Source organism: Castor canadensis, chromosome 1, assembly GCF_047511655.1.
Source record: "Castor canadensis chromosome 1, mCasCan1.hap1v2, whole genome shotgun sequence".
In the NCBI taxonomy this organism is placed as follows: Eukaryota; Metazoa; Chordata; class Mammalia; order Rodentia; family Castoridae; genus Castor; species Castor canadensis.
The window spans coordinates 171,779,423-171,923,601 of record NC_133386.1 but is presented as its reverse complement, the minus strand read 5'-3'; the positions used below and the strand labels follow the sequence as shown (position 1 = coordinate 171,923,601).

General features: G+C 36.7%; 2 protein-coding genes across 7 annotated transcripts; one reads left to right on the top strand and one right to left on the bottom strand.

Annotated features, from left to right (window-relative positions):
* Window positions 1–32,387: 32,387 nt before the first annotated feature.
* Pdhx (pyruvate dehydrogenase complex component X) lies at window positions 32,388–101,307 on the bottom strand. Of its 4 annotated transcripts, XM_074044347.1 has the most exons (12): window positions 101,091–101,307; window positions 85,424–85,504; window positions 75,356–75,394; window positions 73,462–73,562; window positions 65,292–65,491; window positions 62,615–62,713; window positions 55,366–55,540; window positions 53,516–53,663; window positions 46,899–46,957; window positions 44,326–44,484; window positions 35,909–35,973; window positions 32,388–33,482 (listed from the first exon to the last, which is right to left on the bottom strand). In XM_074044347.1, exons 1-12 carry the CDS (start codon window positions 101,248–101,250, stop codon window positions 33,224–33,226), a joined length of 1,545 nt encoding a protein of 514 aa, XP_073900448.1. In that variant the 5' UTR covers window positions 101,251–101,307; the 3' UTR covers window positions 32,388–33,223. The 4 variants fall into 4 exon arrangements, with proteins under 4 accessions (XP_073900448.1, XP_020039444.1, XP_073900474.1 ...); XM_020183855.2 differs by lacking the exon at window positions 75,356–75,394 and having other exon boundaries at window positions 101,091–101,306; XM_074044373.1 differs by lacking the exons at window positions 75,356–75,394; window positions 101,091–101,307 and adding an exon at window positions 87,392–87,409.
* Window positions 101,308–101,495: 188 nt separating this feature from the next.
* Apip (APAF1 interacting protein) lies at window positions 101,496–123,417 on the top strand. Of its 3 annotated transcripts, none has more exons than XM_020183854.2 (8): window positions 101,524–101,673; window positions 111,342–111,456; window positions 112,722–112,822; window positions 117,262–117,310; window positions 118,417–118,534; window positions 119,316–119,451; window positions 122,402–122,569; window positions 123,106–123,417. In XM_020183854.2, the coding sequence occupies exons 2-8, from the start codon at window positions 111,454–111,456 to the stop codon at window positions 123,203–123,205; spliced, it is 675 nt and encodes a 224-aa protein (XP_020039443.1). In that variant the 5' UTR covers window positions 101,524–101,673; window positions 111,342–111,453; the 3' UTR covers window positions 123,206–123,417. The 3 variants fall into 3 exon arrangements, with proteins under 3 accessions (XP_020039442.1, XP_020039443.1, XP_073900494.1); XM_074044393.1 differs by lacking the exon at window positions 111,342–111,456 and adding an exon at window positions 112,335–112,372 and having other exon boundaries at window positions 101,527–101,673; XM_020183853.2 differs by lacking the exon at window positions 111,342–111,456 and having other exon boundaries at window positions 101,496–101,673.
* The last annotated feature ends 20,762 nt before the right edge of the window (window positions 123,418–144,179 follow it).

Genomic DNA, 144,179 nt, shown 5'->3' with positions numbered 1-144,179 from the left:
TCCTGACCCACAAGAAGTAGAGAGGTAGAAGTTAAACCCTTGATATATTAAACTTGGAAACTCAAAGAACTGTCCTTTCCATGAAAAGAAGACTAGAAATATTTATATTCTGACTCAGGGAAAAATAAAGGAATCCTGCCATGTGCCAAGGTCATAGGCAATGATAAAAGTTGTCTCTGAGATAGCAACACCCCAGGCCTATGCAAAATACAGATGCAATGCCTTACTTTAACACACATGTTGTGTGAAAAATCCCACCCAAGGAGTTAACATTAAAACTCTTATAGAACCATTTAAGACCCTAGAAACAGAAACTAAAACAAAAATTCTTTACAGACGCTACCAAGATAAAAGACACAAGGGCTTCCTTCTGGACGTAAGCCATAGTACTAACAACAGCAATATTTGAGAAAACAAGTCACAAAAAAAGAATCATCAGCAATAAACAAGAGAATCTAATAGAGGCACTAAAGGATAGGAGAGGATAGCCAGGTGTGTGGTGATGCACAGCTATAATCCCAGTTACACAGAAGGTAGAGACAGGAGGATTATGAGTTCAAGGCCAGCCCAAGGAGAGTTAGCAAGCCCCTATGTCAGAATCAAAATACAAACAAACTGGCTGTGGGTATGTCTCAAGAAGTAAAGCAATTCCCCAGCATGCAGGAGGCTCTGTGTTTAATTTCCTATGAGAGAGATAGATAGAGAGAGAGACAGAGAGAGAAAGAGAAAAAAGAAAAGAAGAGAAGAGAAGAGAAGAGAGAGAGAGTGTGTCAGGGAAGGAGGGAGGGAGAGGGAGAGAGAGAATAAAATTCATAATGAGAAAAGAAGAAGCTATAAGGAAAGAAAATATAGATTTGATTTGAAAAGATACAATCAATAAAGCAAAGAACTAACAGGATATTAGACACAGCTACTGAGAAAATTAGTAAACTGGAAGGCATGACAGGAAATTATGTAAAATACATCAAGGAGAAAAGAGAAATAAAAATGAACAGTTAGAAAACATGAAGGCTAGACAGAAAATCCAATAGACAGGAATATAGAACTGCCATTACCATTAATTCATTTACAAGGAATGCATCATAAGTGGTGTTTCATGGATTTTTTACATCATGTCAGCCTTTATTTAATAAGAGTTTCAGAGGTGATTCTAGAGAAGATGGAGGAAAAGGGATAATTAGGAAAAAAGTATAATAGATAAGAAATTTCCAAAATTGAAGAAAGAAGTTCTCAGACTGAAAAAGTACAGAGTACTTGCCATGGTAAATAAAAATAAATGCATGCCTATCCAGCTTGTGAGAAAAAGGAGACATATCAAAGACCATGAAAAAAATATGAAAAGCAACCAGAAACAAAAGATTGTCTGAAAAGTGATGAGAAATCAAAATAACCAAAGACTCTTTTTATCAACAATAATGCATGCCAGAAAACAATGAAATGAAAGTGCACTTCAAGGTGCAGAGCCAACAGTTCTGTCATTTGAAAAAATCTGAACCCAGATAAATTTCCATTCAGCAATACAGTATGGTTCATCCACATAATGGCAGCTTGCAAAGGAGAAAATATCTTGATATAGTATGGTGAAACACCACCCCCTCCCATACCAGGTCCCATTTTACGAAAGAGAAAAAGTGACTATACATTCAGTTTTCTAGTGACTGCACATAAAACATTGGAAGACTACCCAAGAAAAGAACACAGTCGTTTACCTGTTGAGGGAAGGGGAGAATGGAAATGTGATTCTAGAGAAGATCCACTTTCAAGTGGATGTGAAGAAGAGTGAGAAAAAACTTCATACCAATTATCCCTTTAAATTGTTTTGTTTAAAGGACTAATCCCTAGAGACGCACAGCCAGATAAGACAGGGCCGTGAAGGAATAGATTTATAAATAGCAAGGAGATTGAATCAGTAGCCAGAAACTTCCCAACAAAGAAATGCCTAGGAACAGATGGCTTCACTGGTGAATCCAAATCTTTAAAGAAGAATTGACGCAAGTTTCTGTAAGCTTTTACAAAAAGCTGAAGAGGAAAGAACATGTCCAAATTCACTCTGTGAGGTCAGAATTGTTTGCATATCAAAACCAGATAAAACACTATAAAAAAAACCCTGAAACTACAGACCACTATTGATACAACAGTCCTCAACAAAATAGTAACAAACATGGGCTGGAGAGTGGCTCATGCATTCGAGCACCTGCCTAGCTAGTGTGAAGGCCTGAGTTTAAATGCCAGTGCTGAAAAAAAAAAACAACTACTAGCCAACAGAATTCAACAGATTTGTATACACATTTTTCCAAAGAAGATATGCAAATGGCCAATAAAAACATGAAGAATGTTCAACATTACTAATCTTTACAGAAACCCAAACTGAGACCCCCATGATTTACCATCTCTTGCCCATTATGATGTCTACTTTAAAAAAATAAAGCTGTAGAAAAAATGAAAAGACAAGTGTTGGCAAAGACATGGAAAAAATGGAACTTTGTGCACTGTTGGAAGTGGCGCACCTGCTATGGGAATCGGTATGGCAATTGATCATAACATGGATAACCTTGAAGACATGCTAAGTAAAGTAATTCAGTCATGAAAGGACAAGTACTGTATTGCATCACTTACAAGAAGTATCTAGAGTAGTCAAATTCATGGAGACAGAAAGCAAAATCATAGTTTCCAGAGGCTGGAGAGCAGGAAGGAAAAGGAATTTCTATTTCATGGATACAAAGTTTCAGTTCTGCACCACAAAAAGTTTTGTGGTGACGGTGGTGATTGTAGCACAAAAATATGAATATACTTACTGCCACTGACCTGTAAGCTTAAAATGGCTAAGATCATACAATTTATGTTACGTGTTTGTAATCACAATTTTTAAAAATTGCCTAAGCATTCTCCACAAAGTAACTCAAGAAGTGACCAAAACAAAGTATTTTTACCTAAATAGAAAAAAGTTTTTACCAAAAAGGATTTAACAAAGAATACTTTTTGAAAAATTATAGAAAGACATGAGACATAAATGCTTATTGTACAAAATTTAAAAATACTGGCAAGCAAGAAAGAAGAAAATATGTGAAAATTGCTGGTGGTATGAAGAAGTGATTATGGCTAACTTTTTGTTGTACAGCCTTTAAATATATTATATATATGTACTTATGTATATGTGTATATGCATAGATTTATATATGTGCCACAAATACATATATATACTCACACACATACAAAAACCACAAAACAGGGGAAAAAAGAAAACAAATGCTGGCAAGGATGCAGAGAAAAGGAACCCTTACATGCTGTTGATGGGAATGCAAATTAGACCAGCCACTATGGAAAACAGTGTGGAGGTTCCACAAAAAACCCCAAAAAACTAAAAGAAGAACTACTTTCTGATGTAACTATACCACTTCTGGGTATACACCCAAAAAATCAAAGTCATCATTTAACAGACATAGCTGCACATCCATATTTATCATGGTAGTATTTACAACAGCCAAATCATGGACTCAGCCTAGGTGCCCATCACCTAGGGATAAGTGAATGGATAAAGAAAATGTGGCATATCTACACAGAGTGTTATTCAGGTATAAAGAACAAAATCATTTCATATGCCTGAAAACTGATGAACTGGAGATATCATATTAAGTAAAATAAGTCAGACTCAAAGAGACAAATATCACATGTCTTCTCTCATAAGTGGAACGTAGACTTTAACAAAAAGAGACATGGAAGTGTAGGGAGACTATCAGGGAAAAGGAAGAGGACCAGGGAGAAGGGGTGGGGAGATAAGAGAAGAAAGCAGAGGCAAAGATGATCAAAGCACATCACATGCATGTATGAGACTGTGACAATGAAACCCAGTATTTCGTACAGCTAATATACACTAAGAAAAATGTTTTAAAAGTTTAAGCTATAAAAGAAATCAAAATGAAAAGACATCAGATTCTTATCTGCTTGCACTGGTCTTGCCACTCTATTTGTAGTCACAGCAATGGGACATTGCTTCCATTTATACTGAAATTCTGCACCTACTGAAAATAATATGACCAATGAGCATTGCTTTTTGTGGGTACCGACTGAGCTGAAACACAAGGGTGTTCCTTTCTACCCTCTGGACCACTGTACACATGAAGTCTGTTTTGTTCCCAATAATTACAAATAGTAAATGTAAGTAACTTCCTAGTAAGCATGGTATCCTCATCCCATTTTCTACCATTACCATGATACTATGCTCATTTTATCACACACACCACCCACCAATCCATCTCATTTATGATCCATTTAAGAGTAAATAGCAGATGTCAGTACATATCACCCTAAATATTTCAGCATATTTATAATACAGTTGTGTTAATATTTGAGTTCTTTTCTTATTTTTTTGATATAATTTACACATAATGAAATGTATACATCTTAAGTATACATTGACTGAGATTTGACAAATGCATACAGCTATCTAACCTAAACCCCACTGAGCTATGCCCCTTCCATCACTCTCACCACCCCCCATTGCCCAGAGGCCACAAATATTCTGATTTTTATGGGTCATAGAATAGTCTTGTCTTCTGTGAAATTTCATGTAAATGGAACCATAAATCCACCACAGTGTAACATACCTTTTATTCATGATGTTAGACATAGCAAGGTAGGGGCAATTTAACTAACTCCTTCTGCTCTCCAGTGATGGCGGGATATCCATTTGATTACTGCCAACCCACCTGGCCCCTTGCTAAGTAGCTAGTCTTGTGGGGTTCTTTGATAAAAACAGTAGGTCACCATTAACTGAAATCAGAAGAAATGGAAATCAGATCAAGTCTTTATAAAATATGTGCAGGAAATAGAAGCTGAGCAATCCTACAGTAGAGCACATAGTTATTCAAATAGTTGTGCATATTAATTGTATGGTATAATTCTGTAACTGTTTATTTTGTGGTTTGACAATGGTTTTGCTTTGCAATGAATCCTTTAGGTAACAAAATTGTTTAATATGCTAAAATGTATGTTCAGTGAAAAATTAAATAAGAATCTCCAGTGTCTCAGGACAAATGACAATGACAATGCAATGTACACAACGTATATTTCGATTTTGCTATGTACTAAATGTGTTATGGTGACATCTCTGATCACATGAAAACCAAAAATTACAAATCTGCTACTGAAAAGGACTCAGCATCTACTAAAATTTTAGAGAATCGTTTAAGAACAATGTGCCCACTGAAAATGATTGCAGACGATGGTTAAGTTTGTTGTGCACATTCAGAAAGGGCAGTGGGCCCACCTTGCTTGAGTCAACGGTTCTCCAAACACTCAGTATCCAGTGAGACATGCTGGGCATGACAGAATGGACATGGGCAGAGATGTGGTAGTCAGGCTCTTGCAGTGGCTACTGTTTCTGGTGCTACCCAACCCACTCAGATTTATTCAAATCAAACAACTATTGTAAAGCTTTAAGGTAACTGTTTTCAGAATACCAGACATCCCCCAATCTGGATAAGGCCACCGCCAAGGCAGATGGCAGTGCTCTGTAGTCAACAGAGTCTTGCATGATCTTACTCTACATCCCTACTATTAAGAGACTCAAGCCAAGAAACATCTATATTTTCTCCCCTTTTTCAAACCCAATTCAAATGGCATCTAATAGCCCAGTGTGGCAGAGAAAATTCAGCTCTTCATCAAGTCTACCATTTTTCACACCTCACTTCACTGACACAGAAAATGTTGAGAATTATGGGACAGGTTGGAAGAAAGCATGAAGAGTATGGTCAGATGAATGCCAATATTAAATCTGTCTGGAGTTTTCATGTACAGGATGAAGAGACAACATGTAATAATATTCATAGATGATTTCCCTAAATGTGGCTTGAAAAAAAACTTCATTGTGGAACAGAATAATGTTCGCCTTATCTAAGGACAGAATGTGGAATGGAGATTCAGTTTTCATTTGGTATATTAAGTGTATAAGAACAGGTAATATAAAAAACTTCTGTGATTCTATTTACATGTACATTAGAATTGCTCTACCATCCCCCTCCCCATGCATTGCTTCAGCAGGACTAATTTATTGCTGATGTACTCTAGGTACATTTTATGTTGGGAACTGGAGTCTTTTTCTGGGGCTCTGGACTTGACATTGCATTTGACCTTCTACATGGTAACTGACACATGCCAGGACAATGATGAACTGGGATCTACCCCATATCCACGGATAATGACTAATTCTTGCCTATATAATTATAAAACCGACTACTGCATGTTTCCCATCACCTACCACCGTTCAACAAGATTAGATTCATTTAGCTCATGTGATTTCAGAAGGGAGAACTGCACTGACCTCATGTAATTTCAAAATTGAGTTGAGTGTTTTTGGCATATGTTGAGTACTTTTTATAATCCAGAAAATGATCTGTTTTGAAGGTGAAATTGACAAATCTTGAAAGAAAAAAGGTAAATACAGCATGAAAAAGAGCTAAAACAGTAAATCAAATATTTGAGAAGTGAACACTGGAAACTTACTTGCATTAAATTTACAAAACTTTTATACTCTTTCTGTAAATACACTTTTAATAAAAACTTGAGGAGTCAGAATAGCCATGTTTGGAAAATTTTCTGTGATAAGTCAGTATTATTGGATAGTTATTGGTCCTAAGCCTAATGCAAGCTTGATTCTGAAAAGTCAATCTTTTACAAGAGTCTTGATACACAGAAACCTTTGAAAAAATTGACACACCTGAAGTCTTTTGTTTGTATGGTCACACCGTGATGCTTGGATATTCCAGAATCTAGTATGGCCATAGTAGACCTGATAACCAAACTCATTTCCCCCCATCTTTAGCAACCTTCACTACAACAAGCGGGCCCAATAGATGTGGTGCTCTGTGTGTGAATGAACACTTCTTTTGCTTCACACCTGAGTGATGCACATCTATTTTGGACTGTATGTTGTATTGGTACATTTATGCTCTGATTCGTAGTAACTTCTCTGCTGGGCGCTGGTGGCTTACACCTGTAATTCTAGCTACTTGAGAGGCTGAGATAGAAAGTATTGCCATTCAAGCCAGCTGGGTCAAAAACTGAGACCAAACAACCAGAGCAAAAAGGGCTGGAAGTATGGCTCAAGCGGCAGGTACCAAGCCCTGAGTTCAAACTCCATGATTGCCAAAACAAACAAATTAACAAAACCAAAAACAACTTATCATGTTAGGAGACTGTTTTGTATTGAATATAAACTATACATAAAAAGCAATAAAGAGAGAAATGTGAAATGATTATTATTAACAAATTGGATTTATTAGTGGAAGAACTTTGTAAACAGTTAAATAATTTCAGTTTTATATGCCACAGTCACTTGGTACTTAAAATAGAAACCCAGTTGACTTATTTTCTGCTATTGGATTGTTTAATCCAACTCATGAATCCAAGGAAAACTTTGGAAGTTCATCCTGTTTAAAGTAAAACACTTGACTTTATTGTGAATGCTACTGTAAGTTCAATTAAAATGTCTAATAATGGCAAGTGTATTTTCTTTTCCACTGATAATGTAAATTGAAATTTTGATGAAGCACACCACCATAGTAAAAACAATGTTCCTACAGAATGAAAATATCCTGTGAAGCTAAATTGTACTTATTATTGGTTAGGTGCACATATAAGCTTTCAAATTGTACAAACAATTAATAATATCAGATGAATAAAATATAAAGAGTGGGAGGGGGAAAAGAGGGGAGAGGATGAATGAAGGGGATAGAGGGGGGTGAATATGGTCAATGTACTTTTTATACTTTTATGAAAAAGAGCAATGAAACCTGTTGTAATCGTTTTAAGTAGGGCGAAGAGGGAGATGAGGGAGAGAGATGGTGGAGATGAACCTAAGGTGTATTGTAAGTATATATGGAAATGTCAAAAAGAATTCCCCTGTACAACTAATATGCATTAACAAAAATGTTTTCCTTAAAAACAGAAGCTGTAGTGGTCAAATACCTGCCGCCACTCACACAGCAATTAAACTGCCACATTTTTTTGACAAGGCTAATGTTGAACTAAAATCTTGGAATGGTGTTATGAGATTTATCTCTTTGCTGCCAATAATCAATTGGATTTGGGATTTTAGAAAATTTTAAACCTTTGAACTATTATAAGTCAACCTAAGTGCCCTACAGTGAACTTCATGTTTACTTATTTACTCATTTAAATTGATTGAATTTGGTTTATGATCAGTTGGAAACTTTAATTAAGGCAGTTTATAACAAATGGAAAACTCCCAAACTCCCAACTTGCAGCTTTCAAAGCCTTTGGAGAACTGCCAGGAATAAAAAGAAAACTTACAAACAAGAAAACATTGAAATGTATTCTGAAAGTAAAGATGGACCTAAACAAATAAAATAATGATCAGTCTATGAGGTTTGATTTGGAAAATTTAAGCTTGAAATGTCTTAACATTTAAGCAGGCTATTTAGATAGGACTTGGATTTTTAACTAGATTGACTGATATTCTGTGCTGATATGACATAAAATTTGGCATCTGTAAAATAGGATATTTTCTCAAAGGAATTTTTTGCACAGAGTCAATTGATTCTTGTGAAATCAAGAATTTCACATCTATTAACTGTAAATTATAACTTTGAAGATCTTAGTAATTTTATGAAAGAATCCAAAATAATTAAACTATAATGAAAAAAGTATGTTCCTTAGAAAAATTCTTGTGCCACAGTATTAGCGTTAAAAATGGCTAAGAATGAGTAGGTGGATCACAGAGGACTTTGGGGGCAGTAAAAGTTCTCTGTATGAGTAGATCCATATTCCGGTGGATACCTGCTACTATACGTTTGTCTAAACTCACAGAAAGTGCAACACCAAGAGAGAGAACCTTAACTTAGACTGTGGACTTTGGGGATAGTGAGGTATCCACAGAAGTTCATCTGGTGGAACAAACCTACCACTCTGGTGAGGACAGTGATAAGGGTGGATGGGGACATATGGGAAACATCTGTACCTCCCACCGAAATTTGCTGCAAACCTAAAACTGGTCTTAGAAAACAAAGTATACTGAAAAAACATTAAAGCATTAAAAAGAAGTCACTGAAAGTATAATGACCTAATAAATGAATGTATAGAAATGCATACCAGAAAAATTTTAGGGGCAAATAAGATACCACATTAATAAAGCATTATTATTTTTATGATATATAAAGTCTGACAAATATTAATTTGTAAATAAACTTACAAATTAATTTTTGTAAGTTTATTTTGTTACTTATAATCACAATTATTCTTATTACCCTATTTTAATGGTTACATAGTAAATACAGAGATAATTTTTTACATAAATGTGTAAAGAAAATGGGCTTTATTCAGTTTATTAGAAATGATTCTTGGAAATATTTTAATAGAACAATAGTTTTTGTTCTTCCATCTTCGTCAGTCAACAAATATTTCAAAAACATAAGAAGTTATTTCAGCACATCTTTCTCTCTCAGAAGTGTGCTGTAAGAAGTTTTGTAAATGTCACAATGCACCCCCAGCACAACATAAAATAACTAACTAAATAAAAGTGTGCTGTCACTCTATTTTTGAGGACAGTTAAAAGAATCCTTTGTGGTCTGAAAGCAGAGTTAAAAGGGAATCAGCAGTATTTTGAGCCAAGGTAATAGAATAATCCTGGAATTTTTTGGAGGGATGCTGGGGATTAAACCAGGGCCTTGGGCAGCTACACCCCTAGGCCAACTCACAGAATTTCTAAAGGGAGACACTAAAGAGAACTCAGAGTGCCCAGCATAATGTGAATAAGAAGAAACAGTCAGTTCCATTGACCCAGTTCTTTTGACTTAAAAGGAAAGAGTTTATCCTGAAGTAGATCCCACAAACCAACCTATGGGACTCTCTTGGAGAGCTTTAAACACTGAACCCAAAGTTCTGAGAATGAAACCCAAAAATCTGTGTTTTGAAATGTTCACCAGTGAGACCGCTGAACCAGATGACTGCTAAAATCTCCTCATTGAATGACTCTATGACTCCATAAATGTCTGCTCTGTTATGGTGTGCTGAAGAACTGGGATGATGTTCTCACTCAGCTCTGGGCAGGACCTCAGGTGCATTACACTGTGTACTGCCCTCTTCTGTTCACAGTATGTGGAGAGGAAACAGATTTTCTAGACTTATTAGTAGCCTCCTCCCCCTTCCTAGTGAAGCTTCCCACGCCTTCACTAGGAAGAAAAATGTGGGGAGAAAAATGTGTCAGACTTGCCGTCCTGTAGAAGTCAGAGGGCTACAGGGCACCTCCTGCCCGCACCTCCAGGCGGGTCCATAGGCAGTACTGTGTTTCTCATTTGCTAAGACAGGAATGATGCTTGAGACATTTCCCTCCCCAGAAATGGTCTGTTCATAGCATGTAGATTAGAACCCATTTCATTTTCTTTTTTTACTAACCCTTAAACATGTATTGTATTTTTCTCCTGTCAAACAAGCTATTTAGGCTTGATACAGAGAGATTTGAAAACACACAGAAAAGGGAGGAAAAAAGGAAACTAAATATCTAAAATATCACCTTTAAGAGAAAGATAACAACTGTGAACACACTGGTTTGTATGCTTTTCCAATTTTATCTACTTGCATTTATACACTTAAAAAGTAAAATTCTATTATACATATTTATATGGTTTTGCTTTCTTAAAAATTAATATTGTGAACATGTACAAGGGGTGTTTCTTAAAATGCCTTTTCTTTTATTTATTTATTCATTTATTTATTTTATTAAGATATATTCATTGTACAGGGGGGATTCTTTGTGGCAATTCCAAATAGGCTTATATTGTACATCTGTTAGATCACCCCCACAGTTTCTCCCCCAGACCCTTTTCCCACCCCACTTAAGGCAATTGCAAAAGGGTTCTTTGTTCTGTTTCATACACATGTATGAAGTCCACCTACCATACACCCTCACCTTAATCTCCATCGTTCACCCTGCCCCTTCCCACAAGTATCCCCCCCAACACTGTACCTATTTTCCAGTCCTGCCTTTGGTTATTAAAATTTAAGTCAATGTTCCAAGGGATTTCTCAATGTACCTACGCTGTGAATCTACTTTACTTTGGTCTGTTCAACCCCTTTCATTGCTCTCCCTTGACGTTTTACCTCCCCCCCACATTTTCAGTAGCTTTCAGTACATATCCTTATATCCTCTCCCTTCACAGATGTTATGTTTTACGATATTGTTGATGCCCTATCATTCTCTTTTTATTGTCCTTCCCTGAGTTCCATAGAGTAGTTCCATTATTACAAATATGTTAAACTTTTTCTATTGTATTTTTACCAGAGATTAAAGTCTCATAATAGATCTTTAAACTTAGCAGAGGGAGTTCATTAGTTTGCCTGAGCTCCTTCTGTCATGGTTTATTTATATATTTCTTAATTTATGTATTTAATACTCTAATTTATTATATTATATTTATGTATTTCCTAAAATCAATGGCTCCCACTAACAAGACACATACATTCATGCTTACAGCAAGTCCATGATAAGATAAATAGCTACCCCTTCCTTCTCCAGTGCACACAACGAACCCTGGCTGAGGTGGCTCAGCTGTCCTGATGAGCAAGATTAGAAAATAAATGTGTAAATTTCGCTTATACATTTCTGTGAACCAAGAGTCAAAATCAAAGGACAACTCTCTACATTGCATAGAATGTAGATGTAAATAAAACACATCCTGCTTTGAGCAAAAGTTGCTGGCTTCTGGAAGGCTAGTCCCATAACCAAGGACTGCCTTTGAGGCCCATTAGGGACATCTGGCCTCCAAGGGGCAGGAACTCCATTTCATGAGCACTGATATTACACTGGAAAACAATACACCCACACCATCATCAGATGCAAAACTAACTAATGTCTCTTTTTCTTATGGGGTATATAGCTGGCTAATTGCTCTCAGTCATTAAACTAGAAGGGACACACTGGAGAGAGTGCACCTAACAGCAGAACACAGAGAATGTTGTGGTTTAATTATCTCTCACATTTCTCTTTCCTTTGTAGTTAATTAGCAAACATTCCTTTCTCTACTTTATCTCTTTGTTGAGGTCATATCAGCAATTATCTGCCCTCTGGTTTGTGTAAAACTACCTGAATAATTCATTACACAGAAGAGCTTATCAACTTTCTTCCATGTCCCATTGCCCAAGAATAATTAGCAATGAAATATTTCAAGCACACATAAGGATAGAAAGGTAAACAAAACCACCCAGATTTGGCAGAGGTTAACCCTCTGCCCACATGTTGAATATATTCTCAATAAAACTTTAGTCATCGCTGCCACATTTACAAGAATTGTTTGGCCTTTTGCTATATGACACGTCTTCGGCAGATATATGTGTGTTATACTTTTCTCTGAAGTGGTTGCATATCTGTCAGCTTGGTCTTTATTGTTTCAATATGGCCCATTTCATAGGGTAGGGCATTAAAATGCACCATGGCTCTGAAGCCACACAGATCTGAATTTCATTCCCTGCCTACTCACTGAGAAAATGTGGGCAAGTGCCTGCTTAGTTTCCCATTTATAAAATAAGGGCAGCAATACCCATCTTGTCACTAAGAAGTCAATTAGCAAAGCATTAGGACAGTATTTAGCATGTGGTGAGTGGTCATTATCAGTGCGTGTGTCTGTTGTGTGTGCTGAGCAAGCTTCACAAAGCTTGGTCTATGCCTACCTGAAGCTGTATTGACCAAGAACCAATCACTATCTAGATATCTAATGACTTCTTATTTGTAGACTCACCAATGCATGCTACTTTCATCTGTGAGGCTAAATTTAGCCCAGTGAAGTGGTAGTCTGATTGTTTAAAAAACAAAACCACCAGCACCTAAGGTAACTTTTCTCCATGCCTCTGATTCCAAAACTTGATGGAACTTTGCAGTTTTATAGCACCCCTTTGAAAAGCCCATGAGACAAGAGAGCAGCTGGTCGTAATCATGAAGCAGCCCCTCTGTGAACATGGGCCTTGTCTTTCAGCATCTCCTGTACCTTTGGTCCTGAGGTTCATCTTTGTCATTAAAGCAAATTGCTTTTTAAAAGATCTCATTATTTAATTCAGTAGTTCTCAACAGTGGCTGGGCTCCAAAACTCACATATCTACATATACACACACACATATATAAAATATTTTACATACACATACACACACACACACAGGCCTTATTCAAGGTATTTTGAGAATCTCTGGGAAGTGATGCAGGTGGGAGGGGCTAATGTTCCACCCAGGAGAGGTTATTATGATCCAGGGTTGAGAACCTCACTACTTGAAATGGTATCTATCTGAAAGACAGTTTAAGATTTTGGAATTAACCAGGAAGTCTGTTTTCAAAAACAGTTTTGCAGGCAGAATTCTGCCATTCCAAGTCTCCTGTTACAAATTATGTGTTCCATAGGAATGAAGCATACAGTGGTCTATCCAAGCCCCATGTAAATCAAAACACATGTCCGTAGCTGGAACAAAAGAATTCCACTGGATTCCACTACAATGAGTTTGTGTGACACCACACCGAAATAATTGTAAACAATCACTCTAAAGAAAGTAACATGAAGGACAGCTGAAACCAAAAACTATTGGATTTAACTCAATTTTCTGGGAAAAATTATATAATGCACACACTCCATAGTTTCTTGAACAAACCCCACCAAGTGTTAGGAATTGGCATCAAAGCACCCTGACAATGAAGCCCACACCTTCCTTGACCAGTACTTTCAATTCTTTCCTTCTCTCTTGCCTGCCTCTTTTCCCCTATTACCTAAATCTCTAAGGTAATGGGGCAGAGAAGTGATTACTGGCTGGTCTTGGAAGTTACACTGCATTTAAAGGTAGAGGCCTTTCGAAAATCATGCTTCTCTTTATTTATTGGTTTCCATGGTGAGAGGCAAACAAAAGCCAACTGCATTTAATTTAACAACAACAACAATAAAAAAAGTCACAACTCTCAAGCAGGAAAACCTCAGAGTAAAAGTCATACAGCCCTACATAGACAACGCTGCATATCTTTCCAGGAACCAAGGGAGGGGGCGACTTCTTAATGGCTCTGACTCTGTGTAGATGCAAACTCAAGACCCTGGCCACTCTCAGAAGATGCTGACTTTTTCTGCTTACTTCTAGGCTTCTGTGGCCAAGTTTCTCTTTCACTGTCTGGCCTCCAAGAGTCACACAATGAAATCTCTGGGGCTTTCTGAGCCATCTGATTCAAAGTAATTAGGAACCAGCATGGGTCAGGATATTGGCTGACTTCTTTCTTCAAATCAGGACCTGGAATTTGGGCTACTGAGTGATTAAGGCAGCTCTGTTCCTTAGGCCAGAGTCGGCAGGTGCAATGACTCAGATGGTTGGGCTCTTTAGGCAACTGCAAATCTGGACTATCACTTTTAGTTACTGATATAGAATGTACTTCCCCTCTGTGATCTCAGACCTTATTTTGTCATCTTTGCATTCAAGTGTCTTGGTCAATGTTGATCACAACATGTGTGGCTTTCCTTTTCTATAAAGGATCCATGAACCAAGTGGTTGTTTCCATAATTATCTAACCCAAGGACAGTATTCTCCTAGATGAATCGCCAAAGCATCCTGAGAGGACTCTGGAGAGATGAACACAGAAAGAATGGTGAAAGAATAGTTTCTAGTAATTTATTGTCATTTTTTTTCAAGGGTGGGGATTCCCTCTGCAAATTAACTAAGCACAAAAATGGTATCTCAGTGTTAGACTCACCCCTGCATTCCTTCATGTTGGTACTTTTCATCTAACTTTTTATAGTGCACAGGTTCCCCTCTACCTAAAAAACCAAGAGGAAAACCCCAATTCTTTAAATCTAACATCCTGTTACACTTTCTCAGGCTGTTCATTTTCATACCAAGCCTCATCTTCAGCTGTCACATCCTAGTTTGAAGGAAAGAGGGAGATGGTCAACTGGAAGAAAATCACTTACTTCTCAACATGTTTGAGCTCAGTTAGGTTTAAAGAATAATCAGTTGACAAAATCTGGTAGCTACAAGTTCAGGAGAAACCAAGAGGTAAGCAGAAAGAGCTATCTTCAACCTCATGCAACAAAAGTACAGAAATGTTGCACCCTGAAGATTTGGTGGAACTGTCCTCTTGCCATGAGGGGACCCCTGTGTTCCCAACTCCAGGAGGTCACCTAACCAGCAAGGTCAACAGTTGCCCACAAAAAAGCCCAGCCTCCGCTCTGATTAAACCTGGACCTGTGGCTGGGTTTTATCATAAGGGTGATTTGTAATTCTTTTCTTCTTATTAGAGCAGTTCACATGGTGCTCTGCCTCAATCTTTACATACACTTAAAGGAAATTTAAGGGGCTGGCGGAGTGGCTCAAATGGTAGAGTGCCTACCTAACAAGCATGAGGTTCTGAGTTCAAACCCCAGTACCTATCCCCCAAAAAAAAGTAGTTAAGAAGGAGGACAAGTGGGGGAAGGAAGAAGAAGAGAATGTAGAAAGGGATCATGATGCTTACTTTGATTAGTAAGGTCAGTGATGATCTTGGTGGAGATTTTCTGCAGGCAACATGTAAGATGTAACTATAAAATAAAGACATCCATTCTACTACCTGGATGGTGAAGCCAACCTCATTACTGTTCTGCCACCCTGAATATGTGTATGAGCTGCAGATATTTTTTATTTGTAAGCCCTAGTTGATAGAGCCCTAGTTGATAAAGCCAGTTCCTGCTCTTCATAGGCAGCATCTGTATCAGCTACCATCAAATCAAAGTACCATGGCCTTTGAAGTATGGAGCTCTGACTATTATCCAAAATTTTGCCATTTGAAATCTTTGAATTCCCTTCAGAATTTACATATTTATAATTTGGTAATATGTGCGTGTGTGTGCATTGGTTGAGACAAGTTCTTACTATGTAACAGCCCAGGATGGCCTTGGACTGATGATTTTCTTGCTTTGGCCTCCTGAGTGTTAGGATTATAGGCTTGTACTACCATGCTCAACTTAATTTGGCAATATAGCCTTAAACTATAAACTCCACTTTATGCTCACTCAGGAAGCCTAAGCAAGTCAGACTAATTTAGGAAGTAGCCAATTTAGAATATGGAAATTTGACCCTCTGGTTGCCGAACAGTCATGGACATCTCTGAAAAGTTTCCCCGATGGCAAGAAGCCCAAACAATAGTTTTCACTTTATTCTTAATGGTCATATGACTTGGAGAAAAGACGTCTATTCTCTGGCCTTTCATTTTCTCTTCTCTAAAGAGGAAAAGTTGACCAGGCGCCAGTGGCTCGCTTCTGTAATCCTACTTACTTGGGAGGCTGAGATCCGGAGGATCCAGCCAAGCCATACCAAGCCATACCAAGCCAGGTAAACCGTGCATGAGACCCTGCTTTGCAAGTGCAAAGCCCAGAGTTCAAACCCCAGTTTGAACAACAAAACCAAAAAACCCTCCAAAAAGCTGGCTAACCCATCATGTCTCTTCCAGCTACATGCCCTGTGCTGTGTAACTGCAAGGTGGAAGATTTGAGGTTTGAAGATTTGTGCATTCCCAATAGGCTTAAAAATAATGGTACCTAACACTTAAGCATTTTACATGTATTGACTGACTTAATCTTCTCAATAAACCTATGAGGTAAGTATTGTAATTATGACCCCTGTGTTAGATGAGGAGAAAAGGCAGAAAGAGAGGTTGAGCAACTTGTCCTCTGTCATATATAGTTGTAGAGCTGGGGATATGCTTTTAACCACCATGAACACAGGATAATAAGCGGATCTGGGGATTAAGCTTCCTTGACGTTTGCATGCTTAGAGGGTAAGAGAGGGAGTGTGAGAATCAGTTAATCTGCCAGTCAACAGCATCCAGAGAGAACCAAGACCAGAGTTAGAGTTGCCTTCTCTGCTACTTGCCGGGTTCTCTTGCATTATTTAGTATACAATATCACCATAGAAAAACACAAGCATTCTATGGAAATAGGGCAGATTAGGATGATTCTAGCAGCAAAGCCTTGAACCACTCAAAAATGAAATGATCAGCCTGGAATCTTTTTTTTTTTTTTATCACCTACTGACTTGCCAGAATACTGAGGCGGTGTGGGGTGAGAAACACTCAAAGATACTGGATGAGGGTGTATAAGACATCAGACAGGGAGGGTGACTCTTACGGTAAGTTTGGAGAAATAAAGGTCCCCAGAAGTCTTCAAAACATGGCCCCTCTGAGGTCCACAGTCCTATTCTGATCTCCAAAGTGAGCCTCCTCAGAAGCAAATGTCTTTCACTGAGTCCAAATCTTAGCAGAGCAAGCTCTCTGAAGAGGAAAGGACAACACACTTGATCATTTTACAAATAGGTCCATTAAAACATGCAAACCAAATATGACTATCATATTTGCAAAACATGATATGACTCTATCATACTGGAAAACAGCTTGCCAGTCCACTACAGGGTAGTGATGAGAACTTGTAATGTTGTCTGGATTATAGTTTATTGCAGTAAGGACCATGTCCTAACTGGGTTCTCTTTTCCGTTGTTATATCATCATAGGAAAGTTTGGTAGAAATATTATTCAGTGTATCTACTTCTCTGCCTTTCGGGTTTTTTCCATCATTAATCCTTCAGGAACAGGGTGAGGCTGTGGTTAAAATATTATATAACTCTGATTTCAACCCAGCATACCTACAAGTTAGCACCACCTTTTGGAGGAAACCAACAACATGGTGCCATCTGATTCAGCTAGAGGTCACTGACATGGCAACTTGGAAAGAATTTAATCTATTGATACTTTTTGAACCTATCAACCAAACTACTATAGGGCATGTATGATACTGTACTGAATAAAATAACTTTTCTTTCTCTTGAGCTAAAGGCACCCCAGAATAAATTGCAGATTATTTGTTACTATGCCATTGGTTTACCTACTGTACTTTGTAACACAGGAGTTTTCAGTTTAAACAAAGGTTATTTTTCATACAATCTCTTCTTTATCTAGATTTAGTCTGAATCTTGATACATTCTTAAGGAATTATTTCTCACTGGAGACAACACTTCCTCTGTGTTTGTTTAATGACAATTTTTTTCAAGTTCTTCCTGCCTTTGTGCTTTCATAGCCTTTGTGTTCATAGAAATACCTGAGTCACATGTGGCCAGATTTCCAGCACTCAACAATCACAGGCAGAACATATTTTCTTGCCTTTCTAGTCTCTCATGGTTCACTGAACTACTTACAATTTTGATTTCTTTAGGAGTAGAGTTCAGTCACAACCCTCCCTCTTGTTCACTAATTTTAATTTCCAAGTAATGCTACAGATTTCATTCAAACACCAACCAGGAGCTACAATGTGTTGGGAACTTCACTGGGTGCCAGAGATACTGAGGTGAAGAATTATGTATTCTTAGGGAGCTAACAATATGTACATGACATAAGAAAGGTCATGAGTAAACAAAGCCAGAAGTGCTCCAAGAAAAGACGAACAAGACATTTATTGGTGTGCAGAGGAGTGCTTGCTAAAAACTGGAAGAGCCCAGGAAGATTTATTCAAATGCCAAAGACATTATGCTTGATCTGGACCTTTTAGCAGTCATGGGGTGGGGCTTAGGTCAAAACAGTGGATAGGTTACTGTGGACAAGCAAAGGGGTGTAAAGAAAGGACAGGTTGGAAAGGGTCACAGCCAGATCATGGAGGGCTTTGTCCCTTGGGCAAAGAAATTGGACTTTATTTTAAAGAAGAAAGGAGCTATCAAAGGGAGAAACACCAGGATTGTAATATAGCATGGTATCATGTATGAAAGGACAAAATCTCTGCCAAGTTCATAAATTAAGAAAACTGTTCCTATTTGCTTCATCTGATATTGCTTCCTAGTTTCAGTGTCAGGATGCTACAAGGTAAAAGTCAGGGAGATTGGTTCAGGCTTAGTGCCAATACATAGAGCCAGTCTGAGTCTTAGGGCAATGACCTCGTCAGGCTTTCAAAAAGCTGGCCTTGTTCTCTACTCTGGTCTGTGGAAGGTCAAAAGACAGTGATCATTCTGAAGGTTTCTTAGCCCAGGATCTCTTTGCACGGGGTCATAAAATGAGGGACCCAGATGGTGACATGTCAAATACAGGAAACTGGGGGAAGAGGTGGAAGACATGGTACACCTCCAATGGTTCTCTCTGTTCCATGACAATGTTGTTACACAGTATATTATACCATTTCGAATCGGAGAAACGAAGATACAAAGAAATAGATTTAACTGCCAAGGTATGAGTGTGAGGCAGTAGCAAATTAATAAAAACCAACCATATGCTTTTGCTTCTAATCTTTATGCATATCAAGTTAGACATTCTCCCTTTGAAATCATGCATTCACTGAGCTTAAGGAAGCTTTCAAATGGAAATGTCATTACAAAAATACCCAAAAAACCCTCAAGTAATACCCTAATCATCTCCGATTGTCATTCCTATCTGTGTCCTAGCTCTTGTGCATGCATGTAGGTACTCGAGGCCTATCACGGAACATGGAAACTGTTTCAGACCAGCAATTAGAGTCCCAGTGATCCCTGAAAAACTCTTTTCCCACTCTGGTCATTAGCCTTATTATTTTTCCATGAGAAAGTTAATAACAATGACAGAATTTTATGAGTGCATGGCTATTTGATTTCATGGCACTTTGGTTTCCCTGTTCCTCAATAGCCTATAATCTTTTCCCTCACCAATATTTTATGATGGACTTTTCAGGGATTTAAAACAAAGGTTTAAAACTTTCACTGAAGCTAAGGTGCCTCAATTTTCATTAGTGACTTCACTAGCCAGGATAAACTGGAGACTACAAAAGCAGTTTCAAAATTACTGACTCAGTCACATTGCCCAAGTAACTCTCAGCCTAACAAAACACTTGCTTTTGTGTCATTATTGCCCTGAACACACCCTATGCTAGTATGTAGCTACCCCAGTCCTTTCCCTTTGGGTCACATTTCTTATTTTGCAGTTAGGTGACCGGCTCTGGATACTGTGCACTGTTTCATGGAATAGGTACATTTCTGCAAGCATGCGTAAATAAGGATTTTATAGGCATCATTTAAAGCTATCTGAAGGATCGTTTCTAAGTAATCTTCTAGGAATATTTTTGTAACACAAAAACCCCTTGGAAGAAAGCAACATCATTCTCTATTTCATGTTTTCTGATTTCAGGTCTTTATGTATTAATTTCAAACAATTTTGGAGGCCACCATTCTTATTCATTTGTTGAATAGCTCCACACCAACAAACAGCCAACCACATTTTGCCCCGAAGCTTTATTAAACAATGACATTTTAAAATCTGGGCTACTGAGACAAAACTTCCCCCATGAGTCAGTAACCAGCCCCAGCAAAAGATCTCATGGTTCCAACTAACTGAGTTCACAGACTTGCATATTCAGTTCTGCTTTCTCAGTGGTCTCTGTGTCTAACTTTTGTTAGGAACTGAGAAACTGGGTTAATTTCTTCTTCCGTAGGATAACAGTGGTCTTAGACAAGACACCCCATGTTGACAGTGGCAGAAATGTATGGTTGATCAGATCTCAGGATCTGATACACAAGGAACTCTGTCATATTGCAGTCTTCCATTCCACCCTCTATCCATGAGGTTCTATGGGATCCAAACTATGAACAGAAAACATACCAGACAAAGAAGAGATATTGCTAGGGGGCTCTTCCCTCCCTCACACCTTGGTGAAGTAGACCCTGGTGAGCTGGCATGGGCTACAAGCACTCCATCTGTTAGAGGAATAGTTCCTAAGTTTGATTGCACATTGCAATTCCCTAGGTAGGTTTATGTTTTGTTTTTTAACTGTAGTTCCAAGTCTCACTTTGGACTTACTTCCAGAGGCAGGCTCCTGTGTTCCATGTTTTAAAGCATGGTATATTGGCATATGTTGTGTTCTCCCCCATCCTTAATTAAGAAACCACTGATCTAAGTTGGAAGGCTTACGGCTAGGGGCGCGATGAAGCTGGCTGGTACCTGCTTGTTAGAGGCCATTGTTAAATTTTCAGGAATTTTGCAAACTGGTTGTTAGCAGAAGCAATTACTAAAAGTTAAATTATTTGTTTAGGGTTAAACAAATTACATTTAAAAAGATAAAATACTCAACGCTCATCATATCCTAATCACTTTCTATTATCTATGTTCTTGAAGGTTTTTGTTTTGCTTTGTTTTTGGTGGTGGTACTAGAGTTTGAACTCAGGGTCTTGGGCTTGCTAGGCAGGTGCTCTATCACTTGAGTAAAGCTCCCAGTCCTTTTTGCTTTAGTTTTTCAGGTAGTGTCTCAAAATTTTTGTTCAGGGGCCTGGCCTTGGACCTGCAGGCTACCTATGGCCTCCTGAATATCTGGGACCATAGGTGTGCACCACCAGCTTTTTTGTAGAGATGGGAATCTTGCTAAGTTTTTCTTTTTTTGCCCAGGCTGGCCTTCATCTGCCATCCTCCTGATCTCTGCATCCTGAGCAGCTGGGATTACAAGTCACTGCACCTGTCCCTAGTGTGTCCAGTGGTGGAAACGCTAAGTAATGGTGCACCAACAACCATCTTCTCCCAATTCTACATTCAGTGATGTCACATGAGAAGAAATCACATTTATACCAAGGAAATGAAATGGGGCAATTCAGGGATTGACATGTTGACTGCCTCTAGACTTAAGAAAATGAAATAATGCAGATTAAGCTTTAAAAATGTCCTATCTATAACTTGTGCATACATTGTAGGTAGCACAACATTTGAGGAAATACCCTTTCAGTGTTCAAAAATTGTCTGGTTCAGCAAAGAAAGAACTCTGTCCATTGACAAGTGAAATTCCCATATAAGCCTTTTTCATTTCATGTAAAGGAAAACACTAAGCAACATTCATGTCTGAGTCATATTTGCTCTCTGCTGCAACCCTGGTTGGGCAACTGATACAAGAGTTGTGTAAAGTCAGAGAAAGTACTCTGAGAACTGCCTAGGTAAAAATCTGTAATAAAGAGTGCTTCATGTTCTATTATCTACTAATTATGTATTCAATTTCTTGCATATTAGTAAAATTTGTCATATTTGATTACACATGCACATACATTCCTTCCCTAGACAGGTGGTTGTTACACATTTGGCAGTACACCACTGACTAGCCAGGAACAAAAACGGATTGTAAAGTCTCCTTGGCTTCTATCCTATAGGTTCAGCCCCTCAGCAATTTGGTCTACCATTCCTTCAGCAAGAAAAACACAAAGAATCAAACGATTCTTTCAAAAGGGAAATAAATTTTCCTTAAGACCCAAAGTGGACAGTTTAATCTGCTAATCCCGCCCTTCCCAGGAAGGCTGCCTCTCAGTGGGAAGGCTTGAGGCTGATCTGACCTTGCCTGCCATGTGGAAAAAGTGAGTGAATCCCCACAGATGGCAGTCTTGGCACCACAGCCTATGAACATCCTCCCCTTCATGAGGCCCCATCAGATGTTGGAGCTTGGGTAACAAGGAGGGAACAAAAGGTGTTTGAATCTCTTTCAATAAATGGAGGACAGGTGAACATCACAGCTCCTTACATGTAGGTTTTAGAATCATCATTGCTTATGATTTGAACATTTTGTAAAGGTGAAATAAAACTATTACCAAAGTAGTAGAGACATTTAGAAAATCTTGTTACCTATGGTCTTGTTTGGTAAGAAGGCAAATGCTAATAACACTAATCTCTAAGGACTTTCCTTCAGTGCAGGGGAGAAAATGCAATGAAACTTTTATTTTTTTAAAATGGTCAGTCCCCCCATTATCTTCTTCCTAAAGATTTTTTCTTAAAAAAAGGCAAAAGTCCACCAAATAACTCATAATCTGAGTATTATGAGGTAGAAATCTTTGCTAAAATGGCATCCTCCAGTTAAAGAGAGTGACATTTGTCATTTATGAAAAAATCCACAACTGTGTCAGGTAAATTGGTTTTGAGTGTCTCATTTATGGTTTTGCAAGAATACACAAAGAATTTTCTAAGCCGGGCGTGATGGTAATCCCAGCACTAAGAAGGCAGAGGCAGTACTGCAAGTTCAAGGCCAGCCTGGAATACATTGTGAGACCCTGTCTCAAAAAAAAGAAAAGAAGAAGAAAAAAAAAAAACACAGAGAGAGACAGACAAATAGGACAGACAGGTGTGGGAAGGAATAGGCTTCTGTTTTAGGCTCATCTTGGTACAAAATTGTGCTTCTACTTGATATGTTCTTAAAAGTGAGACAGAAGTACCCCACCAACATTCCCCCAGTCCCTGAAGGAAGGAATGTGTTGAGTGAAGGTCAGCATGACACCCTGAGGGATCCTCAGGAAGAGTGGGAGAAACCTAAGAAGACTGGCATCTTACTGCTGTAAGCAATAGTGCTAATGTTTCACCAATTAAGAATTGTGTGGGTGACGCTACAGGGGAGGGGTAGAAAAGTAATACACGTTGTTACTCAAAACATATCCAAGAAACTTGCAAAAACAATTTGAAAAATCAGCGAAGTATTTCTACCCAACAAGTTGATATTTGCATAGAAAGAACATGTAATCTCAACCACAAAGACATTTATTATGTCTTATTTTTAAACATTTATCAAATATTTACTTCTCTGCAACTTGTTATCTCAGAGCAAAACTAAAAAAACTCCTTGGTTATTGCCCAATAACTTGCTCTCTATGTAAGAACAGAGACGGTGTTTTCCTGTTTCACCCTTAATTATTAATCCACACCAGCTGCCTACCCTCCATGAATCAGAAGGTTAAAAGAACACATCATTCATTAATAGAATCTACAGGAAGCCAAATGTCAGGTTACTGTGGCTTTAACCACAAACTTACTTCTATGGTAGGTGCAATTCCCATAGGAGATGCTACTGGGAAGTTCAACAAGCTGTTTCCACTGCACGAAGAGTAGTGTGCCTCAACCCATAAAAGTTATGTTAAAAGCTAGTCTAAACTCCAGGATTTTCTAACATGATGTTTTATTTATTTCTTCTTTTTTTCTTTTGGTGGTAATGGGGATTGAATTCAGAGTCTTGCACTTGCTAGGCAGATGCTCCACCACTTGATCCCTGCCTTCAGCCCCCCATTGATGTTAAAAAGAGGAGTCTGTTGAGAGGGTCTGGGGGCTTGAATCTTGTCACTGCCACTGTAAGTGAGTGATCTTGGACAAGTTACCTTCCATGAAGTACCAATTACAACTAATACCTACTTTATTGGCTCTCAGTCCCTTGTTATTGTCAGCTGTGTTTAAATCCTTGTGCCATCTCCTGAGTGTTTCCTTGCCCTTTATGTTGTGGAAATCTGCCTTCCAAAAAGCAAATAACGCCCCCAAAACAAGGTAAAAATTATGGCCATCCAATCAAGCTGAAAAAGTCATGTGCCTAATTTAAGTGACCAAGTGAAAATTTTAGATGTTGAAAAGTAGCATGTCCTTTAGCAGAAGACGGGCAGTGTTATGGAAAAATGAATGAAGCATCCCCAGTATTGGAGAAAAAGAGTGTGAAGTAAGATGTAGTTTTTGTGAATAGTACTAATGTGTGCAGCAGTAATTTTGCTGTCATGTAGCCAATCCATGAGGTCTTAAGTTATGGATGTCCAGAGTACTGTATGAACAACATAGGTAAATTTGAGCTCATTTTAGAGCACAGGACTCTATGCAGCCTGAGCAGTTCAGTCTTTCCTCAACGATGGTCTCCTTGGAACTGTATACCTGGGGATACCAATGGTTCACTGTATTACACTTTTAAGGCCAGCATATGTATAGTTGAAGAAAAGGACTGTGATTAGTGAGAACAAAGTGATTAGATAGCTAGAAAAATTATACTGAGAAAGGTAATAGAGGGGGTGAATTTTATCAAAGTACATTACATCTATGTTATGGAAGTATCACAATGAAACCCCTTTATGCAATTAATACAGGCTAATAAGGGCTGGTGGAGTGGCTCAAGGTGTAAGCCTTGACTTCAAACGCTACTACCACAAGCAAAACAAAACAAAGCAAAAAAACACTAATAAAGAGAAATATATAGCTTTTGAAAACAAAACAAAAAACTATATTGAAATATCTGCTTAGGAAATAAAAGTCTTATAATTTCCCAAATGACAGGTTTTTAAAATATTAATCTATATTTATCTAAAATTAATTTATATTTATCTATTTTAAGATGTTTATAAAGCAATTCCTCTTGATATTTTCCAAAGTTGTGATAATTCATTTGGGAAATAAGAAAACAAGTACACACCCCACTGAATACTGTTCCATTTTGCCCAATTCATAGGCTCACACACTCCCAGTGTACAATAATGGTAAATTAGGCATTCTCTGAAAAATGGCTGCAATAGAAACATTTTTCAAAAAAAAATTCTTAATTATCATCATATAATAGTTGTACAGGGGGATGCACTGTGATATTTACAAATGTACTTATATCTTAGATTTACCCCCATTGTTCTTCTTTCTCCCTACTCCCTGCTTCTTAGAACAATTTCAACAGGTTTCATTCTTCTATTTTCACATATGAATATAAAATACATCCACAATGTTCACCCTCATTCATCCTTTCCTTATGCCCACCTCCCTCCCACTGGTACCCACCTCCAGAAAAGACCTGTTTTACCTACCTGTCCTTCATTTAAAAAAAATGTGTATTGATAGTCCAAGGGGGTTTTGCCTTGGTATTTCAGACATGTATATATCATACTTTAATCAGATTAACTTCCTATTCTCTATCATCATGCTCCCCTATTATTCAACAGCTTACAGTACATTACATTATATTTTATATAGATGGGATGTTTCAGTATTTTTCATTCTTTAACATTTTTTCCCCTTCTTGCTTCCAGTCCCCTGAAATTGAAATTTTTAAAAGGAGAGCTAGAATTTGCACACAAGAACAGGTACATCTATAAAACTTAACATCCATTCTCATTTTTAATAAAGTTAGCAAACTATTAAAAGTGTAAAGAGAATACCTAGAATTCATCATGATATTCTGAACAGTATTTAACAAATTAAGACAAAACATATTCCTATTACTTTATTAATAGTAATTTGGTGTCAAAATGAAATGCCCACAGCAAGCATGATGTACTTAGTAGTGAAATCTGTGTATCCTGGGAAAAGCTGCATGGCACTCATCCAATGAGTAAAGTAGACTCTGCATAATAAATGTCCATTCTTTCCTTCTTTCTTTTATTTTCCTTTCTTTTTTGGTGGTACTGGGGTTTGAACTCAAGGTCTCATGCTTGCTAGGCAGACACTTTTCCATTTTAGTCACATTACTTGCCACAAATGTCCATTCTGAATAAGGAACATACTAACTTGACATTTAGCATTAAATATACTGGAGGCTAAAATTAAAGCTTGACTTTTACTTGTCCCTATAGTTCTGCTCAGTGGAGAGTCCAAAGATGATTTTGGTTGAGAATAAACAAAACAAGAGGTATGAAGATTTCCAAAAATGTATTTGTACACACAAGAAAGAAAAGAGGTTAGAAAAAGGTAGGAAAGTGGAGAAATACATTTCAATTCAGCACAGAATCACCACTTATTTGTAAACACACCTAACACTGTAGTCATGATGACCCGACAAAGAACATTTCCACTGTAAGTGGCAGGATGACATAAAGCTTCTCTGCCCAATCAACTTCCCAGATGAGCGGCTTTCCATATAAAAAATTTCTAAGCTTTGTTTGAAGTTATTGTAGTGACACTGATATATACAGGTACTGAGTCGAGGTCTGGAAAATCAACTGGTTAGCTTGTATATTTAGGTGTTAAATATTTGGTTACTAAAATTAGAGAAACCAGAAAAAAAGGGAGTTGGTTACAACCAGTAATATAAAAGCCTGAAATGTCACCTCTACAAAGCCTTCCTCTCAATTATGTGCATTTTGATTGTTAGGCTTGCTGAGTTTTTCAGGAATGTAAGTATCACTTATGTATAGTTTGAACTGACTGCAGGCAAGGACTGTTTGCTATGTACACTAGCTGTTCACAACAGTTGAGTGGATGATGTATTTCAATATTTTACTTTGCTTCACTTTTTAATAAATGTCTCATCCAGGGAATCAAGTTAACTTATCAGAAATAAGTAACAATATTTTTATTTTTTAAAATTTTTTTATTGTTTTATTATTCATATGTGCATACAAGGCTTGGGTCATTTCTCCCCCCTGCCCCCACCCCCTCCCTCTCCCCCCGACCCCCTCAATACCTGGCAGAAACTATTTTGCCTTTATCTCTAATTTTGTTGAAGAGAGAGTGTAAGGAATAATAGGAAGGAACAAGGGTTTTTGCTGGTTGAGATAAGGATAGCTATACAGGGAGTTGACTCACATTAATTTCCTGTGCATGTGTGTTACCTTCTAGGTTAATTCTTTTTGATCTAACCTTTTCTCTAGTTCCTGGTCCCCTTTACCTATTGGCCTCAGTTGCTTTTGAGGTATCTGCTTTAGTTTCTCTGTGTTAAGGGCAACAATGCTAGCTAATTTTTTAGGTGTCTTACCTATCCTCACCTCTCCCTTGTGTGTTCTCGCTTTTATCATGTGCTCATAGTCCAATCCCCTTGTTGTGTTGACCCTTGATCTAATGTCCACATATGAGGGAGAACATACGATTTTTGGTCTTTTGAGCCAGGCTAACCTCACTCAGAATGATGTTCTCCAATTCCATCCATTTACCAGTGAATAACATTTCGTTCTTCTTCATGGCTGCATAAAATTCCATTGTGTATAGATACCACATTTTCTTAATCCATTCGTCAGTGCTGGGGCATCTTGGCTGTTTCCATAACTTGGCTATTGTGAATAGTGCCGCAATAAACATGGGTGTGCAGGTGCCTCTGGAGTAACCTGTGTCACAGTCTTTTGGGTATATCCCCAAGAGTGGTATTGCTGGATCAAATGGTAGATCAATGTTTAGCTTTTTAAGTAGCCTCTAGATTTTTTTCCAGAGTGGTTGTACTAGTCTACATTCCCACCAACAGTGTAAGAGGGTTCCTTTTTCCCCGCATCCTCGCCAACACCTGTTGTTGGTGGTGTTGCTGATGATGGCTATTCTAACAGGGGTGAGGTGGAATCTTAGTGTGGTTTTAATTTGCAAGAAATAAATAACAATATTTTTAAAACAATACCTGTATTCTTCATAGATTTCTGCCCAAAGAGTATGTTTAATATAGACAGCTATGTTTTTCTAAATTATCATAACATTTGGTCTTATTTTAAATCATGAGATTATATTTGTACTTCCTAGCCACTCTGATTAGTCTCGTGTCAGTTACTTATTGTCTCTCAGCTTATAATTTTCCCGTCAATGCTTGCTCTACAATAACGAGTATCAGTCTTTCAAGCATTTCTGGTTCATGGCAAGCATGATGTTAGCTTGCTCAGTAGCAGCCACTTGAGGGATATTGCTCATTCCAGCTGCTATGTGGCTGGGTGGTAGGTGTGGGACATCCAGTGGTGCTATGGCTCTGTTGTGACCCAGAAAAGCAGTTGCTTCCTATTTGCTTGGTCACTATGGACATGCATGGCCAGGGCAACCCAACAAACTTCTCTGCCATCAGCTACCGGCCCTCAACTAATTGGAAGCTGAAGGGTAGTCACTAACATAGAAGCACAGGATCGCTGGCATCAAAACTGAGGTAACTACTTTTAGTGTGTGTGTGTTCGTGTGTTTTGTGAGATAGGCTTTTGCTATGTTGCCCAGGCTGGGCTCAACAGATTCTCTTGGCTCAGAATCATGAGTAGCTGGAACTACAGGCATGCACCCAACTCATCTATATTATATGTCTAGCCTTAGAGGCACTAAGTCCTTAATTTTTTTGTTTCTATTTTTTCCCAGCTTCCCACTCAGAGGTACAAATCGTAATACTTAACTTTAGCATTTCAGGTTAATAGTAGTTGTTCATAATGAAAATAAAAACAAAAATATCCTTCCTGCACACTTTTACCAGGAAGTCGCAAAGAGAACCACTACTGAGGAAACGTGAATTGATGTATGAGTGGTTATGCCGGAAATCACTCAGGCTATCACTGAAGAACAAGCCAAGCCCTTCAGTAAGTAGAATTACCCCAGCTATAGTACACAACTTAGAAGGCTGCAGTTACAGCCTAAGCTTTTGTGCCGGACAGACCTAGGTTCAAATCCTAGTTGGGGTCCTTCTGAGCTTTGATCAACTTATGTCATCTCTGAGTTTTTATGTATACTCTATGCAGGAGGTATACTGCAAAGTAGGGTATGTCTCCCACACAGAATTGAGGAAAATAACAAGATAAGCAGCCACTACAATGATCAATTTTCTCATTTCTTCATTTTGAAGGTTAAGAATTTGAAGCACAGAAATAGTTTTTGCCAAGAGCACAGTAATTTATAGATAAAGCTGAAATGAGGCTTAAAATGTTTCTGACTTAATAAGCATACGAACTTGGATGCCTACTTAAAAAGTGTGTATTGACAAAATTTGTGCTATCGGCCAGTACTACTGGGAAGGATGAGAATTTATTAAGTACCATTCTAGAGCTTCTTGATAAATACCATTCCTCATCAAAAAGATGAGGAAGCCACTGATAAGTATAAAATAAGTGCAACTTATGTGATTAAAAATTTAACACCTTACTTTATATGCTATTTCATGCTTTATAAAGTGCTATGACTAATGAGTACTTGTTCACAACAGCAGCGGCTTTAAAAAAACACATCTTTTCATGACAGGAGTAATGAAGAATTTCATAAATTAAGAAATTAAAAGAACCATTTCAGATGTGAAAAAGGCAACTCATACCTACTTAATGATTGTGCTAATATTTTCTCAACTTTTAACAGAAACCCACATTTTCCTTAATTGTATATGTCATTTACAATAGTTTCAATCTAAAGAGTTAAACAGTATTTACTTTCTCAGGAAGAAAAAGGTAGCTTGGACTTGTTATGAAAAACAGATAAGTGATAAAAATGTGAATAAAAACAAAGAAGCTACTAAGAGAGGCTGATAATCATCTTACAAAGTACATCTGTATACTGTATTATTATTTCAATTAAATGGTGTCTTCAGTATTATAAACATGGACATACCACTTTCTCCCAACCCTGCCTGCCTCTATTACCTGAAACCAATGGAGATACTAGAAAAAAACTGAAACATAAGACTACTCAAAATGACTTATTAAAAGACTATTGTCTTCTGAAATATACCACTTGTTATATGTATCAGAATCTTACTCCTTTTGTTATTGGCAAATGTGAGGCAAGAGGCATTTGTTCTGGATGGGAAGTTACAATATTGTTGCTAGTGTCTAACAGAACATACCCACCTGCATATTCATAATTTGCTTCAGCATCCTCACGTGTTGAACATGCCTCCTTTTCTTCCTTCTTTATAAACATCAACCTAGTGCAGATCACAATCAACTCCTGCTTCATTACTGCAAAATTTGCAGCTATTTCCTGCAGATTGGCATCTTCTCTGCTTTAACCTACATAGCACATTATGGTCAGATTAACCTTAAAGTAATGTGCACTGTTACTTCTTTCTTCACAAATCAGAAACATTTCCCATTAAAAGCATATTTAAATGAATGGTTTTTACCTGTATGAAAGAGTTCTTTCACTTCTTCATTGTGCAAGCCCAGACCAAGCCCATCTTGATGCAACATGCAATGAAGACAAATTTTCCTTGAAAACTAAGATTTAAATGCCATTCTATTTTTCTCCTACTCTTCCTACAATATATGAACTCACAGCACCACCTACCTTTCAGTGAAAGGTTAGAAAACTAGCTTTACTCTTCACATAATGCCCGTATTGCTGGCCTATAAAATTTACTGTGAAGTTCAAATTGCAAAAGAGAAAAAAAATCTGACAATAGAAATTCCGTTTGACATTATCTAAAATACTTCTAACAGCATATGTAAATACTTCTAACAGCATATTTCTTAGCAGTGTTTCAAGAGTCTGGCCAGCATACAGACAATTTTAATTTAGCAAAACACAGTAAAAAGACTACCTATAAATGTTAATTAGAAATTATAATCGGGTAAATGGAGCCATCTTGACTTTAAAATCACCCAAGTTATGCCCAAGTGTTAACTGGAATTTATTGCTTTTCCTTAGAAATCTTCCCAATATTTTAGTCATTCCCCATGTTTAAATAGGAAAAAAAATGACCAGGTAAACAATTTCATTTTCCTGTCCTCCTGACGTCTGTGTTACTAAATTAATAATATAATGTGGGAGGGGCTTTCTGATGCAGACAAATTAAAACTAAGTGTACCATATTCCTTCTTCAAACCAGTGTTGTTATTCTTTGATCTCAAGCTGCAATAGAATTCTTTTCAGAAATGATCATTTCCTAACAAAAATCTGGTCACTTTAGGAATACTATAGTAATTAGTCAGAATGAACATGCATTTGGACTAAAACCTGAGAAGTCAAACCATGAAAAGCAACTGGTTTTATGAAATGAACAGCCATGCTGTCCATGAAGAATTGTCTTCAGTTCATGTAGTACTTCTGCTCAGTTCAGAACAATCCTGCACAGCAGGCCGGGGTGAAAGCCACCTCCCTCTGATCACAGGGAAATGGACATACTACTGCTAACAGACATCCATCCATGTTGAACAGAACTCCAAGCCAAGGTCTACTCATGGCTGCCTCATGCTCTACTACTCAGATATAAAAATCAGAAAAAAAAAATCTAAATAATTTCAGTTAAAACTGAGCTCAAACATAATGTTACTTATAGAAGTAGTTTTTTGGCAGTTCTGGTGTTTGAACTCAGGACCTCACCTGTGCTAGGCAGGTGCTCCACAACTAGAGCCACTCCACCAGCCCCTTAGAAGTTCTTTAGAAGACTGCATTTAATTATGATTTTCAGTAAACTTGAAGAGTTTCAAAATAACTTTTTAAAAAACAGCTTGTTAAACTGAGTAATAGAATTAAGCATTTTTTAAACTGATATATTAGAGCATTAATTATTTCAGAAGGCTCTTTTGTTGGAGTTTATAGTTCATTATGTCATTCCTGATACAACTTGTACCATATAGGTCTTCTGTCTGGTGATTTATGTCAACTGATACCAAGAGAAGACTTTTTTTGACTAATGAATTAAATTACCATTCATTACCATCCAATTTAAATACAGTTATCTTGCCAGTGTAGCAGAGTTTCCAAAAGGGAGGAAGAGGCTCTTCTAACATTTTTGACTGGTGAAATTTTCGTATTATTGATGGACTAAAATGAGTTTTTCTCATCTGTCCTGCCTCATAAGTCTTCTGCTCTTTCCAAAGATGTACATTGCTTATCCATTACTTTTCTAATGGTCATATTAATTTTAAATTCCTCATTTCCTCCTTAAGAGTCCCTTTTAAGATATCCCAGAGAAGTTACTAATATACTTCACGGTTTTACTAATAAACTCCTATGTCCTAACATTTAAAGTAAAATTAAAAAATTTTAAAATTTTCTCACATTTTATTGCCCAGTACAAACTTGATTCAAATGAACTAAGAAACAACATTTTGTATTTGAATCAACATTAACTTAGAGACTTCTGGTAGGAGGTAACACATTATATTTTAACATATTAACACTCAGCATGAGTTTAGATGTTTTAACCATAGTTTTTCATTCAACCAAGCAACTTTTTTTGGTCTCTTCATTTGTATGTCTTTATTTTTTTCTTCTTTAGAAGTTCACAGTGTTACAGAAGTGAAAAATAAGACTGTTAGAAACATACATGGCTTTGAATACATAACAATTTTAATAATGTTGTCACAACCCTAATGCAGTGTGACCCTTATTTATTTACCATTATCCAGAATAAACCTCCGTACATAGAAAATTGTTCAAGTATTTCTAGAGCAGTGCTTATAAAAGAGGTCTCACTGCTAACTTAACGGGCATCTATTTGAATCCCACTTCTAACTTTAACACAATTAGAGTTCTATCAATTTTTTGAGTTTACAATGAATGCATCATACACATTCTCCAGTATTCTAAAATGCTCAAAATGAGCCAAACATATAATTTGATTTGCATCTTCTATACAGCACCAGAGGATAACAATGGATCTGACTAACCAAATATTCTCTTTCCTTTATTAGTTACATTTATCATCCTTTATTTCTACAACAATAAACCAACATTGAAAATGAAGAGAATTCAGGTCAAAGGCTTTCTTTCACCAAATAAATAAGCATTTCATTCACTTCATACTTAAATACTTAATCATCTTCCTATTGTGTGTTTCCTGATAACAGCTATCCACTTAACTTCTTGTCTATGAGACTAAGCAAGTCTGATAGGATTCTCTAGGTTTGCTTTAAAACTTTCAAGAAATCTGGTAGCCAGTGCATCATCAACCACTCGGCTATCGCTTGACATGGTGACTGTTATAAGCTGGTGCCGCTCAAGCTTGGTGTTCCCCTCTTCATCCTCAGTGAGTCTCAGCACAGGTCGGAATCTCCCAACAGCCAAAATACAGGCCTGAGGAGGGTTGATCACTGCAGTGAACTCATCAATGCCAAACATCCCCAAGTTGGAAATACTAGAGGGGGAAAAACAAAAACAAAAAAACCCTCTAAGGTGGCATGGCCCAAAGCACATATTTTTACTCTATTAAAAAGCTGTGCTGTGCCACTGGACCTTCTACCAAGTTATTCAAAGACCAAAGAATACATAGTAGTATACATGCAAATATTATATCTACCATTGTATATTCAGCATTGAGCTAGAGGTCCTAGACAGTAAAGTATGGCAAGAAAAAGAAATATAAGGCATAAGTACTAGAGAAAAGAAATAAAATTATCCTTATGTGTAGATGAGTCCACTGTGCACAGAGAAAATCTAAGGTTGTACTGACAAACTAATAACATTAATATGCAAGTTTAAGTCACTAGAAAAAGGGTCAATATAACTATATCTACTTATAAGCTGTTAACATTCAACAGTGAAATTTAAAAATTTAAAAACAAATACCAAGTAATAAATTTAATGACAGTATATGACCATTACAAAGAGACTTAACTGAAAAAATCAAAGGAGTCAGTAAGACTCAATACAGTGAAGATGTCAATTTTTCTCAAACTGGTTAAAAGACTTAATGCAACCCCAATCTAAATCCCAGCAAGGCATATGGGGTGTGCATGTAAACAGGATGACAAACTGACTCTGGGAGAAAAAGAAAAAGAGAACTCTGACTTTTATTAAACATCATATAAAAATTCAGTTTCAAGGGCCAGGTGTAGATACATGATTGTAATCTCAGCTCATAGGAGGCTCATGATCTGAGGGTGGCCCTAGAAAAAACACAGACCCTACCTAAAAATAACTAGTGCAAAAAGGGCTGGGGGCATGGCTCAAGTGACAGAGTGCCTGCCTACCAAGTGCAAGGCCCTGAGTTCAAACCCTAGTACGTCCAATAAAAAAAAAAAAATCCAACTTATTTCATCTATGTGTGAAAAGTAAAGTTATAATGCTTCTTGATGATAGCACAGAAGAATAACACATTAGGCAGACAAAAAATTCCTAACAGAAAACAAACAGCACCAACTAGGAAGAAAAATAATGATAAGCAAGAACTCAATAAAATTCAAAACTTCTGTTCATTAAAAAATAAATAAATCACTGAGAATCAAAGGCAGGACAGAGTGGGAAAAGGTATTTGAAATAAAATGTATCCACAAAGGTATGGATATCTGGAAATACCAACTCCTACAAATCAATTTTAAAAATGGATGCAAGAATTCAACAGTTAATGAGTTATCAGATACTCAAATGGCTGATAGGTGAAAATGTATTCAACAGTATTAATTTGAACTTCCTTGACCACAAAGAGTAGCACTAAACTCTCAACTCTTAAAATTGAAAACCTAACATTAAAAAGTTGGCAAGAATGTGGAGCACTGGGAATTATCATGCATTGTGATAGAAGTGTAAATTTGCAAAACCAATTTTGGAAAATTGTTTGGCACTATCTATTTAAGAGCTTTTTACCCAGGAATTCTACTTTTATGTCTATACAACAAAAATGTGCACATATCTTTACCATAAAACACGAGTAAGCACATTCAAGGCACCAGTATTTGTAATAGCACCAATCTGAAAACATACAAATACCCATCAAAAGTAAAATGGATATTGGACTTATATGACAGAATTCTACAACAATAAATGAATGGCTGCTTCATATAGCAATATGGTGAATCTCTCAGATATTAGTGACCAGAAAAAAAAATCAGACAATAGAGAATACATATTTATATAAAGATAAAAACCAGCAGAAGAAACCTAGAATCATTTTCAGAATGTGCAGAGTGATGATTCAGAAGGATAAAGGGAGGAGTCTGGAATGTTGACAGTGTTCTGTGTCATTCTTTGGGAGGTAACACAGGTTTCTTTACTCTGCAAAAACTTCAATCTATATTCAGTATATTTTGCCATATGTATGTAACACTTAAAAACAGAACTGGTAATAAAAAGGTTCATTCCCCAATACTACAAAAACTAAATGAAAATAAACAGATGCAGAGAGAAAACAGCTGATGCTTATAAATCTATTATTTATAAATTTATTAAAAAGTAAGAGTTTAAGAAAGAGAATGTCATTTGTGCTACTTAATGTCCATCCCAAAGAATGCTTATTCAGTACTATTGGGTCCCCAGTTTTTGATATGAAAGCCTGACTAGTCTGAAGAATACTTTCACTTGTTCTGTTATCTTAATAAAGTATATGATATTTAGCCTAAATTTTATTGGGGGGGGGGCTTCTTAAAATTTTTATTTCATCATTTTTACGCTTACTCACATGCATATACATTGTTTGGGCCGCATCCCACCCCCACCACCCTCCGCCACCCCCCTAGCTTAAATTTTAGAAAGATTTCAGATAAATAAGTGAAAATTGTGACATGGACTTATTAAGTCTTACTTCTACTTGTTTGATGCTACTAATAATTCAGAATTTAATATTACCTAAAAGATCCTCCTTGGTATTCTTCAGGTAACAATTTTCCATCTCTTGCTTTCTTTGACAGAGCCTGACAACAAAAACATGTTATAATCATGTCACTTGAAATATTGGTAGGCAGTATACATAAACTCTCTGATATATCTTGATTTGACTTTACAAGATGTAAGACATACATTAAGTAATTTTCTCTAACCCAATTATAAGAATAAGCTGCAGCACAGATAATGCAAGAATCTAAAGAAATTAGTCAAAATTTCCTAAAAGTTCAAATATTAGACTTTCCCTGTGTACCAATACTTAGGCAGAATGGTTCAGTATTTTCTACAATACAGAACGCAATTTTCTATTTTGCCTATAACATTTTTCCTTGTAAGAAAAATATTAAAACAAGCCACTGTTAATCTTTAAAGTAAGTATCCAATGATAACCAATGAGATATACCCACAATCTCACAACCAACACAACAGTTTTTATCTTTTAGTGTTTTCTTCATTTTTATTAAAAACATATATAACCTCAGATGATGGTAAAGAAAAAACAGAATTTTATATTTAACTTCTTGGTATTGTATATATAATATGTGTTTCTGGTCTTCTAGCTAATTTTTAAATGTCTGCTTAACAGTCTAAAGAATGCATTTGCCATAATTTAGTCATTTTCCCAGTGTTATAATTTATTTGGTTCATGGGTTCCTTCTGAACACTTTCAAAAAAATTTTCAGAAACAAAATTACAGTGCCCTGGAACCTAGCCTTTTTTGGTTCTTGATTCCCTAGCTGAAATGTCTCCTGAATGAACTACTCCTAATTTACACTGTCACAAGCAATACAAGAATGTACTAGGTACATAATCACTCTCTACAATACTGACTTTTGAAAACTTACAGAGGGAAAGAGATGACACTGAGAGTAACATTAAGAAAAGTGAAGTTTCCTTCTCACTGCACTTAGAATTAACCATTTACTTTTCAATGCTAACCTTTACCTTTCAATGCTTCAAAAGCAAGGAAACAGAAATTGAGTTATCACATATTAAGAATTAATATGAATTAATTTATGAGAAGGGTAAAGAACAATAAAGTCATTATCATTTGGGTAGATAAAATATATCTGGGGCTTACTTAATATTTTGTATTACAAAGCCAACATAGACACATTACAATCACAACAGATAATTATTTAATTTTACACCATAGGTAACTTAATTTTTGAAAACTAAAGCATTCTTTAAAAATCTCAAAAGTTCCGGGTGCCAGTAGCTCACACCTGTAATCCTAGCTACTCAGGAGGCACAGATCAGGAGGATCGCGGTTTGAAGCCAGCCTAGGGAAATAGTTCTGCGAGACCCTATCTCGAAAAAAACCCTTCACAAAAAAGGGCTGGTGGAGTGGCTGAAACTGTAGTCCCTGAGTTCAAGCCCCAGCACCAAAAAAAAAAAAAAAAAAAAAAAGTCTAAAATTGATCTCAATGTATTAATGTAACTTACTACCAACAGAAACTATAGATTTATGCTATTTGTACAGTTACTTATAAACTGTTTAAATTGGAAGTGAAAAAGGAAGAGGATCTCTATAGTCCTTGAAATATCAGTAACAGAACTATCTACAAACACATTTTTCTGCCTTCAGCATATAACTGTGCACATGATCTGAGCAGACACATGAACTTTATCAAATCATTAAAAAAGAAGTCATTCAAATGAACTTTAAATGACTTTTAATTTTTTTTTAAAACTGGGTTTGAATTTAGGACTTTGTGCTTACAAAGGAGGTGCTCTACTCTTGAGGCACACCTCCAGTCCATCTCTGATTATTCTGGAGATGGCATCCCACAAACTATTTGCCTGGGCTGGTCTTGAACTGGGATCTCCCAATCCCAGTCTCTCAAGTAGGTAGGCACGGGTCACCAGCATCCGGCTGAATGACATTTTTTAAAGGCAGATGGTCTCAACATATCCTGATGAGTTACCAGGGTATAACAGATGAAAAATATGCAAATCATTTTAAGAACTAGATTCAATTATATATACTATACCTAAAAAAAATCTTTATGGACCCTCAATACATCAGCAGAATATTCCTTTCAATGAACTCTGAGGCTGTATAAAGTATGAGGAGAATCATTTAATTCTGAAAATCTGTAATCCGCACTGGGATCTCTTGGCAATGTGGACTTAAAATCAAAGTACATGTTATCTAAAGTATTCAGCTGAAAGGATGTAAGAAAAGACGCCTAGCAAATATTTCTATAGTATTTCACATGCATTGATAATTCATTAAAAAAAATTTACTAGGTACTTATGAGATAAATTTTGCTCCTGCCGTTTAAGGAAGAATTAGGCACAGCAGGGAAGCTAGGGCTTATTACTCTATCATTCAGGGAATACACACTTGAACTTAGTGGGGAATGCCTTTAACTCTGGACACTGACATCCTTGGGATTACTGAGAGACAAAGTAAATATGTAACACAAGTATACTTAACCAGATGGGGGTTAAAGGATCCACAAACCCTTGAAACGTCAGAAAATTGTTTTATTGACAAAAATTTAAAAATAAATTTGCCAAGCAACTACTACATTGCAAGCACTGTTCTAGAATTGAACATGTGGTGATGAGTAAGATTGTCAACATCAGTCCAGTCCATAGGGAACACAGAAGACTCCGCAAATAAATAAGGCAATTTCAAAGACTGATAAAAGGGTAATGGGTTAGAATGTTAAGAAACTAGGCAAGCTATGGAAGCTACAGAAGGCCTGTGAAAGTGACATCTGAATTGAGACATGAATGATGAAAAGGAGAAGTATGTCCTGGATGCTGTGCATCGCTAGCAAGAGTCCCAAGTTGCCTGTTTATGATCTCAGAGTCCCTCAGAAAGACTGCTCCCACCTAACCAGCTAGTGTTGTAGGTTCTCTTGTTCACTGCCTGCCTGCTAAGGCCCAACCTCACGTTCCTGCAGAATCTTCACTGCTTCTTTGGTGCACGACACTCCTAATTCACTTCTCTCATTTTCTAACACTTTTTGCCCCAGTTCGTTTCTCAAGTTCTGAGCCACAAGATTGGGTGGAGGTGTCTTGAAATGTATCCCTGTGGCTTTATTAACTGCTACTTGTATCCCAGTAAACCAATCTATTAACTGTTACTTTTAAACTGGCCAAATTAATACCACCTTGCAATCAAGAAAAATAGTTGCATTTTTATCTATACACTTAGAGTCTGCAGATCTTTTCAAAGAATGAAGACCTACAAATGTCAATTGTACTAAGTTCACCTTTAATTATATGCAACTCAAAAATTCTAAGTTAAGTACAATAATTACCAGTATGTGTTTAAAAATAGATCAACTTGCATTCATTTATTTATTTTGGGCAAATAGGTCTATACATTTACATATTGTTAGCTTCCCAAAGAAGTCTTATTTTCTGCCTTTTATCTACCTTATAACTTTTTCTACCTCTAAACATACAACAGGTCCTTGGTCAACAGAAAAAGAAAATTATCACTTACCCAAACGAATCTGGACATTTCAATATAAACATGTTGAGACGTGGTACTTTTCCCAAGAAATACCCCTGGAAATCACTGTAGCAGTCAAAGCTGACCCACTGTCTGTATTCCTGTTTATTCAATGTGTTATTTTTTTGGAAAATTAAACTTCTCCAGATTGGAGTCATAAAAACTGCTTTACAAGAGACCCAGGAAAAAGAAAAGTTATTTACCTCTGGAATGCTGAGTACTTTTAGTGGTTTCAAGTTTAGAGAGGAAATGAATAGAATAAACTTTAAGAGTGGAATATTGTTAGCACTGAGGTCTAGCCATTCCCATGTCTGTAGAAACACAGTTTCATCTTACTTCAACTTTAAAATGTATTTGAAAAAACACTGAACTGAAATCTAGACTTTGTGAAATAAAGCTTTTGTCTAGAAAGCTTATGAATGAGGTTGACCTCCAATTTATCTAACATTATTTCTGAATTTTTTGAATATAAGATTTTCATTAAATGGGTCATACCTAGATAAAAACTTAAAAACCTAAGTACATAGATGAGAATCACTTGGAATAATATTCCCTCCCCACAGAAATCCCTGTGTGACCAGATCATATTAAGGCTATCAAAAAGTAATTAACTGAAAATACATTCAAACATTTTGAAAGCATAGTCTTTCTTAAGACATACCTTTAGTTTGACAAAATGGATTAAAAAAGAAGATCCAACAATTTGTTGCTTACAGGAGACTCATCTCACCGACAGAAATAAGCATATGCTTAGGATGAAAGGCTGGAAGAAGATTTACCAAGAGAATGGCCCCCGAAAACAAGCAGGAGTAGCAATACTTATCTCTGACAAAGTAGACTTCAAACCTACATTGATCAAATGAGATAAAGAAGGACATTCCATACTAATAAAAGGGGAAATAGACCAAAAGGAAATAATAATCATCAATCTGTACGCACCCAATGTCAACGCACCCAATTTCATCAAACATACCCTGAAAGACCTAAAAGCATATATAAACGCCAACACAGTGGTTGTGGGAGACTTTAACACTCCATTATCATCAATAGATAGGTCATCCAAACAAAAACTCAATAAAGAAATCCAAGATCTAAAATATGCAATAGATCAAGTGGACCTAGTAGATGTCTACAGAACATTTCATCCAACCTCTACACAATATACATTCTTCTCAGCAGCCCATGGAACCTTCTCCAAAATAGATCATATCCTAGGGCACAAAGCAAGCCTCAGCAAATATAAGAAAATAGAAATAATACCATGCATACTATCTGACCACAATGCAGTAAAAGTAGAACTCAACAACAAAAGTAAAGACAAAAAATATGCAAACAGCTGGAAACTATATAACTCATTACTTAATGAAGAGTGGATCATCGATGCAATAAAAGAGGAAATTAAAAAGTTCCTGGAAGTCAATGAAAATGAAAACACAACCTACTGGAACCTATGGGACACAGCTAAGGCAGTCTTGAGAGGAAAGTTTATAGCCATGAGTGCATATATTAAAAAGACTGAAAGATCCCAAATCAATGACCTAATGATACATCTCAAACTCCTAGAAAAACAAGAACAAGCAAATCCCAAAACAAATAGAAGGAGAGAAATAATAAAAATAAGAGCTGAAATCAACGAAATAGAAACCAAAAAAACCATACAAAGAATTAATGAAACAAAAAGTTGGTTCTTTGAAAAAATAAACAAGATCGATAGACCCCTGGCAAACCTGACTAAAATGAGGAGAGAAAAAACCCAAATTAGTAGAATCAGGAATGCAAAACGGGAGATAACAACAAACACCATGGAAGTCCAGGAAATCATCAGAGACTACTTTGAGAACCTATATTCAAATAAATTTGAAAATCTAAAAGAAATGGACAGATTTCTAGATACATATGATCATCCAAAACTGAACCAAGAGGAAATTAATCACCTGAATAGACCTATAACACAAAATGAAATTGAAGCAGCAATCAAGAGTCTCCCCAAAAAGAAAAGTCCAGGACCTGATGGATTCTCTGCTGAATTCTATCAGACCTTTAAAGAAGAACTGATACCAACCCTCCTTAAACTGTTCCATGAAATAGAAAGGGAAGGAAAACTGCCAAACACATTTTATGAAGCCAGTATTACACTTATCCCAAAACCAGGCAAAGACACCTCCGAAAAGGAGAACTATAGGCCAATCTCCTTAATGAACATTGATGCAAAAATCCTCAACAAAATAATGGCAAATCGAATTCAGCAACACATCAAAAAGATTATTCACCACGACCAGGTAGGCTTCATCCCAGGGATGCAGGGGTGGTTCAACATACGAAAATCAATGAACGTAATAAACCACATTAACAGAAGCAAAGACAAAAACCACTTGATCATCTCAATAGATGCAGAAAAAGCCTTTGATAAGATCCAACATCATTTCATGATAAAAGCTCTAAGAAAACTAGGAATAGAAGGAAAGTTCCTCAACATTATAAAAGCTATATATGACAAACCTACAGCCAGCATTATACTTAACGGAGAAAAGTTAAAACCATTCCCTCTAAAATCAGGAACCAGACAAGGATGCCCACTATCTCCACTCCTATTCAACATAGTACTGGAATTCCTAGCCAGAGCAATTAGGCAAGAAGAAGGAATAAAAGGAATACAAATAGGTAAAGAAACTGTCAAAATATCCCTATTTGCAGACGACATGATCCTATACCTTAAAGACCCAAAAAACTCTACTCAGAAGCTTCTAGACATCATCAATAGCTATAGCAAGGTAGCAGGATATAAAATCAACATAGAAAAATCATTAGCATTTCTGTACACTAACAATGAGCAAACGGAAAAAGAATATATGAAAACAATTCCATTTACAATAGCCTCAAAAAAAATCAAATACCTAGGTGTAAACCTAACAAAAGATGTGAAAGACCTCTACAAGGAAAACTATACACTTCTGAAGAAAGAGATTGAGGAAGACTATAGAAAGTGGAGAGATCTCCCATGCTCATGGATTGGTAGAATCAACATAGTAAAAATGTCGATACTCCCCAAAGTAATCTACATGTTTAATGCAATTCCCATCAAAATTCCAATGACATTCATTAAAGAGATTGAAAAATCTACTATGAAATTTATATGGAAACACAAGAGGCCACGAATAGCCAAGGCAATACTCAGTCAAAAGAACAATGCAGGAGGTATCACAATACCTGACTTCAAACTATATTACAAAGCAATAACAATAAAAACAGCATGGTACTGGCACAAAAACAGACATGAAGACCAGTGGAACAGAATAGAGGATCCAGATATGAAGCCACACAACTATGAGCAACTTACCTTTGACAAAGGAGCTAAAAATATACGATGGAGAAATAGCAGCCTCTTCAACAAAAACTGCTGGGAAAACTGGTTAGCAGTCTGCAAAAAACTGAAACTAGATCCATGTATATCACCCTATACCAAGATTAACTCAAAATGGATCAAGGATCTTAGTATCAGACCACAAACTCTTAAGTTGATACAAGAAAGAGTAGGAAATACTCTGGAGTTAGTAGGTATAGGTAAGAACTTTCTCAATGAAACCCCAGCAGCACAGCAACTAAGAGATAGCATAGATAAATGGGACCTCATAAAACTAAAAAGCTTCTGTTCATCAAAAGAAATGGTCTCTAAACTGCAGAGAACACCCACAGAGTGGGAGAAAATATTTGCCAATTATACATCAGACAAAGGACTGATAACCAGAATATACAGGGAACTTAAAAAACTAAATTCTCCCAAAACTAATGAACCAATAAAGAAATGGGCATGTGAACTAAACAGAACTTTCTCAAAAGAAGAAATTCAAATGGCCAGAAAACACATGAAAAAATGCTCACCATCTCTAGCAATAAAGGAAATGCAAATTAAAACCACACTAAGATTCCACCTCACCCCTGTTAGAATAGCCATCATCAGCAACACCACCAACAACAGGTGTTGGCGAGGATGCGGGGAAAAAGGAACCCTCTTAACACTGTTGGTGGGAATGTAGACTAGTACAACCACTGGAAAAAAATTTGGAGGCTACTTAAAAAGCTGGACATCGATCTACCATTTGATCCAGCAATACCACTCTTGGGGATATACCCAAAAGACTGTTACTCCAGAGGCACCTGCACATCCATGTTTATTGCGGCACTATTCACAATAGCCAAGTTATGGAAACAGCCAAGATGCCCCAGCACTGACGAATGGATTAAGAAAATGTGGTATCTATACACAATGGAATTTTATGCAGCCATGAAGAAGAACGAAATGTTATCATTCGCTGGTAAATGGATGGAATTGGAGAACATCATTCTGAGTGAGGTTAGCCTGGCCCAAAAGACCAAAATACGTATGTTCTCCCTCATATGTGGACATTAGATCAAGGGCAAACACAACAAGGGGATTGGACTATGAGCACATGATAAAAGCGAGAGCACATAAGGGAGGGGTGAGGATAGGTAAGACACCTAAAAAACTAGCTAGCATTTGTTGCCCTTAATGCAGAGAAACTAAAGCAGATACCTTAAAGCAACTGAGGCCAATAGGAAAAGTGGACCAGGAACTAGAGAAAAGGTTAGATCAAAAAGAATTAACCTAGAAGGTAACACCCACACACAGGAAATCAATGTGAGTCAATGCCCTGTATAGCTATCCTTATCTCAACCAGCAAAACCCCTTGTTCCTTCCTATTATTGCTTATACTCTCTCTACAACAAAATTAGAGATAAGGGCAAAATAGTTTCTGCTGGGTATTGAGGGGGGGGGAGCGGGAGGGGGTGGAGTGGGTGGTAAGGGAGGGGGTGGGGGCAGGGGGGAGAAATGAACCAAGCCTTGTATGCACATATGAATAATAAAAGAAAAAAAAAAAAGACATACCTTTATAGAGTTAGCAATTTCCTGTATACCCTTCGCAGCAGCATCTTTTATGATTGGTGTGATTAAACCTTTATCTGTTGCCACAGCCACTGAAATGTCAATGGAGGGCAGCTGCTTTGGGCCGTCTCCATCCCAGCTAACATTAACACCTGGCATTTGCTGGAAATAGAAAAAACACATTATGAAGGGAAGCAGTTTCAGATCAAGGTGGTGTGGTCACAGAAAAATAACATCATTATGCATTTTCCAAAGTGAATACAGTTGGACAGAAGTAAATAAACATTTGTTTGAAAAAATGGTTTGAATCTCTGTTTTGATTATTGCTTATGTTTGGGAAGAAACATCATGCTTTGAGGAAATTCTGATGATGTACATGCTTTGGTGTCTTGACGTCATGGCTAAAAACGGGCTTCCTTTGTTACATCTAATTGCCAGAGGTATTTAATGTTTGTTATACTTCCTGCCTCATATGATGACCAAATGACCTTGATGGGGAGAGAGGAGCAGAAAAGGGTAGTGACCTGCAACCACATTTCTTTGGCTTTTTAGTTCAGTTCTGGAATGTATACTAGCAAGCTGTTAATAAATGACTCTATTTAAAAGAGATTCCCTAAGCACCACAAACAGAAGATACATATACTACATTTGAGCATGTATGTATTTAGCATACAAACAACTATACTGAAGGATGAAAAGAAAAGGTGAAACAACTAAATGCCTGGCAACAGTGTGCAATAATAATGATGACAAATAAATACTACAGGACAAAATGTTGCTGAAAATAGAAATCAAAAATAAATTTCTCTTCTCAAAAATTCTTTGCTTTCTACAACCCTTCCAGTATGCTATTTAAGTACAGCACAGTACCATTTGATTTCACTCTGCCCACCTAATTTTACTTGTGACCACTGCCCTATAATGAACTTTCCACTTTATTCAGCTTCTCACTGTCATGCTGGGCTCCTTCACATTTCAGGTCTATGTTCAATTGGTCTTTCCCTTTCTCTCCCTCTCCAGGCTTAGATTGTCCATTCATTTAACAAAGTCACAATATCAAAAGACTAAATATAAAGGCTGGTAGAGTGGCTCAAGCTGTAGAGCACCTGCCTAGCAAGTACTAGGCCCTGAGCTCCACCACCAGAAAAAGAAAACTAAAGAATAAAAACTAAAGTACAACCCCTCAAAATATTTTAAATTCTTCATAGACAACATTTAAGTAAACCACAAATATGAAGCAAAATCTCCAAAAACCTACAAATGAAGACTATCTGACAAATAAATATCATTAGAAAACTATGAAATGAAGACCCATAGGACATGGTCTAAGATGTATTTAAAAGAAAATTCATTTAGGCCTTATTAGTAAAGAAAGAATTAAAGTGAAGCACACATTCAAGTTTTCTAACCAAATGAACCTAAAAAATGGAATAAACAAACTAAAAACACAAATATGAGCTAATAAAAGCAAGACAGAGTTTAGAATAGCTCTAGATAATGAGGACATTGAAAGAACTCTTAAGAAATAGATGTAAATGATTAAGCTAATAGGTCTGGGAATCTAGAAGTAGGTTAATAGGTAATATTCTGAAAAAATACAATCTTCCATAATTTTTCTTTGGGGGGGGTAGTGGTACTGGGGTTTGAACTCAGGGCCTTGCACTTGCTAAGCAGGCACTCTACTACTTGAACTATACCCCCAGACCTTTTTCGCTTTAGTAATTTCTCAGGGAAGAGCTGAGTTTCTGCATGGATGGCCTCAGACCCCAATCCTCCTACCTAAGCCTCCATGTAGCTGGGACCACAGGCATGTACCACCACACCCAGCTTATTGGTTGAGATGTAATCTTGCTAGCTTTTGCCCAGGCTGGCCTTGAACCATGATCCTCCTATATCTCCACTTCTCAAATAGCTGGGATTACAGGCATGAGCCACTTCATCTGACTGTTGAGTCTGATCACAAACTTCCAAAAGGATTTCTTCTTTCATAATAAAATTCTCACTCCTTGCCATAACCAATAAGGCTCCCATTCTTTTCTCTTTTTCAAAAAACCTCATCTTCTATCCTCTCCACTTTTGCTATCTCCACTCCAGGTACACTACATACACCCTCAGCTTTGTCTTCAGATAACACATCCTCTTTGCCTTTGTTGGTGGCTAGACCCTCTGTCCAGAACCTTCTTTTATCAGTTTGGTTCACTCTCTCCTGTTTTGAATTCATGTCTCTATCCCCGGTTATTCTGCATCCATATTCTGCTTTTTCTCCTAGCATTTTCATCACCAGACACATGTTTGTTTTTCCTATCAGCTACAGTGTAAGCCCCATGGCATCAGAAACTATGTAGGCTTTCATTTACTATTGTAAAATCTCTACTGTTTAGAATGCATTACACTAGACAGAGATCAATTAGTATATGTTGAATAAAACATAATTAGTTTGTGAGCCCTTTTGATTCTCAGTTTCTTCATCTATAAAACAAAAGAAATTAAATAGGACATTTTAGCAATAAAATTATAAAGTTCCTAAGATACGAGACTATTTTAGAAGCCAAAATTATTTGAGGTTTGCCACTTACTTGAAGAGTAATAGCCGCTGCCTTGATGATAAAATCATTTACTGATACTTTAATATCATCTGAAAGAAAAATAATCATATTAAAACTAGTATTCATAATAAAACAACCATTAAGATTTCAAACTTGTAAACAAGTTTCACCACTGGCAAACAGTGATGAAAGTACTACAGATTTTTGTCTTCTTGCACAGTCAAGGTGCCCTTGATTAGAACAACTGGCATTTTATGAAATCCTGGATGAACAATATTAGCCATAAATGTAAAAACTCACTTCTAGGGGTTAGGAGTCTACTCAGTGACAGAACACTGTTCAGTATGTGCAAGGTCCTGTATTCAATCCCTAGCACCTCCCACCCCTGAAAAAGAAGTCACTTCTGAACCTTGATTATAATTTTTAAGAAAGTACTCAGAAATCATACATGAGAGCTTTAAGGATACATTACAAGGACAATCAGAGAGAAAAGAACCAACTCCTATGTCTCTAAAAAGACAAATGGTCTCTGTGTAGTCAGGATGTTTACAAATTGTGCTTATTTTGTTCTTTATAATACACTGACTGTCAGAAAACTGTTACATGTAAATACATTAAATAAGTATTAATGAGGTATAGGAGAAAGAGAATTAAAAATGACCACTGAATTAATGAATAAAAGCTTCTCAACACAACAGGATATAGCAAATGCCAATGATGAAGCAGTGTTGGCATAGGTCCTAGAGCAATGAATAAATGAGGTTCTGTGTCTAGATTTATGCTAAGTCCATCTGAATCAGTTTCCTTCCAGTATATATAATGATTTAAAAATAATGCTGGGTCTCCTCTCTTCCTACAGTACTGATTATTACCAAGGCATTTGATTTATATATACTTTGCTCTTACCAATGAGTATGAAAGTGTGAAAAAGGTAAACCTCATTTCATTCTTTCTTATAAGAGCTTTTAGAAAAAAGATCTTAAGATCAAGATCTAGTCAATGGTATGTGGCAAGAAACAAATCCTCTATAGTTTCTGCTGGGTATTGAGGGGGTGGGAGGGAGAGGGAGGGGGCGGAGTGGGTGGTAAGGGAGGGGGTGGGGGCAGGGGGGAGAAATGAACCAAGCCTAGTACGCACATATGAATAATAAAAGAAAAAGAAAAAAAAAAGGAAAATAAATAAATAAATAAAGATGTATATGAAAAATAAAAAAAACAAAAAAACCCCCCAAAAAACAAATCCTCTTACCACAGTAGTATGGAATTTTACGTAACAACAGTTCATTCCAAAAGTATGCTGGAGATTTTAGAAAGATTAGATGAGTTGCCATAAGACTACAAACTACCAAACTGTCATGATAAATGTTGGCTGAGTATCACAGCACTTCTAATTTTGATATCCAGAAATATGTGAGCATTCTAGTTTGTTTAAAATCCCCTGTATGAATAAAAATATAAATGGATTTCCAGTGTCCAGAAACTTTTAATGACAACCACACTGAAAAGATTTGGTCTATACAAATTCAAATATATTAATGTGACATTTTATGAACTGGTTCTGCTTGCCTCACATACCTCCATCAGCTTCCTTCTCACTTTATCTACTATACAAAGGTGTAGAAAGTGAAGGCCCACAGCCACCTACCAGCTGATGACTCTCAAACCTTCCCCTAAGGCCACAGTCCTCACTTAGAATTCTGTCTTCATTGTATCCCAACATTTCCAAGCATTTGAGCTGACCACTTTATTCACCTTGAAACACTTTCACTCATAGGCTCCTATGTTGCCGTGCTTTTCTGGTTTTCTTCAACTCTGTCTACTCACTCATTTTCAGTCCTTTCCTTGCAATACTGGCATATCCCAGACAGGAATTTTCATTCTATGGTTTTGATACCATGATACCATTTTTAGAATTAGGATTTCTCCTAGTTCTACCTTTATTGTGGTGTATTTGGAGCTTCAGACTTACATCTCCACCTTCTCACATGGCATTTCTACTTACATGGCTAACAGGCACCTCAACTCTGTAAACATCTGTAAAGGAGATTTCTTCTGCATTCTACCACTTGAGTTCATGCCTCCTGCCCTTTCACGCTTTGGTTATTTTTTGAATAGGGTCTCACATTTATGCCTTGGTCAGCCTGGACTTCGATCTTCCTGTTTATGCAGTAGCTGGAATGACAGCACATGCCAGTGCATCTACCTTTTTATTGGTTGAAATGGGGTCTTGTGAACTTTTTGCCCAGGCTGGTCCTCCTGATCTCTGTCTCCTATATAGCTAGTATTAGAGGTGTGGCCATCACACCCAGCTTATTTCTAATTCTTTATTATAAAAATTTCCAAACACTGATGACATTGAGTAAGAAGTAGTTTATAAAGGAATATCAAATACTTCTATTTTTACATTATGTTTCAAATGTAAAGTGTGGTGCATGCTTACAGAACGTTATATATCATATTAATCTTATATAAGAAAAAGGAATGGAGATAAGAAAACATGGGCTCTTTGAAGGCCCATGAGAAAATTCATAATTGTAAGGTTATACCAACCACGCAAAGATACTAAGCTGAGCCATTTATCCACTGAAATATTACTGAAATATTACTGCTTCTGCCTCATGAGAGGAAGGAAACAGGAAAATTGTTCCTGTATTAACATTAGTTATAACTAAGCAAGAATGATTTGAGGCCTACTTAGGGTGCTTCTATGGTTATTTTGTTTCTAAAGGTTATCACTTTCTCTTAAAGCCTTCCATTTGGTTCCTTGGACTTTCACAAGTTATCAGGTCACCTTCATAGAGAATGCTGAAGTCTATGTATAAATTGACTTGTCATTCCTGCTTTTACTTAGGGTGTACAAAGCTGTAAGACAAAGTTGTTTCCACTCTAACAGGATGAGAGAAAACACAGGATGAATTACAGAATCATGACTTTCCTTGAGCCCATTAGCTAGCTGAGGTCACAAAGCAACGAGATGAACTGAATGGCACAAGGAGATAAAGTGCTCTGAGGAGACCAACATGGGAAATGATCACCCACTGTCAGAGAATAGGCACATATAGGTAGGTCAGTGTTGCACAATGTGTGTGAGCAGATGGGGAAAATCAGCAGAGATGGGAACTATGAAAAACATTCAAATGGAAGTCCAGGGAGAAAACACATGTTATCAAAGAAAAAGTATATTTTTGTTAAGTTTTGCAGACTAAACATAGCAGAGGAAAAAAATCTGAATTTGAATCTGTAACAATAAAAATTATCTGAACTGAAGCACAAAGAAAAAAAAAGGTAAACTAAAAAGAACAGAACATCTATAACAGTTCTGGAGAGCTCTAACATGAGCATTAGAGTCTCAAAGAGAAAATACATGAAGCAGAAGATACAGTTAATAATGCTAGAAATTTTCTAAAATTAATAAAAGGTAATAAAGCACAAATCCAAGAAGCCAAGAAAAATAAAAATAGGATAAGTACAATGGCAGGTGGCAGGTGGCAGGGTAGAGGGGAGGACCTAGGCATAGAGTAACCAAATTGCTAATACAAAAAATCTTGAAGGCCACCAGAGAAGGGACAAACATACACAGGGCAAGACAGATTAAGAACAGCAACAGGCATTTTACAATCCAGAAGATAATAGAAGTGTATCTTTATTTAATTCTGCACCCAGAAGAATTATTTTTCAAAAATACAGCGGACAGAGACACATCCATTAGGATGGCTATCAAAAAAAAAAAAAAAAAAAAAGAAAGAAAGAAAATAACAAGTATTGGTGAGGATGTGAAGAAATTAGAACCCTTGTGAACTGTTGACAGAAAGGTAAAATGGAAGTACCTTAAAAATTAAAATTTAAAATGAACTAACAGATTATGCAGCAATCATGCCTCTGGTGATATGTCCAAAAGATTTCAAAGCAAGAATACAAAGAGGCAACTGCAAATATATGTTCACAGCATTATTCACAACAGCAAAAAGGTGGAAGTAACCCAAGTATGCACTGACAAATGAGGGGATGAACAAAATAAGGTATATATACACTATGAACTACTATTTAGCCTTGAAGAATGAATTCTGACACACTAGTTCATCATTGATGAACCTTGAAGACATTATATGAATGAAATAATAGGGCAGTAAAAGGACAAGTACTATATGATTCCATGCATATGACTTACAGCAGTCAAAGTCAGATGAACGGAAAATGGAATGATAGTTGTCAGGGGTTGGAGGTGATAGAGGAATGGGGAGTTATAGTGATGATGGTTGTACAAAAATAGGAATATCAATGCCACATAAAATGGTTAAAATGTAAATTTCATGTTATATATGTTTTATAATTAAAACTGTAAGAAGAAAAAAATGAAGCAGAAATTCTGTAGACAAAAACTGATAGTTTATTGTCAGCCAACAAGCACTAGAAGAAACTTAAAGAAAATTCTTTAGATAGAGTAAGTATGATAGCAGACAGTTCTACAGAAAAGAAGAATGTTAGAAACAGGAAAATTGCCAGGCACATGTGGCTCATGCCTGCTACTCAGGAGGCAGAGATCAGGAGGATTGCAGTTCGAAGCCAAATAGCTCATGAGACGCTATCTCAAAAAACCCATGACAAAAAAATTTGGGCTGGTGGAGTGGCTCAAGGTGAAGAACCTGAGTTCAAACTCCAGTACTGCAAAAAAAGAAAGCAACAGGAAAACTATGATAGTTGTATGAGAGAAGTTGATGGCAAACTATAATAAGTTAAAGAATTATAATTATAAATCCCGGTGTGCCACACAAAGAGATGGAGAAAGAGACTGGTAAAGGATAATATGGGGAAATAAAATGCAGTCATAAAAAAACGCCCACAATTTGAAAGGAGGCAAGAAGAAAAAATGAAGAAGAGATAGAACTAGAAATCAAAGAACAAATAGTAGGTAAAAATCCACCATTATAGTAACGGTGACTGGTCTACAGACCTTAATAAAAATACAAAGACCACAGAGTTGAATTTAAAAGCAAGGGCCAACTATAAGCTGTTGCAAGAAACCTATTTAAATATAAGTACACAAATTATTAAAAAATAGAAGATTATAAAATATATCATAAAAATAGAATATGAAAAGCACTTCAGATTATAACAGTAGTAAGATAATACTGTAACTTTATGCCAGTAAACTTGGTAACTAATATAAATGCTATACATTTCTTGAAAGACACACACCATAAAAAAGCTCCTTAAAAACAGTACTCTGTATCTATCTTAAATATTGAATTTGTAGGTAAAAGTCTCCCCACAAAGAAAATTCCAGGTCTATATCCAGTTTCATTGTCGAATTCTATGAAAAAATTAAAACTCTTCCAGAAGATAAAGAAAGAGAAAACCCAACTTCTTCTACAAAATCCAATAATAAACCCAAGGGAAAAGAAATATCAAGAAAAGAAAAATGAAGTATAGTATTTCTCATGGGCATACATTTAAAGATCTTAATAAATTTTAGAAAATGAAATCAAACAATATATGAAAAGGTTATTGATTAAATGGTTATATGAGGAGTATCAAATTGACTCAACATTTGAAATTCAACAAATGTAATTCACCATATTAACAAATGGAAAAGTAAAAGATTATCTCAAAAGATACACAAAAAAACTGACAGAATTTAATATGCACTCAGGCTTAAAATTCTCAATAACTGAGAATAGAAATTTCCTCAATATGAAAAAGAGAATCTACAAAAAAAAAAACAACCAACCAACCAAAACTACTATTAATGTTAAAGACTCAATACTTTCCCCCCTAAATCATTAACAAGTCAAGAATGTCTGTTTATACCACTTAGAGTCGTCATTATACAACTGCCTTAGCTAGTGCAATAAGGCAAGAAAATTATATAAAAGGCAAATAGATTTGAAAGGCAGAAATAAAACCATCATGCTAGTATTTTTCTCTCAGCAACTTTACTTTTAGTTGATTTATTTTGGAGGGGGGAGTGTTAAAAATCTAATTATGTGCAAGTGCATTTTGAAGAAATATAACACTAAAACTTGCATAAAGAAGAGTGATATCTAAGTTATATTTAAAACCTAAAACATTCTTAAATCTGTGTTAAATCTTGGTAAAATGTTCAGGATTTTTTTTGTTCACATATCACAACACAAATAAAAATAACCATTTAGCCTGAGCAAGTCATTCATAAATTCTTATTTAAGAAATTCACATATGTGAAAGTTAAAGCAAACCAAAAAATTAGCCTATTTTTGCTTTAAAAAAACAGTAACAACCCAACCAATCAGTTAGCTAAACCATAATACTATTTGTAGCTCTCAGTGTATGACAGAGTTGGACTCAATAAATGTCTGCTGAATGAGTATTAGTTAGCTGAATGTATATTACTGAAATACTATGAAAGAGATTCTGGAATAAAAATAAGGCAGAAACCATTATGCATAAAGGTAATATATCTGTGATTTTTTTCAACAGTATGGAGCCAATTCATTTCACATAGGAAAACAGATTCAACTTTTTCCTCTAGCACTAAAACACACCAAAAGTAGACTATAATTAGATTATGAAATCAAAATTAAAAGCTATATAATGTGCATTTTATAAAGGATTTTATAATAGTTAAGTTAGCTGATTATGTACTGATTAAGTAAATTTCACTATACTGACCTCTGACTAGATCTTGTCTAACTTTTAAAACTGCTCCAAGGTCACAGTCAGCAGTAGCATATGCATGAGGTACAGTACTTTTAGATTCGGTTAATCTCTTGGCAATAACTCTTCGAATATTGCTAGCAGGGATTTCAGTGAATGTGCCCTAAAACAAAATGAAACAGCAATTTTTCCATTAAACCACAAGTAGGATAGAAAAACAAAACAGAATGAATAAAACAATTATCTGAACTCTAGTCTCAGTGACCTAATTCATGACGTCAATTAAAGATGAAAAAGTACTATTATTTCCATATATGAGGAATATAAGAAATTCAAGACACCTGGGCTTTAGCATAGAAAAAAAAACAGTAAAATTCATCTTTCAGCTGAAAATGGAACATCTTGGAACACCTTATGCTACTGTGTTTAAGATAATTAAAAATAAATCTACCAAATCATGATTTCCTCATAACTATCTCTATGTGCATAGTGAATGTGTACATGTTTATATATACTATACATGTATACTATACACACACACATTTAGAGAGCAGGAGAGTAGAAGAGAGACAGACAGACCCACATACATATGGCCTGTAAGCAGCTTTTGTTAACAAGTATCATTTAACAAAACTCAAAGCAGCCAATAAGCTAATACACTGACTACAGGCAATTCTTATAAAAATGGCATAAAGTAGAAAAAGATAAGCCAATAGAATGGATAATCTGTCAGTATTTCTATTTTCATTTGTAATTTGAAAAAAAAAAAAACACCACCACAGTAGAAGGATCTTTTTTCTACTTGGAATTCAAACTATAAAGTATGAGTGAAATCATAAAAGCTTCCCATAACTTTGTTGTAGTTTTCCCATTCTGTTTCTTGAACATCTCACAAAAGCACAAATAGGACACATGTTACATCTAATTCCTTTCTTATCCTTCATTCCATTCTGGGACAAGGTCACAATCACATCAGGATAATATAGAAGAAGAAGTGAAAATGCAGCTGATTTCTACAAATGATCTCTTACAGAATTAAACATTTTATGTTAGCACAGTGTCTGATCGATTAGAAGAAATGCTTTCTACATGTTGTAAACATCCAAAAGTAAGGCTTATCTTCCTAATTTGAATAAGCTATTTTTTAAAGAAGATTTGATGACACACAGTTTTTGTGTATGTAGTCTAAATTAAGGTTTATTTCTCTCCTAGTAAGAACAGCATAGGTTTATTTCTTCTTTTATGTTTTTTAGGTTTCTATTCAATTTTAAATAAAGCTGATTATCCTGTATTTCTTCTGATGAGAAGTAAATGACATGAGGTATAAAGAAAGGGACATAGAGAGGAAAAATGAAGTAACCTGAAAACAAAACACAGTTGTTACACTATATATGTGTAGGAAGGAAAGTATGATTGCTTATACAGTACAGTCTATATGGTTATTCATAATAAGACTATCAATTCTCTAGCTAAAAAATAGAACATCCATAAAAAGAACTAGTGTCAGCTACCAATCATTACACCCAAGGAAAAAAAGGCATGAAAAGTATCATGCTTATACAGCATATGTGGTGCTGAAGTTGTGGAACTTGTGGTAAATTTAAACTGAATCATAGTTCTACTTGGAAGTCAGTGCTATATAAACAAATTTGGTTTCTGACAGGAAATCTGCAAGAAAAAGCATTTGGAGCATTTGTTTTTCCTTTATAACTTGAAGGTGTTACTAAAACAGATTGATCTAAGTACTGGTAAATCCTATGATAGTTGTTTTATTTTCTTTCTAAGTACTGGTAAATCCTATGATAGTTGTTTTATTTTCTTTCTCACTTATCTGAACCATAAAAATCTTACTCAGAGGGCATTACCACAGCATTAGGTTGTCCAGGAGTTGAAACTGGTGGGATCATTGGCCGGGGATAAGATGGCCCTGCTGTGGCCTGTGGAGGCAAAGATGCTGTGGGAATAGATGGAGGAGCTGGGGCTGCTCTGGTCTCAGTAATCTTGCCCATCTGTTTCAGCTTGACAAGGTTGAGGGCATCTCTGGAGATAAGGAGAAATTAGATAACTATGATTAGCAACAAGGTATAAAAGATGACAAATAGAAAATGATGGTGAGATGTATGAAAAGAAGATACAGAAATATTAAGACTAGAAGTATATAATCCAGTGTCAATTATTTGACCTAGAATAGTAAAATCTGTCTCCTACATGTTTTTCTGATTCTTACTATTTATTCAATGGTTATATGTACATTTTCAAAAATGAAATAATTATAATTTCATCATGGTATCAGGTATAGATAATAATTTTTAAAAACACTTTTTAATGGTAGGTGAGTGTCACTAGGTAGATGAACAATTCACTAATTAAAACATGTCCTCATTATACTTGTGAAATAATTTTCACATGGCATTCACAAAGTGTCAAGTTAATTGTATCTATGATATTTACTAGCTCATTATTTATTCTAGTATAGAAGAGTTTGCGTATGACCAGAAAATCATGCCATTTTTAATTTGTTCAATATGCTATCAGCACAACGTAATGTAATAAAGGTAACCCACAGCATCATTCAGAATAAAAATAATTAAACTAGTTACAGACTAGCCTTTGTATTACTCTGTAAATCAAAGGCATTTTTATAAAAGCATATAATCAGACTAAAAAATACACTAAGCCATTAATTCAGTGAGCTAACTTGTAATAGGTAAAAAACAGTAATGTTTTCTTAACAAACAGCTTTTTATGACAAATTTAATATCTGACATTTTTGAAGTACCTTTTCAATTTGAATTTAAAAATCTGTTTTGCATAATCTAAAAACAACTTCAGGATAACACAAATTTAAAGATGGAATGTAATTTAAAAATTTTTCAAACACAGTTAATGTTTTGATATTGTTTTGATTTTGTTATCACCAAATCAAAGTAGTAAAGGGAAAAGCCTGGAGTCTGTTGAGCGCATCTGAGATAAGTATATTCTCTCAAATATAAGTTCCTTATTATCTTAAGATAACGTGGTAGGCAGAATTATGAGATGGCTCCAGTATTTCTGCTCTTGGAGTATACCTCACATAGCCTCTCTATAGTATAAGTGGGTCTGTGAATTTGACAGACATCACTGTCATGGTGAAGTTACATCATGTGTCAAAACTAATGGGACTTTAGATGGGAGTAAGGTCCCAAATTGATTGCCTTTGAGTTACTCAAAAGACAAATTATCTTGGAGAGGCCGCACATATACCAGGTAAGCCCTTAAAGGAGTTGTGCCTCCTGAAAGAAGAGATATGAATTGAGGAAGTCCACTGAAGGCCTTGGAAGAAAGAAACAGGCACACTGTTCAGACTTCTGACCTACAAAACTGCCAGCAACAAATAAGTATTTAGGCTGCTAAGTTTGCTATAACTTGTTATACAGCAATAGAAAACTGACACAGGCAGGAATGTGTGAACCTCCATGCATCATTAGAAGGACATCCCAACATCCACTGGCACATTTATCAGGGAAGAGGGTTCATGAACTTAACTTTAAGAACAACTAAGTTACATGCTTCAAAATTAAAGAATTAACATTTTAGATGACAGATCTTATCAACAAAGCAATCTAAAATGCTATGTCAATGAAAATGTCACAATGAAGCCCATTATTCTGTACAATTAATAAAAAATAAACATACCATCTTGGAACCTTACTACTGAAAGAGGGGGTAAAAGTGGAAGAATGAGTTTATCATGGGTCAGGGAAGTGCTTATGTTAAATAATCTTACACCAGCCATGTGGGAGAGATAAATATTACTCCTAATTTATAGAGGAGTGGACTCAAAATAGTTATGTTCTACATCTGAGTACTTCTCAAACATCTATTATATTCCAGATATTGGGGTATACAATGTTAGACAAAATATTTTCCATCAGGAGCTTTATTCTTCTTTATTCTTCATACATAAGTCACACAAATGTATTAGAATAATAAAGAACATAAAACCAAATAATCAGAAAATGAGGGATGAGAAGAGGGGCTATTTTATAACAGAATGATCAGTGAAGGCCTGAACAAAAGCCATCTGTGCAAAACGATGTAAAGGAGCAAACCTCAAGAGTTTGGAAAAGTATGTTTCTAGAGAGGGAAGAGCAAGTGCCAAGGCAGGAAAAATGTGGCTTCTAAGAAAATATGTTTTTCTTCTAAGAACAGAAGGAAGGCTAGTATGGAAGGAGTACAGTGAACAAAATGGAGAGGATGAAAAGATGAAGTCAACAGCCAACAGCTGCCAGGGCTGGGATCAAACTCAGGTATAGCCAACTCCAAAGTCTATGCATTTTCCTCTGCTTTTCTAAGACCTATGTTCATGCTATGCAAATAAAATATAAACAAAAGCAGAGTTTTCCCATAAGAATAGACAATCACATAATGAAAGTGTTTCTTAGATTAACAGAATCCTAGGACTGAATAAAGAAGTGGGATCTGTCTAACCTAAGGCAAAAAAGGATGACCTGACAAAGGCCTTTTACCTATCTTTAGAAAAGTATAGGAGCACAGCTACTGGCAATGCTAGTTCTCAAGGGGTGGCCACAGCCTAAGACGGACGGAGTGGAGGAGGCATGTGTCCTAGCGAATGATGTCAGGGATCTTTAAGGCTTTTGACAAGCCTATTTCTATTTGAAAATCAAGTTTTACTCTACTAATGATATTTATAAAGCAAAAGCACTATTTTTTAGCTAATTGTGATTATTATCTAGGTGTATAAGTAAATGACGACCAATATAATCCTTGGAGACTTATGTCATGAGCCCAAATATAGCCAGACAGTAAAAAGTATAGGCACTGATTAACACAAGGCCTTCTTTTGATTCAGAAAAATGCCTTCAAGAAACAAAATTTAGCTTTTTTTTTTTTTTTGTGGTACTGGGGCTTGAACTCAGGGCCTACACCTTGGGCCACTCCACCAGCCCTTTTTTGTGATGGTTTTTTATTCAAGATAGAGTCACAGAAACTATTTGCCTGGGCTGGCTTCAAACATGATCCTCCAGATCTCTGCCTTCCAAATAGCTAGGATTACAGGCGTAAGCCACAAACACCCAGCCAAAATTTAGCTTTTTAGACCTCTTATATGTCATGTCCTAATATTATTAATTACTTCCCATTTATGTAATTAAATCTGTCTCTACCAAAATATATTACTGATCTGATTTATATGAAATTCAAGTTTAATATCACAGTGGCAAATTGAAAACATGTTAGTTTCCTTACATAGAGACCACTCTTAGTCATCAGAAACAAACAAAACAAAAAAACACAACAAAAGCTACTTTGTCAATACCTGAATACAACTATTTAAAAACACAGTGGAGACACTAAGTATACACATTTTTATCTCGCTATGAGCACAACCATTACTATTTTACAAAGAAAAAAGTAGTCTAGTTTTATCTCAGTGGCAATTAACATTTTTGAGTAAAACAGCACTTAGTGAAGAACAGACGTAAATAGGAGTCATTAATCACATAGAAAATAATTTTGGCCATTGGTTCATGGCAAACCAATACTGATTTTATAATTATACAGCTTATAGAGTATAAATGTTAATTATTGCTTAATAATAGCCAACAGTTGTTTCTGTAATGCAGAGATGTTTTAAATGATGTCTGCCCATCAAGTAATTAATTAGACTAAACTTGAAGGATTAAGCAGGCATTAAAACTATAAAAATTGGGAGGAAAACAATATTCCAGGCACATCTGCAAAAAAGCAGAGGATACATTGCAAGTGTATTCAGGAAGAAACTTCTTTATCCTGATCCATTAGAAAGTAATTCATTTGTGTATGGCATAAATTAACTTGGAAAAGAAACATCACTAAAAACCAGAGAACTGCCATAGTTATCAGACTTCTGATGCAATGATATTAATATAAACATTAACTAGAAGTATGATTTAAAACTGAGATGTGCCAAACTCATTTAGGCTGCAAAGAACCCAAGTGTGTTCTGCCTCTAATTGTAACACAGTCACTTGCTTTCTTAAAAGAGACACATGTATAGGCTAAGTCTACATGCTTTTGTGCAACATATATTTTGAGAAATATGTTTGTTTTAATGCAAAATTAAAACAGCAGCTTTGACACCTATGATTTTCTTCATGAATGCAATGGGTCAGAAGCAGTTCCTTAGCAGATGGACTGTTGTATTCTACTTGCACTTATAGCTGAAAGGCGTGGAAGAAAGATATCCCTCACTGTTTTCAGATTTTGGATGCAGTTTTTACTAAAGCCTGTGATTTTTCAACTATTTCAAAAGATAACCTATCTGTACATGACACCAGACCAAAACCTTTTCCAAAGTCATCTTAATGTTAAACAGAAAATATCTTTAGTACCAAACAAAAGGAAAACTCTTCAATAATGCATGCATTTAGGATCCATTTTTTTCTCATGAAATCTTTTGTAATGGTTCATATTTTGAAGACCAAAGTTTGGCTCCCTTATGGTAGGGAACTAAGGAATAGCAGAGAAGAAAATTGGGTAACAGCAGGAGAAAGATGGCAAAAATATCAAAATATCTTGAATACTGCTTCCTGAGGGCATCACAATAATAGTATTTTGTTCTCTTTAGAAATGCTATGATAATATAATTTTCAAATCATGTTTTTTAAGAAAATGTGTTTGTGCCTCATAAGTATATTCAGCACATATGAAGGAAAAATAAGAGAAAAAACCTTATTTATTACATTGCTGTCATACGATAGAACTGCTTTTTATTTTTTTGAACTCAGGGCCTTCATCTTTAGCCACTCCACCAGCCCTATTTTTGTGATGGTTTTTTCAAGATAGGTTCTCACGAACTATTTGCCTGGGCTGGCTTTAAACCATGATTTTCCTGATCTCTGCCTCCTGAGTAGCTAGGATTATAGACATGAACCACCAGCACGCAGCTAGAACTGCTTTTTAAAAACTCATCTAATCACCAAATTCAGGGGTCTTTTCTCAGATCCCATCTTCTTTGACTTTTCAACCATTGCCCAGATATCCTCCAACACAAGAAATGAGACAGCTAAACAATTTAGCTGTTGATGGTCTCAATGAGAGCTACCTCTCTAACCTTAAACTATCTTCTGTGATACATCTTCAACCCACTGATCCTGATTCCTGGATGGCCATTATATGTTAACAACAAGCTTTAACAAGTAATTAAATCCCTTATTTCTACTTCTATTCTGGGGTCAGCATTTTCATCACCCAGACTGAATCCCAAATTCATTCCTTAACTTGCTATCTTTATCTACACTCTACATTCAGTCTTTTACAAAGGCTTCTGAATTCCATCCTTATGATGTTGTCTGTAGCAGAAGTTTTCTTTTCCTTCTATCCACATTCAAGTACAGTACTCAACATCTCTTATTTGGATTATCTTCTGAGCCTCGCCTCAATTTATATCCGTACCACAGGTCTTTGTTCCAATTTATCTTACACAAAATTGCAAAACTGATCCTTCTGAGATGTACCTAGCACTATTTTGTATTTCACCAAATCTTTAATGATTAATGAATTAAATAGACTCTTCTTCCTATCACTCAGAATTATAGGTAAGCCAAGTCTATATTGCTATGAAGATAGTTACTTTATTACATTTTTGTGGAGAGTTTCACTAAGGCATAGATGATTAATAAAATTAAGATATCAATAGTGAATGAGAGTTGATGTGTGGAGAAAAACACAGGCTTAACTAGCTATCAAGATTCTTAATTTTAGATCTTTATGGCTGAGTGAAACCTTTTAAGTCCTTTAATTAAATATCCTAGTCTAGGTCATTGCTTTTCAGTTAGCTCTCAGAACATGTGATTTCCAACTGATATAGTATGGCATGAACTCCATAGTATGTGTGCAACAGAACCACACACACACACACATTTGGTTAATAAACCAGTAAGGCCACATTATAGATAAACGAGGACATCTAAGAAATAAAGCTCTACTGCTTTCAATAAAAGCAGTAGTTTACTCAACAGTAAACTAGTGCTCTAATGAAAAATAAAGTAAACTAGTGAAAAAAGGTCCAATTTCCTGATCCAGCACTGCTGCTTAATATATTATGTCATTATCTTTGCTCTACCTTAACTTTAAAAAATTCTGGCCAACATTATTGTATCTTATTAATTAGTTAAACATGAAATAAGAATACCACTTTAAAACATTAACTCAATTTAAAATATTTAATGTGATTGCCAATAGAAATGTAGCAGCAACAATCACTATGGTAGCTGTACAATAGTTCATAAGCCTGTTTGCTTATTCTCTACCTTTTCCATCAGACTAATAGCCAACAGAGAAGAGGTTACCTGTTTTAAAACACTCATGAGAGACTCAAAAATTTAAACAAAAGGAAAACCAGAACAGTTCCTAGAAGAGGAAGAGTGTCATAAAGATGTCAGCACTAAGTTAATTTAATACAAGTTCATTAAAATATCATAGCCTCCCTGCACATGCACCTGTAGAAATAGAAGAACTGCTTAAAGCTTATTGGAAAGAATAAAATAGGCATATACTAATGAAACTAGTTTATGGAAAAAGGAAGGACAAGGGAAAGCACTCTGATATCTCTATCAGATTTTAAAGCATACCATAAAATATTTATAATTAAAGTGTAGCAGTAAGAAAGCATGGTAATAACTCATGGACAAACAAATCAATGGAATAGCGAAGAAACTCAAAATAAGAAGCAACTGAATATGCAAAGTGCTGTGTAACAAGTGAATGAAGTCCAAACAGTTAAGAATTAAATGATTTTTAAAACATATTTTTCATGTTTTAGAAATTTAAATGTGATTGGGTGATACAAACTTGAAATAACTTAAGGTTTCACTGTTCTGCACTCTCATTTCCTACATTTATCACCATTGCTATGGATCTGACTCAGTTACTAAATTAGAACTGTTCTTCAACAATGCTACAATAACTCAGAAAACAACCCTTCCATAGAATTTAATTTACACTGACAAAAGCAATTAAAAGCATAAAGAAAAAGCATACATCCTCTAAATCTTAACATTGAATAAGTTCTTTTTAAATTCTTTGAGAAAAAAAAAATGATAGAATTGATTGTTATATAAAGCACACACATACTCTTTAGTGAAGATCCCCCGAGGGCCAGTAGCTGTGCCCTGGCTAGCATTCAGTGCATGTTTTTCCAGAATATTACGGGCAGCTGGACTCAAACGGATCCTAAGAAAACATGAAGATTAATGGAACTAATTAACACTTACACTGATTCAAACAGATTTAAATGTCAACAATTTTGCTGATAATTAGAAAAATAAAATCTTATAGTAAAGTTAAAATGACTCCCATAAATGCTCACAAATAAATTAATCTGTACCAATTTAGTTTATTGTCAAAACATTTTTGCAAAACTTTAGTTACTATTTCAAAATATTCTTTTAATAAGAGTTAAGTATTCATTAGAAGAAAGAGCTTCCATTTTAACTAACTACATTTCACGTGGCTCCTCAATAAGGAACTAATGAATCAACAAGGAATTACACTGTTTGGTCATATAGTTTTTATTGTGATAAACTGTATATAAAATTTACCATGTTAAGGATTTTTAGTTGTACAGTTGAGCAATAACAAGGACAACCACTGTCATCATCCATCTCTTGAAATTTCTCATCTTCCTGAACTGAAATTCTGTGTCCTATAACAATAATTCTCCATTCCTGCTTCCTCCCAGACTCTGGTGACCACTGTTCTACTTTGTCTCTGCTCATTTGACTCCTCTAAATACTTCATATTAAGTAGAATTAAATACATCTGCCCTTTTGTGACTGAGTGTACTCAGCACAATGCCTACAAGGTCCATCCATGTTGCAGCATGGATCAGAATGTATCCTTTTGAGGATGAATAACATGACAAGGTATGAACAGACATCATTTTGGACATGTATTGTTTCTACCATTTTGCCACAGTAAATAATGCTGTGTGAATATAAATGTACTAACACTGTGTGCTTTTAATTCTTTTGAATATATACCCAGAAGTGGACTTGCTGGATGATACCATAATTCTATTTTTGAGAAAATGCTATACTGTTTTCCACAGCACCTATACCAGTTTATATTTTCACTAGCAATGCAAATGAAACAAGAGTTCCACTTTCTCCATATGCTCACCAACACTTGCTATATTCTGAAGTTTCTTTCTTTTTCTTTCCTTTTCTTTTGTTTTTTGGAATAATAGCCACTCTAATGGGTGTGCAGTAGTGTCTCTTTGTGGGTTTGATTTACACTTTGCTAATGATTAGTGATGGTGATTATCTTTTCCTGTGCCTACTAGCCATCTGCCCATCTTCTTAAAAAAAATGTCCATTACATTCCTTTGCCCACTTTTAGATGGATTGTTTCATTGTTATTGAATTGAATCCTTCATAAATTTTTTTAAAAGTCCTTATTATTCACACAGAAGAGATTTTACTTTACATATACTCCAGAAGAGTAAGAGTGGGAAAAACAATTGTATTGATTTTTATGGGCAAGGAAACTGAGGCATACCCAAGATCAAATGGCTAGTAAGTGTCCACTCTTCCATTAAAACCCTTAGGTGAAGTACTAACTGTGAATGACTCAGATAAAGAAAATAAGGACAACAGGCTAGACCTGAAAGTTTAAAACTAGAAATGGAGAGGAACTGTGACACTTGCTGCACTTTAGGGAAGTAGGTAAGAGCTGAAACATTACATTACATTTTTAACCTACATGGGATCTCAGACTCCTGCAAGTTTCTAATGATGACTGACGGTAGGATTAGACACACATTGTTGTCTCTGTAAAGGGAGAATATCATTAAGTACAACACATCAGTGAGAGTCTCTTCTGATTGCTACTGTAAATGAAAGAAAAGAAAATAAAGGGACTCAAGCACAGGAGACAGAAATACTTTGTGTAGCAGAGGGAATTATGTAATCAGCACTAATTACTCTGATTTATCATTACACACTGCATGCATATTATCAAATTATTGTACTGTACTTCATGAACACATACAAGTATCATGTGCCACATTAAAAATAAAAATCAAAACAAAAATCAGTACTTTAAAAAACACTACCCATTTTTTCTGGTACAAAACTTGACAGTGGTAAAACAATAGGAAAAAATTAGACCTTGTCTCTCTGAACACCCTTCTCTTTTTAAGAAAAAGTAATTTTATATGATTACAAAGAATATTAAAATGAATGAAATTTGTTAGAATTTGCAGAGTCCATCAGTTAAAGCTACTTAAAGCTAAATTAAACCATGTTGTTATAGTACAATTCTGTTATTATAGAACAATCAGATAAAACTTGGCTCTAGTTTGTGTCAGAATCTCAACCACAGAACAGTTTGAAGGGAATGCATGTTAAAATGGCAATTTCATTTTATATTAGTTATGCATCTGAAACCAGAATTCACATTATAGTAATTAGAATTCTGTGAATGGGAACACAATAATGAAGTTTCGTCTACTGAAGGCTATTCTGGAATTCTAAAATTCAAACTTCATGTGGACACAGACTGCTTTATTCTCCACTGGGGAAGCAAGGCTTTCAGAGTACCAGGAACATAACAAGTATTCAGTAACTGTATACTAAATGAAAAATAATGATAAAATAATCATTTCCTAGATCTCAGTGTCCTGAGGAAAAAAAGGAAAGATTAGCAACTTCCTACCTACTATTCCAGGATGCTTTGAACGTAATGATAAAAACCCTAACAGCAGCCATAACAATTTTTTTTACATCAGCATTCACATAAACATACTCACTGTAGCATCCCTGCTGTGTGTTCCTTCTTAACAGGGCTAGCAATCTGTGGTTCTGGTGAGGGACAAGGCACTGCTGGTTTTGTAACTGGTGATGGTGAACCAACATCTTTTGGAATTTCGACATGTTTCCAGTCTTCTCCTTCTTCCACTATCAAACCAATTAATGAACCTAACCGTATATTTTTAGCTCCTTCTTCAACCTGTATTTAAAAAATGAAATAATGGTGAAGATGGAAAGGCTCATGATTGCATGACCTAGTATATGCCTTTCTTGAAGACCTCTTAATTTGAACTAAAAGCTGCTTTCAAGACAGCATGCCTCCACTGTCCACCTGCCACTTTCTCCCACTAAAACCTTCCTATACCATTCTTCCTCTCAGTTACTAATGTAACCCTCTGAAACAAAGGAAAAATCCTGAAACTCTTCTTTTTCTGGCAGCCTTCAAAAACATAAGAGTGATCACTACGATCTTCTTCTAATTAATACAAATCAATTCTTTGTCTTTCCCAGTTTTTACATGATGGCCTCAGAACTTCAAATGCTCACAAGGCATTAATTCCCCAGATTAGGCCTATCTGCTAAAACTTAGCAGCAAAATCTTTTCAGTAAACTTAAATTTCTGCAAAAAAAAAAAAAAAGAATTTGTCTTTGTATAGATTAAATTGGTTAACTGTGCTGGTCAATGTTAAGTGCGGTCTCTTTCTCTATTATTTCATAGTTCTCCCACATATCTACTTAGAAAACCTAAGGAATAAGTTAAGACTCATTAGTTTTTTTTAAGTTCATCAGAGACACAGTGATACCTTAGCTAACCAAACATTTTTTTTCATGGATATGTGCCAATTAGAAACCTAAATAAGATCAAAGATGATTTTTTTAAATTAAGATAAATATATTTTAGGCATTTTATAGCAGCATTAATTTATAAAAAAGTCAATTCTGAAATTCTCCCAAAACTAATGAACCAATAAAGAAATGGACAAGTGAACTAAACAAAACTTTCTCAAAAGAAGAAATTCAAATGGCCAAAAAACACATGAAAAAATGCTCACCATCTCAAGCAATAAAGGAAATGCAAATTAAAATCACACTAAGATTTCACCTCATCTCTATTAGAACAGCCATCACTAGCAACACCACTAACAACAGGTGTTGGCCAGGATGTGGGGAAAAAAGAACCCTCTTACACTTCTGGTGGGAATGTAAACTAGTACAACCACTCTGGAAAAAAATTTGGAGGCTACTTAAAAAGCTAGACATTGATCTACCATTGATCCAGCAATACCACTCTGGGGGATATACCCAAAAGACTGTGACACAGGTTACTCCAGAGGCACCTGCACACCCATGTTTATTGCGGCACTATTCACAATAGCCAAGTTATGGAAACAGCCAAGATGCCCCACTACTGATGAATGGATCAAGAAAATGTGGTATCTATACACAATGGAATTTTATGCAGCCATGAAGAACGAAATGTTATCATTCGCTGGTAAATGGATGGAATTGGAGAACATCATTCTGAGTGAGGTTAGCCTGGTCAAAAGACCAAAAATCGTATGTTCTCCCTCATATGTGGACATTAGATCAAGGGCAAACACAACAAGGGGATTGAACTCTGATCACAAGATAAAAGCGAAAGCACACAAGGGAGATATGAGGATAGGTAAGACACCTAAAAAATTAGCTAGCATTTGTTGCCCTCAACGCAGAGAAACTAAAGCAGATACCTTAAAAGCAACTGAGGCCAACAGGAGAAGGGGAACAGGAACTAGAGAAATGGTTAGATCAAAAAGAATTAACCTAGAAGGTAACACACATGCACAGGAAATTAATGTGAGTCAACTCCCTGTATAGCTATCCTTATCTCAACTAGCAAAAACCCTTGTTCCTTCCTATTATTGCTTATACTCTCTCTTCAACAAAATTAGAGATAAGGGCAAAATAGTTTCTGCTGGGTATTGAGGGGGTGGGGGGAGAGGGAGGGGGTGGGGTGGGTGGTAAGGGAGGGGGTGGGGGCAGGGTGGAGAAATGACCCAATCATTGTATGCACATATGAATAATAAAATAAATTTTAAAAAAAGTCAATTCTGAATTGCTTATTAAAAGTTCATAGAATATCTGCATTAGATAATGATGTTTTATAGGTTCAGTATGGAAAGAAATGTCATTCTTCTAAAACTTTCTATTATTCTCTTTCAATTACTCTAAGGTTCACTGCAGATGTATTTAATGAATAACAGAACAGGCTGCAGCATGTTTACTAATATAGAAATTAGAAGAAAAGAATTGATTCCTAGAATGGGCTTGACATTTGATGCCTATTAGTATGTGCAGAACTTTTAAAATAAAAAGGTATAAATTCTGAAGTGTAGGAAGTTTTCTAAGTTTACTAATTACTGATGGAGAAGAATAAGAGCAATGCTTTAAAAAAGTAAAATGTGAGAAATGAATATATAAAATGAAATAAGGATGTATAAATAATTAGAAGCTATGGAAAATAATAAACAATCCAACAAAATTTACTTGCTTAGTTGTTTGTCCTATACTAAAAAGTTTTACTTCTAGTCTGTTCATTTTTCTTTACTATATCAAAAAGAGAAGTTAAGATTATTATCTGTGTATGTACTGCCAACTCAAAAACCACAAGGTAAAATGAATAATTTTCTAAAAAAAAAAAAAACCTGAAAAAAAGCTTATCCACTTGATAACTTCTTTCAAAACTGAACCAGGTGTAAGTACAATCTCCAAGTACAAGAGCATGATTCAAAAGCAAAACTTTCTTTTAAAGATAGGGGGATATTTTGTTTAAAAAATTTCAATAGATTTATGAAACAGGGGTCAACCACTGTATTAAATCTGAAACTGACAACTTACCTTCTGTTTCATCTACTATGAAACATATAAATGATTCCACATATACCTTTACCAACATGACATTGACACACTCACAAGCAGGAAATAACAAAGTTTTATTATCATTCTAATTTTTATATCAAAATTTCAATAAATTTTGATTCATTTCAAAAGTAAAATTTCAGTAAAATTTACTTTTAAGTACTCACAGTTTCTCACTAAAAATAAATTATATCATGAAGCAATGAAACCCACATAAAATGAACAAGGACAAATGACATACTACCACATGACCGCAGCTATATATAACAATAACAAAAGTAAAAATAATATTGGGCTGGAGGCATGGATCAAGTAACAGACCCTTGGTTTACTCCCCAGTATCACAAAAAAAAAAGAAAAAGAAAATGATGTTGATTATATTTTCACTTAAAGTTATTAAAATCACAATCTAAATTTGAGATTATTTGACTTTCTCTATTTGCTTAATACAATAAAAGATCTTCAAGAGGTACACTAGTTTCCTGCAGATATTTATGCTGTAGCTAGCAAATATGCTAACTGGTGTAGACTTATGTAACAGAAGAGTAAAAAACACTCTTTACAAAATGACGTTCAGAAATCAAAACAGATCTTTATTACTATTCCCACTCCTCTGTCTGAGTTAGAACTGAGGATGTGCTCTGCTCTGTCAAAGCACCTGGAGCCTGAGGACACCTCAAGCATGCATGTTCCCATGCACTTGACTTACTTGATCAAAGCCCTCTCCTATCATTTATGTCATTGATTTTTAGTAGCGAATGAAAGATATTTACGTTTAGCCCTGCTAACTTACAGCTAAGTCTATCATTTAAAACATTAGCTTTCCCTCCCAGTTGTGTATAGACTTCCTGGATTTCAAAACTGGCTCCACTACTTCCTAGTTATACGACCTCAGTAAAGTTTCTTTATTTCACCATGCCTATTTCTGGATCTGTAAAATGGAAATAATAATATTAGCTATTTTGCAGCATTGTCGTAAGAATAATGAATTACAGATAAGGCACTTATAACAGCGCCTGTTATTTAACGTGAATGTTAAAGATACTATTATCATTATTGTGATGGTATTTCCCTTCAACTTACTAATTTTTAAACAAGAAATACACTCAACCAGGATCAACAAGGATTAACAACAAACTACAGTGTACCCTTGGTAAGGGTCCGAAAGGCATGCCTAAAGACCCAGCATGTGGCTGGGAGCACTAGAAGGTAAATAGTACACATTATAGGTGATAAGGCCTGTGACAAACTCTGTCCCAATAATACTTACACAAAGGCTGAATTTCAAACCTTGACCTGAGGCCCTAGGATGGACTCACTACCACCAGGGATATTCCCATAGGCTAACATTAGTCTTCTGCAAATGTGCTAAAGACAGTCCACCTAAGCTTTGAATCAGTATAACCAAAGATAGGTGATGCTGAAATCAAGGCAAAAAACGTCTGCAGCAGTATTTCCTAATGGAGAAATTGAGAGGATTTCCATTAAAGACACGACTAAAAACTATCTCTTTAATTCTGGCATTATAAAATAACCAGTACATTAAGAAATTGTTTAAATTTTTTTTATTTTGCAAAACTGAACTGTTTGAGAGATATTTAGTGACAATGGACAAAGCACACCCAACAGTAGTGGAGATGAGCGAGTTATCTAACTTACTGCTTAGCTCAGCGCGGTTACACAATATACAGTTTTAAGTTGCTTTTACATAGCCTGTTTAATTTATATTCACAACAAACATAAGAAACATACATAAGAAACAATGTTACATAAGAACAATGAAGAGAGAGGAAAAGCAAATTGATGACAGCTAACCTGCAGAGACTTTATCTAAAGGTCTTTGTAGAACAGCTGTCTGGTTCAATGCATTTAATTCTCCAAACAACCTGATGAACTATCATTATCCCTATTTATAGATAAGGGGGCTGGGATGTAGCTCGGTGGTACAGCGCTTGCCTAGCATGCGTGAGGCCCTGGGTTCGATCCCAGCACCAAAAAAGAAAAGACAAAAAAAAAAAAAAAACCCCTCCCCTATTTATAGATAAGGAAACTGAGGCATACAAATATTATACTAATTTGCTTGGGATCACAAGGTTACAAAGTGTCCAAGCCAGATCATAATGAAGTCTGAGATTAGAAACATCCCTCAATACCATCAGTACCAAATCTGTACATCACAACCACCAGATCAAATTAGTCACTTAGCTTAAGACGGTGCTACTATTTAAAAACAAAAACAAGCTTAAAAGAGATGTCTACAAAGTGGATGTGGCTGATTTAGCATTTAATTTATTGGTAACATGGACTATCTTTCTTCACAATGTGTCATTTACCCATTTCAACATGAAAAAAATGTATAATTGGGAATATCTTCCATTTGATAAAATTTGCTCTGAACTTTGAGAGGGTATTTTCTTAATTAAAAACATCATGGTCTACAGAGATATATCAATTCAAAGACACAGCTTCAAATTTTAACCATAAATGTTCAAACCATAGCATGCATCTTTAAAAGCAATTTGGGGCAATTTAATGAAAAATAAGGGTGGCAAGGGTAGTCTACCAAAAAAAGTCATATTCAAAAAGTATTTTTAAAGAAAAATACCACTAACAGCATTAGAGGTATTACTAAGAAACTAACTGAAGAATGTGAATAGTAACAAGAATAAGTGTTCTGTTGTTTTTAATAGTCAGAGGGTCAAATGTGTTTTAATTGCTTTAGTATCAATGGATGTTATTTTATAAGGAATTCTATTTAAAAAAAGAAGGAATTCTATTTTTGACAATGGTTTTAAAAATGGTCTACTAGTATAAAATTACCAATCAAAATAAAATTTCAAAAAATTATGAAGTTTAAACAATGTTAACATCCTATACTCTCGTAACCCTCAAAGGAGTATTCTGGAAGACATATCGGACAGCCTCTAATAAATCCTCCAAATATGTCATCCTAAGACTCTATTAATTTATCATTTAAAAGACCTACCATCCAATTTGCTAAATACTATATTTAAGACTAATGTGATGAACTGATTCTATTCATGACATAATTTATGGTTTTCTGCACAATTTATTAGTGATTAAATGGAAATTAAAAGACCCTTCCATTAGCTGAAATAAGGTAGCACTAAATCACACAATTATTTATACTGACAGTAATTATTCTCTATTAACACATTAGGAACATCTAAGCTTCCTTCTGGTTCCAATTATAATTTAATAAATATTTTTATACTTAAAATTAAATTCAGATGCAAAAAAACCTAAGTCTGTTTACAAAGAAAATAACAAAACTACGGAATAAAAGAATACAAACGTCAGACTATGGATTTAAATTCCTAAGAAGAGTAAAACAGGCTATAATTTCTAATCCTTTCAAAAGTATAGGCTCAAACTAAAGTTTCAGTGTTTACAGTTTCAGTATTTATTTTTACTGTTTAGTTTCATTATAATTCCTCACCTGTTAATAAGCTCAATTATGAACTCCTTGATTCCAAAAGTAGAAATCTCAATATACTCCTATAAAACCAATTTTATTATGTGTGCTAATACGAGAATTACTCCATACAGAAAGATAAAGATGTAACTTTTACTAGTGATGGTAGTGGTGGACTGAGTGAAGCAGATGACAAAAAAAGTAAAGAAAGATATTACTAATATCATCTTAATTTTTATCTCCACTCCCTCCTTGTAAAATTCCATACATTGTAACATGAACATAGTCCCATTTCTATTGCCTAAAAATATGAAAATAGTAATAAAGCCACAAAGGCTTAAAATAGACAAACAATCTTTTATTTGATTAGGAAATAACTGTCTCTCTAGGGCAGCTGTCAACTAAATTTACCACCTCCCCTCCCCCTTACCTAGAGCACCTGGGGCCAAATGAATAGGCACTACTGACCCAACGACATGGCAAGAAATTTGAAATGCATTATTAATCAGCCAAGTGGGAAAGGCTATCAGTTCTGGAAGATGTTCATAGCCAAACAATCCAGAATGAGGGTCAAGAAAGCAGCTTCCCAAAATCACGCAATAAAATGTAGTTAGTTTTATTACATAGGTGGTTCAAGTACTCTTTTTCTTTTTCAAAATATTACATAAATTATTCAAACTATTTTTGTTATGAATATTTTTATTTCCCTAGTTATAAAGGCACAAAATTTAAATCTTCGATTCACATTTCCTCCAAGGAAAATTCCATACATTGTACCAAAAACATAGTCCCATTTCTATTGTCCAAAATCTATTAGAATAGTAATAAAGCCACAAAAACCTAAAGTACACATACAAGGAAGTTAACTTTATTTTCAGTAGGGTAATTCAACCTGGCTGTTAATATGACAGGTAGCAAGTAAAGGGATACCATGTCAAGAATAAAACCTAAGTGGCCAGAAGAAAATGTTCAAGGGGATTTCCTAGTAAGAAACACAAATGAAAAAGTTAAAAAAAAATAGTTCTACATCTAATTAGAGTATAACATTTCAAAGTATTGGTCTTGAGTCAGAATAGACAAAGAAAGGTGTTATTATCCATGATCTACGTAGAAGTGAGCTGGAGGCTAAGAACTAAAAACCTGTCAACAAGGGACTAGCAACAGAAGTACCTTGCCTGTACAAATCAATCTGGAGAGGCACAAATGGATACTTATTGACCACACACAACTAAGTAACCAAAATATCAGACAAACACAGAAGCTGACACTGGTCGATAACGATCACTAAGAGCTGAGTAAACAAATTGTAATAAGGGGAACAGGAACATTTATTGAACACTTGATGGGTACCAGGTCTTCGGATGAGCATTTATGCATGTCCTTAATCTCTTCTCTACTCCATGACAGAATATAACCATCTTTACCAAGGTTAAAGAATTTGCTGCTCATTAAGCAGCTCATAACCTAGTAAAATTGTGACTCTGGAGTCCACAGTCTTAGCTGCTATACTATACATTCTGCTAAATGTTCTAGAAGTTAAGGAACAACTGGCTAATTCCACCAGTGGATATAATTCCATAACCCTAAATAGCTATGCTTTTACAATGTGCATCTTTAAGCAGTTTATGTTACTTACTTTTCATACAAGCTCTGAAATTCTGTTTTAAAAATAATATACATTACAGCAAATTGAGAAAATACAGAAGAATAGGCTATCACTACACCTTGTATTATGTAGTAAATACCACAACACTGTAAACAAAGAGGTAAAAGTAAAAGGTAACTTTACTTAAGGAACTTCACATTTAGGAAAGATAACCAAAATGAAAACTTACCACTATTTTGGCCAAGATACCATCGTCATTTGCATCTAAGGTCACCACAGCTTTGTCAGTCTCAATTTCACATAATGCATCTCCAGCACTCACAGCTTCACCTACAAAACAAGACTGAGTTTGTTTTGATTTTTTTCAAATATGAATACTAATATATGTGTATAAGATCTGAATAGACAACAAAGTATTCTGTAGCTACTTCTGCTTTGTAGAAATGCAAATAGTACTCACTGCGTGGTGTGTGTATGTATGTGTACATATAAACTTTGTTGTATTTTCCAAAAATTGTATTGTTATAATAAAGTTATTACAAAGATTACTGAGCAGATACTCAAAGTGAAATCACACTTTATAGATAACAGCAACAAATGCATATCCTCCCTGGGGTAAATCAATTCCAGACCCTAAATCTCTCCTTTTAAATACAATTTGACTGCAATGCCATGAAGAGAAGTTTTACCACTGATTATGTTTTTGGGTTAACATCTGAAGGTAAGTTCAGAAGCCCTATTAGCATCACACAGTGTAAATGAATAAAGCATAAAGAGAAAATCAAACACAGCTAGAGTCAAAAAAGGACCATTTCTGTGCAACAAAAAAAATATGGAAACTCAGAAATTTGAGCAGGATAAATGCTACAGACTTACAGGTTTGTAATGCAAAAGCAGGGTTGTGGTGAGGAGAGCAGAAGAGGTACAGAAGTTTTTTCTGGGGAGTAAAGGGAACTAAAAGTAGCTTCCTGGAGCCAGGAGTCTCAAATCAGATTCCCACTTGAAGTTAGGCCAAGTCAAGGTTCTATTACTAATAATATGAAGCTGACAAAATGAGCAATCAAAAACTTGCTAGCTGAGACTATAGCTTTAATCAGAAACAGTGGGTATAGGAAGTAGTAGGGGGAGGACACAAATACACTGCCTCAATACCAGGAACTGACATAAGCCACCCACTAGCTCCAAGATTGCACCTGCCAATATTCTCAAATAATGCAAAATCCAGGGCGTGGGAATAGGACAGGGGATGGACAGAAGGGAAGGCATTGAAACAACCCTTCCACTCAAAAGAAAACCACAACAAAGCTCTGAAATGTATGAAGAAATCTAATGCTAAGAAAAGCAAGGTACAAAATCAACAGCTGGAACAGAAACTGCATTTCAGAAAAGCAATTCATTTAGCATAATCTACCAAAGATTTTAAAGTAAGTATCTTGAAGATGTTAAAAAACACAAATGAAGATAAAAGAGCCATCACAGGCACAAGAAATTAAAAAAAAAAAAAACACCATACACAAATGAAACAAAACTGTATCAAGTAGGAGGGGAAAAAGACTAATTAGACATTTTGGAAGTGAAAATTTAAGTCACTGAAATAAAAATAAACCAATGGGATACATTATAGACAAGACATAGTGAAGGAGTGATATTGAAAGTCACTACCAAGAAACTATCTAGAACTTAATATGGGCAAAAATATTTAAAAAAAAAAAAAAGAGAGAGTTAAGTGATATAGACTGAGCCTGCAAAGTCTGTTGAAAGGAGAGCCAAGGTAAGAGACTGGAAGGGCTGCTGAAGAATACACGATGAGCCTATTGCTGACTCCCAGACTGGAGACAGGAATCTTCAACATGATAGAGATCTGAATGGTTGTACTGGCTAGGAGGGGCATTCTAGGAATACCCTAAATCTTGGTCTTGATGCAACACAGCATATGTATCTAAAAATTAAATGAGCTTACATTTTGTATTAATTATACCTTGACAAAAAATTTGAACAGGAAAAAAAGGAATGCTAGATTGTATAAACACAAAATCCATATTTGATACAATATGGAGAAACTATACACTATCAACAATAAAAACACAATTTAAAAAGCTGTCAGAAGAAAATAAACAGATTACCTCCAGGGAATGACAAACTGAGAGCACACTTCTCAGCAGCTGTAATAGAGGTCAGAAGACAATGAAGTAGTATCTTCAAAATAACTATCTGGAATTTTATATGCAGCCAAACCATTGATTAAGAATCAAAGAAAAGTATTCTTTAGACATACAAAGGCTAAGTAAACTTATCAGTATTGGTGATCACTTTAAAAAGCTCTTACAAGATACAGTTCATTAAGAAAAATGAATACAGAGGGCTCAGGAACACAAGAAACAAGTTACCACTGAAGTTGCTAAAGTGCTATTAACCATTTCAAAGGTAATGTTTGAGGGTTTAAAAAAGTGAAAATTTAAACTTTAAAAAACAAGATACAGACAGCATTCAAAAAAATTACGGGAAAAGTATAAAATAAAATGATCATCTCACAGAAAGCAGTCACATGAAAAAAGCAGAAAATACATCTCTTCACATATTCCCTCAAACAACTGAATAGAGATATTAACAGGCAACACAATAAGAGAATGTGCAGGAAAACCTAAAACGTTAAGTTAATAAGTATGTTCTGAAAGTTCACTGTACAGAAACTTCCAAGATAATCAAATAGGTATATTTATATCCTCAGTTAAAATAGTGCAGCACCACTAATAAATTATGTTAACAAAATAAACACTTGTTAGATGATATTTATTGGTTACCTTAATAGCATCTCATCTAACCCCAAAGTAATATCCCTCGTCAACAAATATTTATTGGAAAATGTACTGAGGCACTAAGGGTGCCTCAAATTTGAAAAACAAATTTAAGTTTCTGACCTCAAGAAGGTTGCTTAATGTCTAAAAAAAGAAGTAAATTGAAAATTGCAGCAGGATAAGGTGAAGTCCCAGTGCTCTAGGAACATTCAGGACAGTCTAATTTAGTTTTTTTGAAAGGTGAGAGGAATTAACTAACTAGAATAAAATGACGCTTCATCTGAGCCTGAAGAGATGAGGCCATAGGTAAATAGGCAGTGATCCCTGCAGGAAGCAACAGGCCCAGGGGCACTGGAGGCAAAGAGGACACAAGCAATAAAGGCAACAGCAACGAGTACAGGAGACAGTGGCTGAGACTAGACTGGTGAGGCAAGCAGGAACACTCCAAAAAGCACCTTTGCAGGCCACACAGAGAAAGCTATGGTGCAGATTAAACAGTCTCCCATGCTTCTTCCTATAAGAGATGTTTTAGTAGTTAAAACAGATTCTATTTTGAAAGGAAAAAGAGCACAACACTCTTATGTTTCAATAAGAGAAACTACTGAACTAAGCAAACTCTCAAATATTTCTTAGATGCCTAGAAAATAAATTCTGGACATAAGAAAACAGAATAAAATTATATCATTTGTTTTCACTCATATTCAAATTCTAACCATTCTTAAAGAATCATGTACAAATTGTAGTTCAGCCATGTAACTTTCTCTGAGTCACTCAACTGACATGCTTTGTTCCTATTCTGAATTTCTATAATAGTTCTAATTTGAAAAGAATCAACAAATTGCATTATAAAATGTTATGTTGGAACTGTTAACCACGATTTAAAAACTGAGGTTTCCTATTAACTCAACTATGTGCTTCTTCACAATAGTAAGAGGACATATTTGTTTTATATCCTACTCACACTCCCCAGGTCTCAGGCCAGTGCCTCAATACTGAATGAATTTTAAGATTAAAATGTTTTTTAAAAGGTGCAGTAACTCCACAGATCCTTATTTGTTCATAAAGCAGACATCAAACTGTCTTTTACATTTTCTTTCGTTCTAACATTTGATTTGCAACATGCTTCTAACATCTAAAAAGATAGGTTGCTCTTTTTCTAAAATTATACCTACATCTACTTGTGTAACACTGACATATATCTCAGCTTCATGAGAATGCTGAGAGGTAGAGGAAGAATATAGAAAAAAATCTACCAATTATTGTCTGATAAATTTTACCAATAAACCACAGCAAAGTTTAAAACATAGTATTATTTAAGAAAACGTTACCGCAAATTTATCACAAAACTGAAGTTCTATCAATAGTCTAACTAATATAAATACCAAAAGAAAAATTTGAGACTAATTAGTGCCAAAGCCCCAAATGTATTGCTTCAGCTTTGATCAAGGATTTAGCGCTGTGATTGAGAGAGGCTATTTGGAAGAGTAGTAACACAACCTATTAACTCAGACTTGAGTTTCATTCCAATCTCAGGCTCTTAAGCTCTCTTAACTCTCAGAAAGATTGCTGAATGTGAGCTGTACAAAAAATATCACGGCCTGTAAGTGTTAATACTGCACATACACCTTTGGATAAGACTTCACAACATGGTTAAGAAAAAATAAAACTAAAGCATTAGGTATGTTACTAACGACCATTAAGAAACAAGATTCATTTTAGATCCCTATCCAAGGTCTGTTATTTCGAACAGATCATTTAACAAGTATTAATGTATAAGGCATCATACCAAGCACTGGGTACCAAAACAACAAGCTGCAGTTTTGTCTGCCAAGAGTTGACAGTCTAATGGAAAAGTCTGACAGAGGCTCACAGACGGTGTGGGGCAGAAGGCTTCTCAGCTGTCACGGTGATGGCTGACTGGTTGCAGGAGATGGCAGGCCTGGAGCATTCCCGTGCCATTCCTGTGTTAGTGGCGGAGGTGGAGCGGGCCCGGAGCGAGAGTGCGGGCCCCAGGAGGGGCCAAAGCAGAGGCCCGCCCGGGGGCCGCTCCCCAGCACCGATGCCAGCAGCATTGTCCTGGTTCTTTATCCAGATGGGTAGCTGCCAGAGCTGAGGATGGCAGTACGCGGAGACTTCCCTCTCTCTTTTAAATTCCAGGTATGAAATACAGTCTCAGACACAATTGATGGTGATGTTTGTTAACTAAACACATACCTAGCTTTCACAAAAATAATTCTGCTCTGCCAAAAAGTTAAGAATAAAAGTCTATTTCAAAGGTGTGTGCGGTGGTAATGGTGGAAGAGGGCTAGCTGTTATCTACATGGACAATTCAGATCTATGTAGACATTAAAGAAAAAAGCATTTTCTTAGTGCTATGTTGAGCCATAGACAACCATGATTAGAGACTAAAATAATTGTTATTTGCTCAACAAACATTTGCCAGCTGCTCCTACAACACTGTGCTAGACAGCATGGTAAATGCTATAATAAAATAACACAGACCTGCTTCAAGAAGTTTCTAATCAGATTGGAGAAGAGTACCAGCTGGCAATGCCAATCTCATCAATCAGTACCTATAACAGAATGGGAACACAGAGGGACCCCTAGTCAGTGTCTGTTAACCCTCATCACTTCATCACAGTAAAAAGGATATTTGCATAGGTCAGATCTATGGCAACCTGACTGACAGGTCCCTGAAAGGTCTGCCCTAAGTGCTGAAAGCATGAATAGTAGTTTGAGGAATAGTTCACAGGGAGCCTGCCAGGCCAGGTTAACCTCCCAAAAATCCCTCTGGCGTCTTCCTTTACCTGGCTAGTAGTAACTGTATTGGACAGTTCAGCACAGAAATTTCTATTGAATAATATACTATAATCTATAATTCTATTCACCCATGTTACAATTCTAATACAAATATTAGCAATAACTATAAAAAGCGTAGTGAAGTATGCTAATCAGTAATAAAAGGAATGCATGCTGATGTATGGTACAACATGGATGTACTCCAACCATGCTAGATAAACATAGTCACAAAAGTCCACATTATTATTATATGACTAAATTTACATGAAATGTCCAGAAAAGGCAAAATTAGATAGAAGGCAGATTGGGGTTGTCCAGGGCTAGGGGAGGGAGAAGGAAATAACTACAATCAGGCAGCAGGGATCTTTTTGGAGTGATGGAAATATTCTAAAACCGCACTGAGGTGATGGCTGCACAATCTTTCATTTACTAAAAATCACTGGATTATGCACTGAACATGGGCAAATGTTATGGGATGTAAATTACATCTCAACAGGCTGTCAAAATCACAGAATACTGAAAAAACATTGAAGCTTTTTGTAATATTCACTTTTCAAAAATCTTCTACTTTAGCACCACAAACATACACAAATTCCCAGAAGTAATAGATACCAAAGCCTCTTCTACAGTAGAATCCAGAGACTAGGATAACTCTAGTGGCACATAGGGATATGGGATAAAGCTTAACTTAAAACGGTCTAACTTCTGAATTTTATACAGTAACATTATGCTAGTTGAGATGGTCTGACACTTTCACAAATTTTGTGAAATATTCAAAATCCCTAGTCACATGACAAGGGTGCTCACAGGAAGGGCAGACAGCATCTGAGGAATCACACGAAGGACTGCAGGGAGCATCACTTGTCACCCACCTACCATGTTCCAGACACCACGTCCTGTCATCAGTCTTCACACACTTATCCCAGCCTATTCCACAGTGTTTCACAGTACAGCAGAAAAAAATCTTAAGTATCTCAGTAAAGAAAACAATATTTTTCACACTTGCAAGTACTCTTTCACAAAACTGAAACAATAATTTTTTTCTTTGTTACTTTAACAGATTTTATTTTCCGATTGATGTAAAAGTAAACTGTGGCAACTTCAATTCAAGTGAAAATATCTGAGGCATACTTTCCCCCTAAAAAAAATTTAACGAAGATGTAGAATTATAGCTCAATTCATCTTTCAAGAGATTGAAACTGTTGGTGGTACCCAGCACTTTCAACGTGTCTTCTCCACTAATTTTATGATGTATATTTTTTATTCAATCTTAGCAAATCCTAGGAAATTAGGTATTTGAACATTTATCACAAAACTATTATTGTAAATACTCATTTAAGTTCAACAAAGATGAGAATAATTTATATGGTATGTTACTACATATTTCTGTAGCTTAGAAAAGGAAAATGAAATGGAAATGAGTTATGATAAATTCTAAAGCCACAATATACCTTAGACTTCATCTTGTCCAACTCACTCCAGTAGTTCTCATGGCAGAATGGACAACCCAAAGGGCAAACTGAGACTCCTCGCTCAGAGTTCTTCTCACTGCGTGTTTACCTCCCTAGCTGAAAACACACGTACATACATGCACCCACACCAGCATTAGTGAAAGTAGTTGTGAATTACAGCACTTCAGATTTACAAGAAACCTTAAAGGTTTCTAAGAATGAATTCCTATCTACGGAAGGCTATCATCATCATATGGTCTTCCCTTAAAAATAAACTAGACTCAGCTGGGGGTTGTGGTGTTTGCCTATAATCCCAGCACCCAGGAGGCTGAGGCAGGGAGGAGAGCAAATTCAAAGCCAGCCTGAACTACACAGCAAGGCCCTGTTTCAAAAAACAAACACCCCACCCCTACCCCAACTCAAAATTAGATACAACAATTACTTTTTCAGAAAAATTTCAACCTTCGGAATGTTTGAAATTCCAAAATAAGTGTTTTAAATAGTAATCATACATTAATAAAGATCTCAAGAGGAAACAAGAAAAACATAGCTAATAACAGAAAAAGGCATATAAAACTTGTCTGTCAGAATATAAATTCATTTTCAATACACAATGAATGCATCAAGTTACAAAAATGTACCAAGCACTAGGTATATATACCTAGAATATAAAGTCCTCATACTTGTGTACAATACAAAAATGTCAATGAAAAGAAATAAATTACACTTAAAAGAACATTATTAAATCACAAAGGTGGTGCTCTTCAAAAGAAGTTAGTGAACGACTAAGGGCTAAGGACTAAGAATGATTTCAATTATTTAGTGTATTGGTAAACAAAATTCTCCCCTCAGGAGGCAGAACACAGAGTTTTAAGAGCAAGTTTCAGGGACATAATATTCCAAGATCTTAAAGTACATCTTGGTCTTCCCACATGAAATGGTACATCGTCACCAAAAGTAAAAATATGACAAGACTGATGAGACCACATTTCTTCTGGCACTTGATCATACTGTCCATATTCTAAGGGGTGTGAATAACTTATCAGATTGCCAGTGAGATGGAAGTCTGAGAGATAAATGTGGTCCAGAGAATATTATCTACTTGTCTATAAATTCTCAAAGTGTAAAGAAATTTAATCTTTTAAAAATAATCCCTAAAAGGTTGTTCTGAGTATGAATCATTATTTAATGATGCCAACACCTTGACATATTAAATATGGAAACAGCCAAAGCTCTATAATTCACTAAGGGAAAAAGACCTAAAAGAGATTCCAATCAATTACATTATTTACGAAGATGAAACTGTCACAGACGCTAATAATTATTTTAAAGAATGGAAGTAGCCATGCAAAGTCAACTGCTCAAAGTGCTTTCAATGAAGCACTGGCACTTTTCAAATTCTAGAAAAGTCTGCTATTTTTTCTTTGAACATTTCCTCTTCTTCATTCCCTCCTTTTTCTCTACCTACGGGTTACTTTCATTTTATACTTCACATCTCAATTTCTCTTCTACATTTTGTACTGCTTTATCTCCATGTGCAAACTAACTTCTTTATTTATTTATTTTTTTTCAGGCACTGGGGTTTGAACTCATGCTTGATAGGTAGGCCCTCTACTATTTGAGCCACTCCACTAGCTACAAACTAGCTTCTTTAGGTTGTTCTCCAGTTCACCAATTCTTTGTTCAGTCCTGTCTAATCACACTTTCATCCAACCTTGATTTCTTTATTTCTTAATTTTAGAGACAATATTTTTTACTACCAGTAGTTTTATTTGTCCTTTTCAAAACTGCTGGGTCTTTTTTTGGACAATGTCTATCTTTCTCTCATCTTCAGTTTCTGCGCTTACATTTCATCATTTCAAATTTACATTTTTGTGTATTTAGATTCCAACTGATGTTAAGTTCTTAGAGGTCTAGCCCTGTTCCTTGTTTTGTCTAACTTCCACTCCTAAAAGAACGCTTCCATGTATATTATTATGTTTGGGATTGTGAGCTCTTGGTAAATGTGACTTTACCTTGGCTTGGGTTACAGACTATGCCCTGCCAGAATGGCTTCTACCAGGTAACTAAAGGGGATTATCAGTCCAAAACTATTCTCCCTGTACCTATGGGTTTTCACAAGACGTGAGTACTATAAATTTGAACCCCAATGGCTCATGAGAATAGGCTCATCAGAGAAAATTTTCAAAGGGATAGGCATTTTTATTCCACATATATCCAAGTCAAACAAATAAATGTGTCTGTCACCATATCACCCATATACTGATTTATATCTCCAAGCCAAACTTTGCTCCAGAACTTCAACTCCTGTAACCTATAACTCAAATTTTACCACATCCCAACCTGAACCTAACTGATTTTCCTTCCTCCCTTGCTACTCCTTCACCCACCACTAAAAACATAACCGTTCCCTATTTCAGCAGCTTCTGATTTCCAGCTCAGCCTAATGGTGCTTGTGGTATCAAGTTCCACTCAGCAATCTCGTTACTGACACCCAGTGATCCCCCTTTCCTGCATTTCAGCCTTACATTTAAAGAATTTCTTGTATATTATATCCAGTAGCGATAAGAAGCCTTACCCCAACTGCTTAGTTGGTCACATTGATTAAAAGTCCTCAGTATTTGCTTTTCAAATGTAAACAGGTGAAGAGGTTACATAAGTTCCCTACAATTAGCTCTTCATACCAGAGTATTAGGGCCTGTTCCATTCAGTGTGATGTACTAACAGGGCTCAGGGATGTATACAGAAACCACATCCTATTAAGTAACCAGGAGTATGGATTTATCTTGGCTTTAGGATAAAGACCCTCAGAGACTGAAAATCTGCACATTAGTATTAAGAATCCTTCTTCTAACCTATTTTATCTCACACCCATTATGTCCTAAATACAGCCACAACAATCTGCTTTTGCCAAAATATGTCTTTTTACATCCTCCTTCTAAGACTTTCTTCATACTCTTTATTTTACCTGGAATGTCCTTCTTTCTCACCTTCTGTTTTTTGTTTTTTTTTTAAGCCCATTTATTCGACAAGGACCAGCTCAAATAACAGAAAAGGGAACCATGTTAACACATTCAGACACACTTCCCACAAAGGAAAAGAACTAAGTAACGTTTACAATTAGAGGTGAACATCCAGGACCTGTCATAGTCACCTAGATGGCCTCACTGTGCCATACCTCCTAACCTCCATACTGGCCCAATCCATAGAAATGTCTGCTGTGAGGTCTATCCAGTAATCTATCTTCTTGCCTTTCCTAGCTCCCCAGCCTTTTCCCAAACTTCCAAGCTCATTTGCCTGGGTTCTCAAGTAAATACTTACCAGCTCCCTTTCTGATCTCCACATTTGTCCTCACTGGCAAAAGTGAGACCATGAATGGCTAGACCTCCTGGAATCACATACTCTCTAGATGCTACAAACATTGGACTGGACCCTCAACACCTGCATCTGCCTGAGTGACATCTGTGTCCACTGAATCACATGTAGACACCTGGAGGTCCCTATCAGGGCTAGCACTTGCTCTTACCTCCTCTCTTTCTTTTTGTAACATTTGTTTCACCAGCCCACCACGTAAAGCACAACAACAGCTGTGCAAAGCACGTGGCCATCTATAGTTTCTCCATATTTCTAACAATTCCTAACAGAGACTGAAGATTCATCTTCTTTCTTCCATGAGAAGTTTACCATGGTACCATGGTAAAGCAGAGGGAAAGTCGGCTACATTAGCATGCTAAAAGATGCTGTCCTGTGGACAATACCTGCAGGGGTGACTCCACTACCACACAAGGTAATGACCAAAGGAAAAACAGCTGCCAGAAAACAGAAAGTCTTTTTCCCAGTTTCCTGCACAGTAATTGTTCTTTTGCCCTTCTGTTTGATGAGCACTATAGCACACTCACTTTTTTGGCCCTCATTGTCTTATTTTCCAAGCACCACATTTGGCACTTCAATTTGGTGCAATGGTTGCTGCACACAGTGGATTAATATAGCTTTAGAGACGGTATTATATCAAATATTCTCTTAGATGGGATCACAAGTTGCGCCACCACAACCAGTCCATATTTTTTTCTTATCAGTATAAAGGTTAAGCATCTTTTTTCTATATTTATGAGTCATTTGAATTTTTTCTATCAACCCTCTATTCTTATAACTTGTCAATTTTCCTATTGAGTTAATACTCTTATTCTCTATTTTTTGGTAATATTAAAACTCTGCAATACAAACTTCTTTTTCTTTTTTTTGGCGCCAGTAGTGTGATCTCCAGGCCTCATGCTTGCTGGGCAGGTGCTCTACCACTTGAGCTATCTACCCCTAAACTGTAAATACTCTTTTTTCCAAGTTTTTATTTACTTTTATTATTTGACTTACCATGTTTTCAGCTAAACAAAAGTTGTTTTTATCATCAAATTGAACACTACTTATTCCCCTTTTGTATCTAGTCTAAATTATACTCAGGCTATTCCTAGTACTTAGTCTATGTTTACATTTTTACACAGTGTTTGATTCATATGTAACTGATCCTTGTCATAAAACAAACAATAAAACCAATACTGTCCCCTTTTTTATACACTAAATCTCCATGTGTTTTACTGCCATATTTTCTATTCAGTTCCATGTGTCTACTTGTTAAGACCAATCACAGATTTAATTACAGAAGCTTATGTTTTGGTAACTAGTAAGCTATGACTCTCTTCCACAGCTTTTCTTTTGATGGTTTTTCTTATTATTTTACGTATTTCCTTATTTCTTTAATACTTATTTGTTCTTTTCAATGAAATTTACAATCAACTCACCTACCTCTAGGAAAACACCTATGCAATCATGATAACATTATAAATTAAGGACACTGATAAAATTATGACACTGAAACTAGAAGCTAGGAATAAAAACTAAAAGTTGGAGGGAAAAGCATTAAAATGTTTTGTTATTCTGTGCTTATAAAAAGACACAGACTGAACCTACAAAACTTTGCTGTTAATTAACATAGGAAAACTTATATATATATATAAATTTATATTAACTAGCAAAGAAACACAATTTACTTCATTTATATCATGAATTGTGTAATACAGCTGATTAGGGAAAAAAAAAAACCAAAATGATCAAATAATAAAGCATGACAGACATTAGTAACAGTCTTGCTTACCTTCTTTCTTCAACCATTTCACAATATTCCCTTGCTCCATTGTAGGAGACAATGATGGCATAAGTATCTTAATTGGATCACCTAAAATGGAAAATAGAAAGATTTGCCACAAAATAGGAACCTCAGGAGGCATCAGTAAGTATAGGTAAATTAGTATCAAATTGTATTTAAGAAATAGGTATTTCAAGGTCAACAAATCCCAAATAGTAAACTAAGTGTCTAGTAAATACTATGAAAACAAAGTTTCCAACTTTGTTTTTAATAAAACTCTTTTAGGAAATACTTTTAGCTCTTTTTCATGGTTTCCCAGCTTTCCATGCATTAGTTTCAAGGCAGTTGCTTGCTAGTCTAGAAAACAAAGAAAGAAAAAAATTTTTGATTTAGGTTTCATCTCTTCCTTTCTGTTCTATCTCTGCAAAAAAGAAGTGTGTGTGTGTGTGTATAAAGATACATGTATATATATTTACAGGTAAAATGACCAGAACACAAAAAACAACCAATATAGGGTTTTGGGGACCTACAGAATAACCAACAGATTTTAAGAAATTGGTTGCTTTTATCTTCCTTTTTAAAAAACATTTTTACTAGTGTATGATAGTTACACAGGGAGTTTCGTTGTGACATTTCCATATACATGTATTATTCCTTGGTTTGGTTCATTTCCTCCATTATTTTTCCTCTTACCCCATTTCCCTTCTTAATATGACTTCAACAGGTTTCAGTGTTCCATATTTGTACATGCATAGAAAGTACATCAAACCACATTCACCCTCCTTTACCCTCTTCATTTACTCTCCCCTTCCTACTAGTGCCCTCACCTTAACATGAGCAGATTTACATTCCTGTCCTTCATTGTTTGTCTGTCATTGTTTACTGGGGATTTTGCCTTGGTATTTTACCTGTAAATATACTGTGCTTAAATTAGTCTAACCCCCTTCACTACTCTTCCTCTAATGTTATACTGTTCAATATCACAGGTTCCTGCTAGTAAGTGGGAACAGGAAAGCATGCCTTGTCAAGGATGATCGATCAGGCAGAGAACCCAAGAGAGTAAGCTGATTTCAGATTTTGTTCCCTGCAGTCCAGTGGCAATGCAAAAAGACAGGCCTCATCTTGAAAGACTTTGCACTTTCACTGAAACATAACTGGTTTTTCCATAGACATCCAAAAAGGACACACTACATATTTGTCCAGCTGCCCTTTCTAATAGTCATTCGCTGTCCAGGACCACACTTGAAGAGCACAAAGCTTTTAGATTACAATTCATATAAAGTTTATACTAGTAAGATACCATATAAACAAATTACATTCCCAGAAGTCTTTAAAATGATAGTCTTTCTTCAGATTATCCAACTCTCAAGACCCAAACAAGCAAAACACTGCAACGTAGCTAACGTATTTCAAATGTGGAAGAGACAGAATGGCATTTCTTTTTTTCTCCACTAATGTTTTAGGGCTAAAAGCAAGGGATTTAACACTAATGTCAAGTAAGGACAAATATTTCCTTTGCAAAATTTAACTAATTTTACTATTATTTTATACAGAATTCTTGTGGCTTCATGTTAAAAGTGCATCCATTCCTTTCAAGTACATGTAGTCAAAAGAAAAGCTACTGTCTGCTCTCAACTTTTCTTTCACCTCTCTAAAGGCCCAGGGAGAAACACCTATAGCCTTGTTCTTATTTTCTTTGAAGAATTTCCTGTCTATAGGAAATGCATGTTTTCCTCTCAACTCTCCCAAGTGCTGGCCATCAACAAACCTGCCTTTGAAAGGCAGATCCACAGACCCATCTCTTTCTGTGCTCCTCATTAAGGCCCACTGGGCATGAGATAGCAATTCACATATTGTGTTAGTTTGTATACACAAAATCTCACTTTTGACTCAAGACTTTCAAGCTCAAAGTCTAAATATGGGGTTACACTTGGAAGTTCAACTATAGAAGGCCACAGATCTCCAATCCAATCTTACCATCAGCATTTAGACTCCATCCAGCCATTTGATCTCCATTCACCTGACTCTTTTCTTCTGTCTCAATTGGTACCAAATTCTAAGAAAGCTAGAAAAGTAGAAATATCACTCCTAATGGCCCAACAATGATAGGGCCCAAACTAAACTCTAAGTCAACAATCCTATTTCATCAATAAGAAGACTACTATTCGAATTAAAGAATTTGAATCTGCCTGCCTAACTCTCAAGGCTTCCTTTATTATACTGGTCCACTTTGTGTCTCAATGTTCCTTAAGTACGGATCATCATTTATTCATTGGTTATTTGTAATCTATTTATCCAAAAGTTCAAACCCAGCAAACTAGACATATCAATTCCACGTGAGCACCCCTCATACATTCTAAGAAATACCCTAATAAACCCTTTCCCTACCATGGGCAGACAGAATTGCACCATTAAGAAACCACCTTTACAACTGGCAGTGAGTTTTTCAAATGTAGAAGAGAGCAGCTAATCTTTAAGCATCTGATACATCAGAACTATGGGAAGAGAAATAGTTATAAGGGGTCCCCTAACTCCTAATTTACTACTAAAACACAGTTATTTTGAAGAAACTGGAGAATATACCCATTCAACTTCTATTCACTATGACTTTGACTTTCAGTAACTACCATCACAACAGTTTCATTTAATTCCCAAACTACCTTTACTTGAACTACAACTTATAACTAGAATATAGCTTTAAAAATCTTTGTGTTTTTCCTTACTAAAATAAATCCCTGTGAACTAAAACAGGTATAGTAAGATTAATTAATAGAAAATAATGCTTAAGCTGGGGTGTAGCTCAATGGCAGAGCACTTATCTAGCATGTGTGAAGCTCTGGGTTTGATACAGAGGGAGGGAGTGAGAGAGAGGAGAAAAGGATAGAAGGAGGGAAGGAGGGATGAAGGAAGGAAAGCAAATGTCTATGTAAAACCTCAATACACTAATATCTATAAAATACTGAAATAATTCTAGTTCTTGAATGAACTAGAATTAGGGAAGTCCACTTAGGGAAGCGCACACACACACACACACACACACACACACACACACACACATACACACAGAGATTACATTAGTGATGTAAATCCAAACCATAACAGTCCTATACTTGCAACTGTCAAGAAATATTAAAGTGCTCAAAATATACTACACACATTTTAATATAGTAAAATAAGCTTTCTAATCACCTAGATTATGCTGTGTGTCTATATGACTTGATAAAAAAAATGAAAACATTTTCCAAAAGAATATATAGCCATCATTTTTAAGCTCATAATGTCAAATGTGCTTTATGTTTTAAAAAACAAACACAAAAAGAGGCAAAAACATCATGATAAAAAGCCAGCCCCTTCCTGAAAAGCATAGCTTAAAAAAACAAAAACAAAAAACCAACTCCTGATATGTTGCTTCTATCAGAGTTCAAGCCTGACATTATGAGAGAGAATATTTTATAATCATATACATTTTAAATCAATCTATCAAACAGAGTTCCACTTCAAAGAAGCAAAATAAATGGACCACATTACTTCTACATCCAGATTCCAATTTAGGACAAATACTTATCAATTCTCTCTAAACAGTCTCTCTTCAATATTTTTATACTTTGGTTCAGTTGCCATGAAACAATTCACATTTATTTTATGATTCTAGCTCCTATTATAATCTTTCACCTAAGAGACCTTCACATTTCCATTAATCTTGACATTAAGGACTATATTATGAAACTTCTGTATTTATTATTATTTTCTAAAGCACAACATCAAGAGTCCTAGAAATTTTCATATTTAAAAAAATAAAAAGAAAAACATAATTTCCTCATACAGTCACCCTTCATGGATGAACTGAAATTGCTTCTCTGAATAATGAGAATAATTCAGATATATAAATATCCTATAATAGATCATCATCCTTACTCTGAATTGAAGGTGACAAAACCTGAAGAAAGATATTTTGGATATCTCCATTTTTCAATACTATCTCTTGATGGATTTTACTGGCTTATTACCCAATCTATCCTCAGACTAGAAATCTATCCTCATGCTAGAAAAACCATGTCAAAACATAAATATTAATTTATTAATAAGGAGAACATATATTATTCTAGTATATCCTTGTTGTACTAAAACATTCCATACATCTTTTCCCAATGTATTTTTCTGATGGGAAAGTAATTATATAATCACATTACAGGCTTTGGGTTGTCAGGGTTGCACACAATTAAAATCCACCCTTTATGGCCGCTGTCAGTTCTATTAAGATAGTGTGGGGTTTTCTAGACTGTCTGGAATGTGATTAACCTACACTTATATTATTTAATTTTCATTAGAAATTAATTATAGCCTTCCATTTCTTTCTAGTAAGCAGTACATTCCACAACTCTCTGTCAAACTGAAAAGACCTTGACATGTGCACCAATTATATTTCCTACTGCTATCAACTGGCACAACTATAGGTAAGAATAAAAAAAATGTAAGAATGAAGGAAGTGAAGTTTTTGCTCAACTGGATATATAGATTATTTCAACTAATACTCAAAATTTAGTTAGAATTTAACCCTTTTATAGTAATTTACTGTCTTGTTACCTTTTTTAAAGCTAGCAAATGATGGCTAATTGACTTATAAAGTCTGTTATCTTATAGCAGTTACAAGAATATTTTAAAATGTTAAGATATTTATGGTAACATTATTTCTGGTGGTTTACATTTGAGCATAATAATTTTAAAAGTAAAACACTTGCAAATCATTAGAACTGTCTTAATCACTTTTTGCCTCAATAGGATGACACAATAAATTACAACTGTCTAGTATACCAGTCACATGAGCAATCTATCAATTAAAAATTACTGAATTTTAATTTCTGTATTTCTTCAGTCTGCTCTTTCCAATTTTTCTACAGCATAATTTGGATTTTAATTTTAAACAAGGTAATGCTAATTTCTTGCTTGCCAAAGTATTTTTTTCCTAAGAACAAAACACTCATATTTCAACAAAATCAGTTATAGATTGTTTCAAATTTAGATATATACATGAACTCTAAAAGGCAATTGGATTCAGAAATTAATATAAGCAAACTCTTAAAATACAAATGCAGAACAAATTGCTTTGTGCTTAAGATGATGCAGATCTGAGCTCCATTACTGACTAAGTAATGAAGGAAATTCAGCAGTTTACATATGGTACAGTCTAAGGACTATAGTGCAAGCACACAAAAATGGCGAAATGAAGATAGATCAAAAAAAGAAAGAAATTATCAACCAGAATTTTCTTAATGTGGCTCCCTGTCCCTAACATTAACTTACTTCTCTAGTAGGGAAAGAGTTCATGTCATGATCTCTCATTCCAATGCCAGGACCCACTTACAAACTGACCCTTTAAAACTGCTGTTTAAATAGAACAATTCCGCCATCTGCAGGCTGGATGAATTAAAGCACTATGAAGTGTGGGCAACTGAAAATTTGAATCAGGACACAGGATTAATACTAAAACCGCAGCTTTGATAAAGCCAGGTCCTGCACTTTTTTTTTTAAATGAGTACTTCTCATATACATTTTCTTTGTTCCAAATTATTTTGGCTTGGTATGGTATTAAAAACAGACTGAAATCATCTATGGCCCACAACAGAAACAAATGAACAATGTGTATGAAAATAGTATTTGTAGGTCTTGCTTGGCACGCTAACAAACAAAAAGCAAGCCCAAAACAGTATACATGGCATAATCCAATTTATATCCACACAGAGACTAAAACGACATACGCCAAAATGACAAGAGTAGCTATCATTAGTTAACAATATTATTTATAGGTGCTTTTTATTTGCTCCCTATAAAAATATTTTTTACAGTAAGTTTAAATAGTTTCACTCCCTCCTCCCAAACCTACCTAATACTAAGTTAAAAACTGAGCCTTTTGTTTATGTTATTTTTTTCTAACAGAAACCAACAAGGATATGGAGAAGAAACAATGGCATGTGTCTTTGGAAGCAGAAGTGTAAGTAGATGAGCGATGATAGCTAAAGAGCCACTAGAAAGTCAAATCTTAAGCTGGAGAGAGGATTTGGATGAATGCTGTTTGAGAAGCAGTTAGGTACCTGGATTCCTTAGGCCATTGTTAGGTAACAACCCCAACCTCATTCAATACAAGACTGGAGACTGTTTCCTCTGGAGAAGATAAAAAGAGGACCTTTGATAAAGGTCAACCTACATGGCTACAGATATAGAAAAACTGCAAAATTAAGTTAACCAAAAAAATTAACTGATGTGATGGGCAATACAGAAAATTGTGTGGAGACATTATTAGATGCTGTATTCACAACCATTACAAAGAAAATCAAATGAACTGTAAAAGGCAATAATTTAGGCAGGAAGAGCAAAAAGCAGAAAAAGAAACAAGCCAAATATGGGAAAATATATGAACATATTTAGTTGTTCATAGTATTTGTTTTGTACAAATAATGAATATGGATTTAACCAAAAAATTTAAAATGATTACATTCAGTAAGGAAAACACAGAACGGCACTGACTAGAAGTCATCCCCAGATAATGTTTAAAATACAAATAAGAATGCCAGAAGCAAGCTGAGAGACAAACATGCTTCTCAGAAAGACTAGAGAAATGGAGAGGAATAAAAAGACGTGAACTGTACAGGTTATAAGTCTTTTACAGTTATTTGACTATTTAAGCTACATACTAAAAGAAGTATTTTATTATTTAATATACCTATACATAGTAAAATATTAATTCACTGATAAACATTTAAGGAGAAGTGGTTTCCTCTTCTGTAAAAGTAACATAAACAAACAAGGTAACGTGAGAAATCTTTGCAATGGGTTCTGGCGGAGGAAGTTCAGAAATGTGAGCTATTATTGAGCAGGCTGAGAGGATGGACTCTAGAGGCGTCCAAGTATTTATCTGGAGGTACCACCACACCCTACAACTCTGAGCGCCTCAAGTTCCTTTCACCTTCCCAGCCAACACTCCGTGCTTCCTTTTTACACACCTTTACCCAACCTGTTCTCATGGCGAAGGTGCAATAACTCTTATTAAAATCGCTGGCAAAGCTTTACCTTAAATGTTATACTACTCACTACCAGAGCTAAAGGCCAAATTAGGAGTTTGACAAATGCCTACTGAGCACCTGTTTTGTTAGCCTAGACCTAGGTAAAAAACAGAATCTTGACCTCAAACGGATGATAATGCAAATAGGAAGATAAATACCCAAGTATTTGGGAGTAGTAAATAAAAATGCTATCAGGGCCAGGTGTAGTAGTAGATGCCTATAATTTCAGCATTCAGGAGGTGAGGTAGGAGGATCTTGAGTTCAAGACCAGCTACATACTAAAACCCCATCTTGAAAAACAAAACAAAAAGTGCCATCAGACCACAGGAGAATTATGATAGAAGAAATTCTAGTTCATCAAGAAAGAAATGTTAGTACCATTTAATATCCATTCAGATGAGTATTACAAAAAAATTAAAATTAAAAAAATGAAATCAAGTGTCAGTGAAGATACAGAGAAATCAAAATTCACCATTGAAGGAATGTAAAATAATGCAGTCAGTATGGAAAACAATATGGCAATTCCTTTTGAGTCTAAAGACTCAAAAGTAGGGACCTGAGATATTTATATACTATACGGATGTCATCTTAATAACATCCATATACAAATACAGTATTATTCACAATAGACAAAAGGTGAAAACAACTCAAATGTGCAACAGAAGAATGGATCAACAAAAGTATGCTTGAAATATAACTCAGCCTTTAAAGTGAATGAAATTCAAATACCTGGAACAATGCAGATAAAAGAACAAATACTGTGTGATCCCAATACAGTGATGTACAAAGACTAAGAAAATTCATAGAGATAGAAAGTAGACTAATGGTGTCAGGGAGGGAGGGGGAATTGGGAGTTATTGTTTAACATGCAGAGTTTCAGTTATGGGATGATAAGGTTCTAGAGACAGATGGTGGTGATGGCTGCACAACAATGTAAGTACCACGGAACAGTACACTTTAAAAATGGTTCAGATGGTAACTTTTATGTTATATTTCCATGTATTTTGCCATGATATAATTAACTAAAAAAAAATTGTGCTAGACAAACAAGATGAGAAGAGCCAAGATATTCCAGATAAGGGAAACATTCTACAATGAGAAACAGAAGGGGCAGCTGTAGCTTTGTTTAGCTGAGTAGAATATAATGAAAATACAAAGTTAGCCCTGCAAATAATGTAAACACATGTAAGTAAATGTAAAAATGATAAAATAAAATTAAGAGAACCACAATAACTTGAAACCTTGCAGTTCCACATTAATGGTTAACCTCACAAGTTCCTAATTTATTAAAAAAAAAAAAATCTGCCCATCCCTTGAGGTGGTCATAACTATAAACCCTGAAGAAGGCCTAAATCAATAGCCTTCAGATTTCAGATTTTAAATACAAATAAAAATACTCATGAATGTGTTGCTTGTTCTCTTACTCACAAAGGCCATTTGACCTGAGACTGATAGAGCGCCTAGGAACTAGATCTTTCTTAAAATCTGGTCTTCAACTTCACAGTGACACAGAGAAATGGAAGAATGATGAATCAGATGAATGGAGTATCATCTGACTTGCATTTCCGGAAGGTCATTTCACAGCATAGTAGTGGAGAGGAGGAAAAAGATGAAAGACAAGATCTGCTCATTTTCGTTATTTTATTTATTTAAAGATCCATTTAGCATCTACCAGGTGCTACCTAAGCATTCTTCTAGAAATTGAAGAGGTCAACAACAAGTAAAACAAGATAAAACAATGCTTACTCATGGAGCTTTCATTCTAAAACAGCAACACAGAAAAAATAAAATGTCTGATGGTGCTATACACTATGAACACAAAGTAAGGAACAGGGACAAGGTGACAAGGGAAGAGCTATTTTATCAGTCGCTCAGGGAAGCCTCCTCTGCTAATGTGAACTGAGTGAATGGAGGAATCCATGCACACTCTTATGGGAAAGCCCTCTAAACAAACATAACAGAGCACAAAGAATGAGTAGAGAACATGCTTGTTACATACAAAACACACAGCAAACTAGTATAGTAGAGTGGAGTGAGAGAGGCAGGGCATGGGAAGAGCTGAGGTCCAAGGGGTTTAGGGCAATCATATTGCACTGGGCCATGTAAGCCACAGTAGAGAATTTTGATTTCATTCTGAGTTTAAATGGGAGGCCCTTGGAAGTTTTCAACAAAAGAGTGACATGGTCTGACTTATAATTTTAAAAAAAGCACTGTGAAAGCTAAGTGCAGGACAGACCGTAGGGAGGAACTCCACGGGAGCTGTACCCTTCAGTAGAGGATGCAGCCAACCCCAGATAACCTCTGAGGGTGCAGCTGGGGAAGAAACACCTGACCTCACTTCTCTCTCCCTTCAGTCTCCTGCCCATGATCCCAACTGGAGGCCAAGAGCAAGGAGGCCAGCTGACGTAACCCATATAGTAATGTGAGGAAGGGCAAGTGGAAGATAAGCCCTATGCATACCTGACTCAGAACCATCAATCGTATTTTATTTCTTCCTCAGTTTAAACCTATCAAGTGCTATATGTCCTATGTACATATGTACTAGGACTGTACTGGCAGTAAGACTATCTAGTGGGATGTTCCTGTACCAATCTAGATTAGCAATGGGGGTAGCCTGGATCAGTCTAGTTGGCTATGGCAGGAGTGGTGTATTTGCAGATTAAAAAGTTAAAGTCAACAGTAATTTCTGATAGATGGGATGTGGAATATGAAAAAAAAAAGGAACAAAGGATAACTAGTTAAAAACACAAACAGCAAATAGCAAAAGGGGCTGTGGATGTAATTCAGAGGTAGAGCACTTGTCTACCACTCAGTACCACTACTAAACAAAAAGCTACGACGACGATGAAAAAAAGCAGCAGCAAAATTAGGTGTCACAGCTCCATCTAATAGAAAGGGCCCAAGGAAGCCAGGCACTCAGTGGTAGCTCATGCCTGTAATCCTAGCTACTTAGGAAGCTAAGGATAGCAGTTATAGGCCAGACCCTCATTTCTCAAGCAATAGCTGGACACAGGTGAGTGCCTGTCATTCCAGCTACCAGGAAGCTAAAATTGGGAGAACTGCAGTTCCAAGCCAGCCCACGCAAACAGCAAGACCTATCTCAAATATACCCAGAGGAAAAAAAGTCTGGAGGAATGGTTCAAGTGGTAGAGCACCTACCTGGCAAGCACAAAGCCCTAAATTCTAATCTCAGTACCACCCCCCTCCCAAAAAAAGTGCCTAAGAAACCTTATTAATTACAAACTTAATTCCTATTTAACTATTCAAAAGAGAGGCAGAACAATTCCATTAAAAATCAAGTCAGTTAAAGAGATCTTCTTTGCACTCTGGTAAGTCACTATCATATAGACAAACTCCAAAGAAACGAGATTCTTCTAGGTGCAGAAATTACACTTGATCTCTTCCCCTCTCTTAGCCTGAGAACTTGTATGTATATATGTGTGTGTGTATATGTGTGTATGTATATATACACTTATATATGTATATACACACATACATATGTATATACATATACATTTATATACACATGTATGTGTGTGTATATATATAAAGATATCTACATATATCAAACAGTGCCTGATAGATTATGTGCTAAAACTGAAATGGAAACAATGTAGCTGCTGGTAGCAGTAAGTCTGGCATGCATGGGGCTTATGTTCCCTTTTCCCTTCCCCACACTAACGTGGGCGTAACATGACCTGGCTTCCTTGCATTTGGCGGTCAGTTGGGTTCAGCCAATGGGCAGCACAGGTAGGAGACCGAAAGGAAAGAAGTGAGGTCAGTTATTTCTTTTCCAGCTCTCTTCTGAGGGTCTGAGTGAAGCTGGCTGCATCCTCTACTACAGTGCACCATTCCCTTGGAGGTCTTCCTTTCAGTCTCTCTCTTCCAGGTCCTTTCTCATGCCCTCTCGTGCCTCTTGAAGCCATGAGGTAGTGGTAACACGATGTTTTAAATAGCTCCTTTGTATAGCACGATCTCTTCAGTTGAAACTCACAAAAATGGCCACTTACTAAATTTTCCCCAAATTACCCTTGTGTGAGTGCTATTTTCTGCTTGGACTTTCTCAATTATATGGAAAGATTTGGGAGGATAGCATCTAGATAATGACAGAGATTACAAGCCAAAAGAAAGTCATTCCATTTGAAGGAACAATACAAGCAAAAGAAGTACAGAGTTTAGGAACAGGTCTGATGAGTCTAAATGCACAAGTAAACTTAAGCCATGGCTAGATCTCAATCAAGATTACTGGCTCTGTTAGTCAGTTCCCTTCCTCCCCATCCCTCACTGTGCCAAATACCTGAAAGAAGCCATTTAAAAGGAGGATAGATTTATTTCAGCTCAGTTTCAGAGGCTTCAGCCCATGGTCCCTTGGCTCCACTGCTTCTGGACCCACGCACAGTGAGGCAGAGCATCATGGCAAGGAGCACGAGGTAGAGCAAATCAGCTCATTTCATGCTGGACAGGAGGCAAAGGGGCCAGGGAAGAAGGGGCAGCGGACAAGATATCTCCTCCAAAGGTACACCCTCAGTGCCCTACTTCCTCCAACTAGACTGCCACCTCCAGATAATAACATCATAATACAAATCCATCAAGAGATTAATCCATTGATTAGATCAGAATCCCCAGGATCCAGTCACTTCCCAAAATCCCATTGCTGGCAACCAAGCGCCACCCTAACACATGAGCCTGTGGGACATTTCATATTCAACCTGTAACACTGGCTTTGTTGTGATCACATATGTACATGTATCCACTATCATTTGTTTGTAGCTGAAACCTCTATACTAAAATACATCTTTCCTGCTCTGGGATATGTTAAATATCCTTGCAAGGAAAGTACAACTATTTTCTGTAGGAAATGACCAAAATGTTTATGGAAATAGGCTGGAGACAAGGTGTTATTTATGGGTAAATTACAGGGGGAATCACAGTTCCCTAGAGACACATACAACATTTTGCATGTATATATTTTACTGAAGAAGTGATAGAGTTTTTTTTTTTTGTTAAATCAGTTTTCAAATAGATTTGTAGCGCTCTAAAAACCACCATGAGATTCCTAAGCAAATTGTCTTGACTGATACATTTACCAATTCCAATTCTTCCCTAGAAATGTTTCATGTAATAGAAGAATCGTCACACAGTTTCAGAAATGTATCAAGCAGCTCAACAGCTACAGTAAATATACTGCCTACGCCCACCCAAATAAGTCGACACACACTCCCATTCTGTTTAGGGAATCTGTTGATTCTTTTATATACTTTCACAAAGTATACAATGATATATTTTAAAAGCAGGCTGGGTTAGAAATGTTAAATAGGTTATTGCTATAGAGTATATTTCCTAAGTGAAACAATCCAAACATTTCAGCAAAAGTTTTGGTTAGCAACACTGGTGTTCTTGGTATTAAACCATAAAATTAAAATTCTACAATGAATCCCAGTTTATTTTGCAATCTTGGAACAAATGCAAAAAAGAAATCATCACTTCACTTAGTCTAGCAAAATGCATGACAGTTGGGGGATTTACAGATTTTACTGTAAAAAGCAAAGAAAGTTCAAGATAACAATAAAAAGGCATACTTAAGAGTGTAGCATCTCAAAAACTTAAGATAGCAATGGGTTATCATATGTTTTAACTCACTTAAATAGAACTGCTACCCTTTATACAATCTAGCTTTTTATCTTAAATTATACTAAAATGAAAGTGACATCCTAAATGTCACTGAAATACTATTTCACAATTATTAAAGTATGCCCCGGATCATTAAACAAGAAAGCAAAGGTGTTTACTTAGGGTACACACATGGTAAAACACCAGCATGCTGACACTGTTTTGCTGGTATCTATCACCAAGTAGTCAGTTGATATGAAGACAGACTGTACTTAAGTGAATAGGCTTTGGTGTCAGGGAGACATTGGTTAAACTAAACTCCATCACCAGGGCATAACATCAGCTTTGAGTACTACATGAGTTCATTCATATGAAGTGCAGAGTACATCGTAAGCTCTCAATAAGTGTTGCTTATTATTCCCAGATCCACTCCCCAACTTCATTCTTGCTATCCAAAGCCCACCTTTGCTCAGTTGTGTGTTTTTCTTATGAGCATGTATTCAAGATTAAGTGAGTAAATCACTCAGTCCACTGATTAATTGAAGTCAATCCATTTGTTACCCTTTTCAAGGTCGGACTTAATATGCAATTTAGTTCACTAACAACATAGCTGTATGGCTTAATTTCTCTTTTGTATTTTTATCCAAACAAATACAAACAATGCCAAATTTTTAGAAGTAAATAAAAAATTCTAACAAGTGCTAAGCACTTGGTTTATGTCATAGCTCATAAAAATGCTGCCAACACTTTTTAAGGAAATGAAAACACAAAGAGTACTTCCAAAAGATAGATTTTTAAATCCTAGATAGATAAGTGAAAGAGAAAAATTAAATAAATGTATGTAATTTATATAGTCTAGTTATTCAAACAGTTGCTTAGTTTTATATAATGATGCTAAAATTTGTACCAAACTCAGAGTAAAACTGGCTATATATTGAGAAAAAACACCATTGTGGACATTTATGTCTTATGAAACAGAAGTTCAAGGATTACCATGAGTACCCAGCATGGAAAAACAAAAACCTGCAGATGAAAGTGAGTACATAAATTCTGGCTTGGTGTTAGGAAAAAACAGTTCAAAAATTCCAAATAACTTAAGAGGTATGGAACAACACAGCTTCACATGTAGGCTAACACACTCCTCCCAACTCCCCACAAAGATCTGCATCCCACTACTCAGAAACTATCAACATTATGTTACAACAGCAAAGGAAAACTAAGATAGAAGATGGAAGTAAAGTTGCTAATCAACTGACCTTGAGATGGGAAGAATATCCATTACCCAGAGGGGTCAAGTATCAAAAAGAAGGAAGGAAGGAGTGGCAAGACAAGAGATAATGTGATAAATAACGAACCAGCCATTGCTGACTTTGAAGATGGAGGGGAACCATGAACCAAAGAATCTGAGAAGTACTCAGAAGCGGGAAAATAGTTTCTCTCCTAGAACCTCCAAGAAAGAACAAAGCACCTGCTTAGTGAGATCCATTTGGACTTAGGATCTCAAGCACTAAGAGAGAACGAAATCGTGTTGTTTCAAGCCACTAGTTTGTGGCAACAATGGTAATTCATTCAGCTTGCCTTGGAATGTAGTACTCTCTCCCATAGTGATGCTATTAAAAGAGTTGTTGGACAAGTTCTTCCCAATGTTTGTCTGCAGGTAGGGGATTAGAAGTAGGTAAAAAGTCGACATATCAGATAGAGTGCCTAAGTGAATTTCTAAAGACTGGAGCAATTAAATTGTGTTAAAGAAAATCCCTGAAACTGCATGCACACTTTTGTGTGTAATCACAGATTCTCTTTTCTTTGTCTAGAGCATTCAAAGATTCTTAAAAGGATAGTTTAGAAACAATGTTAAGAACGTCCTAGATTATTCCCATGATTTCCTACAGCAGTCAAGTATAGTCCAAAATAAGACATCAAAACTCACTTAGGGTTGTTTGTAAAATGCAGGTTCCTGAACTCCACCTGAGACAGAATTTCTAGGAGTGTAGGAAATTTCTAACAAACTGGGGGATGGAAGAGGGAATACTATATACACTGCTAAAAAACAATGCTCTAAGGAGTACTTTATTAAACATTACCCTTGAAGATACTAAATTGTCCCCATTAACCAATCTTTAGAACTCTCAAAGCACTCATCTTACAGTGACTTGATGTAAGCTTTTCTTTTTTTTTTTTATTTTCTCAGCCACAGGTAGTTCAGAACATGAAGGCAATGCTCACCGCACTTAAAATTTTTTAGATTAAAATTCACTCTGTGGAGTGGCCAAGAATATGACTGGCAGGTAACAGTCACTAAAAATGTTTGCCCTATTCTCTGCCCCCGCACTCAGACTCCCTGACCCAGACTCCCCCAAATGAGGAAGAATAATAACCAGCAAGCCATTTTACACACTGTCCTGTTAAATACTGTAAGAACTATTGTTTGTGCCAATATCATTACTAAGAGACAATTTTGGTATGATTCTCATCCTACGTTTTCATTATTTCAAGTGAACGATTTATTTCAAGCATCCTCCTGGTCATGTCTGTGATGCGATAGGTACTTAGAAATTAAGTCTTATAAATCATCAGTCATTAGGTGCAGCAACCAACTGGCCTCGAAGACCCTGGATTTCTCAGTAGGTAGGAGCCTTGGTAATGATTAAGAACGGCTAACAGTGGCTTCTGAATCTAAGCAACCACGAGCAGCTTTTCTTGATCAGAGATACTTGACGACACTAAAGAAAACTGAGATGGGCGTTTAAAATGGATCTCTACCGGTGTCTCAGAAATAACCCAAATTCCAAGGCAAGGTCACAAGAAACCAATACAAACCAGGGAGTCAGATATCGAGTCAAGCTCTCCCAGGTCCCAAGACAGCCCTTTGCTGCATGCATTAGGAGAGCGGGAAGCGAACAGAAAGAAGCGGCAGCTACACCCAGACGCAGGCCAAGCATCAAGAATGCCCCTGACCCAAGCCCATGGCTCAGCATTACAGAGAAACTGAACAAGCCCCAGGCACTCACCCTGCAGCCACTGCGCACTGTGAAACCATCTCCAGCTAGCTCCACGGCCGACAGATAACAGAACAGCGCCCTTAGCCAGCCCCAGGCTTCGTCGGCCGCGGAAGCCCAGGAAATAGCGCAGCAGCAGAGAGTCGCAGCCCAGCCTCCAGGAGGCCGCCATCTTCCCGGCCTTCTCCGGGGCTGCCCGCAGCACAGCCTGATGGCCAGCCTCAAGGTCCTCCTAGGTCCCGCCTTCTGCTGAGTGGCCACGCCCCCTGGCGCCCGTCGTGCCTTTAGATCTCTCATATAAGCCCTCCTGGCACCGCTTCCAGCCTCGGTGGCCCCGCCTCTCAGTCAGTATTATTCGCCGCAGGCTCTACCAATCAGCGAGGCCCTCCCGACCCCGCCTCCCGCCCTGTCCGCCACGCCCCCGAGCTGTCCGCAGCGTCGCCTGATTACACTTGTGGCTTGATCGCTTTAGCCCAGCAGGGCACCAGGTGTGGCGGCAGACGGAGGTTAGTGGCCTCGAGCCTCCCTCATCCGGACCATGTCTGGCTGCCACACTCCTGAAGGAGATTGTTGCTCCGGGCGATGTGGCCTGCAGGTAGAGGCGGCGGGGCAGGGCGCGGGGTCGCGAGCCCGGCGGCGGGGCGGGGCGGGGCTTCGAACGGTAGCGCGCGGGCCGCTGCTCCTTTGGCTTGCGGTGCTGCTGGGCATTTTTGCTGCAGTTTGCGGTCCGTGTTGGGCGCTGCACCGACTGCAGCGGCACCAAACTCTGAAACGGGACCAGTAATGGAGTGAGGAGAGTATTTGGGCCACCCATGTGAGTGTTTATCGGGAAGACCGCAGAGAAAGGAATCGTGGGGCGCCCGAGTGGACATGGACCTAAAACTGCGCTTTCTCGAGATAATTTTTTGTGCCCTGGCGACCAGCTGGACGTCGGGGGAACTGGAGCTGTGCCTCGGGAGCCAGCACCCTTTTTTTGGGGGGGGGGCAGTTGCTCCTTGCCTGCCCCACTTCAGATTGATTATGGGATGATCATAAAAAAGATTCTTTTTTAAGCAGAAGTCAGAGGGAAAGGCACCCTCAAATTGCGTATGGATTTCACTCACTTAACATAGCGACAGCCTTATGGAACATCTTCTGTGTGTCCAGAGAGTGATAAATAAGCTAATGGCCTAGGGTCCAGAGGAGAACTAGGTGAATAAATAATTTAAGTACAATGTCTACATACGAGGCAGGGAAAACTCATTCTTTTCAGTATTCTTTCTTAGGCGGAAAGAATTAAAAAGCAGTGACACACGGGAGATTTTATTGCTAAGTGTTTGTGAACCATTATCTTGTTTTCAAAAATGGCTTTCCCCAAATTAGCATACTGAGGTTAGAATGCTGTATAGGCAAGATTGGATGAAGAAGCAGAAGATCTTGGATACAGATGTGCTTGGAGAGAGGGAATCACTGGTAAAATGTTTCAATGTTTCATCCACCCAGTAAGTAAATCTTGATGAAGATCGTTTTAGAAATACAGATTTTTATACTAAGGGTAATGAGATAATCAGAAGAGTGACTGAAGAAAGTATGCAGGTGCTGGCTAGAGCTGGAAAGACTACAGACTTGGCCACCAACTGGGAAGTTGTGGTCATAATCCAAGCAAGAAATGTCTGGCCTGAGTAAGGGATTAAGGCTGTAAAGTCAGGAGAATTTGGTTGAGTATGGTGGGGGAAGGAACCAAGAATAACACACAGATTTGCATTTATTTAATTTGAGCCGGGGGTCAAATCCAGGGTCTTAAACATGGTGGTAGACAAGCCCTCTACCACCAACATGAGCCACAGCCCTGGCCTCAACTTTTCAGTTTCTGGTGGAGTAATTGGGGCCTGATAATCCCCAGAAAGAGAACACAGGAGGAAAACACACTTTATGATGAGCCTATTGTGGATTGGTTGAGTTTGAGGTCCAAGTGTATATTGACAACTGGGTAGTTGTATTTATGGCTGTCAGCTCAGGACAGAGATAAAAATTTGGAAGACTAGCTTACCAAAACCTCCCCTCAAGAGCTGTGTATGCATGGTTTCTTTGATAGACATTCCCTTCTGAACCCATAATATATTACTTGCCTCCCTCTATAGCCCTTTCAATAGTATTATTATCCTTTGCTATAACTTTTCCAACTGATGAATGTTTCATGAACTGCTCTAAAGATTCTTCAGGCACTGAGTGTATTATTTCCTGGTTAAACTAAGTTTGTAACAGTAATGTCTACAGTGATTTTACAGTTATGAAATTAAATGCCCAGTGATTTCTGGCTTTTGGACTAAATTTTTCTAACATCAACAAAAGTCAGGGGATATTTCCCTAAAAGAGAAGGTATTTACTGAGAAAGTATGTATTAACAAAGTCCAGATTCTTCATGTCACTATTCTTGCCTTTGAAAAAACTTAGGCAGTCATAAATGGATACTAATAACTAATATACTATGTACTGGGAATGGACAGTTGGAAGAAGAAGGGAGGACTGGGTTCCTTAAGAGAAAGGAAATGGGCAAATGCAGAAGGAAGCGAAGGTAATTTCAGTGACTCATGGAGAATCTGGCATTTCAGACTGGCTTAGGTTTTGAGAGGGAGACCAAAAGAAAGATACTAAAGCTACCATATTCCTTAAGAGGTCACACTATACACCTCCAGCCTTTTTTGTTGTATGGAATATAGGCCCATTGTCAAGTTATGGTTTTTTGAGGGAGACTAAAACTCAGATTTTCTGTGAAATCTCATTGGTTTTAAAATATTGGCTCAGATTCTAAGCACTGCAAAACAAAAAGATCACTTCCTGTGAGTCTGAGTCAATCCACAAGACACCAGTTTGTATACTGTGATATAGCACTTAATGTAAGAGATGATGTTAATTCATCCAGTGTTCATTGAGCAAAAGCACTAGGATAGATATAACTTACCAAAAACATTTTCCATAACCTTTAGAAAGCTTAGTGGGGAAGAAAAACCAGGTAGGTACTGTGCCTCTCTTTTTATTTTACCTGTTGCAGTGTCATATGTGGTGACCTTGAATAAATATTTGTTCTTTGCAATTACTATAACAGGAAACCATCCAAATCCCTGCCATTTTCCTTGACCTTGACAGTTGTCAATCTTTACCACCCCTCATTCTAGCAACCCATTCCATGGTCATACCCGTCCTGCCCACTCCGTATTCCTTCATTACACTTGCTTTTCACTTTTGCTCCTGTAGTTCCCTGTGTGTCCCTCCATCAGAGTATCCTCCACGCTATATGACAAGTAAGTGCTTTCTTTAATTCCTCTCACCCCTGCTGCTGAGAACCCAAGGAAGGGGGTGGGGATCACTCAACTATATGGATTCATGTTTGTATATATGTTATGGAGTCCTACCACGGCTAGCCCCTGAGCACCACATAGCAGTCTTCTGGAAGCATCCTTTCATGTTTCCTTAAGTAACTATTCCAAAACCTTACCACCTCACTTTCTGCCTGCTTCCCAGTTGACCTTGCCTCCAAAACTACAAAGAACATGAAAATTAGTTATGAACTTTTCAACTTTAATTTCTTCCTCTTCCCACTTACAGTATAGTGTAAAAGTTAAGGACTAGGGACTAGAACCATATATCCTGGGTTTGAATCCTGGCTCTACTGTTATAGGTGGTCTTGGACAAACTACTTAATCTTTCTTGGTATAGCAGGGTTATTGTAAGAATAAAGTGGTCCATATAAACTTTTAACAGTAGTACCTGGTATAAAATAAATTCTAAATAAATGTTGGTGATTCTTGTTGTTAATGATATTATCACACATTTACCTGCATCATTACTCTTCTGTTTTAAGACAAATACTTCCCTGTTCTCCTGATTCTAGTTTCCCTTTCTCTACAAAGGATGACCTATTTATTAGGCCTTTGCTCTCCTATACCTTTAATTTCTTCCTGTCCCCTAATTTTATCCTTTTGCATGTGCTATAGTTTAGATGTCTAATGTCCCCCAAAGGCTTAGTCCTCAGGGTGACACTATTGGGAGACAGTGGTACCTTTAGGAGGTGGGACCTATGAAAGATACTTATGTCATTGGGGATGTGCCCACAAAAGGCACTGTGGGGCCCCTACCACTTCCTCTTTTGCTTCTTGGCCATGAGGTGAGTAGTTTGTGCCACCATGTACACCCTGCTATTGCATCCAGGTACCCGTACCAACGGCCTAAAACCAGTGGGTTCACTTGATCATGGAATAGAATGTCTAATGTGAATGTGAGCCAAAATAAACCTTTTCTCTTGTTAATTATCTCAGGTATTTGGTTATGGTGACTGAAAACTGATTACTACTGCTTGTAGTAGGATATTTTTTATTAACCACTTTTCCCCTCTGTTTCCCTGTCCAGCTCTTCCCCATAGCAATATTATTGAAAGAGTCATTACAATTCCATGCCTCCACATTCACTTCTGTTTTCTTGTGGTTCTCGGGATCGGACTCAGGGTCTTGTGCCTGCTAGGCCACCACTCTACCACTGACTGCATCCCATCCCAGTTTCATTCACTTCTAAATGAAAGTGAGTGAAGCCCACCGTGGTCTGTCTTCCAAACCCAATCCATTGAAACAATTGTTATTTAGAAACCTGGGTGACTTTAATTTACAGATACAGTTGGCATAGCAAAACCCAAGATGAGCCCTGCTGTCTACCTTCTTTGTTTCTTCATTGAGCAGCTGAACATTATTCAGCAATATACCACAATATGCTATGTGACCTCAGTTTTTCCTCATGACTTTCCCCTCAAGGTGGCACTTAACACTGTCAACAACTCTCCTGTTTCCCTTATTAGTCCCCACTCCCTAATGCCCCCCTCCTCAAGATGATCACTTCATACCTTTATTGTCTTGTCATGCCTCTCTTACTCTGTCCCCACACTGTCACTCTTATACTTTGTTTATACTTAAGAAAATAGAAGTCATTACATCTAAACCTCCTCACTTTCCTACCAAAAAGCCTACAGATCTTTGGGAAAATGAACCCAACTTCTTCTCATTGTATAAAATGCAAGCAGCACAGTTTCTCCACTACTGCTCAGGATCTCCAGGCTGCTCACCTGAAGTTCTCTCCCTCTCCCTTCTCTCTTGCATAAATCAGCTCTTTTTTGGTAGGATCATTCTCATCAGCTTGACTTTCAAACACCTATACAGTCTGACCTGGCAAAGTGATTGTCTGCCACTCTCAGCATTTCACCATACCAGTCTAGTTAATTGATCTCCTGCCTGTAAAGCACTTTGTCACTCCGGGCCTTTCATACCTGCTGTGTCCTCTCCTGGAGTACTTGTTGCTCCCCAATGCAAAACTTTCCATGTACACATGTACTCATTTATCACACACTGTTTTTTTTTTTTCCCACATCCTTCAGGTCATACATTAAATGCCACCTGCTCAGAGAGATCTTCTTTACCTCCTCTGTCAAAATTTATTGCTGCCATTTTTCTGTAAGCCCCTTATTTGTTTCCTTCTTTTCATGTACTGCAACTTATTTATGTATTCTGTTTGTCTGTATAAACTCCCTCCTACAGTGTAAATTCTTTTAGAGCAGGACTTGTCTTGTTCTTAGTTGAATTCTCAGGACCTGGAAAAAGCATTTTGCACTTAGTAAGCTCTCAGTAAAAGAATTTATGATTATCATCTGATATGTGGCATGGCTCTACTAGCCAAAAAATTTGGAGGTCTTTGAAGCTTTCTTCAGTTTTTTCATTCTAAAACCTTTCTTTTTAACTTTTAATCTCTTCCAGATCCAATTCCACCACCAGCCCCTTATAGTTTTTTTTGTTTTGGTTTTTTTATGTCGTTCTGAGGTTTGAACTCAGGGCTTCACGCTTGCTAGGCAGATGCTCTATCACTTGAGCTACTTTGCCAGCCCTGCCACTTTTGTTTTTAAACATGCTGCTCCTTATTGGTCTAGTCTTTTGCTTTCTTAGTCACCACCCCATAACCCCTTAGCCTCTTTCCTCCACTGCCTCTGTAGAACGTTTCAAAACGAAATATGCTCACGTCCTCTTAGATTTAACTCCTTAGTGGTTTGTAGTCATCTGTCAAAGCCCAAATTCCTGTGCTTACCACAAAAACCTTTTGTTTGCTGTCTCCCTTCTAACTTCACCGACAGAACCTAATTTGTAGCTAGTTCCAACTACTGAGTGTTCTCCTGACTGAAATGCCCTATCTTCTCTTCTACCCAGCATATTCCCACCATCTTTCATTAAGCCTGAGCTCAGTCATCCCTTCCTCTAGGAAGCTTTTCCCAACTCCTCTTCCCACCCCCCCACCCCCTCACCCACTGTAGCTTCTGATCCCATAATACCCTGAGCCATCTTGTATTATATTCTGCACTGCCATCTCACAACTGAACTGCTTCACTAGATTGAAGCCCTTAAAAGTAAGGATTTTATCATATTCATATTTGTTTCTTCAGGGTTTATTGCAGTATTTTGCATTCAGTAAGAGTTTATTGAATGAGTGAATGAATGAATGAACGGAGTATATAATGAATGCTGGAAGAAAAGTGCAGAAAGCAATGACATGAACAGAACTGGAAGAAAGGGTGACCACTTCTTTCTTGCTAGTATAAAGGCTGACAAGCAGTAGTTCCATAGAGCTGCAAGAATTGGAGATCCAGTATTATCAGTAACAACACAAAGAGGGAAAAAAGATATTTTCTTACCTGGCAAGACAACATGTCTTAGTTATCGTTTGCTGCATAACAAATTACTGCAAAACTTAGCAGCTGAAACCACAAACATCATGTCCCGCACTCTCTGGGGATTGGAAATCTAGGAGCAGCTGAGCTCAAGTTCTCGCTCAAGGCCTCTCATGAGGTAGCAGTCAGGTTGTCGGCTAGAGCTGTGGTCACCTCAAGGTGTGACTGTACAGAGGATCTGCCTCTAAGCTCACTCAGGTGAGTTTGGAGGCGTCGTTTCCTCACTAGTTGTTAGCCTGAGAGCTCAGTTCCTCACCAAGTAGCCTTCTGCATAGGCTGTGTGATTATCCTCATGGCAGGACGGCCAGACTGCCCCAGGGCCAGTGACCCCACTGGCTATAGTAGTGAAGAGTAGGCTGCAGTAGGAGAAAAGTAAGCGAGGATTCCAAATAGGAGAGCATTACCTTCATACCCCCAAATGTCAGTGCCCGAGAGAATTTTTACTGAAACTGTAAAGTATGAGGTCAATGTAAATAGGAGTTTCGCAAAAATTGATTGAAGACTACCTTTTATTCTGACATTATTCTTCCTTTTTTAAAAATGTGTATCTTAGGGTATTTTATTTTTTATTATATTGGTGTCCTGAGGCTACATTGTGACATTTACAAAAGTTCTTACAATATATCATAGTTGAATTCACCCCCTCCATCATTCTCCTTTGTCTTCCCCCCATTCCTGGAGTAATTTCAGCAGGTCTCATTTTTCCATTTTCATACCTGAGTACATAATATTTCTACCATATTCACCTCCTACACCCTTTCCTCATATTCCCCCCCCCCCCAATGATGCCAGCCCTCAGACAGGATGTGTTTTACCTTCCTGTTTTCCATTTTTGAAAAAAGACATTTTTGTTTAAGATAGCTATTTAGAGAGTTTCTTTGTGACATTTCCATGCATGTATGTATTATAACCCAAATTGGTCCATTCCCTCTATTTTTCTCCTTTGTTCCTTAGTCCTCTTCTTATGGTGATTTCAGTAGGTTTAAAAATTCTGTATTCATTCTTGTATAAAAAGTACATCAGCCATGTTCACCTTCTTAACTTCCTTCTTTTGCCCTCCCTCCCTCGTTAGTGACCTCCCCTTAGTGTGACCGGTTTCATAGTATTGGTTGTATTTGCATTGGGTCTGTATTCCACATATGAGAGAAAACATGCTGCCTTTGGCTTTCTGAACCTGGCTAACTTCACTTAAGTGGATGTTCTCCAGTTTTGCACTCTTCTTTGAAGAAGGTAATAGTGGTTAGTTAAATAGAATTTAGTGTCATAACATGGCAATCTTATGTCACTCCCTAAAATTAAAAAAGATAACCACTAATGTTGAATTGCAGAAGTTTTGAGAGTCACAGACCCAGATTATTAATATAAGAAAACTGATAACCAGAAAGTGTCACTGATGGCCTTAGGGCTTACAGCCATGGGGGCAAAGCTGAAACCAGGCTCCATGTCTTAGACTTTTAGTGAATGTGTGACTGATAGAAAGGAGAGGGTTTTTTACTGTGGAGAAAGAAAGGGAGAGAGAGCACTTTTGAGTGAAGGTGACATTGCAAAGAAAACCAATGTGCACAGAGATAAGAACAAAATAGATGTGCAGAAAGAAAGAGACCCAGCACAGAGAGAAAATACAACTTTGCTGGGTCTACCTCAGTTCCTTCTGAAGGCTGGTTGTCAGTAAAAGTTGTGAGACACAGAAGTGAATAGAAAACATTATGGGGTATCTTGGAATTATCTTTAAGATAGTTACTTATGTAAAGTGTAGAGTCGTGACAGTAATGCCGGTGACTGTTGTTCATAGCAAAGCAAGTGGTGTGCAGTGGAGATTCAATTTATTGTTACCTGTGGATATTCCAATTTTGCTTTATTTTTAAATTCAGTATATGGTTATGTTAAATTCTCTTTTCAACTAGATCTAACATCTTACTGGTTTCCTCTTTAACTGGTGGGTTAACTACCCTTGACAATTTTTTTTTCTTTTTTTTTTTTTTGGTGCTGAGGATCAAACCCAGGGCTTTGCACATGCGAATAAACACACACTTTACCACTGAGCTACCCCTCCCCCCCGAGCTTGACACATTGATTTATTTGTTTGAGAGTCTCTTAGAAAAATGCATATCTTAATACATACCAGTATTTGCTTAAGTTAAAAAAAAAAAGATAGGGGAAGGAATTTTATCTGAGTAAATATCTCAGTGGCAATGAAAGCTAAGTTTCCTTAAGTAACTAGATTAAAAAAATTGGAAAAATAAAGTGTTGAATCAGAATCTTTTAGTCTTTAATATTTTTAATATCTACTAAATACTGTTAAATGCATTTCTCACTATAGAACCTCTACTGTAAATGGTTGATTGTGAACAGTCTTTAAATATATGTTTAAAATTATTATTCTAATTGAAAACCAGATCTAACAATAACAGAAAAATAATGTTGCATTGGGGGAGAACTAGATACTAACTAAACATTTCCTTCTTGTCAGTTCTTATTAAAATATATATTCTGATTTTTGCTTTCTTATTCTTAACAGTTTATATGACTGCATTTTCACCAAGTGTAACTTTATTGACGCCTTTTAACTGGTTATTTTAATTGTAATTTTGCGGGTGTGACTGAATAAAAATGTGTTAACAGCAGCTGCCTTCTCATTGTTGTTCCTGTAGCATGAATCTGGCTAATTGCTCTAATATCTCTACTGGAAGTGACAGAAAGGAGATACCTGTAATAACAGACATTTCCCTGTAATGTTTGCAATTTGCTGTGCAAATTTGGTTTAAGGATAGGAAAATTGCAAGAACCTTAGCTGTATTTTAATATGTAATTAAAATATCATTTATGTCCCTAAAAGAGGAAATAGCAAATTATACAGACATAGATAATTTTGGCTAGATTTCTTAAGGAAAGAAATATCTGTTTTATTACTAATTTTTAGTAAAACATTTTAATTTAAGAAATTTTAACTTTTTGAAATGAGAAGAAAACTAACACTGACATTGTGCTGGGTGCTTTATATCCATTGTATCTCGTTCATTCCTCATAGCATTCTCATTTTATGGATGAATAAACTGAGGCCCAAAGTCATGTAAACAACAAATGGTATAATGGGGGGGTGACTTTAAGTCTGTCAACTAATAAGCCTTTGTTGATTAAAACTTCAAAAACTTTGTAGGTTCCCATGCTCCAAATTTTATATTTTTAAGGTTATTCCATCAATTATCATTCATAATACTTACCAAAAATGAAATGTGTATGGAGAACATTAGCAGCAAATTTGGGAAAATCCCATAATTTCAGGTATCCAGTTAAGTAGGTAAGAATTCAGTCCATTAAGTAATGATCCTTCTCTGAACTCAAGGGTGCTTCTTCCCCTCTACCCGGGGCCAAACTTCCATGTTATGCTTTTTCTGAACAAGGAGTCTGTTTCTTGATTGTTCCTTCCTTAAGGGGATAGCCCATTAGGATCTCAAGCTTGTATGTGAATTTTCTGTTCAATCTACCCATTTTGAGCAAACCATAGACTTTATTTCGTATTTCTAAAGGCTTGCATAACTGTGAAAATTGAAGCTCCACATCTCTAGAGCTTTGCTCATACCTTCAGGAAAATCCTGGCTTTGGAGCCCTCTCTTCCAGGGAGCCTCACTTCATTTCTTTATGGTCAGTTCAGCAATTTACTTTGATATAATATATTCAGTATATTTACTTGTATTCAAGGTAAGGGTTATATGTCTTCTACTGTCAATCATGGAATGAATTGTATTTCTACTTTACTGTTTTTTTTTTTATGAAACTGTAAAAACACAAGAGGAAACTATTTTTTCTAAGAAAATAATTATTTGAGCTATGTATGAGTAAGGGTTGATGCTAATCTCAGCCTTCATGTGTATATTCCTATAAATACATATCTTCATAGAAATAGTTCCACTAAGTATTAATTGTGATTGTTTCTGAGTAGTTTTTTTGTTATTTGCTTGATTTTATTTTCCATAGCAAGTATATATTGTTTTTGTAATAAGAGAAAACAATAAAATCACTTTCAAAAAAGGACGAGTCATTTTTTAAAAATAAAATTGAAGCTGGGTACAGTGGCAAACGTCTGCACTCAGGAGGCTAAGGGAGGAGGATTTAAAGTTCAAAACCAGTCTGGGCTACATACTGAGATCCTGTCTCAAAAAAAAAAAAAAGAAAGAAAGAAACAAAATGAACACAAACACACATTCATGCAAAAAGAAAAAGGCGTATATGTTGAGCATGTGCCTATCCTATTATCTCGTGTATACCATATTTTAACAAGGTGTTTTGCATAAGTGAGTTTTCTGGATGGACTGAAGCATGTTTCCTTGAGTGCTAGTGCTAGATTCTCTTCTGTTCTTTCAGCCATTTCAATAGATACTTTGGAATATATGTTGGGTGTTTTCTCTTCTTGCAACCTGTTCTATGGAATGTTGGACCATGTGGCCAAATAGTGAATAATACCAGGTTGCCAAATAATATAGTAACTCCACTTCCTTTTTTTTTTCTTTCTTTCTTTTGAGGTACTGGTGTTTGAAGTCAGAGCCTCCCACTTACTAAGGCAAGCACTCTACCACTTGAACCACACCCCCAACCCCTTTTTTTTTTTAATAGTATCTCAGTAATTATTGCACGGGCTGACCTCAAACTCACAACCTTCCTGCCTCTGCCACCTGAGTAGCTAGGATTACAGGCATGTGCCACCATCCCTGACTGGTAAATCCACTTTCTAAACATTAAAAAAACAAAATGTGCTTGCAATATTTTTTCCCCTAACTGTATCTTCTCTTAGGTAGATTCTCTTAAGCTTCCTTAAATTGACTTCTTATTAGAAATGCCAACTAGAAGAATTACTTGATAAAATGATGTCCTTAAAAAGTGTCATTAAAAATCATTATCTTCTTTTTAAGGACAAGGAACATCCAAGATACCTCATCCCAGAACTTTGCAAACAGTTTTACCATTTGGGCTGGGTCACGGGAACCGGAGGAGGAATTAGCTTGAAACATGGGTAAGTTTCTGGTTGATGTCATCTCTGGGAGTTTATACAAGTAGAACATGGACCACCTAACTTGTGTTATGTCCAAAGAACAGCTGATATCAGTTTTATGTGACACTGTATGTGTTTAGTTTCTAAATGATCAAATGAGCTGGGCATGGTGGCTCATGCTTGTAATCCCAGCTACTCAGAGGTGGATATCAGGCAAACAGTGAGACCCCATCTTAGCAAAAGCTGAACACAGTGGTGCATGTCTGTGATACTAAACTATGTGGCATAGGTAAGATCACTGTTTAAGGTTGGCCCTGAGCAAAAACATGAGATCCTGTCAGAAAAATAACTGAAGCAAAAAAGGACTACAGTGTAGCTCAAGTAGTAAAGTACTTGTCTAGCAAGCACAAGGTCCTGAGTTCAAATAATTAGCCATGTGAATAGTTGCAAAACTGAATAGAACCAATGTGCAAAACTTACTGTTATGATAAATATCTAAAGATTTAGAAACTACAATCTCTAATCAGAACAATTTGGTTCTCAGTCTTTGGAATACCAAAGTTAGATAATCTTCCAAGTATGTTCGTATGTCTGGAATTATAAAGGAGTCTCTCTGTGTAGACAAGATTATTTGAAAGGTTCAGATACATATTTCAAAGTTACTTAACCAGATTGACCATTAAAAATTATAAAAATTTTGTTTTATTAAGTCAAAAAAGAAAGGCTTAAAATGAAGCTATTCTAATACCCCAAGGGAGGCTGCCTTGCAAAATAAGAAATGGACTATAAAAAATGAGAACATTTTGAACAAAAGGAATTATTAATAGACACAGTACCTGCTGGTCTTTATTCCAGAGAGGACAAAACAAGAAGTACTGGACTTAAGTTGAAACAGAAAGAATAAATAGTTTTTATTGTTAGTCAGTCTTAGCCAATGTCCTTCCTTCAAGAAGATGAAGAATAAATACTAACAATGAAATAAAGATTGTAGAGTCTCATGCTCTCAAGAGTTTCTGAAATAGGATTAATATTTTTCCTGCTGAGATGTTTTAGAAGTGTTATTTTCTGGAAGCTGAATGTTAAAGTGAGTGATGCTGCTTTATTTCTTTATCCTAATTCACTTTCTTTAATAAAATCAGAGTATTAAAATATTTATATGCTAATTATGTATATATTCGTGCCCCCAAGGCAGCTGCATTGTATAAGAAGAAATGGACTGTAAAAAATAACAGAACGTTTTGAACAAAAGGAATTTGATGGCATACTACAAGATGATGCCATTTGTCACTTCATCTGCTTCAAATTGCCAAGTAATTCATGAAATACTGATTGAACGATGGGAAATAGCAGGGGGGTTCTGTACGTAGTCCAGTGAGGTCGTGTTCCAGGTGATAGAGCTGCCTATCCATCTGTGCCTCTCTCGCATGTGTCAACTCAGCATTGTGCAAGCAATCAAGTTGATCTATTCACAGCAAAACCTATGCTAGCAACAATTTGTTCTTGTTTCATTTATGCATTTAGAGGTTGAGTGCCAGTAATTTCATTTCCTTGCTGTATTATTTACAATAAATCATATTCTAAATGTTACCTCTAGTTAACTAATGTTTATTTCATATGTAGAAATAGTTTTTCTATGTACAAAAATAGAACTGCTACCAAACTGAGCTAAAATAATCATTTCTAAGTGGCTTTAGAAAAACAATTACAATAGGAGAATGCAGAACTTAAGGGAATTGCTTTTTAGCATGAAGTAATAACGGACTGTTGTTTCTAGCAGAACTTTACTAATTCATGAACTGTGACTGTGTGTGGCCATCATAAACCATTTATTGGCCCATCTTTTAAAATTTAATGGCTTTTACAGCACTGCAATCAATTTATAGGAAAGTTGCATCATGTGTAAAATGCTTTTTCCTTACATAGTCTTAATGGGCAAGGAGCTCCTCCTGGAGGTGACAGATGGAAAGAGCCATGGTTTTATGGCACCGTATTTAGAATCTTACTAAACTTGAGCTTAGCAGAGTAAAACGGTTATTTTGTAATAAAATGTTGAAGTTTGTCCCTAATATTTAAATGCCTTCATGAGCTATATTACTATTTTTATCAGCAATATCATTCTCATGTTAGTGGTGATAGTTGGGTTTTCTTTGACTCTTAAGGCAAATAAATTTGGAGTGAAGTATAGATTGTGCTTCCAGAATAATACAGATAATAAATTATTTGGGAATATAGAACTACTGACTGATTCCAAGCCTTGGCCGATACCATTCCAGCTTCTACTACCAATGTGGTACCAAGAGATGAATATAAAACAGCTTAGACACTTATGAGTAAACCAAAAAGAGGAAACAGAGGGCCAAGAAAAGAGCAGTAATCAAGGTAATTCTTAGCAGCCATGGTGTTTAGGTTTGGTCCCTACCATCCAAATTTAGCAGTTCCTATTTTCACAGTGTAATGTTGTTATGCATCCTGTTGCACGCTATTAGGATTACAGTTAACAATCCCACATCACAGATGAGATCATTGAAACATTTAAATGATTTTTAATAGCCAGAGAGCAAATAAAAATAAATACAACTGAATATAGATGTATAGATGTCCTCCTACTTACCACATTCTCTTTAGAGAAATAAATTCTAAAACTTAATACCTTGAAGTTCAAAATGATTGTTATTTTTGTTGTAAGCAACACTTACAACCAAACACTTCACTTTAGTCTTTGGTGTATTTCTCTCCTAAGACAAAAGTTCTGTCATCTTTGTATTTGTATCTCTTGCTTTGTAACTGTCAATATGTCTTTGTCTAAAACTTATTTAGCTAATCTTTTAATTGCCCAAAGTTGATCAAAGTCTAAATTGATTCCCATTTTATAAAGGCAATAACAAAAACAGCGTGTCATCACTTGAACAAACAATAAATACCCATGGTTTTCCTGCTTTGTAGATGGGTTTTTTTTTTAACCAGCATGCCATTTTATACTTTATTTAGCATAGTTCCCAGGACTGCATAAATTTCTCCCTACATGAAAGACCTACAAGTCCACTTACCTGTGGAAGTAAGTGGACTCTTTACAACCACTTTTCCAAAAATTCCCTGTTAGACAAGGATGGAAGATTTAGATCACAGGTATTTGTAAAGGGCCACTTTTAACAGTATGATTCTTCCCCATTGCTCCTAGTTCCAGAGGAATGCCCCTCTGTTGGCCTGGGCAGCAGAGATCTACAACCATAGCTACTCCTGGAGAGCTAATGTGTGTGGGTACTTTCTGTGCATTGGATTTCCCAAAATTACCAGGCATTTGTTTTCTAGACTTTAATTCACCATTGGAGCCTAAAAGAAACTATCATTACTCTTAAATTTTTGGTTAATTCCAAGCTTATTCACAACTAACTTTGACAGCTTAATACAGGCCATCCTTGTTTTTACTAAGAAAATGACTTGTTCAGTGACCCTGTGTCTGTACGTCAGTGGCAGAAGTTAGGGCACGAGGTTCTGGCACTTCCTTGGCTAGTATTTATGTGGCAGCTCATTAATGTTCTCTGGCAGCAGTTGAAACTGGTAAGTGAGCCAAAGGAGCTTTGTTGAGGGTGGAGAGAAGTTAGGGGTTTTGAAGTTTATTTGCAAATCAAACTTGAGAGTACTTTAGAGTACCTTGTTGAAAATGGTCAGGTAGGACATAGCATGCCCCTAACAGCAGATCTCTACTTATAGCCTTTTGTTTTGTTTTTTAAGACGGTGGCTTGCTATTCAATCCAGGTTGGCCTCGAACTCATGATTCTTCTGTCCTAGCCTCCTGAATGCTGGGATGACAAACATAGATAAGCCACCATGCCTGAACCTCATACTTTTAACACTTTGCAATTGTTTTAGATTTATTGCCAAATATTTTCTAAGACACATGTGCTTTGCAAATAGGAAATGGTTCTGAAGTAGCCCAGTGTTACTATTGTAATTCAAGAAACTGTCCAGCAGAGGTCTCTGAACTTCATGGTTTGTAATTAAGAGCACTTCATGCAATGAGATGAAACCTGGGGCTTTGCATGACAGAAGTCTACTCCTCTTCAGCATATTTTCCCCGACTGGATTTTAGAATGACTGTTTTTTACATGTTGTAAGATAAACTCTGCTTATTCATGCAATAAGATGCTAAAAACTCACCTGCTCAGATTTTTATTTCCTCTAAATAGATAAAAGCCTGTTGCACCATGAAAAGAAATAAATATATAGGAAAATGTGGAAGAAAAAGCAGCTACCAAAAGCTTATTGTACCACCAGAATTGCAAAAATATTTAAATAGTTTGGTATTCTTTCTGTGCAGCCAAAGTCCTTAATTAAACCTGGCAGCTGTTTGTACGACTCAATTTATAATGAACACTAGGATTAGACTGCAAGAAGAAACTTCTCTTTGCAAAAGCAGAAGTTAGTTAAATAAATAACATTTTCTATTATTGTGTTACCAGCAATGAAATCTACATTGCTCCTTCAGGAGTGCAAAAGGAACGAATTCAGGTATGGTAAAGGGCTCTTCTTAAACCCAACTGCCTTCTTCTCTACTTGTCTATTGTTTTGAGAAATGGAATTCTCCCTAAAAGATTATATTAGTTTTGAAGGGTGGTTATTTTGTGATCATTTAAATAATTAATCAAAAAACATTTGTTGAGTACCTGTTAAATATTTGTTGATTAATTATTAAATGGTTTTTTACCATGTTAAGAATCCTTTATGAAACTAATGTATGTTTTGAAATCTCATTCAGCCTGTAGAGGGCAAAGTAAGAATGATTGTAATTTTATATCTTTATCTCACTACCTTTATCAGCTTAGTGGGCTCATCAGATTGAAGGTCTGAGTTGACCCAAACTAATTCATATTTTATAGTTAGCAAAGCTATTCCAATTAAAACTTTATTTCAAAACTTTGGGAAATATCATTGTATATTAATGCTGAATAATAATATCCAAAATCCAGTTAAACTCATAATACTTTTGTCTAAAGCAAGAAAAAAAGAAAGGCTATTTTATTAAAAATACATTTATATTATAATCTATAATAATCCCTGGGAAATAAAAGGTGCAAATCAGAAATGCACAGGCATTACTAAGAAAAATCTATGGACCTATATGCTTCTTTAAAACTTTAAGAATACATTATTAATATATTTAATGTTAACTTTAATATACATTAATTTTAACCTTTCTGAGTAACAGTTAAGTTTCTCAGGAGATAAGAAAATTTTACTAAAATTTTCCACTTATCTTATGAGATGTGAAAAAAGATATAACACCAATCTGGGACTGTTGATTTCTTTATATAGTCTTCCTGAAATTTAGTTGTGAAATTACAGGAAAATATTAAACTAAAGCATTGTTACATATTAGTTTTCCATATCAATTTTCTTCTCCTACTAACAGACAAATTTTTGTTAGTAGAAAACATGTTTTATTTCTCAGTATTACTAAAACTTTTGAGAAGCTACATGAATATTTAAAAAGTGAGTTAAATATGTATACATATTTTAATACTATATATATATATATATCTCACACACAGAAAGAGGCACATTTCTAGTTGATATTATAAGACCATTCTTTTTTCTTTCTCTCCTTCTGTACATAGCCAGAAGACATGTTTATTTGTGACATAAATGAACAGGATATAAGTGGACCTCCAGCATCTAAGAAGTTGAAAAAAAGCCAGTGTACTCCTCTTTTCATGAATGCTTATACAATGAGAGGTATATAGAAAATGTATTTGGCATAAAAAATATTGAAGAGCTGGGCACCAGTGGCTCACGCCTATAATCCTAGCTGGCTGCTTGGGAGGCTGTGATAAGGAGGATTATGGTTCAAGGTCAGCCCAGGCAAATAGTTCGTCAGACCCCTTCTCAACCAATAGCTTAGTTCCATGAAGTACATCTGTCAACCCAAGCTGCAGTAGGCTGAGATCAGGCAGGTCATGGTTGCAGGCCAGCCTGGGCAAAAAAGTTCATGAGACCCCCATCTCATTGGACAAAAGCTGGATGTGATGGGATGTGCCTGTCATCCCAGCAATGATGGGAAGCATAAAGTAGGAGGACACAGTGTAGACCAGCCTGGGCAAAAAGTGATTCTTTATCTCCAAAATAACCACAGCAAAAAGGGCTGGAGGTGTGGCTCAAACTATAGAGCACCTGCTTCACAAGCACAAAGTCCTAAGTTCAAATCTCAGTACCACCAAAAAAATGAATATTTGCAGAATAGGCTCCTAAATAATAATAATTATTATTTTAGTTAGCATTTCCTGAATGCCTACTATGTACAGGAACTTTAGGTGTTTTAAGTCATTCAGCCTCACGTCGGCCTATGAAGAATGTCCCTTAATTCTGCTTACCCTCATACCCACTACCAAATTATTCCATACCAGAAAATAATTACCCCACAACCACGTATGTACGAATTTATGTGTGTGTGTATGCATTTTTTTTCTTTCTAAGGTGTAACTTTCCTGATCATGTGACTTTATTCTTCCTCCTTCAGGAGCAGGTGCAGTGATTCATACCCACTCTAAAGCTGCTGTCATGGCCACCCTTCTCTTTCCAGGACGGGAGTTTAAAATTACACATCAGGAAATGATAAAAGGGATACGGAAATGTACCTCAGGAGGGTATTACAGGTATTCTTCTTATTTTGCTTAAATAACTTGAAAAGTACTTTTCTTTCTCTTTGATAAATAAGGTACTCATCATTTTATGCATCTGATAAGATGCTATAGAATCCATGTTAAATAATATCCCACTTCTTATTATACACCCAGATCTGTTCTCAGTGACACAGATCCTCCTCCACCCTTCCCCAGCATTGGTAAAGCAATTGCTAGCAGCAAGAATAATGAAATGTTTGTCAAAATGAAAAAAAAAATCTTGGCTGAGATTTCTGTAGAAATGGAAAATTTACATGCCTGTACTGAGGCACCCAGAAAGCAAGATCTCCTCACATTCACTTGACCTTCAGGAAGCCTGAACTACTATGTAAACTTCACGTCAACTTAACTTAGTATTTCTAGAATATTTTCATAACTATAAAACTTTTCTAATCATTTTAATTAAGTTGATATCAGAATTTTTAGTGTAGGAGGTGACACAGATGATGAGTATAATACACTAACCTTAAGGTAAGTTTAGATAAATCCACCAGCCCACAAAAATACGGTCATTAATTCATAAATCTAGACTGTAGTGGCACGAAGAAACATGTTGTCAGTGCCCAGATACAATTAAGCCTTGCTTTTAAGTTTAGTAGCATTCTTCTGAGCCTTCACCCTTCTTAATTTCCTAAAGGGCCTGATTTTCCCTTGCCTCGTTTAGAGGGAAATGGTGCCAGTTTTACTGAAGTGTTCTTAAAGCAGTATCTTTAGTGCATATAATAGAATGTACGTGTTTAAACTAGTGTACTGAGAAATTAATTTCATAGGATTTCAGTTAATATTTATTGTGTGCCTAAAGCATTCCTCAGCACTGTGAAAAATCCTGTTTACAAAAGTTAAATATTTAAATTATAAAAAGTATACATACCAAAGAAAGTATAACCCATATTGCTGTTTCCATATCTAGGGTTTGAAGAAGAGTCCTTGCAAGTCAATTTCATACGCATTTGATTTCTGAGGTTTAGAAATAAAAACAGGTCAGAAAAATGCAGGGAAGGGTGAGGTAACAAGGTAACCTTTGCAATTTTATTCTGGCCTCTTTGGGAAATGAATAACACAGTCATTATCACAGCTTAGGAGGCAGTGATACTTTATCTGAGTCTAGGGAGAATCCCAAAAATAATCAAAAGAAAGGTCACAGAAGCTGAAAGAAGAAAGGATGGAGCTTCAACATTCCCTGTTTTTTTGGCTAAGAGGTTTGAACTCGGCCTTACACTTGCTAGACAGGCGCCGTACACCCCTTTATGCCCCCAGCCCTTTATGCTTTAGCTACTTTTTGGTTAGAATCTCATTGTTTGTGCCTGAGGCAACTTCAGACCATAATCCTCCTATTTACAGCCTCTGAAGTAGCTAGGACCTTAGGTGTGTGCCACCATGCCAGCCTTTTTGTTCAGATGGTGAAATGGTGTTCAGAAAACTTTTTCCCTGGGTGGTCCTTAAGTCACGATCTTCCTGATATCCACTTCAAGAATAGCTGAGATTACAGGTGTAAGCCACTGTATCCAGGCTCTATTCTATTTTGGAGTCTATCTTTTAAAAAAAAAAAAAAAAAGAAAGAAAAAACAGAAGAAGACTTGTGTGTGTAACTCAGTGGTAGAGTGTATGCTAAGTATTCAGAAGACCCTGGGTTCAGTCTTTAGCACCAGCAAAGAAAAAAATTAAACAAAAACATCTTTAAAATACTTAGTTCTTACCAGGTAAGGTTGACATGTATCAATATGATTGCCCTCTCCCCGCCCTTTTTGGAAACAACATGCCTGTGGTAAAGAATGTTGCTCTTTTTTCTTGCTCTATTTCTTATGTAACTTGTTGATCAGTATTCTGTCCGTGAAATGGAGGATTGGCTTGAATTAGCTCTTGGGTCTTAATTTGCTATGAAACTATTTTTCACCTGGAAATATTTCTGATTGTTCAATGAACATTGGAGGAAAATATAAGTTTGTGGCTCTTCTGGCCAATTTTAGGAAAGATTTGAGACTAGCAGTTCATCCCATCCTTTTGTAAAGATGTTTTATAATTACCTCTTTTACCTAAAGTGAAATAATGGGCAACTCCATACTGTTAATGACAATGGTTGGCCAAGTTAGTAATGGCATGACAACCACTTACTCTGTAACCACCCTAAAGGTAGTAATTTCTGATTATACTTTAGGTGGAACATTTTAAACTTTAAATTTACTCTCTTCAGAGGCAGTGAAATGGTGGGTATTATACTAACAATGCAAGAGAAGTTTGTGTAAAAAGGATAACTTGGCTGAGTTTTGATTGATTATAAGTGACCTTAACAATCTTACTAGTGACTAAGATGTTTTCTTGAACCTTATTATAGTCTGACCTCATCACATGTATTTACTGAGAACAAAGTGGAAATAAAAGAAGTTCTAATGCCATAGATTTGAGGAAATTCTGCAGGTATCACCATACCTTCAATAGCGATCCTGCTTTCTTGTGCCACAGATCACACCTATATTTATTGGTTCATCTGCCCAAGACACTTTGCAGTCCTGCAGAGATGAAATACAATGATTTTGTGTTGTTGGGAAATTCCTACTTAATATATAGTTCAATGTTTAATTCTTTCTACACTTCTGATTCTGAGATGTATCATTTCCCATCTCCTGTTAAAATACTGATTGTCTGTGCTTCACGGAAATGCTTGTATGATCTTGATGATTTCTTTGTTAGGTCTTGGTTTACCATTCAAATTTCTGCCACTTATACTTAGGAATGCCTGCCAAATTCCTAAGGTATCTTTTGGTACAGATGTTTATGCAAGATACACAGAATAACATGCAACATCTTGTTCATAATTTGGAGTGGCTTTCCAGATATAAAAAAGAGTAACTGGTTACTTCAAAAAGTTACATACTGTATATATAAATACCTCTGTTTTAGCCAGAGTGGCTCCTCTGTCTTACAGGTATGATGATATGCTAGTGGTGCCCATTATTGAGAACACTCCTGAGGAGAAAGACCTCAAAGAGCGGATGGCCTGTGCAATGAATGAGTACCCGGACTCCTGTGCCGTGCTGGTCAGGCGCCACGGAGTGTATGTGTGGGGAGAGACATGGGAGAAGGCCAAAACCATGTAAGCCTGAATTCAAGAGTGTTTGGGACAAGGCACACTCTGAATGTGAAAACAAACAAAATATGTTTGATGATTTTTAAATGAAGTATTTTTCCTTAAATTTAAGTAGTCTTATCATTATTTCATGATATTTGATTTTTACTACTATGTATTGACTCATTTAGAAGTATTTATTTAGGACAGCTCTGGACTTTGATGCAAAAAGGAAAGAGACACAGATCCTACGTAATATAAATTCTATTTCAAAAAATGCCATGTAGTTAAAAAAATTTTAATTTTTGTAAGTAGTATATTTAAAACTCCCTTATTTCTTGAGAAGTTTATAATATATTTGCTCAAATCTAGGTGATTCTTTTGCATGTTCTGAAGTTTTGGGGGAGCAAAATAAAATTTTGGCCCATACCTAAGTGAAAAAATGTACAAGTATTAGGAACAAAGCAGAGTTCATTAGGTAGAAAAGAAAGAGGTGGTGTATTAGCATTGGAGAACTCTGTTTCAGTAAACACCTCTAGTTTCTTTTGCTTTTTCTTTTACAGGTGTGAATGTTATGACTATTTGTTCGACATTGCTGTGTCAATGAAGAAAGTAGGGCTCGATCCTACACAGCTGCCAGTTGGAGAGAATGGAATCCTATAAGCCAAATGGAAGTATAATTATCTACAGAGATAAAGCCAAATTTAACTATTACTTAAATGAAACTTGACTATTTTTTAAATGAATTGAAATTTTCCATACCACTAATTTGTCACTATACTACAGATGGTCACACTTAATTTCTTACATTTAATATTTGCTATTTTCTTAGAATTTTAGGTGATAAGACAGTGGAATAAAAGTTTGCTACTCAATGTTTGTTCATGTTTATTTTTAAATTTGTAACAGCAAAACACTTTAACTTTTTTTGCACTCTCAGAATTCTTCTTGATCATTAAAGCTGCTCATAATAATTCATTGGAAAATTTCCACTTAATGAAATGAGCACTTTCTTGTTTTAATCTTGGCACATAAAATTTATGTCAAATGTTAAGACCAAAATGTTTCCCTCATATTTAATGTCAAAACTTTTATAGATTTCCCTTATAAGCTGTAGTGTTCCCCTGTGCAGTATTAAGCATCCATAATCTGAAAATCCAAAATCCAGAACCTTATGACCACAGGCAGACATGATGTCACAGTGGGTAATTCCACTACTAACCTCATGGGACAGGTCGTACATAGTCAAATGAAGTTGCACTAAAATTATTGTATAAAATTCAGCCTGAGTTGTACATGAAAAATAATTGAATTTTGTGTTTAAGCTTGGTTTCCATCCCTAAAATATCTCATTATGTATATGCAAATATTCCAAATTGAAACCACTTCTGGTCCCAAGCATTTCTAATAAGGGATACTCAACCTGTAACATGATTTGCAGCACTTTACATTGAGATCAGTTGTGAAATTCAAGTCAAATGATACTAACTCAGACTCACCGAACCAACCCTTGCCAAACCAGTAATGTAATTAGTCAGAAAATGGTTTGGGGCTTTTGTTTTTGTTTTTGTTTTACAAGTCTTGCCATATAGCCCAGGCTGGCCTCAAACTCAAGATTCTTCTGCCTCAGCCTCCTGAATGCTTGGATTTACATGTGTGCACCATCACACCAAGCTACAAAGTGCTTTTATTAACATAGTCAAAAGTAACATCAACTTGATCATAAAGTTCTTATTTGGTTAAGTTTTTTGTTTTTTTATTTTTTTGGTGATGCTAGAGATTCAACCCAGAGCCTCCCACATGCTAGGCAAGTAGTTTGTCACTGAGCTACACTCCAGCCCTGCTTTTTTTAAAGAAACAATTGAGGGAAATTGTCCATATACCATCTCTGGATAGTTAATTTCGTATTCTCACCTCTAAGATTATCATCTGCTGCCATTCGAGCTCATTTGCCCAGTTATGTGACAGTTCCTTAACCTCACCCACATGTTCAGTCCCTTACCTTACCATTTTTCATGGTGTGTATGTGTGTGTGTGTATCTTCCATATGAAGCATATTTAGATTGTGTGGTACACTACATGCACCACTTCTTGCAAGCAGCCTGACTCCTTTGATTCTTGCTTCCTTGGTCATATTCACCTGGAAAAGACCTCACTCTTTGTTAAGCCACTTATACTTGCATCCAAGCATCAAAGCTGATGGGGAAAAATTACACAACCACATTGATCTCACTTCAGATACAAGACCACAGATGTTAGGCAGGCACTGTACACTGCCAAACAAACCTGCCACAATTCCCTAGTAAATTTGTTTTCCCAACCTCATGATTTTCTCCTCACCCTTCTCTTTCATCAGAGCTCCAATGTTCTCTCCCTACCTAACTCTCACCTCATACTTGAAAAGAGAAAATGGATTCATCCCAAAGAGAACTAACTTGCCCTACTTCATGGCCTCACCAACCTTCCTATCTGCAGCCTTCTTCCACAGAGTTTGTTCTAAGGCCAGTCCTTCCACTATGCCTCATTCCCATTGTTTCCTGATCTTTTCAGGGGCTTTTCTTCTGCCAGGATCTACACATTTATTCCACTTCTCTTTACTAGTGTCAGTTTTTTACCCTCTTAACTGGGTATTTTCCACTGATAAAAATGCATCCTGTAATCTCCACCATCTTAAAACACACAGCACATGCGCACAAGCTTTGTCTTCAACTTTCACCTAACACCAGCACCTTTAGCACAATTTAAAGAATTTTAAAAAGAATTTTGCCAATTTTCTATTTTCCCACTTGCTCCCTGACCCACTCCAAGCAGGCCACACCACTCCACTGAAGCAGTTCGTACTAAAGTAGCCAAATCTACTTTATCTTCAACATCTGTTTTTCACTTTCTTGCTCTAAATGAAACCTACCTCTTTCCTGAAGCTGGAGTGGTGGTTTTCACTTCCTCTCTTACCACTGGCTTGGGATGGGATGAATGAATTCTGTGTGAACACTTAAGTGTCCCTCCCTTACCATGTTTCATTGAACTCAGCAACCTTTGAATCACAGTTCTATCTGTCTTCTGACTCCAAAGCTGTTACATGCACACCTTGGCATGGCAGAAGAAAAACAATCATGTTAACATCAAGTGGGGCTCAAATGCCTGGGAGTTTCATTCCCTTCCTCCATTCATTTTCCCACTCTTGTTACAGCTGTTTCTTCTCAAACTTTGAGCACCTGCATATGCACTCTGGGCTGATGACCTTGACTAAAACAAGCCATCAAGGGAGCTTCCACAGGGTTCCCACCTCTTCATGTTCTATGCAGTACTGGTGAGCTGTCCCTGCTGCCCATTGAGGTCAGACTCCACTCCTGCAGGAGATCTCCCATTCTCACATTCAAAGACATCATTGCAACAAGTTCTTCCCCCTCAGACATCAGTGTTCTATACTATGTCTATCCCTTTGACATATAAAATGTGCTGTTCTCTTGTCTATCTTTTAAAAATAATACTGGATGCTACCTCATTTCTCTGCTTTTGTTTCATAGTTTCAATGTTCTCTTTGTCCAGTTCTTCCAACCTACTTTTGTATTCATTCCAATTAGGTTTTCATCCACATTACTGAAAGTGCCATTATTCAGCCTCTAGCAATAATCAGACAGCTAACTCCAGTGATAAGTACTCCATCCTCATCATAACCTATCTGCATTGGCCTTAATGAAATCTTCCAGGTCGTTACACTCTAGTTTTCCAAGTGCCAGTTCCTCTTCAGCTCTGCAAAGTTTCAAGTGTCTCATGCATTGGTCCTCAGACAACTTTCCTCCATCCTTACTCACTGATCTCATCTAGGTTCAAGGATATAAATAACAGCTTTCTCTGACAATTCATAAATGTATATCTTTCACTACATGTTTTTCCTAATCTTCAAACTTGTATATATGGCTTTTGGATGTTGCCATAGAAATGTCTAGTAGACATCTTAAACCTCATTCATCCAAAATAGAATCCCAATGTCCTGAAGTCTTTCCCCAATGTAGTTATGGTCACTCAGGCTGACAACCTTGGTGTGATGCTTAATTGTTTCTTTCACCTCCCTGTGAATGACTCATGGTGTTTTCTCTCTGACCTTGTCCCCTTCTTTACATTCCTGTTATCTCTAGCTCCTACTTGCTAAGATAGCTAATGCCTACCATCTTAAACCTACCATGGCCTAAACAGTACAATTGATTTTTCTTCCCTACAAGTCATTAAATCACTTCACCTTCAAACATATTCTGGAAGCTTATACAGAAAACCTTTCTCAGACAGACTCTTGTCTTGTTCGCTACAATCAAGAAAAATGCCTGCCACATTGTAAGTACTCTCTAAATACTTGTCTTACGGATTCTTGGTTGAGGTTCCCCAATGGGGGAAAAATAGTTTGGGTCACTTCTATGTAATTTGATTTTCCTATGTTTAAAGTGGAGCTAAGGTAAATGGATGGAATTGGAGAACATCATTCTGAGTGAGGTTAGCCTGGCCCAAAAGACCAAAAATCGTATGTTCTCCCTCATATGTGGACATTAGATCAAGGGCAAACACAACAAGGGGATTGGACTTTGATCACATGATAAAAGCAAGAGCACACAAGGGAGGTGTGAGGATAGATAAGACACCTAAAAAATTAGCTAGCATTTGTTGCCCTTAATGCAGAGAAACTAAAGCAGATACTTTAAAAGCAACTGAGGCCAATAGGAGAAGGGGACCAGGAACTAGAGAAAAGGTTAGATCAAAAAGAATTAACCTAGAAGGTAACACACACGCACAGGAAATCAATGTGAGTCAACTCCCTGTATAGCTATCCTTATCTCAACCAGCAAAAACCCTTGTTCCTTCCTATTATGGCTTATACTCTCTCTACAACAAAATTAGAAATAAGGGCAAAATAGTTTCTGCTGGGTATTGGGGTAGGGGGGAAAGGGAGGGGGCGGAGTGGGTGGTAAGGGAGGGGGTGGGGGCAGGGGGGAGAAATGACCCAAGCCTTGTATGCACATATGAATAATAATAAAAAAAAGTGGAGCTAAGAATGAGATAGAGTATGTGAAAGAACAAGCTGTTGTGCCTGATTGTGGTAGATGTTCAATAAATATTAGTTACTTTTCTTTCTATAAATTCTGTTTAATTCTCATAATAATCTTTGTAGGTTAGTTTATGAGGAATTTCGTATACATTATCTCATGGGATCATCATAGTCTTTTGACGTAGGTAGTTTCTCCACTTTTTTAGATGAGGAAATCAATGTTCAGATAAGAATAATAAATATGTAGAATTTACATAAGAGAAATTATATAAACATTTTACCACAATATCTACCATATACTAGACATGCACTTCAAACATCTTCCTTTCCAGAAACTCCTAGCACAGTTATTCTCAAGGTCATTGTCATTCAAAGCAAAAAAGATTCACAAACCTGATTTAGCAGTACGAGAACAGCTGGTAGAAGTCTGTACCTCTAAATTATTATTACTTTTAATGATATTTTAAGAATATGATCCCTCCTGTGTGATTAAAAGGAGCTGAGGTCCAAAGGTAAATCCAAACACAACTGGGGAGTAATTCCCAGAGGCTGACATATGGGTGTTCAGTGATTAAATAGGTGTTTTTCACATACCCTTATGACTCTCATTCTCTTAATTATTTCTACTTCTTTAAGAAGGAAAGGTGGTTATGAATGAAAGATTAAACTGGTAAGAGATCTAGCTCAAACATTTTTTATTTCTTTAAGTACAAGACATGTCATTCAGTCTTTGATTGAATAAGGGATTAAAATACTTTAGTCAAGAGACTATCATTTGTTATTCAACTGATTTTACCTCTGGGCCCACCGAACTCTTTTGTGAGAGGTACTTCAATATAATATAGTTCTCCAGAGAATATTCCAAACAATCAGAAAGGTAAAGTCATAATCTTAAGGAGTGTTTCATCTTATATTTCAATTTGTTCAAATATTTTTCTTTGAAAAAGAAAACTTTGCCAGGTCTCAGCAACAGCTCTGGTCAAGGTGGTCAGATATGGGACTAGTAATACTGATATCATTTTCTAGAAGTAATTAGAATTCTCCCAACAAGTTTCTTTCAACCAGAATGATAAGAGAAAGAGGTTTGGTTTGCATATAAATATTTTTGCAAAGTGGCTCATGTGTTGAAAGCTTGGTCCCCAATGCAGGCAGTGTTCAGAGGTGAGGCTTTGGAGAAGTGGTGGATCATGACGGTTCTGCCTTCATCAGTGGGTTAATCCACCAAGGGTTCAAGATATGAATAGACAATTGGGAGATAGTGGAACTCTGAAAAGCAGAATTTGATTGGAGGAATTGGGTCACTCGGGGTGTATCTTTGAAGGGTGTCTTGCCCTGACTCCTACCTGTCTGTCCCTCTCTCTACTTCCTGTCCACCATGAGGTGAGTAGCTTTGCTCTACCACTTGCTACCACCATGATGTTCAGCCTTACCTCAGGCACACAGCAATGGAACCAGCTGACCATGGACTGAAACTGCTGAAACCAGAATCCTTTTAAGTTGATTTTTTTTCCTCAGGTATTTGTCACAGCAATGAAAATCTGATTAACACACCATTTCACTGATCCATAATCTATTTTTAAAATCCAATAAAATGGATACATATTATTCGAGGCAAATAACTAGTACAACTGTGAACATAATTGAATTGCAAACTCCATGTTAAGAAACAACACTAATCTATAACTGTGGGGTTTTTTTTATTATTGTTGTACTGGGGTTACATTGTGGCACTTATAAAAGTTCTTACAATATTATAGTTGAATTCACCCCCTCCATCATTCTTTATCCCCTCCCCCCATTCCTGGAGTAGTTTCAGCAGGTCTCATTTTTCCATTTTCATACATGAGTACATAATATTTCTACCATATTCACCTCCTACACCCTTTCCTTGTATCATCCCCCCTCCCACTGGTATCAACCCCCAGACAGGGCCTATTTTATCTTCCTGTCCACTGTTTTTGAAAAAAGACATTTTTGTTTGTTTAAGATAGTTATACGGGGAGTTTCATTATGACATTTCCATGTATATATTGTATCCTGAATTGGTTCATCCCCTCCATTTTTCTCCTGTCTACCTTAGTCCTTCTCTTGTGATTTCAGCAGGTTTAAAAATTATATATTCATTCTTGTATAGAAAGCACATCAACCATATTCACCTTAAGCAGTTCATCATCAAAATTTGATGATTATCACTGAAATTAGTATTCTTTTATTGTTAAAAGTTGTTGACACAAATATGCTATTATAGAGTATTTGGCTTCTCATTAGGGACCTTAGTGACTTAGGTCTGTCACATAATTTTTATATGTTCACAAGGAGGCATCTTGACCCCATGGACTTAACATTTTCCAAAATTCCTTTGGGACCATTTATTGAAGATACATTGGGTTTTCATTTATTATTCAACAGTATGACTAATTTTTATTATTTTTATACAAATACAGCATTCTCTTCCTTCTACTCCTTTACTTATACTTTTAGTAAGTACTATTTACTCACCCTGCTTAATATTTATTACTTAATGAAGAGTACTTCTTTGCAAATGGGACCAGGAAATTGTTACTTTGATATACAGTTATAGCTACATTTTAGGTTAGAAAATTGAGTAAAGAGGAAATTATTAATAATCAAATTACCATAAAAATCCTTTCAATCATTCACAAAGTACAGTACTATATCTGTACTGTACTATATCATTTGAAAATGTAGCCTAGGTGCTTCCACTCATTCAATAGTGTTTATCCACAGTCCTCAATCATTCTTTTCTTCCTCCCTCCCTCTCTCCCTCCCTCCTTCCCTCCCTCTCTCTTTACTTCCTTCCTTTCATTCTTGCTAGGCAGGATCTTGCTATGTAGCCTAGTTGGCCTCCAACTTGTGTTCCTTCTGCCTCAGATTTCAGAGTTCTGGGATTACAGATGTGAGGCACCATACCTGGCCTTGTTTCCTTTCTCGAGGATGTTGATCAAGTCATCACCAACCATTTATCTACTATTTGAACAATGTGTTTTTAAATTATTCACAAGCTTTCCTGTTGGTTTCACAAATGTGCATTGTTGGCTTTAGGTTTAATTGCATCCTTTGCTTTTAATGTAAATACAGAAAAAGAGATATTGCCCTGGTATTCAATCCCTTTAGATGAACTTTAAAATAATTCAGTGCCACTGGAACTGGAACTCACTAACTAGCTAATACTCGTTCTCTTTCCCACACGTAGTTAAGCTTTTTCTGTTAATAAAAATTCCTTTTCATGCTCTGACTGTAAAAAGGTTGTATATGTGTTTAACCTTATGCTCATTTAAGTTTGCATTATTTTCTAAAAATTGAGTAAAAACATAATACCTTAGCCCAAGCAAATGCAACGTATTAGTATACTGAACACACTGTTAAAGCAGTCAAGTGTATTGGTGTTAACTATAAGGCTCCCGGCTGAAGCCTTGATTACCACCTGTAAGCTTCTGTATTTGATATAATTGACACCCTGAGAAGGGTTCACAGGCAGGAGAATAGGAGTAGAAATCCTCAGGGCACTCAATGTTCCTATCCACCCCTGAAATTATATTGCCACCCCTGAAATTATATTGCTGTAAACTTTGTAAAACCACATCACTTCTACAATGAATCAAATTAATAAATAGACATCAGTAAATGCTGAATGGATGACTCTTGGCCCTCCAGCAATATTAAAGCAGATGAGAATGAAGAGTAAAATAAAATGTCTACCTCACCTCCTCCTCTGAATTCCACTGTGAGAGAATTGAGCCTAAGAATTGAATGTCATGTTAACTTTTGTATTGTACAAAATGACATATTGTCATTATATATAATGACATAATTGGCCATTCATGGAGTAGGACTGGAAAATTCTTAAATTCCTGTTTGGGACAAAATTGGGAGGAGTTATAAATAATTCAATAATACATCATGTCTCAAAGGAAGGAATTTGGAGGAATAAAATTATAAAATCTTGTTGAACCAGTAAAGGTTATCTGATATCTTTTAATTGAATGTCATTAATTTTTATGAGTCTTCCCATTAGCAAGATATGAATCACTTAATGCATTAGCTGTATTTAATAGTGACTGCAGAAAATCTTATAGTATATCCAGTACTTTCTTCTAGTCAACAATCCTGTGGTTTCACTGGCATCACCATCCCCCAAAGAATATAAGCGTCTTTTTGCATAAACCCCCATGTTACACAGATTCAGAAAGGTCAACTTCCTGGAGGTCTGTAAGCCAATACAGAGATCAAGCTCTGTCCTGCTCCAAAATTACTCCATATCATATAAGCAGTAGCTTTCAGACTGTGCTCTGCCTTGAGTGATTCCATTTTTTTAAAGCAGCCATTTGCTTGAGTGCAAATGCTAAGGGAGAATGACTCTTGTTTGTGCACATAAACAATCACCATCTGCCCAGCACAAGCCCTGAGACAGACTGATAAATAACTCATTTATGTAAGTGAAAGATTACCATCTATGAACTTATCAAGCTAAATCAGGAACACACGGCCATGAAGTCATATCAACCCTGTATTGGAAAAATCAAGCCCATAAACTTATCAGAACACACCAGACCAAGGAATGATGCAACCACCTTACCTAAACTGTATAAAAGGTGGGACATCTAACACTAGGGTACAGAAGACAGTGGCGCACATCGACCCACCATCAGACCACCTCGTGCATACATCAAGGGTCAACAGATAACAAACTCCTGACTCTTTCTGGGGCTTCAGCTCAGCTCATCCCTCTGCTTGATGTGACTTACTGGAATTTGCTTTCTGTCTAGATCCAGTAAGCCTGGATGGAATCAGCTTTGTGCCTTGAACCAGCACTATGTACTGAACCAGCTCTGCATTTTGACACCATCACATCTCTCAATACTTCTGTGACAGGGTTCCTTACTATTATCTTACCTAATCACCTACAGTGATTCTCCTTGCATCTGTATCACCTCTCTATTCTTGCCTCTTTGAACCCTGTGACCATATTAACCCTTTCTTAGCTTTCTGTAGCTTTACATTATTGTGAGGTGTAATTGATCTGAGAGTTAATATTAGTAATTAAGATTGGAATAAAAGAAACTGTTTCCCAATTGTATCATGGCTATCAAGCAAAATCAGTAGTACTTACAAATTAATGCCAACAAAATTGATATAGCTTGTACATTTATTGTTATTCAATAAATTCTGACATTATAGAAAGACACAAGCATGCCCATCTATGTTTTTGCCATAGCTGGCTCACGACAGTCAGAGCTGGGAATTTGTCTTAGGCCTTTAGCTCTCAGTTCCATGGCATTTGCCCAACCTGAATGAGCAAATCTTAGCAAATGCACATTTGCATTTGATTCATGTTTTTTAAGTTGTTGAAGATAATATTCATAGGGACATTTGCAGGTTGATTTATCTGGTTTTATTCCTTATGTAAATTCTAGGCATAGACTCTCTGACATGTTAGTTAAACTGCATACAGAATGTAACAATTTTCAAAAAGATAATTAACATCACAATCTTAGAATATTAGGATATTATCAAACAAGCAAAAATACTTCCCCTTCTTCCTCTACAGTTTTTAAAAACAAACCTAAACAAACTGATAAACCTGCACATTTCTGCTCTTTCTACCTCATCCTAGTAGTTCTTCAAGGACATGAGGATCTCATAACCTATGTCACAATAGCTTACAAATGTGCTGATTCTGTTTTAAATTCAAATGTCTTAAGGACTTTGCACCTAAGTGGTGATTCCCAAATGCACTTTCAATATCATTTACAGGATGTCAGATATAATTCTGCCCTTTAAGTCCCCTCTTTTGTAGCAATTATTTCATTCAACTTTTTGTATGCCATCTCTATCTAGTGACCTTATCACACAAAAGGATGAATCGACTCATTTCAATCAGTATTCATCAATGTTACAAAAGCAATCAAGGTGTGCCTTTTATATAAACACTCTGAAAAAGACTCCTTCCTTCTCTGTTCCTAAATTCTACAATATATTCTAATGCTCTGCTTTGCCTCTTTTTATCCAGAAATCAAAACTGAACTCAAGTTAAGTTGTTGACTTCCCTTCCTAAACAAGAATTTTTTTTTAAAACTTATAAATAAATAAAACTTGCTATGTTCTGAAAGTTGACATTTTGAAGGCTATTGTTTTTGTCTAGGGTAGTTTGGTATGAATTGATATTTAGCATTTACAAAAATTCTGACTTAATCAGGCTTACAAATGAATGTGATTTGAAGTAAAGACCTTAACTACTTATGCTGTTTGTCTTCAGTTATTCAATACTATTTACATATTCTTCAGGCATCTTTCCCATTTAAGAAACAAATCTGTAATTCTAGCTTGAGGCCAGCCTAAACTACACAGGGAGACCCTGTCAAGCCAAAGAAGAAGGAGTGGGGATAGAGGAGAGAGAAGGGGAAGGAAAGAAGGAAGGAAGGAAGGACAAATCACCATTTGTAGTTCCAATATGAAATAAAAACCTTACTATAAAAGAAATCCACGATATAGCTACTAATTCATAATCTTTCTTAATGCTTTCACACCTGGGACTAAAGTTCCCATAGTTTTCCTTTTCTTCAATTTTTTTTATTCATTTATTCTTAAGAGAAACTTTGTTCATTACCTTGCTACTTTTTTGTTTTGCCTTTTTCTTATTTCTCTTCTTTTTATTATTTTGACTTACATCTTTTGTTATTATTATCATTCTGTCTGGACTTACACTTTTTCCACTTGACACTTATTTTCTCAGCATACGTGTTAGCATTTTTTATATGTTTACATTGACATTGAACAGAATCACTTAACTCTCTTCCATTTTGGGGACTGGCATTCTTAGGAGTCTTTTAACTTCTACTTTCAGCTGATACTCTCTTTAATATTCAGTATTTCTTCAGTACTCACATGTTAGTATGTACGCTGTTGTTGGTGTCTAACTAGTTGCTCTCCACTCCACACCTTATCTCATGAGGCTGTAGAATAACTATCAGTGACAGTTACCTACTTGTTCTCTGGCTGAAGACAAAGGTGATAACCGATGCCTGGCCAGTCATAGCATACCAAAGCTATTGTTCCAAGGATTAGATTTCAGACTCATAGCTACCAGAGCCCATCTTTCCTGCCACACATAGAAAACCCATCTGTGGTTGAAGAGAATGAAACCAATACACAAAGAAAACATAAATTATACTTTAGTTAATATATGGAAATAGAATTTCAACTATATCATGTGAATACTTGATTCAGAAGTGCCTTTGGATTTGCCTTCAGTCTTTTAAGTAAGAAGTGATGAGTAAAATTTGCCTTTTTTTTCTGGCAGTACTGGAGTTTGAACTCAGGGCATCAGGCTTATTAGGCAAGCACTCTACCACTTGAGTCATGCCCCCAGCCCTTTTGGCATTTGTTTTTCGAATAGGTTCTTGTGCTTTTGCCCAGTCTGGCCCCAGTCTGTGACCCTCCTACCTCTGCCTCCCAATTATCTGGAATTACAGGTATGAACCACCATGCCCAACTTGGTTTTAGAGATAGGGTCTTGCTAACTTTGCACAGGCTGGCCTCAAGTCTTGAATCTCTGCTCTCTGCCTCCCAAATAGCTAGGATTATTAGGCATGAGCCACCATGCCCACCTTACTTCTTTTTTTAAAAATTATTTTGAAATGGTTTCTCCCACAACATGACTTAACTTTTCATAGTCATGAAAAGTTTCACAACTAATGTTATTAAATAGTTAATTAGGCATTAAGTACACAATACCTAGAAACATTTCAAATCAAATGCTGTGCGATTGTACGACATTAAAGGTTAATTCACACGAAGGTTGATGCAACGTCTTTTGTGCACGTCACATACAGAATTGGCAAGTAGAGGAAGGATATTGGTATGCTGGTGTAATTTGGAAGTTGTGTGGGTTCATATACAATATTTCTCAGCATACTGCTTTAAAGCAATCAGGGCAGGATTTCTTACAGTTAATGACAAAACTTTAGAAATATATGGAAACCTTGCAGGAAAAAGCTGGAAATCTGAGGAAGCTCCTTCTTCATAGAAAAAAGAGAAGCTGCTTTAGTAAGCTTCAGGAGTCTCCAGTGACGTCATTAAGTATTAAGCGAGTAGGGCAGGTAATCCAGTGCCCCAGGATAAGGATTCCAAGAAGACATTTCCACTCAGTGAAACAGTAGACTAAGTGAGGAAGGCTATAGACTCCATCAGGTTTTCATTCTGATTAAATAGAGTCTTTTAGAAACAAACACCCTCTAATAACTACACCTTGAAGGAGGAAACACCACCGCAGGAATTATAAGGAAGGAAACAATTAACTAGCAGTGATGAAAGCTGGAAGGGAGTTAACTGTACTAGCATTTCATTAGCAATATTATGTTTTATTAGTGTTCTAGTCACAGGGTTCCACAAATTTTTAGTGTCTTCCTCAACTTTGTCTATTCCATTTGTCTTAATATTCCAGATGAATTTTTATTTATTATTTTACATGGATTTTTCAGGAACATATATATATGACGTTAGAGCATTTATTTCTATATACCTATATTTATTCTAAAAAAAGATTGAGAACTATGTAAATTTTTACATATTAAGATGACTTGGGGAAAGGAAGAAATGGGAAAAGAGATATTAAAGTTGAAGAGTAAGGTTAAAGCAAAAGCAAAATGAATGCTAGAAAGCCCTGTGTTGGTGAATATAATATTCAAATTTTGTATTAAAAAGGCAGCTATTCTGTAACAAACCATTCTTATTCCTCTCATGCAACCCAGCTGGCTGTATTGGTTTAAAATGGAAAATAAGAGGATTTAAATAATTTACCCATTTTGTTAATGAGTATTTGGTTGATTACTAGAGCCATGAGAAAAGGGGTTTTATCCTTTTTTCACTTTTGGACTCCTGGGATACTGACACATGATACATGTTCAATAAATTTTTATTAATTGAGTGATATTTTTAAAAAATACTTTATATTCTTAGGTTCTAAGTTATTTCCATGTTTTTTTGTTGAATGGAGTTTTCAACTTAAATTCACATTTACAATGTACCTACACATTTAACTTTATTTTAAAAATTCAAAATGTACAAAGGAGTATATAGTTAGCGTAATCTTGCCTCCACTCCATTCTCCTACTTCCTTTCTTTGGAGGCAACCACTGTTACCAAATTCTTGGGCATCCCTCCACAGATGGCCTATGCCATTATAAGACTATGTCTGCATACATCCATGTAGAACATGAGAACTCACCATCCAGATCCCTTTTCATGGGAGCATTTTTGCACCACCTACTAGGAGTGGTGTCAGCAGACAGCCTTTAGCTGTTAACCCCATTCAAAGATCTTTCAGCTGCAGAGTTGCTCATTCAAGGTCACAAACTTCTTAGGACCACACACAGCCAATTACTGAAGAAGCAGGAGTATGAAGGCTGTTTCAGCTGATGCTGGACATGTCTGATGGGCTAATTTAGTTCCAGAGCTCTCGTGGGGCAGTGAGACCATCAGGCCTGCATGGCAGTTTGGCTTCTTCTGTTCAACCATGCTTCTGTCTTGTTGTTTCCAAACACAACACTATCAATAGTCCTGGAGTTCCCAGGACTTAGGGGTTCCCAGTCTTGGAATTAAAGACCCTCTGGTGCCAAAAACAGACACACAAGAGACAGAAAATCTTGACAAGGCAATTTCTTTTGATCAAGAGGGTGCAAGCAGGTGCTCACTTCCACTAAGCAAATTCACAAGCACAAAATGGCTGACAGTAGCTCCTCCTTATATCCCTGATGCAGTTGTACCTGCCCCTCACCTGGGATTTGTCCAGGTAAAAGGTTCACAATTTCCCTCAATTGGCTAAAAGGTTTGGGGGATGGGTTAGGGCACATAGTTTGTTGGACAATGGTGTCGTACAGGAATCTGGAAGAAGAAGCAAGGACCCTTTAACATGCAAGTCACCTAAGATGGCAACCTAAGGAATTTTTAAGTAATCTAAGAGGGTAACAAATACTTTGATAGAAAAGATCATTTTTTTACATTTTCCCCCTTCTTTTTAATTTAAATTCTTTTCTTCAGACTCACTTAGTTGCTGTTGGCTCTCATGTTCCTGTGTTTCTAATAGAAGCAAGTTATTTTGGTAGAGTGGAGGTGATTGTTTGGTGAGTGATGTCTCAGTTAACCACTGTATTAGTCCTTGGACACAAGGAATTATGCAGCATCCTACTAAAATTAAAACTCCAGCCACTATGATCAAGGAGGTTAGGATTGAGATCATCCAGCCTTTCCGTCTTCCAAAAACCATTTTTCCATTAAGTCAGTGGAGGGATCATTTATACCTGAATTTTCAGCTAGCTAATTAGATAAGGTAGTTAATCCCTGTAGGGTCTTTGTAATAGTTTAATCGGGGGCTGTATTATTTGGTATAAATGTGCAACACGAAACTCCAATCATTATGCAAACCCCTCCCTTTCAGTCAACATCATGTCTAAAGCTAGCCTGCTCTCCCAAGCCATCTGGATAGTTGGTCCCAATTGCTCTGCTATTCCTTTGATTGCATCCCTGGTACAGTTAACAAACCTTTACTGTTTATAATAAATATAATTAATCCAATTGACATTTTTATTTATAGTGGATCACCAAAAGAGTACTGATTCAAACCCTGCTGCAATTTGGTTCCTGGCTTTGAATTCATTTGGCACTCCCCTAGGAACCCCAATAGCATCAATGTAAGCATGGGGAACAAGAGAGCCTCTGCAGTTGGCTATGTCTGTGTCTCTCCTTTTTCTAGATGTGGCACGGGCTGGGGATCTAAATGCTAGGATGAAAGGGATTGCCAACTGCACCAAAGCACAGGTGCCTGCCCAGTTACCTGGGAGAGTCTCAAGTAAAGGTCCTCCACAGTATCCCCAGACATCTGCTCTGCCCTGAGAGTGTGCACTGGTTTGTGAGGCTGTTGAAGGATCGGCTTTCACTGCATCTGGTCAGGTTTCCCACATTTGTCAATCGTTCCCACCATCTGGTGAGATATGAGGTATAGTTGATGTCTAGAGTGGGTGGCTTAATAGTCCTTGGGGGCTGACCCACAGGACCTCTGACCTCTGGGAACAGTAGTGATAGCATCAGGCAGGATTCGTTGCCCCAAACTTTGGCATCTTGAAACAAAGTCAACATGCAATACATCCCATCCAGATCTGAGGGCCATCCTAATGAAAACGGGACCACCTGAGACTCTGGTCTCCCAGTAGTACAAGCATAGCAATCACTCTTATTTAATGTGCAAACAGAATATTTTATCCATTTCATCCAAGCATTTGTATCCCCGTATCCGATTTCAATAGCCACAGTTTGTCTTAGGTCCTTGACTTCTACTACAGTTACCTGAGTTGGATTGTTGTACAAACATGGAGGTAATGTTGGAGTAGAGGTAGAACTGGATGTCACCTAGGAGAGGTTGGGAGCTAGATGGAGCTCAAAGGCACCTAACAGGTCTGTCCCTGAGACATCTGCTCCCAACCCATATCTACGAAATATAGATGGTTCCAGTGTCATACTCCAAGGGTTTTCTATGACTAATCTAAGTGGGTTACATTGTTTATCTTTACAAGAAGGACAGGGTGTGTCCAAAACAGCTTGTAATTTCGACTGTAGTCTGTTAAAAGACTGTTGATTATTTTGTATGGTGGAAATCAGAGTCTTTCCAGTGCCCTGGGGTCTAGTCCAGCCCTTAGGATTTTCATAAAAAGGGAGAAGTGTACCCTTTATATCCAGGGTTCCACCCCACATCCGTCCACTATGGACAGATACCAGGCTTCCCTGTGGGTCTCTGAGTGGAAGCCTTTAAAGTAAAAGAGCTCCTGACTCCCCTATTCTTCATCAAAGGTCATTAAGAGAATAGTTTCCCTATGCTTTCTTTCCCATTCTGGACATTCTCTCTTAAAGTGTCTGGTCTCCCCACATTTAAAGCACTTATTTTTCCCTCTTCTTTGTTTCATCTTCTGACTTCTTATACCCCAAAGAGGGAGGCCAAACTAGTTGAGGTCCAATAGGTATTGGTTTGGCCTTTCCCTATTAACCTGCTGTCTGATAGGACACTGATTTGACCTTCCACTATTAACCTGTTAAAATCGTGGATAACAAAATCTTTGCTTTTTGGTTTTGTTTTTCTACCTCTCTCCTTACATATACCTTTTGTGCCTCCTAATAATTCCTCTATGGATCTATTTTTCCAGTTTTCTAGTTTTTGTAATTTTCTTGCTATACTTGCCCAACTGTTTGTAACAAAGCGAAATTTTCACATTCCCTGTCCTAAAGGGTCTTCTAAATCTAGTCCAGCATACTTTCTCATCTGATCCTTGAGGTGGCTCATGAACTTGGTTGGTCCCTCATCCTTCCCTTGTTGGACATTAAAGGCTTTAGAGAGGTTTTGTGACCTCGGCACTGATTCCTGGATTCCCCTTATTATTAAATCTCTCCAGTCCCTCATATTTTCTCAGTGTCCTGGAGTGTCGCTATCCCACTGGGGATCTTGGTTAGGAAACGTAACATCAGCCGCCAGGATGTTCTGTCCAGGGATGATCATGTTCCCAGACGGCCATTGATGCTCTACGAATCATGGCTCTTTCCTCCTCTGAGAAGAGAATTCCCAAAATAGACATTAACTCAGCCCAAGTATTTATCTGTGGTCCCAAAAATTTACCAACATGTTCTAAAACCCCAAAGGGATCCTTGAGAAGGGGTCACAACTCCTTTTTAAAATTTCAGACCTCAGAGCTGATAAGAGGGACATTTACAAACCCAATTTCACCCCCTCCGAGGAGGACCTCCCTCAGAAAGAGGGAGGATGGTCTTCCCTCTTGAGACTGAGGAAAATGTAGATTCTCAATGTCCCAACAACATTGCTCTAACTCCTTCTGGAGTTGTGGTAGGGACAGGTTTGGGTAAGGTGTGAGCGGGCAGGGAGCTGAAGGGAGGCTAGAGGTGGAAGGGTTAGGAGGGGGAGGTAGAGAGGCAGAAGCCTGGGGTGGTGGCACCAGGACTGGCTCTGGCGCCTGAGCTGGGGGACCAACAGGGTTATAAGGGAGGGGAAGGGAAGAGAGTAAATCCCAGTTAGAAGGGGTTTTGGTTTTTTTTCTTTTTGTCTTTTCTTGTCTTTAAGTGAAAATAGGTCTACAGGACTCTGTTTCCAACAGAGGGCACATTCTACCTCTTCTTGAGTGACTGAGCTCTTGTTAACATGCTCATGCTCAATTAATAGTTGACAGACCCAGTCCTTGTTAGACCCAAATTTTGGCCAAAAAACCAAAGGCTTTAAGATGAGTTCTTGGGTCCAGCTAAAACAACAGTATTTAACCATTCTTTGTTTCTTTTTCCCTATAGTACGGAGGCTATCATCCCAATATTTTAGCATCTTCCCTAGGGGGCTCCCAGAGGGTATTTTATCCTGATCTCCCTCTTTGCTGCCTTTATTTCCCATTTCTCCCTTCTGTTTGACTGTGCTCTGTCCATCAGGAGCTCAACGCCCCCTTTGCCTTGGAGGTGTCTTGCACTCTGATTCTTTCTCGCTTTGTCCATCTCTGCTCACATCTTTTGTGGGAGCTTGGAGCACCTTTTGGTAGCCTGCAGGTCAGTATAAGCTTCTGACCTGGATTAGATTTAAAAATATAATCTGCCTTAAATAGTATGAGGTGACCTCGGAACTATGGATTAGGACTCCACTTTCACCACATGTCATCCAAGAAGTCTCATTCACACACCACACAGCCCCAAAATCCCAATGACCAAGACCCTACTTAGTCATCCTTGTGACATTTCTTGTCTTGGTTTGTGCACAAAACTCAAGTGGTTGCCATGGTTCCTGTCTTCAGAACTCTTTTACCCGCATTGTCAAGAAATTCTGGAGTCCAATTTCATTTGCAGATCCAGAAAGTTGTCACCATTGGCCAAACCTCGGGGCTGCCACAACTAGGCAGCAGGACACGTCTCCCTAGGGAAGGGCTAGGGACCTCCCTTTCCCAGATGAATGTAATATCCCAGACAAAACCCCAAGGTGTTGCAATTAAAGACACTCTGGTGCCAAAAACAGACACACAAGAGACAGAAAATCTTAGCAAGGCAATTTATCTTGATCAAGAGGGTACAAGCATGTGCTCACTCCCGCTAAGCAAACTCACAAGCACAAAATGACTGACAGTGGCTCCTCCTTATATCCCTGACACAGTTGTACCTGCCCCTCACCTGGGATTTGTCCAGGTCAAAGGTTCACAATCTTTAACCCTTGATTGGCTAAAAGGCTTGGGGGATGGGTTAGGGCATATACTTTGTCAGGCAATGGAGTCATACAGGAATCCAGAAGAAAAAGCAAGGACCCTTTAAACATGCAAGTCACCTAAGATGGTGACCTGAGAAATTTTTAAGTAATCTAAGAGAGTAACAAATATTTTCATAGAAAAGATCATTTTTCTTACACCAGAACACTGGATTTTCAATGCCAAAAATAAAACTGTCCTTGGAAAACTGTTACAAATGGGTCACCCATTCACATGGATTGACCTAAATAAGGACACTGTTTAATAAACATCCTGTACTGAACATGCTCTCATAGTCTGCTTCTGGGGAAACTTGGCCTGTGACAGTCAGTAGCAGAAGTGCTCTGAGAAAATGTGGAATAAGATAGAATTTTGGAACTGCATCTCTTCCATCAAGTTGCATTGAAGACCTCATCTAGTGGTAGGTAGAATAGGTAGCCCCTGTCACCAGATGATAATGGTTTAATTGAAAAGTTTGCTCATGGTAAAGTAGGATAGCTCACTGAAGAAGGAAAAACACCAGCATGTAATTTGAAAATGATGGAGAAGATAGTCACTGCAGTGACAGTGGAATTGGATGGCCACTGTGACCATTACTCTGTTAAAAATAACAAAAGGATGAAAGTTGATCAACAGACGAAAGCCAAGAGTAAAGGCCAGAAGGCTTCTTTGATAGCCAAGAGACTTACCTCTTGCAGTGGGAGAGCATGAGAAGCTGAAGAACAGGTTCAGGGTTTAATAATCAGAGTGTTAAAATCCCATGGCCACAAGAAGGTCAAGTTGGGGAACCATTATTGTACCCTGACCCCTAGATAGAGAAATCATCACTGACGGCCCTGAAAATACTTAATTCCTGACTCCCTGGACTTCCTAAGCCTGTGGAAATGAACTCCCTTTCCCGTTAGGAACTAGAATTTCTTCCCTGTTTCTTCCACATGTAATCCCCCCAGGATCCGGATCCCAGATCTCACCTGTTCTCATGAACCATTTGGTTCATAATTAGAGTGGAGTCACAGAATAACCCAACTAGGATTGAACCAAGCCTAATAAGGGAGGAAAGAGACCCCAAAGGAGCTGCAACCCCTTAGTAACATGTACCTGCAAGAGGGAGAGGGCATCCATGGGAGTGAATTCCTCAAAAGAGGCTAAGATCTCAGGCTGGTTATGGTTACTTTATAAGGTACAGGTTGTACCACTCTGGCTAGGATGCCAGCAGATGGGGCCAACTAAAGAAAAACCACCTCAATATCCTTATAGGGATGTCAGAAATTAATTTCATCCTTAAGGATCTAAAGGAGGTAGGGGTGAAAGTCCCTATTTTATCTCCACTTAATTCACCAATTTAGGTTTCTGGAGATATTATACAGATCTCCTGGAAGGTGAGAGTGGAATGCCACAAACCTAACTATAGTTGCCATGCCAGATATGGCATGTTTATTGAGTACATTGACGTGGCCTCCAGTATATGGTATGGAGCCATTGCTTTCTCTCAGAAATAGTTCACCTTCATGAGAAATGAGTAACAGTCATAACTTTCCCTTGGGCTATGTTAACTCTCTTTCTTGTAAGATAGTCTGAAATGATTTGGACTTTTGTGTATTTCACATAACATCAGAGTGACGTACTACATTGATGACATTTGCTTGATAGACCGAATGATCAGGGAGTGGCTTTCCTAGTAGGTGGGGCATAAATTTATGAATATTCACAAGCTCAACATGTTAGGGAAAAAATTAAAGGTCTAACTGCCAGGGTATCCCATCCAAAGTAAAAGACAAATTGTTATATCTCATACTTCACACTAAGAAGAAAGCACAACTCTTGTAGACTTCTTTGGGTTCTAAAGTCAATATATTTCACATATGCCTGATAAACCCATTATAAGTCGAAAGTGTTGTAGGTTGAAAATACATTCCACGCCCCTAACCTACTGAACATCATAGCTTAGCTGAGCCTCCCTTAAACATGTTTGGAATTCTCCCTTAGCCTATAGTTGGGCAAAATCCTCAAACACAGAGCCTACTTTATAATAAAGTATTAACTATTTCAGGTAACTTACTGCATATTGTTTTCCATATAGGCACAGTATTGGCTGTTTACTCTTGTGATTATGTGACTGACTGAGAGCTGTGGCTCACTGTGATTGCCCAGCATCAGAAGAAGGCATCTTACCAGTAGCCCGGGAAAAGATTGAAATTGAAAGTGGGGCGGCTGCTGAACGTGTATCACTTTCACACCATTGTAAACTCAAAAAAATCTTAAGTCAAACCATCAAAAGTCAGGAACCACCTGTATCGATATAGAGATTAAT

What these genes read in the sequence shown, in the direction of transcription:
- Pdhx (XM_074044347.1), bottom strand. Translation starts at nt 101,250, where the DNA reads ATGGCGGCCTCCTGGAGGCTGGGCTGCGACTCTCTGCTGCTGCGCTAT. An exon ending in CAGTTTGTCATTCCCTGGAG is followed by an intron (nt 73,563 to 75,355) that starts GTAATCTGTTTA and finishes CTTGTTTTGTAG; the next exon opens with GTGAAGCTGTGAGTGCTGGA. An exon ending in AAATTGCTAACTCTATAAAG is followed by an intron (nt 35,974 to 44,325) that starts GTATGTCTTTTT and finishes TTTTGTTGTCAG; the next exon opens with GCTCTGTCAAAGAAAGCAAG.
- Apip (XM_020183853.2), top strand. Translation starts at nt 101,617, where the DNA reads ATGTCTGGCTGCCACACTCCTGAAGGAGATTGTTGCTCCGGGCGATGT. An exon ending in TGCAAAAGGAACGAATTCAG is followed by an intron (nt 117,311 to 118,416) that starts GTATGGTAAAGG and finishes TTCTGTACATAG; the next exon opens with CCAGAAGACATGTTTATTTG. An exon ending in ACCTCAGGAGGGTATTACAG is followed by an intron (nt 119,452 to 122,401) that starts GTATTCTTCTTA and finishes TCTGTCTTACAG; the next exon opens with GTATGATGATATGCTAGTGG.